This window comes from Staurois parvus, unplaced genomic scaffold (assembly GCF_062004578.1).
Source record: "Staurois parvus isolate SC_StPar_1 unplaced genomic scaffold, SC_StPar_1.0 ptg001161l, whole genome shotgun sequence".
NCBI classification, from domain to species: domain Eukaryota; kingdom Metazoa; phylum Chordata; class Amphibia; order Anura; family Ranidae; genus Staurois; species Staurois parvus.
Window position 1 is genome coordinate 1,211,946 of NW_028318957.1, and position 144,179 is coordinate 1,356,124.

General features: G+C 44.5%; 2 protein-coding genes across 5 annotated transcripts; both read right to left on the reverse strand.

Annotated features, from left to right (window-relative positions):
• Positions 1 to 12,388: 12,388 nt before the first annotated feature.
• LOC149439096 (NACHT, LRR and PYD domains-containing protein 3-like) lies at positions 12,389 to 32,796 on the reverse strand. Its single transcript, XM_089659501.1, has 7 exons — positions 32,523 to 32,796; positions 30,829 to 30,894; positions 21,537 to 23,238; positions 18,658 to 18,744; positions 17,093 to 17,263; positions 14,851 to 15,015; positions 12,389 to 12,476 (listed from the first exon to the last, which is right to left on the reverse strand). Exons 1-7 carry the CDS (start codon positions 32,689 to 32,691, stop codon positions 12,389 to 12,391), a joined length of 2,448 nt encoding a protein of 815 aa, XP_089515627.1. The 5' UTR covers positions 32,692 to 32,796.
• An 18,099-nt stretch (positions 32,797 to 50,895) lies between these two features.
• Positions 50,896 to 106,041, reverse strand: LOC149439097 (NACHT, LRR and PYD domains-containing protein 12-like). Of its 4 annotated transcripts, none has more exons than XM_089659479.1 (12): positions 105,837 to 106,041; positions 100,494 to 100,708; positions 85,004 to 85,061; positions 75,601 to 75,761; positions 72,592 to 72,772; positions 70,037 to 70,102; positions 64,936 to 66,685; positions 62,699 to 62,785; positions 58,964 to 59,134; positions 56,421 to 56,585; positions 53,216 to 53,351; positions 50,896 to 51,081 (listed from the first exon to the last, which is right to left on the reverse strand). In XM_089659479.1, exons 3-12 carry the CDS (start codon positions 85,032 to 85,034, stop codon positions 51,046 to 51,048), a joined length of 2,784 nt encoding a protein of 927 aa, XP_089515605.1. In that variant the 5' UTR covers positions 85,035 to 85,061; positions 100,494 to 100,708; positions 105,837 to 106,041; the 3' UTR covers positions 50,896 to 51,045. The 4 variants fall into 4 exon arrangements, with proteins under 4 accessions (XP_089515605.1, XP_089515606.1, XP_089515607.1 ...); XM_089659480.1 differs by having other exon boundaries at positions 85,004 to 85,064; XM_089659481.1 differs by lacking the exon at positions 53,216 to 53,351 and having other exon boundaries at positions 105,837 to 106,039.
• Between the last annotated feature and the right edge of the window lie 38,138 nt (positions 106,042 to 144,179).

A 144,179-nucleotide genomic window follows, 5' to 3' on the forward strand; every position in this document is an offset into this window, starting at 1 on the left:
CTGTGCAACTTTGGGCCAGACTCCCACTGTCCCACTCTCAGGGGAGTCCAGAATTTAGCGGCAAGGGAAGCCCTCTCTCCATCGGCCTCCATCCCCAGGTACATGATAGTGCCTCTTCCCCCGATTTCTCGGTCAGGATCCATAGCACCACTATCAACCCATCCCCGCATGCCAGAGTTCTAGGGGAAACTCTGAATTCTGAACTATCCTTTCAGGCCCACATCCAATCCCTGTCCAAATTATGCCGCCTCAACCTCCGCAACATCTCCAGAATACGCCCCTTTCTAACCAATGATACCACAAAGCTCCTAATTCACTCCCTGGTTATCTCTTGCCTCGACTATTGCAACTCCCTCCTCTTTGGCTTACCTTTACATAGGCTATCCCCCCTCCAGTTCATCGTGAATACTGCTGTCAGCCTCATCCACCTTACCAACCGTTCAGTGTCTGCTACCCCTCTCTGCCAATCCCTCCACTGGCCTCCATTCATTGTCCTCCACCCCTCTCTGCCAATCCCTCCACTGGTTTCCATTCATTGTCCTCCACCCCTCTCTGCCAATCCCTCCACTTGCCTCCATTCATTGTCCTCCACCTCTCTCTGCCAATCCCTCCACTGGCCTCCATTCATTGTCCTCCACCCTTCTCTGCCAATCCCTCCACTGACCTCCATTCAGTGTCCTCCACCCCTCTCTGCCAATCCCTCCACTGACCTCCATTCAGTGTCCTCCACCCCTCTCTGCCAATCCCTCCACTGGCTTCCATTCAGTGTCCTCCACCCCTCTCTGCCAATCCCTCCACTGGCCTCCATTCAGTGTCCTCCATCCCTCTCTGCCAATCCCTCCACTGGCCTCCATTCAGTGTCCTCCACCCCTCTCTGCTAATCCCTCCACTGGCCTCCATTCATTGTCCTCCACCCCTCTCTGCTAATCCCTCCACTTTCTTCCATTCAGTGTCCTCCACCCCTCTCTGCCAATCCCTCCACTGCCTCCATTCAGTGTTCTCCACCCCTCTCTGCCAATCCCTCCACTGGCCTCCATTCAGTGTCCTCCACCCCTCTCTGCCAATCCCTCCACTGGCTTCCATTCAGTGTCCTCCACCCCTCTCTGCCAATCCCTCCACTGGCCTCCACTCAGTGTCCTCCACCCCTCTCTGCCAATCCCTCCACTGGCCTCCACTCAGTGTCCTCCACCCCTCTCTGCCAATCCCTCCACTGGCTTCCACTCGCCCAATAAAATTCAAAATACTAACAACAACTTACAAAGTCATCCACAACTCTGCCCCCGGCTACATCACCAGGCTGGTCTCAAAGTATCAACCAAACCGCTGTCTTCGATCCTCTCAAGACCTTCTGCTCTCTAGTTCCCGCGTCACCTCCTCCCATGCTTGCCTCAAGGACTTCTCCTGAGCTTCTCCCATCCTAAGGAACTCCCTACCCCAATCTGTCCGACTATCTCCTAATCTATCCACCTTTAGACGATCCCTGAAAACCTTTCTCTTTAAAGACGCCTATCCTGCTTCTACCTAGTAAACTACCATTTATTTCCTCCATCAGCTCCCCCCCCCCACAGCTATTACCTTTTGTATCACTCAACCCTTCCTCCTAGATTGTAAGCTCTAACAAGCCGGGCCCTCTGTTTCCTCTTGTACCGAATTGTATTGTAGCTGTAATGTCTAACTTCATTTTGTACAGCGCTGTGAAAACTGTTGGCGCCATATAAATCCTGTATAATAATAATCATGCTGCTTTAGTTGCATGTGGTTTCACAAAACACTACAATTATCAGGGAGAGCCCCAATGACACTATAGTGTGGAATCACATATGTTACGTGTGCAGAAACATATTTTATAGTTATAACAGTATAATGTATACTATGAATAATGGCACGGTATTACTGACCACACATAAAAAATACGGGATGCTGCTCCAGGCTCCTGACAGTCCCGGTCCGGGACTGTTGAGGAGTGCAGGCAGGGGAAGGACCTTCTTTCAGCTCAATATATGCAAACAAAGGAAAGAGCCATTGCAGGTGCCACACATCCAACAGAACCCAAGGCTAGCGATGGTAAGAACAGCCTCAGCCCAGACTCCGTCCAGGCAACGCACTCCCAACGCATGTTGCCCCATCATGGAGGAGGCTGTTTTTATCACCACTACCCTGTTGAAATCGCAGCACCTGAAATGACTCTTTTGCTTGTTTTCAGTATTATTGCTCTCACTCCGATGGTCACAACAATGTCTCATGTGCCAGAATTTACATACATGTGAGAGCCCTAAGCTGCATGTTTTCATTGGGGTGTGTGGTGGTGGTAACAAGGCTATGTTTATTTATTTATTTTATTTGTTGTATTACCATTTCTAGTTTGAATACTTTATTTTATTTGCTGTATTACCATTTCTAGTTTGAATACTTTATTTTATTTATTGAAGTGTGTTGCTATTGTAAGGGTGCTAACATGCCCCCTATCTGATAACATTGGGTAGGTGACTCGCCCCCTCCTTTATGGAGACTTCAGGGGTCTATTAGATCCCCAATGTTTGCCCAGCACTCTACTGCAGCTAATCAAACGCAGATCAGGCCTGATTAGCTGGCTTCTTGGCTGCAGTAGGCGGGGAATGACAGCTGTGAACCAGAACGTGACATAATACAGACTTCAATTACTGAGTACCTGGAAATTAAGAAATGTATGTCTTTTTGTATTAAATTGAAAATAAAAAAACAAGCTAATCTGCACCTCACCTCTGAAGTCTTTATTGGATAGACCACAATTTCTGAGGGAGAGATCAAGCACATTGCATCTAGAGGTAAAAAAACCCAAAAAACGAGTTTCTTGTTTGAGAGAGAGAAGATGGAAAAAGGTTATAGAGACATATTTGCACCACACAGATCAAGCCTGTATGGGCCGAATGCAATTTCTGATTGAATAAGGGTGCACATTGCACCTGGAACTAAAAAAGTAGACTTTTTTTGTCTCCAATTCAAAATATCAACATTGAACAGAAATGCAGTGGAATTGCTAGCAATGCCACAACACAGCCGTTGAGCTCTGTGTGTTTTCAGCCTAAGATAGGGAGATTGAAATCTAGTCCAAATACAGTCTGTCAGGGCTCCCGGGTATGACCAGAGGTGTGTGACTGACGCAGGGAAACGCAGACTTCAGATATGTTATAAACAATATAATTTATTAACACTAACAATACAAACATAAATGCAGTGCAATACTAAAACATAACACAGTGCAAACAAACCAAACCAACCACCCACAGATAACAGTACATACAATGCAAGCGTCGTCAGGCAGGCCGGGTCAATATCAATCGGGCAGGTAGGTACAGGGGGAGCAAGCGGAGAATGGTCGGGGTCACAAGCCAGGTTCAGCAGGTAGCGGGCAGCGTGGTACAGAGGGTCAGGCAGAGGAGAATAGTCAGACAAGCCAGGGATCAGGAGCAGGAGAATGGTCAGACAAAGCCAGGGATCAGAGCAGGGTCAGCAACGAATCAGACAGGAACAGGGAGCAGGAACAGGATACAGGGCCCAGGAGGAACACACACCAAGGCCGAGTCTGCAGGTCTGGCCATCCCTTAAATACACCAGTATAATCAGTTCCAGGTGTTTGACTGGCTGCAAGGTTGAGTCTCTGATTGCTGGGAGCACCCGCTGGCCAGCCCTGGTACTGCAGCTCATAAGGCAGGTGAGTCCCACCATTGCTGGCCAGTCCATTCTTGACACAGTCCAAAACCTCAGCCCTGATGAAGGGGGATTTCTTGGCTCCAGAAACATGTTAGTTATCATTTCCCTACTAGTTGTGACTTCATTGTTAAGAATAAAGGTTATACGAACTCATTATTTGGCACTTCGTTTTTTTTCTATCCACATAAGCTCCTCAGATTGGGTTTGTCCCATTATTGTAGGACAATTCCCCCACTTTTTGTTTGTCTGAGTGATCTAGATCTAAAGAAAAGTCATGTTTCAGACCAAAGCATTTCATTTTACTATTTTTTTTTGTACATTATGTATAAACTTACGGATCAGCTGCACAAAATTTAAATATTTTCCATAGGAGGCAATTGAAGAAGGAGAAAGCAGGCAGACTCCATCTTTATTTAACAAAATAAAAACGGTATTCCTCCTGTGGTGAAAGGAGAACAAAAGGTGCACAAATTGGCTGCCAAAATGTAACAGTATTTCTTTTGTCAGACACTGGAACAGAGAGGCACACTGACCACCATGGAACAGATCCACAAGCTGGCTTCAGCTACAATCTCCTCCCTTAAAGGAGAAATCCAGGCAAAAAATGTTTTGAACCATGTGGGGCTGTGCCAACACTAACTGCTCATTTCTGTCTTTGGGTGATAATAATGATTGAATCCGCCGATCCTTGGAGCGCAAGACGGGTCCCTGACTCTTCTGCCAGCAGTCGTGTGAATGGATTGTTCCTGACATCATTACGCACATAGACTGGCTCTGGGCATGTGGACAGGAGGAACAGTTCACCACTGGACTTGGGGGAGTGCGGTTTTCCAGAGGATCGATGGACAAGGTAAGTATAGCTCTTCCCTAAACCCTTGGACAAATCTAGAAGTTTTTTCATGCAGTGCGGGCACAGCCCCATATCAATTGCCTCTTGGGGGACCTGCAAGAATTTTTCTTTCCCCTACTGGAGCAAATTGGATCATTCTTTACTGGGTTTTCTTTGCCTTCCTCTGGATCAACTGTGTGTAAAGGATTGCGTATATGGAGGTTTTCTATTTTTTATTCTCTGTTGGTCTTTTTTTAACCATATTAAGTATGTAAGATTTCACACAGTGTGTTTTATTATCCCAGTGTGTGCAGAGGATCTTAGGCTGTCCAATAAGAGAGCCCCGCACTACTTCTGTACTTGGCTGCACTATAGCAGATTGAGGATCCAAACCAGGGGTCTGCAGACCACTGCCTGTGGGCCAAGTATGTCACACCCCAGCTCTCACTCAGGTCTCTGTGTGTGTGTGTGTATATATACATATAAATACACACACTATATTGCCAAAATTATTTGACCAGCCCTCCAAATCATTGGATTCAGATGTTTCAATCCCCTCCATGGACACAGGTGTATACAATCATCACCTAGGCGTGCAGACTGCTTCTACAAACATTGTTGAAAGAATGGGTCGCTCTCAGGAGCTCAGTGACTCCAAGCGTGGTCCCGTGATAGGTGGCCACCTGAGCAATAAGTCCATCCGTGACATTTCCTGGCTACTAAATATTCCACGCTCAACTTTTAGTGGGATTATCAAGGTGGCAGTATCAGCTCAGCAGCAGAGTCCTGCACATGCTCAAAACAGACACCATCTGTATTGTAATGCGAGGCAAAGCACGGGGCCTGCTTAGTGAATACTATTGCCTGCTGTAATGTCGTTCCAAGAACCATTTGTAGAGTACTACAACCGCTATCCCGATGAATGGCAACGTCGTGACATCATGCGCACACTCCTCCCCAACGCGTTTTGTCACTAGTCATGTGATTTTGTCAAGGGCATACTCTTGTATACAGGGGGCAGTGTATACAGGGGTCAGTACAGGGGGCACTGTATACAGGGGTCAGTACAGGGGGCAGTGTATACAGGGGGCAGTGTATATGGGGGGCAGTGTATACAATGGTCAGTGTATACGGGGGCAGTACAGGGGGCAGTGTATACAATGGTCAGTGTATACAGGGGGCAGTGTATACAGGGGTCAGTACAGGGGGCAGTCAATACAGGGGGCAGTGTATACAGGGGGCAGTGTATATGGGGGCAGTGTATACGGGGGGCAGTGTATACAGGGGTCAGTGTATACAGGGGGCGGTGTATACAGGGGTCAGTGTATACAGGGGGCAGTGTTTACAGGAGGTAGTACAGGGGTCAGTGTATACCGGGAGCAGTGTGACCTCACATTATACAATGTTACGGTCTAACTGCACTTTTGGTCCCATATGGACTCCAAAGTAAGCTCCCTCCTGTATCGGCCGTATTCCTCATTAAAAAAGAACTCCACATAGTGCTTTATCAGAGAGGAGTGTGCGGATGACGTTATGACATTGCCATTCATTGGGATAGAGGTTGTAGTACTCTACAAACTGCTCTTGGAACGACATTACAGCAGGCAATAGCATTCATTAAGTGGCCCCGTGCTTTGCCTGGCATTACATTACGGATGGGGTCAGGTTTGATCATGTGCAGGACTCTGCTGCTGAGATGATACTGCCATCTAGTGTTTAATCAGTACATCACTGGATCTTCATCATACCTGGTGCAATATACACCTCCGGAACGTGAATGTATTTCTTATGTTTAATTGATGAATAAAAGTATAAAAGGATAAAGCACTATGTGGAGTTCTTTTTAATGAGGAATATGCTTAATACAAAGACGCTCATCAGGAGAGAGATTACTTTGGAGTCTTCATTCAGCAAGCTGATCTGAGTTCATATGGGACCAAAAGTGCAGTTAGATGTAACATTGTATAATGTGCGGTCACAGAGCGTGAGGTGAGCAGATATATGGTGGAGGATGTCTTTGCACAGGAATTGATGACAGATGCACATATTTTGTGTTATCCAAATGAGGGTCCACTGAATGAACACTTTATTGATTGAACTTTTTTTTTTTTTAATGACTTGATTTGTTTTATCCTTACTTAAAAATATAATATTGTTTTTTGTTTTTTTTTGGTGTGGTTTTTGTTATTTATATATATATATGTGTGTGTGTGTGTGTGTACATATACATTATATATATATATTTATTTACTTTATGTCACTATTAATCTTATTTCTACTATTTTATCTTCTAATATATATATATGTTGTATTTTTTCACTTAGTTTTTTGGTTATATACAGTAAGGATTGTCCCATTGTTTCATGTAGCGCAGCATTTTTTCACTTCACGTTATGATTGAATAATTTGCCCCACTGAGACGTGTTGTGTGCACTAGCAGCTACAGTATTTAATTGTAATTTTTTGTTTTAATTTCACCCTAGGTAGCGCTTGAGTTATTCAATTTATTTTAGTGTATACATGGGGCAGTGTATATACGGGGCAGTGTATACAGGGGGCAATGTATACAGGGGGCAGTGTATATATGGGGCAGTGTATATATGGGGCAATGTATACAGGGGGCAGTGTATATATGGGGCAATGTATACAGGGGGAAATGTATACAGGGGGCAGTGTTTAGAGAGGGTGGGGCAGTGTATACAGGGGTCAGTGTATATATGGGGCAATGTATACAGGGGTCAGTGTTTAGAGAGGGTGGGGCAGTGTATAAAGGGGGGCAGTGTTTAGAGAGGGTGGGGAAGTGTATACAGGGGGGCAGTGTTTAGAGAGGGTGGGGCAGTGTATACAAGGATCAGTACAGGGGACAGTGTATACATGGGTCAGTGTGTATACAGGGGGAAGTGTTTATAGAGGGTGGGGCAGTGTATACAGGGGGCAGTGTATACAGGGAGCAGTGAATATATGGGGCAGTGTATACAGGGGTCAGTACAGGGGGCAGTGTATACAGGGGTCAGTGTGTATACAGGGGGCAGTGTGTATACAGGGGCAGTGTATACAGAGGGCAGTACAAGGGGCAGTGTATACAGGGGTCAATGTGTGTACAGGGGGCAGTGTATACAGAGGGCAGTGTTTAGAGAGGGTGGGGCAGTGTATACATGGGTCAGTGTATATATGTGTATATACTCAATTAAACATATGAAATACATTCGCGTTCCGGAGGTGTATTTTGCACCAGGTATGATGAAGATCCAGTGATGTACTGATTAAACAGAAGGTGGCAGTATCATCTCAGCAGCAGAGTCCTGCACATGCTCAAAACAGACCCCATCTGTATTGTACCCCATCTGAACTCAGCGGCTAGACTCATCCACCTCACCACCCGCTCCACCTCTGCCACCCCCCTCTGCCTCTCCCTCCACTGGCTCCCGATTGCCCAACGCATCAAATTTAAACTCCTAACCCTGACCTACAAAGCCGTTCACAACACTGCCCCTGACTACCTCACCAACCTGATCCCCAAGTACCGCCCTACCCGTACCCTTCGCTCCTCACAGGACCTCCTTCTATCCTGCTCCCTGGTCTCCTCCTCCCATGCACGACTGCAGGACTTCTCCAGGTCCTCCCCCATCCTCTGGAACTCACTGCCCCAATCCATCAGACTGTCGCCTTCCCTCTTCACATTCAGGTGCTCCCTCAAAACCCATCTCTCCAGGGAAGCCTACCCCACCCTCACCTAACGGCCATTCTCCCTCATTCCTCCCACCCCTCATTCCCCTCAGCCACTTCCTACTGTACCATTACCCCCTCCCTCCTAGATTGTAAGCTCGAAAGAGTAGGGCCCTCTTACCCCTCATACGTTGTTTGTTATTGTTTTACTGTGCCATGTATTGTCCCCTCTATTGTACAGCGCTGAGCAAACCCTTTGGTGCTATATAAACTCGTAGTAATAATAATAATAATAATGCAAAGCAAAGCACGGGCCCTCTTAATGAATGTTATTGCCTGCTGTAATTTTGATCCAAGAGCCATTTGTAGAGTACTACAACCTCTATCCCGATGAATGGCAACGTCGTGATGTCATCCGCACACTCCTCTCCAACGCGCTTCGTCACTAGTCACGTGACTTTATGACGGGGATACCCTTGTATACAGGGGGCTGTGTATACAGGGGCCAGTGTATTCGGGGGGCAGTGTATACAGGGGGCAGTGTATACAGGGGGCAGTACAGGGGGCAGTGTATACAGGGGGCAGTGTATGCGGGGGGCAGTACAGTGGGCAGTGTTTACAGGGGGCAGTACAAAGGTCAGTGTATACAGGGTTTAGTGTATACAGGGGGCTGTACAGGGGGCAGTGTATACAGGGGGCAGTACAGAGGGCAGTACAGGGCTCAGTGTATACAGGAGCAGTACAGGGGTCAGTACAGGGCCAGTCATTGGTGCCAGTGGGAGGAATAGTGCCCCGTCATTGGTGCCAGTGGGAGGAAAATTGCCCCATCATTGGTATCAGTGGGAGGAATAGTGCCCCATCATTGGTATTAGTGGGAGGAATAGTGCTCCATCATTGGTATCAGTGGGAGGAATAGTGCCTCATCATTGGTGTCAGTGGGAGGAATAGTGCCCCATCATTGGTGTCAGTGGGAGAAATAGTGCCCCATCATTGGTATCAGTGGGAGGAATAGTGCCCCATCATTGGTATCAGTGGGAGGAATAGTGCCCTATCATTGGTGTCAGTGGGAGGAAAAGTACCCCACCATTGGTGTCAGTGGGAGGAATAGTGCCCCATCATTGGTGTCAGTGGGAGGAATAGTGCCCCATCATTGGTGTCAGTGGGAGGAATAGTGCCCTATCATTGGTGTCAGTGGGAGGAATAGTGCCCTATCATTGGTGTGAGTGGGGAGGAATAGTGCCCCATCATTGGTGTCAGTGGGAGGAATAGTGCCCCATCATTGGTATCAGTGGGAGGAATAGTGCCCCATCATTGGTGTCAGTGGGAGGAAAAGTACCCCACCATTGGTGTCAGTGGGAGGAATAGTGCCCCATCATTGGTGTCAGTGGGAGGAATAGTGCCCCATCATTGGTATCAGTGGGAGGAATAGTGCCCTATCATTGGTGTCAGTGGGAGGAATAGTGCCCCATCATTAGTGTCAGTGGGAGGAATAGTACCCCATCATTGGTGTCAGTGGGAGGAATAGTGCCCCATCATTGGTGTCAGTGGGAGGAATAGTGCCCCATCATTGGTATCAGTGGGAGGAATAGTGCCACATCATTGGTGTCAGTGGGAGGAATAGTGCCCCATCATTGGTGTCAGTGGGAGGAATAGTGCCCCATCATTGGTATCAGTGGGAGGAATAGTGTCCCATCATTGGTATTAGTGGGAGGAATAGTGCCCCATCATTGGTGTCAGTGGAGGGAATAGTGCCCCATCATTGGTATCAGTAGGAGGAATAGTGCCCCATCATTGGTGTCAGTGGAGGGAATAGTGCCCCATCATTGGTATCAGTAGGAGGAATAGTGCCCCATCATTGGTGTCAGTAGGAGGAATAGTGCCCCATCATTGGTATCAGTAGGAGGAATAGTGCCCCATCATTGGTGTCAGTAGGAGGAATAGTACCCCATCAATGGTAGCACACTTCTAATCAGATAGCGGAGGGGAGGATGGGTGGATAGGATGGAAGTCCATCATGACGGTGAAGATCTTTAATCGTTACAGCTGAAAATGACATACTCAACTAAAAAAGTCAGAGAAGAGACTCCACCCCCTTCCCTCCTCCCTCCTCCTTCCTCCTTTTCCGCCTGCTTTGCAAAGTAATTTCTATACTGAGTTTCAGTTACCCAGAGAGTCTGAAAGTGAACAGCTTCTGCTGTAATCTCTCTAGTAATTAAATGTTGATTTGTAAAACAAATATTTTATTGAAATAGTAACAATATAAATAAAACATATAAACAGCAAAAAAAAAAACAACAATCTCTCAAAAACCACTGTTTAACAATGCCCACTATTTACAAAATGCATAAAGCCCAGATGACCTTTTTTTATCCAACTTTGAAGCTTTGCCACCTGCTGGTTCTAACTCAGTACTGCAGCTCATGTCTCTGTTGAGCACACCTGACCTCATTAGTGAACTTTAAAGTGAATTCAGAACCTGAAGCCTGAAACCAAATCAAAAGGTTTGTCTGTTTGCTCATGCCCTGGGTACAGGTCTGTCTGCCCATCTATGACTTCTGTTTGACTGTTCATGCCATGGATTATTCCTGCATATTGGTTGGACTGTGTTGGCATGCAGCTCGTCTGTGTGAATCCCAGCCATCAGCCTGGATAGAGGTCTGCCTGTCCATCTCTGACTTCTGTCTGTCTGTTCATGCCTGGGAATATTCATACATATTGATGGATTATTTGCATGCAGCTTGTCTGGGCGTGTCCCGATCGTATCCGCCTGTTACTTCTGTAATTGTTTATCCTTGATCCATTTACCTTTATGGAACCCGGACTCTGTTTGTCTGCCCCTGACCTTGCCATCAGCTTGCAGAGTCTGCTATTGTCCATAGTTTGACCCTAAGTCTCAGCCCCAGTGGTCAGGACGAAACGCGTTGGGATGGATTTGACGGAGACACGCAGACTGAGGCCGCCTTTCACTCTTGCTCACAAAGCTGAGCCAGATTCCATTCTATCCATTAGAACTAGACATGTGGAGCAGCATATGAACAAACCGGAACCCTATTTCTCGGTGGGTCCAGGGAAACGATCACCCATCGTCTTGAACGGTGCCACAGTTTGTGTTTATCAGGTCCTCCTGACCATCTGTCTGGGGGCTTGCACCACTCTGGCTTTTGTCCTACCTGTGGTTGGCAGCAGAGAGCTTCTTCCAAACTGTGCGATATCAACAATGGTTATTTACTGGTACCAGTTGTGACAGGACGAGACATTGACACTTCGAGAAGATAGGAAAACGTGACACAGGATTGTTATTTAGAGTAAATACGACATCCAAGACTAGTGTTTCTGGGCAGGGAAAGCTGTGAAATGGGCTTTTTCTTATTTCTGCAGCTCTGGATCGGAACATTCAAGCCTGTGTCTGGGTTTTGGTAGACACCTGTAGTCTGGAGTACACAGCCGTAAGGTGTCGTTTTATACTTGGGTCTGAGAATAGCTAAGGGCTCCCAGTTGGGGAGATGGAAGGTCTCCTTGAAGGGTCAGAGGATCCAGCCAAAAGCCAAGAGACAGAGGTCTCAATTCCAGGAGTCATTTCGGCTCCTATCGGGGTGTCCAGAGAACCACCATCCACAGTCCAGAGGTGGGCAGGGGTGTCAAACTGGTGGCCCTCCAGTTGTTGCGAAACTACAAGTCCCATCATGCCTCTAACTTTGGGAGTCATGCTTGCAACTGTCAATCTTGCAATGCCTCATGGGACTTGTATTTTGGCAACAGCTGGAGGGCTGCCAGTTTGAGACCCGTGCAGTAGGGTGCTGTATCTAAAGGCTAGAGAGCCAGGTATCCAGGGGAGGTACTGCAATTGAACCTGAGTGAGCTTATGAGCCAGGTAGCTCAGCATTTTCCTGTGTGGATTTCTGTTGAAGTTGGAGAAGATCCCCTGCATGGGAAATCATTCATTTGTGAACTTTTGCCTTCTTTTAAATAAAAGTGGGCTACCAAGCCCTAAAAAATAGTTCCTGTCTGCTGTGGACTCACTAAAATAACACATCGACCATGAGAGTTAACCACTCCATGTCACACAGTCCAGTAAACGATAACAGGTACGGGCACCATGATAGGCCAACTCATCTTGAAAATATATTTCAGATTACCAACACAAGACTCATCATAATATGTTTTTCTTCAAAACTGACGTCCTTAGAGGTCCATGTAGTCCTTTTACGGCACATTGACACTCAAATTTGCTTTGTTCTTTAGGCCTTGAAAGCGACTCCTTACTTCTTGGGAAAATCCATTTACACGAAGTCTGAAAAATAAAGACGGAAAAAAACATTCACCGAAATGGAAATTGTCCAGCACTTGTGAGAAACGAAAGGCCCCGGCTAAATCTGGCCAAAGGAAATAAATGACAGCCTCCTGATCTGATTTTTTTAGGCATGTTGGGTGACAATGTCTTGTCTATGGCTTTAGCTGAGGCCAGATGTTGTCCAGTCCCAAAATTACAGTATATTGTATGTGTCCTAACAGAAGCATGGAAGCCACCACTGTATATGACCCTCTAAAAACATTAGCTGGCATTGGCTTCAGTTATTTTAGAGTCAATACCCAGAACAAGTATACATATAGAGTTCTGACTTTGCTCTGACTGTCTATTCTGAATACTTGTTTTGGATCAGTGACCGTGTAGCCAGGTCCAATCTCTTTCCTCCGCTGAAGGTAGAGCTCAAACCGCAGCGGCAATGAAGAAGGAGAGGACGTTAGAAGGAACCTACTAGTCTATGGTTTCCTGGGTTACTGGAAAGTGATGTGGTTGGTTGTTGCTGTCCTATGTGACTCTGATGGCCATCTTGGGTCAGGGAAGGTAGAGCTCAAACTGCAGCGGCAATGCAGAAGGAGAAGAAGTCAGGAGGAACCTACTAGTCTATGGTTTCCTGGGTTACTGGAAAGCGATCTGGTTGGATGTTGCTGTCCCATGTGACTATGACGGCCATCTTGGGTCAGGGAAGGTAGAGCTCAAACTGCAGCGGCAATGCAGAAGGAGAAGAAGTCAGGAGGAACCTACTAGTCTATGGTTTCCTGGGTTACTGGAAAGCGATCTGGTTGGATGTTGCTGTCCCATGTGACTCTGACGGCCATCTTGGGTCAGGCAGAGTCTATTTAAGACACTGGCTCCTGGGCATTTTGCGAGTGTTTAGTGTAGGGACAGGTTACCCATCTGTCGGGGAAAGTGAATAGTGGTAGGGAAAGGTTCCATACGAGTAGGGTTAGGACGGGGACACGCTATCCTTGCAGGAATCCTCCCCAGTTGGGTACGGACTCTCCAGGCCACATTCCACCCTCTGAGGCAGATGCTGTCAGCACATTGGAACCTGCTCAACTGCTACACAGAACTGTGAGTGTTCCCGGTCAGGTGCCTTCCCGCTGGGCTGTTTGAGTCTTTGAGCCGTTACTTCAATACAAGTTTTGTTATTTGTAACTGGACTGCCACCGCACCACACTGCACCCACCAACAACAACTGAGCATACCACAGCCAGAGGCAGCCAAAAATTAGTATGTTTAGAAGGTTATGGGTCATTGACTTCAAGTATTTAAGCCAGCGCCAGCCAGGGAACTAGCATTTTTCTATATGTACAGGTCACCTTTAATGTTGGCACAAGCATCTAGCCATGTCTGTGGGTTCTGTTGGATCTGGAATAGTTGAGGGGTATGTTAGCTATAAAGAAAGGTCAGTGGGGTTCTGTCTCTTCTTTCTTGGACCAGGAACTTGCAGAACATGTTTTCATAATGTGTCCCTCACCAAATGCAGTTCCCCTTTTTACCGAATGAGAGCTTCATCTTTTGGATGCTCTACCAACATGTTTCCTGAGACTGCGTGAAGCTCATTCTCTTCTCTTAAGGAATCTCATCCATGTTTGCTACAAGGATGGGCAAATCTCTTGTTGCATACTACTCATATCATGTACCTGGTGATGGAGGCCAATGGAGAGAGGGCTTCCCTTGCTGCTAAGTTCCGGACTCCCCTGAGAGTGGGACAGCAGGTGTCTGGCCCAAAGTTGCACAGGTTGCCTGTAGGTGTGCTGGTTGGTGGTCCACTCAGAAGCACAGCTGGTGCACAGAGATAGGTCTGCAGACAGGAGGCGCCTGTGCGTGGTATGCAAGCTCTTCTGGGATTTAGGTGTTTATTGGGTAGTTGGTTCAAGCCAAGGTCAGGTACCAGGTGGGAATCAGAGCAGACGTAGTCAGATGGGATAGCCGAGGTCATACACAGAGGAGCGAGAGAGAGAGAGTATCCGTAAGCCAGGCCGAGGTCAGATCAGGGGTAAGGCAGAGTCGACAGGTCCAGGAGCAAGCCGAGTCGCTAACAGGAAATCACAGATCAAGTCACAGGAAACAGGAACAGAGCACGGGGAACTAGAGATCATCCAGCAACTAGAGGAAGTGATGAGCCTCCTTATAAAGGCCGTCTGGCACCAAACTGTGGCTGATGTGTCCTTCTGTGGCCATGCACAGTACTGGCAGAACTGCCAGATCTTCCAGAACTTCTGCCGTGGACAGGACCCTGACAACTCAATGTGTTTTGGTAGCCTTAGTCAACTGACTTGAAGTTTGCTCAAATGTCTCCATGAAATGGTCTCGCTGATACCCTATATATTCCACCCAATGACTCTTTTCTACATACCTGACCACTGTTAGGCTGGAAGAATTCTCTATAAGGGCGATGATGTGTTCTGAACCAGCATCAGTGATGTTGTTGAAGCCTACGTTTAGCAAGGTGAGACTTGGGTTGCTGCTCAGGAGCTCCAAGAACTGGGAATCTTCGTGTGTTAGATGGGTGTGATAGAGCCTGCAAAGAAGGATGTAAGGCTTCATTTTTCGATCCTATAAACCAGTCATTGACACAAAATCTGCAATCTGAAGGGCGGTGTATTTGTTTCTAAAGGATTAGAACATCTAGCCTTAGATACAAAAGAGGAATTGGCAGTTCTGCACACTCTACATTTCTTGAGGTGTTGCAAAATCAGTTTTAGGAATCTGTTTAGAGGAAAACAAGAAGTCGTGTTCACCAGCAAACACATCGTGTCATGTGACCCTTGCCAGCCAGTTGGGAGAAAGCTTTTAGACTCATGCCCATCCGGAGGAATGATGATATACATTTTTAATATAACATTCTGATCAGGGGTGGACTGACCATTTGGAAACTCGAGCACTGCCCGAGGGCCCGGGGTCAGTAGGGGGCCCCATGAGATGCTCCTGGTACCTTTTTCATAGGCTTTTTTGAGTTTGGGCAAGGACACAGGGGCCCCATGATCCCCTATTGCCCGGGGCCCCATGAGTTGTCAGTCCGCCCCTGATTTTGATCATCCCTATACTTGAAAGACAGTTGATGGTAAAACCAGCTGGGCCCCTAGGCTACACATTACACACCTCCCTACCATTGGCCTTAAAGTCCAGCCCATATTTCCATGTTTGTTGACCTTGGTGTTGGATACTGCTACCCGTTTGGGATATTCTTTTTAATTGTTTTCAATTGCTGTTTCCGGGAAACTCACCAAAAAAGGGAAAAATGCCCTAAAGGCAAACAGAGACTAAATATCAAGGGCACTGGAAGCTCCTTGGCATATGGCACCCCTGGAACGAAGCCTTAATGACAGGAATAGAGATGAAATATTTGAAATTCTGTTTCATTTCTGCTTTCCCCTCCCAGCATTGGGCAGCTCAGCTCACCCTGCTCCTCCATCCAGCAGTGACTCAGATGCTCAGCTCACCTAGCTCTTCTTCTCAGCAGTGACAAAGCAGCTCAGTTTTCCCTGTTCCCCCCTCTAAGTGGTGACTTTGCAGCCTTCTAGCTTTCTAACCTCTAACGTAAAACACAGCATGATCTCTGAGATGGGGGAGGTGTGTTAAGATGAGCTGCTGAAAGTTCTCCTGTAATCTTTGAGGATGAATCGCTCTACTGTACCTTTGGCTACAGAGGTTAGTGAGGGCCCACTTTGGTAACAGGTTCACTTTAAGCTATGGATCTCCAGATTGGAACATTTCTGTACTGTAGCTTTCTGAAAGCTCTTCTGTGAACTTTGAGGATGAATTACTTCACTGTACTTTCGGCTACAGAGGGTAGTGAGGGCCCACTTTGGTAACAGGTTCACTTTAAGCTATGGTTCTCCAGACTAAAACATTTCTGTACTGCAGCTTTCTGAAAGCTCTGCTGTGAACTTTGAGGATGAATTGCTTCACTGTACATTCAGCTACAGATGTTAGTGAAGGCCCACTTTGGTAACAGGTTCACTTTAAGCTATGGTTCTCCAGACTTAAACATTTATGTACTGCAGCTTTCTGAAATTTCTGCTGTGAACTTTGAGGATGAATTTGTTTACTGTACCTTTGGCTACAGAGGTTTTTGAGGGCATACTTTGGTAACAGGTTCACTTTAAGCTATGGATCTCCATACTAAAACATTTCTGAACTGCAGCTTTCTGAAAGCTCTGCTGTGAACTTTGAGGATGAATTGCTTCACTGTACCTTCAGCTACAGAGGCTAGGAAGGGCATACTTTGGTAACAGGTTCACTTTAAGCTAAAGATCTACAGACTAAAACATTTCTATACTGCAGCTTTCTGAAAGTTCTGCTGTGAACTTTGAGGATGAATTGCTTCACTGTACCTTCAGCTACAGAGGTTTGTGAGGGCATACTTTGGTAACAGCTTCACTTTAAGCTATGCATATCCAGATTTAAACATTTCTATACTGTAGCTTTCTGAAAGTTCTGCTGTGAACTTTGAAGATGAATTGCTTCACTGTATGCTCAGCTACAGAGGTTTGTGAGGGCATATTTTGGTAACAGCTTCACTTTAAGGTATGGATATCCAGATTTAAACATTTTTGTACTGTAAAACTCTAAAACAGGATGCTGTATATACTCACAGAAGTTTTTCTGTTCTGCATGTAGACCTTGACAGAGCCACCATCAAGTCCTGGAAATGAGGGCCGTTCAGATTGTTGTAGGACAAGTCGAGTGCCTTCAAGGAATGGTTATTTGTCATTTTACATGCCAAGTGTTTACAAGCAGTGTGTGTCAGTGAATTCGAACTCAAGCTGTAGAGAAGAGGTAGGGTATAGAAAAAACATGTCATCAACCAACATTTCTGATATCATGAGACAGTTACCATTGTCCTAATGTTGGCCAAGAATCACACTATCTAGACTCAGTAATGGAGTTTTAGTTTATAGCATGTCTTTTTCAGTGTGGGACTATAAAATTGTTGAGATTTCCCCTGTCAGGGCAGAAAGTGATGGGAAATCCCTTCATGGGGCAAAAGCAAAATCAGTTTTAGCAAAGTAAGAAAGGGTTAGGGTTTTTAACCTCGGAAACTACTAAGCAACTTATTCACTTCCTTGTTATCTCTCGCCTTGACTATTGTAACTCCCTCCTCATTGGCCGACCTCATCGCAGGCTATCCCCCCTTTCAGTCTATCATGAATACTGCTGCGAGACTCATCCACCTTACTAACCATTCTGTATCTGCCTCCCATCTCTACCAATCCCTCCACTGGCTTCCCATTGCCCAACGGATAAAATTCAAAACATTAACAATCACATATAAAGCCATTTATAACTCCGCCCCAAATTACATCACCAATCTTGTCTCCAAATATCACCCAAACCGTACTCTCCGCTCCTCGCACGACCACCTGCTCTCTAGCTCCCTTGTCTCCTCCTCCCATGCTCGTCTCCAGGACTTCTTCAGAGCTTCCTCTGGAACTCTCTACCCCAATTTATCAGACTATCTCCTACTCTGCTCACTTTTAGGCGATCTCTGAAAACCTATCTCTTCAGGGAAGCCTACCCTGCCCTCAGCTAATAATGGAATCTTCAATTCCTCCAACCAGTCCATCCCCCACAGTTACTACCTTTTTGTACCACTAGCACCTCCCTCCTAGATTGTAAGCTCCAAGGATCAGGCCCTCCTAACCCTCTTGTATTGAACTGTATTGTTGCTGTATTGTCTCCCGTTATATTGTAAAGCGCTGAGCAAACTGTTGGCGCCATAAATCCTGTATAATAATAATAATAATATATAAATCCTGTATAATAATAATAATATATAAATCCTGTATAATAATAATAATATATAAATCCTGTATTATAATAATAATAATAATATATAAATCCTGTATAATAATAATAATAATAATAATAATAATATATAAATCTGTATTTTAATAATAATATATAAATCCTGTATAATAATAATAACTTCTGACAATGTTAACATTGCTGTCTACGTTATCCTGTCCATGTGATAACTGCTCCCCAAATTCCTATACAGGCATCATAGAGATAGAAACTAAGGGAATCTACCCACACTGGGGTAGACAAAAATAAAAACCTGAAATTGTAATTTTTCCCCACTTTATGCAAAACTAAAAAAAAATTATTCTGGTTAGAATTAAACATCAAAGTATTCCAGGCTGTAGCAAAAGGTTACCTTAGATTCTGAATCTTGCAGTCAGGCTGATCTAATGCAGAAGCTATGGAAGGCATATCTTCATCCTTCATTTCATTGGACATTAGTCTGTAGAGTGAATTAGAAAAATATAACATGTGCTGGTGCTAATTTACTAATACGAGGTGGTATCAAAAAGTTTCTTAAACACACCAACAAATGGCAGAACACGATGGGGAGACCCCGATGAAACAGGGAGTATACTATGTGATAGGGTCCTCTAATTTATAGGGGGGGACTCTGATGTGATGGGTGGCTTTTGATGTGAAGTAGGGACTCTGATGTGATGGGGAACCTCTGAAGTTATGGGGGCCTCTAATGTGATGGGGGACTATGATGTGAAGGGGGGTTCTGATGTAATGGGGGGGGGCCTCTGATGATATAGGGGGCCTCTGACGTGAAGGGAACTCTGATATGGAGGGGAGACCTCTGAAGTTATGGGGGCTTCTAATGCGACGGGGGACTGTGATGTGAAGGGGGGTTCTGATGTAATGGGGGGGTCTCTGATGTGATAGGGGGCCTCTGATGTGAAGGGAACTCTAAAATGGAGGGGAGACCTCTGAAGTTATGGGGGCCTCTAATGTGACGGGGGACTGTGATGAGAAGGGGGGTTCTGATGTAATGGGGAGCAGGGGCGGACTGACCATTTGGAAACTCGGGCACTGCCCGAGGGCCTGGGGTCAGTAGGGGGCCCCATGAAATGCCCCTGGTACCTTTTTCATAGGCTTTTTTGAGTTTGGGCAAGGACACAGGGGCCCCATGATCCCCTATTGCCCGGGGGCCCCATGAGTTGTCAGTCCGCCCCTGATGGGGAACCTCTGATCTGATAAGGGGCCTCTGACATGAAGGGAACTCTGATATGGAGGGGAGACCTCTGAAGTTATGGGGGCCTCTAATGTGATGGGGGACTGTGATGTGAAGGGGGATTCTGATGTAATGGGGGGGGCCTCTGAAGTGATAGGGGGCCTCTGACATGAAGGGAACTCTGATATAGAGGGGAGACCTCTGAAGTTATGGGGGCCTCTAATGTGACGGGGGGCTGTGATGTGAAGGGGGGTTCTGATGTAATGGGGGGGCTCTGATGTGATAGGGGGCCTCTGATGATATGGGGGCCTCTGACATGAAGGGAACTCTGATATGGAGGGGAGACCTCTGAAGTTATGGGGGCCTCTAATGTGATGGGGGACCGTGATGTGAAGGGGGGTTCTGATGTAATGGGGGGGGCTCTGATCTGATAGGGGACCTCTGACATGAAGGGAACTCTGATATGGAGGGGAGACCTCTGATGTGACAGGGGACTGTGATGTGATTGAAGGACCTCTAAAGTGAAGGGGGGTTTCTGATATGATGTTATTCCATTAAGGCCACCATGTGCATCATCCCAGGCTCAGGTTCCCCATTGATAAGTAGAACAGGGGTGGACTGACCATTCGGGAACTCAGGCACTGCCCAAGGGCCCGGGGTCAGTAGGGGGCCCCATGAGATGCCTTTCATAGGCTTTTTTGGGTGTGGTTTGAGTGTAGGCGAGGCCACAGGGGCCCCATGATCCCCTATTGCCCGGGGGCCCCATGAGTTGTCAGTCCGCCCCTGAAGTAGAATTTACATTTTTTTATAGATGGGGTGCCTTAGGATTTGCACACTTTCAAAGTGCACTGCGAATGAATACAAAGGTTGGGAAAGGCTGTTCTAATGAATGTATAGGAAGCAATTCTTAAATCTTAGTGACAACCTCATACTTATCAAAAATAAATGTGGTCCGTAGGTTAGAGACCCCGTCCCCAGACCATTCATTTCAACAGCAATCTTCCCCGGAGATTATTGGTGCATTTTACATATTTTAGGCATTTCATTTACCTGTAAAATCCTAACTTGGCTTTTACCAAAAGCCCTGAGACTGCTGCTGGGAGACGCCATCTTGGATGTGATATCAGCAGCCCCAACAGACCTCAAGTGACACTATATAGTATTCCCCTTCACTCCTCCCCAGCAGCTGCATAAAAGGCTATGTAATGGGGGGGCCTCTGATGATATAGGGGGCCTCTGATGTGAAGGGAACTCTGATATGGAGGGGAGACCTCTGAAGTTATGGGGGCCTCTAATGTGACGGGGGACTGTGATGCGAAAGGGGGTTCTGATGTAATGAGGGGGACTCTGATGTGATAGGGGGCCTCTGATGTGAAGGGAACTCTGATACGGAGGGGAGGCCTCTGAATTTATGGGGGCCTCTAATGTGACAGGGGACTTTGTTATGAAGGGGGGTCCTGGTGAGGGGATGGGAGGAGGAGCTAGACCAGTGTCAAAAGATACTCCCAGAAGAAGAGAGGGCAATGACATGTAAGGAAGGAGCGGGCGGTACTAAAATATTGGCTCTTTCTGAAGTAGTCAAATTTTCAAGCAAGTTCAAAATTCCATTGCAAGCAGGGGCGGACTGACCATTCGTGCACTCGGGCACTACCCGAGGGCCCGAGATCAGTAGGGGGCCCCATGAAATGCCACTGGTACCTTTTATAGGCTTTTATGAGTGTGCTTTGAGTGTGGGAAAGGACACAGGGGCCCCATGATCCCCTATTGCCAGGGGCCCCGTGAGTTGTCAGTCCGCCCTGATTGCCAAGTGAAAAAAGGAAAATACTGCAAGTATGCATGTAAAATACTTGATCTTTCAATGCTTCTATCTGCAATTTGATAAGTTTTTGTTGAGGTCTCTTTTTGTGCTCCTTATCTTAGTCCTTTTGTAATATGTTCCCGCCTTGTTAAATTCCTACATCATTTCTTGTCAAAAATGGAGGGTTAATGGACTAAAGTAATAAAGCGCTTATTACATATTTCCCTTACAAAAAGGAAGTAGATTAAAATGTACCCACCGAAGTCTCTGGACAGCATGAAGACCCGGTGAAAGTCTCTCCCAGCATTCTGTTTCAAGATAACATTTCTCCAGATCAAGACATTCAGTCTCCTCACATGATATCAAAATGAAAGCCAACACTGTGCAGTCAAGGGGGGTCAGGTTGAACCTTGAAAAATCAAACGTCATGTTTTGACCAAGAATCTCTAACACTAAATGTTTGTTTCGAGATTCAAAGAGGTAGTTGAAAATATTTAAAGTCTCCCTCCTGTCACAAGTATTCTTTGCCAACTTATGGACTAGCGGAGACTGCTCATGGAGCCATGTGATGACATAATTGGAAGCTTCGTTGGAGAAATTCAAGAAGGTCTTGAGAAGAGCCCTGGTGGAGTTATCAGACAGGCCAAAGAGAAAGCGAAGAAAAATTTCTGCACGTCCATCTTGAAACAATTTGGCTTTATTAAGAGATATCTGTAATTTTTCAGGGTCATAGTCAATGTGATGGACTAAAGCAGCCATGAACTCCTGAACAGTGAGATGTAAAAATGAAAAATTAGCATAAGAGGACTGAGTGGATTCCACCATAAAACTTGTGAAGAGGTGTGAAGAAGTCTTCACGTTGAATGATCCCAAATGTCGTTGATCAAACACAATGATCTGGTTCATTACCCCATATTCTGCCAACCATCCGAGAGGCATCAGTGGGTTCCTGGCATAGTCTATCTCCTGGGTGTGATTGGTCAGAATGTTGCAGATAAATGCGACAAAGAGCTGTGTCACAGTTTTGGGCAACAATACTGCTGGGTTCTGCTCTGGTTGGACTTTGAAGCACATCGATAACACTGTACAGATGATCCAGCAATATGCCGGGATGTAACAGAAGGTATACAATGCTTCATTGTCCTTCACGTGATTAAAAGCCCTTTCAGACAGATCTCTGTTTCCAAAAAACTGGATGAAGTACATCTTTCTTTCTTTGGGAAAAAATCCCATGACCTCACAAACAAATTGAAAAATGTCGGCACCAATGGAGGCCAGTTTGGCTGGTCTACTGGTTATCAGCACAGAACAACCCTTGAGAAGAAATTGCCTCAACAGGTTAACCAAGATCACACCAAGGTCTTCTTTCTGCTTTGTGTTGGTGTACAGAGGACTTGATGCAAAATCCATTTGGTGGCGACTTTCATCTAAGCCATCAAAGATAAATAAAAGCTGTTCCGGATTTTCGAGGATGTTTTCAAGATGCGAACTTAGATATGGATACTGGTGAAGGATCATCTCCTCCACGCTGACTTTTTCCAGTCGGTTGAGCTCCCGGAATTTAAAGAAGAAAACAAAGGAAAATCTCTGATAGAGCTTTCCGTTCACCCAATCACACACAAACTTCTGCATTAGGGTGGTCTTCCCTACTCCTGGTACACCACTGATCATTATGACGTTCGGCACGCGCTTTATTTGATGGCACCAGCGGAAGAGCCTTTTGGGAGAAACTCGCTCCAATCTTCTTTGAGTCTTACACAAGTAGCTTTCATGTTTTTCCCCAATCTCTATCAGCTCGTGCTGAGTACGATGTCTAAATTTGTCTGTGGACACCACAACCAAATTCACATAACGCTCTGAAATGAGAAAACTTTGACTCTCCAGGGTGGTTCCTGGTGGCTTGCATTCCATTAAAGTCTGAGTTGTATCCAGAAGATATTGCTTGTGCTTTCCTTGGATTTCTTGCAACGAAACATAGAAAGGTATATCACTTTTCAATACATCATAACAGATGAAAAACATGTTCTGAACTTAAACCGTTTGCACCAATTTATCACAAAAGCATTCTGGTATTTAGCTCTAGACTTTCATTGATTCTTTGATTTCAAGAATTCAGTTACTTTGTAAAAATTGCAGGCATACCATGAGTTAAGTCCAATGAGGTGCCTGCCACCTCTAAACTTATCTCTATCATTTCCATTTGACAAGTTTTTTGTGCTCCAGAAAGATAACTTCTGTAGCTCTGAATCTGCTCACTGTGATCTCGGGTCCTTCAAGAGCAGAGTCGCTGGAACTGCTATGCCCACCCCTCCCCCCCTTCTTCCCATTCACAGAAGCCCTTGTATTTTGTGAATGAATTCACACAATACAAAGGCTTCTGTGAATGGACAGCAGTGGAGAGGGCTGAGCAAAGCTTCCATGTGGGCTTCTCTTCTCTTGCAGCTGGAGTGGTTCATATGGGAGTGCAATAAATCTGTCACATATAGGTAGTAGAGATCCTGGAGGTGACATGCACCTAATTGGACTAGCACTCATAGTGTGCCTGCACTTTTTGCAAAGTTGCTGAATTTCTAGAAGTCAGCTTTAAAGAAGCCTTTCAGTAAAAAATAAGGTTCACCTAATTACTCAGGGCTCTATCTATTGTGATATCTGGGGGCTTGTTAGCTCAGTGGTAGAAGTGTTTTTAGTGAGTCCATGCTTATTGACTCGCTTTTATTAAATAAAATCAAATTCTAACATAAAGTAGTTGTCCAAGGAGGGGGTTTTCACCCTGCTTCAGCAACGCCACTTCCTGGGCCTTATACCTTGGATTTTGGCTGGTGAGACCATCTCACAAAGTACCTCTGTGTTCCTGTGTCCCTCTTTCAGCTCTCCCAGCTCTCCTGGCTCTCTCAAGTCTCCTGGTTCTCTAGATAGCGGACCTCCTAATACCCTGGGCTTTCTCAGTCCACTGACACCTCTAGATTCCCTCAGGACCAGGGGCGGACTGACCATTTGGAAACTCGGGCACTGCCCGAGGGCCCGGGGTCAGTAGGGGGCCCCATGGGATGCCCCTGGTACCTTTTTCACAGGCTTTTTTGAGTTTGGGCTAGGACACAGGGGCCCCATGATCTCCTATTGCCCGGGGGCCCCATGAGTTGTCAGTCCACCCCTGCTCAGGACATTCCTAGTCGTCTCATCTCTCAGTCCTCCAGACTCGGGTAGCTGTCTCGACTCTCTCAGCCCTCTGGAAAAGGAACCTCCTGTCTCCAGCATGGAGTACTGTCTCTTGAGTGGAGCACACCTGTTTCCTAACGGGATCCCTAAACTATGCCCAAGCCTGTCATTCATTGTGCACACCTGTACCCACAGCCTGACGATCTCAAGGAAGACCCAAGCAATGGGTTGTAGACATCCCCCTTCCCAAAGCTCTTCAAAGACTCCAAATTCCAGAACCCAATTCAGGAATACCAAAAGCTGGAGAAAAAAACAAAAGATCAGTTTCTCCGCCCTAAATTGAGATTGTGGAGCCCTGCACTCTGTATACATGAGAACCCCATGTCACTTCTACTTCCAGTGGTAGGACTTGGCACTGTCACTATATATATAAAAAAGTTAGTTAATATAATAACCTTGCCCCTGGCATCCATATTGCAGGAAGTAAAAAAAATGGCCTGGTCAGGAAGGGGGGGAAATCCTCTGGAGGGCGAGTGGATAATCTTTAAATCTGCTTTTTATTATTGGGGGGAACTGATTTACTAGGTGGACAAGTCAGAAAGGGAGTCTAAGTGTAAAGTGTACTTAGCTTGCCAAATAAATCTTTTACTGAATGCCCGGAACAGTTTGGCTTTTTGTTCTCTGAAAAAAATTGTGCAATTGTTTTCTGAAAGTTCAGCAAAATGAGTGATCTCAAGTTCACTCAACCCTAGCTGCTTCACAGGAGCGAGGTCACAGGAGCGAGGTCACAGGAGCGAGGTCACAGGAGCGAGGTCACAGGAGCGAGGTCACAGGAGCTCTGTCCCAATCACCAAACTGACCTCAGTGATAGATATTTAATATTTAACCAGCCACTCCAGTACATAAGGTACCTTTTTTCTTTTTGTAAAGATGGCAGGAAAGTTGCAGATCCTTAGGGCTCCATGTACACTGCAGCTGATAAACTGACGTTCAGGAGCTTTTCTGCGTTTTTTTCAGCAGCCCCTGAACTCTCCCTAATGTTTTTCTACAGTGGGGCAAAAAGTATTTAGTCAGCCACCAATTGTACAAGTTCTCCCACTTACAAAGATGAGAGAGGCCTGTAATTGGCATCATAGGGAGACCTCAACTATGAGAGACAAAATGAGAAAACAAATCCAGACAATCTCATTGGCTGATCTGGAAAGAATTTATTTGCAAATTATGGTGGAAAATAAGTATTTGGTGAATATGAAAAGTTCATGTCAATACTTTGTTATATATCCTTTGTTGGCAATGACAGAGGTCAGACGTTTCCTGGAAGTCTTCACAAGGTTGGCACACACTGTTGTTGGTATGTTGGCCCATCCTCCATGCAGATCTCCTCTAGAGCAGTGATGTTTTGGGGCTGTCGCTGGGCAACACGGACTTTCAACTCCTTCCAAAGGTTTTCTATGGGGTTGAGATCTGGAGACTGGCTAGGCCACTCCAGGACCTTGAAATGCTTCTTACGAAGCCACTCCTTCATTGGCCGGGCGGTATGTTTGGGATCATTGTCATGTTGGAAGACCCAGCCACGTTTCATCTTCAATGCCCTTGCTGATGGAAGGAGATTTGCACTCAAAATCTCACGATACATGGCCCCATTCATTCTGTCCTGTACATGGATCAGTCGCCCTGGTCCCTTTACGGTGAAACAGCCCCAAAGCATGATGTTGCCACCCCCATGCTTCACAGTAGGTATGGTGTTCTTTGGATGCAACTCAGCATTCTCTCTCCTCCAAATACGACGAGTTGTGTTTCTACCAAACAGTTCTATTTTGGTTTCATCTGACCATATGACATTCTCCCAATCCTCTTCTGGATCATCCAAATGCTCTCTAGCAAACTTCAGACGGGCCCCGACATGTACTGGCTTAAGCAGGGGGACACGTCTGGCACTGCAGGATTCGAGTCCCTGGCGGCGTAGTGTGTTACTGATGGTAGCCTTTGTTACGTTGGTCCCAGCTCTCTGCAGGCCATTCACTAGGTCCCCCCGTGTGGTCCTGGGATTTTTGCTCACCGTTCTTGAGATCATTTTGACCCCACGGGGTGAGATCTTGCGTGGAGCCCCAGATCGAGGGAGATTATCAGTGGTCTTGTATGTCTTCCATTATCTAATTATTGCTCCCACAGTTGATTTGTTCACACCAAGCTGCTTGCCTATTGCAGATTCAGTCTTCACAGCCTGGTGCAGGTCTACAATTTTGTTTCTGGTGTCCTTCGACAGCTCTTTGGTCTTCACCATAGTGGAGTTTGGAGTGTGACTGTTTGAGGTTGTGGACAGGTGTCTTTTATACTGATAACAAGTTCAAACAGGTGCCATTGATACAGGTAATGGGTGCGGGACAGAGGAGCCTCTTAAAGAAGAAGGTACAGGTCTGTGAGAGCCAGAAATCTTGCTTGTTTGTAGGTGACCAAATACTTATTTTCCACCATAATTTGCAAATAAATTCTTTCCAGATCAGCCAATGTGATTGTCTGGATTTGTTTTCTCATTTTGTCTCTCATAGTTGAGGTCTCCCTATGATGCCAATTACAGGCCTCTCTCATCTTTGTAAGTGGGAGAACTTGCACAATTGGTGGCTGACTAAATACTTGTTTGCCCCCCTGTATGTGTCCATGTACACATCGTCCTCTACAGGCAGTTGAGTTGACAATTTTTTTTTTTTAACGCACCAAACTTGCTTCCAGGAGTAGATTTTTTTCAAATGCCAAATGCGTGTAAACGCGGCTAACCGCATTTGTAAGCGTTTTTTAACCACTTTAAGTCCGGACACTTTCACCCCCTTCCAGTCCGGACACTTTCACCCCCTTCCAGTCCGGACACTTTCCCCCCCTTCCAGTCCGGACACTTTCCCCCCCTTCCAGTCCGGACACTTTCCCCCCCTTCCAGTCCGGACACTTTCCCCCCCTTCCAGTCCGGACACTTTCCCCCCTTCCAGTCCGGACACTTCCCCCCCCTTCCAGTCCGGACACTTCCCCCCCCCTTCCAGTCCGGACACTTTCCCCCCCTTCCAGTCCGGACACTTTCACCCCCTTCCAGTCCGGACACTTTCCCCCCTTCCAGTCTGGACACTTTCCCCCCCTTCCAGTCTGGACACTTTCCCCCCCTTCCATTCTGGACACTTTCCCCCCCTTCCAGTCTGGACACTTTCCCCCCCTTCCAGTCTGGACACTTTCTCCCCCTTCCAGTCTGGACACTTTCACCCCCTTCCTGCCCAGGACAATTTTCAGCTTTCAGCGCTATCACACTTTGAATGACAATTGCGCGGTCATGCAACACTGTATCCGTATGAATTCTTTTAGCATTTTTTAGTTTTTGAGACCACTAAAACTTTGTTTTGGTGGTATTTATTCACCACTGGGATTTTTATTTTTTATTTTTTTGCTATATAAATGGAAAAAGTCTAAAAATGTTGAAAAAAAGTGTTTTTCTTATCAAATTTTTTACATTTTTATTTTTTTTATATTATTATTTATGTTTTTTTAACATACTGCTACCCTAGCAGTACAGTGTCACCATGGTCACCATACTACTTGTGGGGGGTGATGAATATTTTTTTTTTTTTACACTGATTGCTTTTACACCCATAAAGGCTGTAAAAGCAATCATTTCTGCTCCTCTCTGGCTGCATTCCTGCAGCCATTGAAAAATACTGTAAGAGCTGTGATTGGTCACAGCTTGTCACATGGTACAAGGCTGTTGTGAATAGCCCTGTACCATGTGATCTCTGTGATCATTCACAGATTTCACACGTAGTAAGCAATGATGTCAGAAGTGACATCTTGCCAGGGGTGGACTGACCATTTGGAAACTCGGGCACTGACTTAGGGCCCGGGGTCAGTAGGGGGCCCCATGAGATGCCCCTGGTACCTTTTTCATAGGCTTTTTTGAGTTTTGGCAAGGACACAGGGGCCCCATGATCCCCTATTGCCCGGGGGCCCCATGAGTTGTCAGTCCGACCCTGCATCTTGCATACTACTATTCATGTGATCACTGATTGACCAATCAGTGATCACATGATCAGGACCTCACACAGAGGTCCCTTACAACGATTGGTACACCGGATCGCGGTGCTGCCCACTCCCAAGGAGCGCGCACAAGCAGGGAAGCGGGGAGGATGTTTATTAACCATTTCAATACCGGGCAAATTTCCCCCCTTCCTGCCCAGGCCATTTTTCAGGTTTCAGCGCTCTCACACTTTGAATGACAATTGCGCGGTCATACAACACTGTACCCAAACTAAAATTTTATTATTTTCTTCACACAACTAGAGCTTTCTTTTGGTGGTATTTAATCACCGCCGGGGTTTTTATTTTTTGCTAAATTAACAAAAAAAGACCAAAAATTTTGAAAAAAAAACACATTTTTCTTTGTTTCTGTTATAAAAGTTTGCAAATAAATAATTGTTCTTCATAAATTTAGGCCGAGATGTATTCTGCTACATGTCTTTGGTGAAAATAACCCAAATTAGGATGTATTATTTAGTTTGTAGGAAAGTTATAGAGTTCACAAACTATGGGATATATCTGAATATTGATCAATCCTGAAGTACTGACAGCCAATCTAATTTCTAGAGGTCCAAGAATGTCAGAACAGGACAGATATCCCCCAAATGTCAGAATAATACAGATATCCCCCAAATGTCAGAACAGTACAGATATCCCCAAATGACCCCTTTTTGCAGAGTAGACAGTCCGACGTACTTCATAAGAGGCATGGCGAGTTTTTTGAAGTTGTATTTTTTTGTCATAATTTTTCGGAAAATGAAAAAATTAAAAAAATTATTTTCACTATTTTTTTTTTTACATACTGTCACCAGTGCAGTACAGCGTCATCATATAACTGGCATGGCGGTGATCAGGGACACTGACTGGTGACAGTATGAAAAAAAAAAATATATATATATATATTTTTTTTTATTATATTTAATTTTTTATTACATTTTTTTTAATTTTTTTTAAGATTTTTTTTTTTTCATATTTTACTATGACCAAAGTAGTACAATGTTACCATAGTAACATTGTACTACTTTGGGGAAGTGATCAGTATTTTTTTTTTTTTTTTTACACAATTTGCTTATAGCAAAGAATGACTTTGCTATAAGCAAGCATTTACCTGAATGAAATCGATTCATTCAGCTTTTTTTTTTTTTTTTTTTTTGTGCTTAGCTGTGATTTGGTCACAGCTAATCACATGACATGTGCATGTGATTAGCTGTGACCATTCACAGCTAGGCACTAGTATACAATGGATGGCATCATGAATGAAGCCATCCATTGTATACAACTGTCATGTGACCTGCTGTGATTGGTCACAGCAGGTCACATGGTACCAGCAACGGGAGCCGGTACTCGGATCTGTCATCGGCCGTGTCCGAGGTGCACGGCCGGTGACAGATTGCACTGCTGCGCCGCTCTGCATTAGCACAAACTGCGCATGTGCGGGAGCACGCCAAATGGCGTGTACCCGGAACGGAGAGGCACATCTGAAGCCGCCAAACGGCCATTGGCCGGGCGGCTAATGGTTAATGACCACCCTCCCCTACACTGCTCCCGTCCAGCCCATGTATATAAACGGCCAGACGGGAGCAGTGTAGGGGCGGGTGGTCATTTATAAAAGTCCTCCCCGATTCCCTGCTTGTGCGCGCTCCCTGTACCATGTGACAAGCTGTGACCAATCACAGCTCACACAGTATTTCTCAATGGCTGCAAGAATGCAGCCAGAGAGAAGGAGAAATGATTGATTTTACACCAATAAAGGCTGTAAAAGCAATCAGTGGGAAAAAAAATCAGAAGTGACATCTTGCCATTTTTATACATGGGCCAGACGGGAAGTGGTTAACTGTTCCATATCCAGAAGCTGTCCGGAGCATTTTTCATCATCAGAAATGCATGCAAAGTGTTTTCCATGTATTCAAATGGACCCGGTACACCAGCGCAGTCAGTTCCAGGTTTCACGTGAAGGTAAAAATGGTAGAACGCTCCGCATTATGCTCATGATGGGATCCATAGTGAATACAACCAGAAAAGACAGGACATCTCAACACATACTGCTCTCTCTGCTTCTGCTCTCTCTATTTTTCTCAAAATAGCTGAAATAGTTAATTTTTTACTGTTTTTCAGTGCATTCTGGGCATTTTGGAAGGTCTCTTGAGGTTATCTTTAAAAAACGCTTCTAAACGCAAACGCGCATAAACGTGGCTAAACAGACGTTTTTTAACCTACGTTTACCAGCAGTCAGTTTCCATCATTCAGAAGTGTCCCGTGTACATGGAGCCTAATGGATTGATGTACAAATATAAAGTCAGTCGAATTTTGATGTTATGAATATTTTGCTGTTATGAATTATTTACCTTTTATTTCAGGAGTCATTGAGTATCCAGATGTATCCACCAGTATTTGATGTTCCAGATGGTGAGCTACGGAAAACAAGATCATTAATAGAAGAAGTCATTGCCATAGGAGTTGATTATTTTGGTATTCACCGACAAACATTTGGGGGGTAGACATGAATGCCCACAAAGACTAGAATTCAGTATTGAATTGATAAGTAATTGATAAAATGATGTCCTGACTTTCGATTCGGATAACAAATGGATCTGAATTTCATTCCATTTGTTAATTCGGATGCACATGGCGCCAGTCCATATTGTCCAGTCAGATCATGCCATTGGTGGGTTAGACCCATTGGTGTATTTAGGTGTTGTACTGCCATAGGCACTCCCCCACTCTCCGCCAACAAACCCCCTCCCAGCCCCAGCTGCCACCAAGCACTAATTGGGTGCCTCACACCGCCACCTGGGCCCCACCGCTGCCACTCTCTACCAACAAACCCCTTCCCAGCCCCAGTCACCACCAAGCACTAATTGGGTGCCTCACACCACCACCTGGGCCACACCGCTGCCACTCTCTGCCAACAAACCCCCTCCCAGCCCCCACCACCACCAAGCATTAATTGGGTGCCTCGCACCACCACCTGGGCCACACCGCTGCCACTCTCTGCCAACAAACCCCCTCCCAGCCCCCGCCGCCACCAAGCACTAATTGGGTGCCTCCCACCACCACCTGGGCCCCACCGCTGCCACTCTCTGCCAACAAACCCCCTCCCAGCCTCAGCCACCACCAAGCACTAATTGGGTGCCTCACACCACCACCTGGGCCCCACCGCTGCCACTTTCCACCAACAAACCCCCTCCCAGCCCTCACCACCACCAAGCAATAATTGGGTGCCCCCCCCCACCACCTGGGACCCACCGCCGCCTCTCTCCACCAACAAACCCCCTCCCAGCCCCAGCCGCCACCAAGTACTAATTGGGTGCCTCACACCACCACCTGGGCCACACAGCTGCCACTCTCTGCCAACAAACCCCCTCCCAGCTCCTGCCGCCACCAAGCACTAATTGGGTGCCTCCCACCACCACCTGGGCCACACCGCTGCCACTCTCTGCCAACAAACCCCCTCCCAGCCTCAGCCACCACCAAGCACTAATTGGGTCTCTCACACCACCACCTGGGCCCAACTGCCGCCACTTTCCACCAACAAACCCCCTCCCAGCTCTCACCACCACCAAGCAATAATTGGGTGCCCCCCACCACCACCTGGGACCCACCGCCGCCTCTCTCCACCAACAAACCCCCTCTCAGCCCCAGCCTCCACCAAGCACTAATTGGGTGCCTCCCACCACCACCAGGGCCCCACTGCTGCCACTCTCCACCAACAAACCCCCTTCCTGCCGCCACCAAGTTCTTACCTCAACCTCTCCGGAAAGCAGCCGGCCATTCCCAGAGCCAAGCCCAGTGTCTTCCTTCCTTGTGCGGTAGGTTTACACCCTCCAGCAGCACGCAGCCTCCTGGGATTCCATGGGGGAGCCTCAACAGGTCCCCTTCCCTGCCACGTATGTCCCTTCTTCCAGGGTGGTGATGCTGGCCCCCCTGAAAATTGATGCCCTAGGCAAAAGCCTTGTTTGCCTTGAGGTAAATACACCGCTGCTCGTATATCCAAACATCATAGATCCACACAATAAAAATGTTTGCATTATTTTGTTACCTTCAACGTGTTGGATTTCACCAAGAACCGCGAGTAAATTGTGATGAGGGTGATTGGTCTGCAGGGAATAGAGACATTCCAAAAATCCTATCACAGCTTCTCTTCCTTTTTCAAGAACATCCTGCACCAATCTCTCAGAAAATACAGAGGTTCCGAGGTCTCTTTTCATCGACTCGTAGTGCTAGAAAGGCATTTGAGATCGAATAAAAGGTAGGAAATTAAAACGTTTCAAGACAAAATATGGATGACTGGACGGTGAAAACGGGCGCGGGCACTGAAGGTACAAATGATAAACATTGCCAATCTGGTCTACGAAGAGGACATCGTAGCGGGGGATGGGAATTCTCGTTCTGTCATTACGCAACAGGAAGAGCGAAGAACGAAGATACAGTCAAGTAACCACTCAGCTTCTGCCGTTCACATCACAAAAGGGAACTTTTTTGTTGTTTTTTCTAATTTAATTAAAATATTCTTATTTATTTATTTATTTTTGCAGCGTTGTCTCTGCTATGATTTTCATATTTTTTTAAATTAACAAATTCTGTATAAGCCTCCGGCTTCCCTTCTCTCCTTGCCACCAGCAGCTGCAATCACACAATAGGATCCTTCAGGATGGAGAGTAGGGGAAGGGTCACATTTACCAGCCGCTTTCATTCCTGAATGAACACAAGGAGTGATTTGTACCCATCATTCGCTGTGTTAACTCATAACTGAAGCATAGCAAACTTTTTTTTTGGGGGGGGGGGGGCTGTCATCTTGGCTGTATAGGGTCCCATGGTTTCTAACAGCAGCCTTGTTCGGGTTTCTTTTTTGTATTTTGGTGAGTCGGTTTTGTCATGACAATCCTGGACGCCGTGATTGATGATGGATTACAACAATGAAACCATTTTTTTATTAAATAAAAGACTTGTCAAAAACTGTTGTTTTGTTTTTTGTTCAACAGAGGAATTTTTCAAAAGTCTGACATCTTTATTTTGTTTAACCCCTTAAATACCCCTTACTCATTCACAGTGGGAGGGGGTAGTATCAGGGTGCCCCCTTACTTAAAGGGGTGTCCTGATGCTAATGAGCTCCCCTGCCCACAGACCCCCAGAACCATTGGGCCAGGGTTGTGGGGAAGAGGCCCTTGTCCCCATCGGTGACACCATCCTAATGCTGAGGGCACATGGTAAGCCTCGGGTGGAGGGGGGTTGGGGCACTCATTAATCCCCCCCCCCTTTCCTTCCCTGCCTGGCCTGTGCTCGGATCAGGGGTCTGGTAGGAATGAGGGGGGCCCCACACTTCCGCCCCCCATTTTTGGGGGGGTGGGATTCCCCTTAAAAGTCCTACAAGGCTTAAGAGCCCATTCAACTTGTCATGCAACTTTGTGGTCCAAAGTCTCATGACAAGTCACCCCCCACCCTATGTTTCCCAATGGGTACCATTCATATCTGTATGACTTCAAGTCGCAGCAGCTTCAAAGTAGTTCATGCACTACTTTGGTACGACTTGCAACCTGCAACTTGAGTACCATAGACTGCAATGAAAACCCTCAAAAGTCCTATGAAAGTTGCACCTGAATGTTATACATGCAACAGTTGTCCATTACCAATAACGAAAGCCAAAGTCGTATCCAAGTTGCACCCATCCAAAGTTAAGTCAAAGTTGCGTCAAAGTTGCATTAAAGTTGCACTCCAAAGTCTTGCAACTTTGGAGTCATACAAGTGTGAACGGCACCTACAGAGCCTGGTATGGCTTGTAGGGGGGACCCCACGCACTTTTTAAAAAATGTATTACTGTGGTGTACCTCCTAACCTTCCTACCAGACCTAAAGGGTCTCGTAAGGATTGGGGAAGAACCCCACTTTTTTTATTTTATAAAAATGTCAGTCCTGCCGCAGCAGGTTCTATACATTGTAGATGTGCAACTGTGCAGGGAGTTTAAGGGGACCCCCCCCCCCCCCCAGGCATGATATTTAAATGATTTTTTCTTTCTTTCTTTTTTCTTTACATTAAGCAATGAAAAATGACCGCCCTTTTAAAAAAATTTTGACTGATTTCTGTCCCCCAGGGCAGTCCCTGAATCCCCATACCCCTTTTATGGACTGGGCGGTCCCCGAGTCCCCATACCCCTTTTATGGACAGGGCGGTCCCCGAGTCCCATCAGGGGCGGACTGACAACTCATGGGCCCCCCGGGCAATAGGGGATCATGGGGCCCCTGTGTCCTTGCCCAAACTCAAAAAGCCTATGAAAAAGGTACTAGGGGAATCTCATGGGGCCCCCTACCGACCCCGGGCCCTTGGGCAGTGCCCGACTTTCCAAATTATCAGTCCGCCCCTGGTCCCCATACCCCTTTTATGGACATGGCAGCCCTTGAGTCCCCATACCTCTTTTATGGCCACTAATTTGCATAGAAGCCTTCAAAACGGGCACTTTTGAATTTACAAGTTCGAGTCCCATAGACTTGCATTGAGTACGAAGTTCACGGTCAAACATACATTAGGTTCAAATGTTTGACCGCAAACCGAACACGGAGGGGTGTTCAACCCATCACTTCAGTTCAACATAGGTCTACACACAAACTAATTAAATAATATAGGTTCTGCACTTGATAATTTATCCAATAGAAGGCAGTTCAAGGACCTCGTCACCTTACCTCCGCATTTAGATCAGTTCGGGATTTCAGCTCGGCCAAGAAGCTCTGAGTTTCCAAGACCTGGGCAATGTAGACCAGGTCATCTCTGAAATATTCATACATTATCCTCAGCTCATGCATTTCATATTTGGACAGCCTCTGACGGAACTTCTGCAGATCTTCTGAGTAATAATAATGAAAAGTTCAAGCCATTACATCATGTCCACTGCTGCTTCTAAATGTGAATTTAGGAACTTTTGGCGGGTTTTTTTGGCCAAAGCCCCTGAACTCAACTCAATAAAAGCATACGTGTCCATACGTATCCATCTACGTGTCTTACGTATCCATCTATGTGTCCTACATATCCATCTACGTGTCCTACATGTCCTATGTATCCATCTACGTGTCCTACATGTCCTACGTATCCATCTACGTGTCCTACATGTCCTATGTATCCATCTACGTGTCCTACATGTCCTACGTATCCATCTACGTGTCCTACATGTCCTATGTATCCATCTACGTGTCCTACATGTCCTACGTATCCATCTACGTGTCCTACATGTCCTATGTATCCATCTACGTGTCCTACATGTCCTACGTATCCATCTACGTGTCCTACATGTCCTACGTATCCATCTACGTGTCCTACATGTCCTACGTATCCATCTACGTGTCCTACATGTCCTACGTATCCATCTACGTGTCCTACATGTCCTACGTATCCATCTAAGTGTCCTACATGTCTTACGTATCCATCTACGTGTCCTACATGTCCTACGTATCCATCTAAGTGTCCTACATGTCCTACGTATCCATCTACGTGTCCTACATGTCCTACGTATCCATCTACGTGTCCTACATGTCCTACATATCCATCTACATGTCCTACATGTCCTACGTATCCATCTACGTGTCCTACATGTCATACGTATCCATCTACGTGTCCTACATGTCCTACGTATCCATCTCCGTGTCCTACATGTCCTACGTATCCATCTACGTGTCCTACGTATCCATCCAAGTGTCCTACATGTCCTACGTATCCATCTACGTGTCCTACATGTCCTACGTATCCATCTACGTGTCCTACATGTCCTACGTACCCATCTAAGTGTCCTACATGTCCTACGTATCCATCTACGTGTCCTACATGTCCTACGTACCCATCTACGTGTCCTACATGTCCTACGTATCCATCTACGTGTCCTACATGTCCTATGTACCCATCTACGTGTCCTACATGTCCTACGTATCCATCTACGTGTCCTACATGTCCTACATATCCATCTACGTGTCCTACATGTCCTACGTATCCATCTATGTGTCCATCTACATATATGCTTTTACCAGAGTTTAGGAGCAGTTAAACGTCCCTCTCCTGAACGTAGAAGAAATTGCAGTTAGGAGAGGAACATTTTGGCCGAAAAAAGCTAGACGTGGCAAAAACGTATGTAAACGCGCCTAAGTGCTAGCCGCGTTTAGCGCTTGGGCGTTTATTCGTTTCAATGGTGAGTACTCTGGCCAATGAAATGACTAAACGTCCAAGTGCTAAAGGCATCTAAATGTGGGTGAACACGTTTACAGGCGTTTTTGCCGCGTTTGGCGCTTTTGTTTGCAGCCAGTAATGTCTAAGGCACTTCCAGCGTATGTGTAGCCTTAAGGGTGTGTCTACTTTAAAGCAGAACTCCAGGCAAGTAGGTACTGCATGTACATAGATGAAAGACATTTATGGGGGCTGTTTTCCTGTCCACCCAGTCCTGAGATTTACACAGCAGGGAACCTGATCTTTCTCTGCTGCAGTTTCATTTTCACTTACAGGTCTCTTTCCCACCTGAAACCTGGACAATGAATTTAGAGGGAGTAGACTGATGAGCTCATTTTTCTGTCAGTCTGCTCTCTTCTCCTATTCACATGCTCCTTGCACTGCAGTACACCCAACTGGTTCCTTGGGCTGCTTCTCCCTCCCCCAGTCTTGCTATATAGCAGTGGTCTCCAAACTGCGGTCCATGGGCCAAATGTGGCCCTTTGATTGCCTCTTTCCGGCCCATGGGGTACTATTCCTCCCACTGACACAAGGAGACACCATTTCTTCCACTGGCACTAACTATGGGGCATTTTTTCTTCAACTGACGACAATGATGGGGCACAATTTTTCCCACTGATATAAACAATTCAGTACTATTCCTCCCACTGACACCAATGATGGAGCACTATTCCTCCCCACTGATACCAATGATGGGGCACTATTCCTCCCACTGACACCAATGATGGAGCACTATTCCTCCCCACTGATACCAATGATGGGGCACTATTCCTCCCACTGACACCAATGATGGGGCAATATTCCTCCCACTGACACCAATGATGGGACACTATTCCTCCCACTGACACCAATGATGGAGCACTATTCCTACCACTGACACCAATGATGGGACACTATTCCTCCCACTGACACCAATGATGGGGCACTATTCCTCCCACTGACACCAATGATGGGACACTATTCCTCCCACTGACACCAATGATGGGGCACTATTCCTCCCACTGACACCAATGATGGGGCACTATTCCTCCCACTGATACCAATGATGGGGCACTATTCCTCCCACTGACACCAATGATGGGGCACTATTCCTCCCACTGATACCAATGATGGGGCACTATTCCTCCCACTGATACCAATGATGGGGCACTATTCCTCCCACTGACACCAATGATGGGGCACTATTCCTCCCACTGACACCAATGATGGGGCACTAGTCCTCCCACTGACACCAATGATGGGGCACTAGTCCTCCCACTGACACCAATGATGGGGCACTATTTCTCCCACTGACACCAATGATGGGGCACTATTCTTCCCACTAATACCAATGATGGGGCACTATTCATTCCACTGATACCATTGATGGGGCACTATTCATTCCACTAATACCATTGATGGGGCACTATTCCTCCCACTGTTACCAATGAAGGGGCACTATTCCTCCCACTGATACCAATGATGGGGCACTATTCCTCCCACTGATACCAATGATGGGACACTATTCCTCCCACTGATACCAATGATGGGACACTATTCCTCCCACTGTCACCAATGATGGGGCACTATTCCTCCCACTGACACCAATGATGGGGCACTATTCCTCCCACTGATACCAATGATGTGACACTATTCCTCCCACTGTCACCAATGATGGGGCACTATTCCTCCCACTGTCACCAATGATGGGGCACTATTCCTCCCACTGACACCAATGATGGAGCACTATTCCTCCCACTGACACCAATGACGGGGCACTATTCCTCCCACTGATACCAATGATGGGGCACTATTCCTCCCACTGACACCAATGATGGAGCACTATTCCTCCCACTGACACCAATGACGGGGCACTATTCCTCCCACTGATACCAATGATGGGGCACTATTCCTCCCACTGATACCAATGATGGGGCACTATTCCTCCCACTGACACCAATGATGGGGCACTATTCCTCCTACTGATACCAATGATGGGGCACTATTCCTCCTAGTAATACCAATGATGGGGCACTATTCCTTCCACTGACACCAATGATGGGGCACTATTCCTCCCACTGATACCAATGATGGGGCACTATTCCTCCCACTAATACTATTGATGGGTCACTGTTCCTCCTAGTAATACCAATGACTGGACACTATTCCTCCTTCCACTGACTACAAGCATTATGTCATTTTCTTTTACTCCTACTGACGCTGGGACATTTTCTACTTCCAAAAGTCTGAAGGACAGTCAACCAGCCCTTTGTTTAGAAAATTTGGAGACCCCTGCTATAAAGCGACTAGAAGAGGTTGATACCAATTCCAATACTTACACTGCTTGCTTTTAAAAAATAGGAATTTATTACTGAATACAGAACTGCACTAATTTGTGTATTTTATATCTGCCTGGAGTTTAACTTTAAAACTTTGAAACATTTGCAAAATGATATCATGATATGGAACTGGAGGGGGGCTAACCTTCAGCTTGTTCTTCAGGTGTTTGGTCCATCTTCCGTAATCAATATTAGATTTATCACTGAAAGATAAAGCATGGCATTAAGAAAGAGAACACCACTACATTGTTTGAAGGAAAAAAAAACGTACTGCAAGAACAGTGTGCACCCAAACCACATCAAATCATATCACTCACATTCACCACAATCCCTATGGCCATAGAGAAAATAAAAGTTAGATATACACCAGTTAGGCCTTCTATCAGTTAGGCCTACTATCTACTATGCTTTTTTTTTGGTTGAACTAGATGGATTTTTGTCTTTTTTTCAGCCAAACTATGTACCATGTTAGTCATCTGACACTGTCTGTCACACTATATCTCTAATAAACTCATCATGCTGCTGGACAATTTTACACTACTGTATTGTCTGCTGCCTCCTAATTAGTACATTTTGGCGTATTATTCCTGATAAAAACTGCCCTGTTCTGGCTAACTGTGCATGGTTGTATCCTCTGCAGTATTTTAATTCTTGTAAGAAAGCCACATCATGTGCTTTTTGTCTCTAGTAAATTTAGGCCTAGCCTTGCTAACCTCAGTTTTCCTACTGAGGTCCTACTGCTTGAACAGAAGAATAAATGTCCCCAAATCACCCTCATGTCCAGCCTCTTAATGCCATCTTGGCAAAACTGTTGGCTTTGTAGCTGCACCTATTCTAGTTCCCAGCTCATAAAAATGGCCAACTGTTGGCTTTGCAGCTACTCCTATTCTGGTTCCCAGCTCATAGAAATGGCCAACTGTTGGCTTTGTAGCTGCTCCTATTTTAGTTCCCAGCTCATAGAAACCACCAAGTTTGTGGCCCATGCCAGACTACAGTGACAGGTACCCAGCCTCCATTATTTTGTGAAACCCCATCTCTGCTCTTCACCAACATGTGGAATGTAGTGTGTCTGTGTCGGTGGACCACACTGTCAGCTGCATTACTGATTTTTCACACCATACTGGGTCAATCTTCTGGCATCTGGGAAGGATACAGGATGGGGTACAACACATGAACTGGTGGTACCACCATGTGTCTGGTCCAATGGTGACAGCACACTCATCTGTACTTCCTCCTCCTCGTTGGCCCCATCCTCTGACTCCTTAAAGCCAGTAGGCCCCCCCCTCCCTCCAAGTACCCAGGGCATATGCAACATCCAAGGCCAATGCCAGGCTGTTTTGAAGCTTGTATGTCTGGGTAACAGAAGCCACACTAACCCAGGCTGAGAGGTGGCTGCCCCCTCATTCCTTGGCCAGTATCTAGTGTGACAATGGCACCAACCTGCCCTTCACCTGAGAAAAGCCACCAGTGTACCATGCGGGGCTTATGTCTGCAACCTGATGATTCAGTAGTTCACCATGAAGTACCCTGGCTTCAAAGAGCTCCTTCATCAGGTCACAGAAGGGTTTGTGGCTACTGTAAGTGGTCATACCCAGCTGGCATTCTCCTAGCAGAAATGCAGTGCCAACATCAGCTACCTGCCAACCTCCTCACCCGTGATACCCCCACATTCTGGAACTCAGAGTTAGTCAAGCTGCTGAGATAGCTCCCCTCCTCTTCCTTCTCCCTTTCCTTCTTCACTTATACTTCCTGCTCCCCCTCATTGTCCATCTACTGCTCCTCCTTGACCTCATTCACCTCTACTTCCTCCTCCCACTCATCCTCCATCTACTCCTAGTCCCTTACCTCCTTCACCTCTACTACCACCCCCTCTTATCTTCCACCTACTCTTTTTCCCCTTCCTCCTTCACTTCCACCTCCCTCTCTATGTCCATCTACTCCTCCTTCACCTCTTTCTCATTTTATATGCTCCCAAATCATACAGGGTATAGAAACTCCAAACAGCCCCTTTCATCTCGTTCCTGGCCTAGGAAGCTCCACAGTAACATATTGATAGACTCATTTCAATCCCTCCTCAGTCCTTGTTGGACTTTTCTGGTGAGTCTAGCAGCAGACTTGGCGGCAACCAACCCGAACCTCATCCTTACTCATTGACAAGGTTTTTTATTTTAAATAAATGCACTTAAAATGTACTTTTCCTTCAATATATTTTTAATGAACAATTTTCCAGGTATACATTGTAACCGCTGACATCTGTTTGAAAACAGATGCATGAGGTCAGCAGCTTACAATCTAAATCTAAAGCGGTTGCACATCGTATGCAAAAACCGTAACCAAAACATAGCTTATGGTGTATCAAAATGGTCGTTGACCAGGCAAACAAGGCATTTGCCAAGGGCGGAATTTTTCAGGGGGACAGCGCTGCCCCCCAGAAGAAGGAAAACACATCGCATGGGGACCAGGTGGGATCCGAGAGAGGCTGTGGGCTGCTTGATGGCATATGCAGAGCCCAACTCTCGTTCCCGGAAATGTGTGCAGCTGTGAAGGTGTCTGAGTTTTTTTCTCGCTGTTGTCGGCCCTGGGCTATATAGGTGTTACCTGCAGAAGGGTTAGTGTTGGGGTCACAGGGAGGGTTGGTGTCACAGGGAGGGTCAGTGTTGCGGTCACAGGGAGGGTTAGTGTTGGGGTTACAGGGAAGGTTAGTGTTGGGGTTACAGGGAGGGTTAGTGTTGGGGTTACAGGGAGGGTTAGTGTTGGGATCACAGGGAGGGTTAGTGTTGGGCTCACAGGGAGGGTTAGTGTTGGGGTTACTGGGAGGGTTAGTGTTGGGGTTACAGGGAGGGTTAGTGTTGGGGTCACAGGGAGGGTCAGTGTTGGAGTTACAGGGAAGGATAGTGTTGGGTTACAGGGAGGGTCAGTGTTGGGGTTACAAGGAAGGTTAGTGTTGGGTTACAGGGAGGGTCAGTGTTGGGGTTACAGGGAAGGATAGTGTTGGGTTACAGGGAGGGTCAGTGTTGGGGTTACAGGGAAGGATAGTGTTGGGTTACAGGGAGGGTCAGTGTTGGGGTTACAGGGAAGGTTAGTGTTTGGTTACAGGGAGGGTTAGTGTTGGGGTTACAGGGAAGGTTAGTGTTGGGTTACAGGGAGGGTTAGTGTTGGGGTTACAGGGAAGGTTAGTGTTGGGTTACAGGGAAGGTTAGTGTTGGGGTTACAGGAAAGGTTAGTGTTGGGGTTACAGGGAGGGTCAGTGTTGGGGTTAAAGGGAAGGTTAGTGTTGGGGTTACAGGGAGGGTCTGTGTTGGGGTTACAGGGAGGGTCAGTGTTGGGGTTACAGGGAGGGTTAGTGTTGGGGTCACAGGGAGGGTCAGTGTTGGGGTTACAGGGAAGGTTAGTGTTGGGTTACAGGGAGGGTTAGTGTTGGGTTACAGGGAGGGTTAGTGTTGGGGTCACAGGGAGGGTCAGTGTTGGGGTTACAGGGAGGGTTAGTGTTGGGGTCACAGGGAGGGTTAGTGTTGGGGTCACAGGGAGGGTCAGTGTTGGGGTTACAGGGAGGGTTAGTGTTGGGGTCACAGGGAGGGTCAGTGTTGGGGTTACAGGGAGGGTCAGTGTTGGTACCTCACCAAACTTGTCAATGAATGTATCCGGTGAGATCTTGCCTCTCTCCGTTCATTTTCAGCTCTCCACCAGGTTCATTGCACCTCCAGCATCTACCTGGTCCGTGTCCTCCTCCTCCGCTTGAGTAGTTGTATGTTCTGACCTGAGATAGCATTACATAGTAACATGTTAGTACAAGAATTACCATTCGTTCCGCACAACCATTCAATCAGAATCGTACTTTCACATTCCGGCTGTCATATTTCAGAATTTGAATCAGATTGGAGCCTTTGAGGCGACGTCAATGGTTGCTAGACGAGTGGATATACGAGACCCGTAAAGGACAAAGCACATGCTTGCATCATCACACGTACATTGGAGAACAGAGGAGTGAAAGGGAAAATCCACTGAAAACTGGTTTCTTCAGGTTGGGACAGTAAAATGGAAGCTGTTCAGCTTCACTGAGAACGAATTCATTTGTTTTCAGGTCTCTGTCGACCTAGATTGCAATCTGTACATTTTCCCACTGAAATGTTGAAAAGAAAGATACTATTATACCCAATACAGGGAGGGATTGTTTTTTCTTAAACGCTGTTCTTACACAAACTAAATATGTCCTGTGCTGGGCTATACAGGTGTTGGGGTTACAAGGAGGGTTAGTGTTGGGGTTACAGGGAAGGTTAGTGTTGGGGTTACAGGGAGGGTTAGTGTTGGGGTTACAGGAAGGGTTAGTGTTGGGTTACAGGGAGGATTAGTGTTGGGTTACATGGAGGGTTAGTGTTGGGTTACAGGGAGGGTCAGTGTTGGGGTTACAGGGAGGGTTAGTGTTGGGTTACAGGGAGGGTTAGTGTTGGGTTACAGGGAGGGTCAGTGTTGGGGTTACAGGGAGGGTTAGTGTTGGGGTTACAGGGAGGGTTAGTGTTGGGGTTACAGGGAGGATTAGTGTTGTTGTTACATGGAGGGTTAGTGTTGGGGTTACAGGGAGTGTTAGTGTTGGGGTTACAGGGAGGGTCAGTGTTGGGGTTACAGGGAAGGTTAGTGTTGGGGTTACAGGGTAGGTTAGTGTTGGGTTACAGGAAGGGTTAGTGTTGGGTTACAGGGAGGGATAGTGTTGGGGTTACAGGAAGGGTTAGTGTTGGGGTTACAGGGAGGGTCAGTGTTGGGGTTACAGGGAGGGTTAGTGTTGGGGTTACAGGGAAGGTTAGTGTTGGGGTTACAGGGAGGGTAAGTGTTGGGGTTACAGGGAAGGGTTAGTGTTGGGGTTACAAGGAGGGATAGTGTTGGGGTTAAAGGAAGGGTTAGTGTTGGGGTTACAGGGAGGGTCAGTGTTGGGGTTACAGGGAGGGTTAGTGTTGGGGTTACAGGGGGGTTAGTGTTGGGGTTACAAGGAGGGTCAGTGTTGGGGTTACAGGGAGGGTCAGAGTTGGGGTTACAGTCAAGGTTAGTGTTGGGGTTACAGGGAGGGTTAGTGTTGGGGTTACAGGGAGTGTTAGTGTTAGGATTACAGGGAGGGTCAGTGTTGGGGTTACAGGGAGGGTCAGTGTTAGGATTACAGTGAGGGTCAGTGTTGGGGTTACAGGGAGGGTCAGTGTTGGGGTTACAGGGAGTGTTAGTGTTGGGGTTACAGGGAGGGTTAGTGTTGGGGTCACAGGGAGGGTCAGTGTTGGAGATACTGGGAAGAATTCGTTCTCAGTGTAGCTGTTCAGCTTCACTGAGAACGAATTCATTTGTTTTCAGGTCTCTGTCGACCTAGATTGCAATCTGTACATTTTCCCACTGAAATGTTGAAAACAAAGATACTATTATACCCGATACAGGGAGGGATTGTTTTTTCTTAAAAGCTGTTCTTACACAAACTAAATATGTCCTGTGCTGGGCTATACAGGTGTTGGGGTTACAGGGAGGGTTAGTGTTGGGGTTACAGGGAAGGTTAGTGTTGGGGTTACAGGGGGGGTTAGTGTTGGGGTTACAGGGAAGGTTAGTGTTGGGGTTACAGGGGGGGTTAGTGTTGGGGTTACAGGGAAGGTTAGTGTTGGGGTTACAGGGGGGGTTAGTGTTGGGGTTACAGGGAGGGTTAGTGTTGGGGTTACAGGGAGGGTTAGTGTTGGGGTTACAGGGAAGGTTAGTGTTGGGTTACAGGGAGGGTTAGTATTGGGGTTACAGGGAGGGGTTAGTGTTGGGGTTACAGGGAGGGTTAGTGTTGGGGTTACAGGGAGGGTAATGTTGGGGTTACAGGGGGGGTTAGTGTTGGGGTGCAGGGAAAGTTAGTGTTGGAGTTACAGGGAGGGTTAGTGTTGGGGTTACAGGGAAGGTTAGTGTTGGGTTACAGGGAGGGTTAGTATTGGGGTTACAGGGAGGGGTTAGTGTTGGGGTTACAGGGAGGGTTAGTGTTGGGGTTACAGGGAGGGTAATGTTGGGGTTACAGGGGGGGTTAGTGTTGGGGTGCAGGGAAAGTTAGTGTTGGAGTTACAGGGAGGGTTAGTGTTGGGGTTACAGGGAAGGTTAGTGTTGGGGTTACAGGAAGGGTCAGTGTTGGGGTTACAGGGAAGGGTTAGTGTTGGGGATACAGGGAGGGTTAGTGTTAGGGTTACAGGGAGGGTTAGTGTTGGGGTTACAGGGAGGGTCAGTGTTGGAGTTACAGGGAAGGTTAGTGTTGGGGTTACAGGGAGGGTTAGTGTTGGGGTTACAGGGAGGGTCAGTGTTGGGGTTACAGGGAGGATTAGTGTTGGGGTTACAGGAAAGGTTGGTGTTGGGGTTACAGGGAGAGTTAGTGTTGGGGTTACAGGGGGGATTAGTGTTGGGGTTACAGGAAAGGTTGGTGTTGGAGTTACAGGGAAGGTTAGTGTTGGGTTACAGGGAGGGTTAGTGTTGGGGTTACATGGAGGGTTAGTGTTGGGGTTACAGGGAGGGTTAGTGTTGGGGTTACAGGGAGGGTAAGTGTTGGGGTTACAGGGAGGGTCAGTGTTGGGGTTACGGGGAGGATTAGTGTTGGGGTTACAGGGAGGGTTAGTGTTGGGGTTACAGGGAAGGTTAGTGTTGGGGTTACAGGGAGGGTTAATGTTGGGGTTACAGGGAATGTTAGTGTTGGGGTTACAGGGGGGGTTAGTGTTGGGGTTACAGGGAAGGGTTTGTGTTGGGGTTACGGGGGGTTAGTGTTAGGGTTACAGGGAGGGTTAGTGTTGGGTTTACAGGGAGGGTCAGTGTTGGAGTTACAGGGAAGGTTAGTGTTGGGGTTACAGGGAGGGTTAGTGTTGGGGTTACAGGGAGGGTCAGTGTTGGGTTACAGGGAAGATTAGTGTTGGGGTTACATGGAGGGTTAGTGTTGGGGTTACAGGGAGGGTTAGTGTTGGGGTTACAGGGAGGATTAGTGTTGGGGTTACAGGAAAGGTTGGTGTTGGGGTTATAGGGAGGGTTAGTGTTGGGGTTACAGGGGGGATTAGTGTTGGGGTTACAGGAAAGGTTGGTGTTGGGGTTACAGGGAAGGTTAGTGTTGGGTTACAGGGAGGGTTAGTGTTGGGGTTACAGGGAGGGTTAGTGTTGGGGTTACAGGGAGGGTCAGTGTTGGGGTTACAGGGAGGGTTAGTGTTGGGGTTACAGGGAGGGTTAGTATTGGGGTTACAGGGAGGGTCAGTGTTGGGGTTACAGGGAGGATTAATGTTGGGGTTACAGGGAAGGTTAGTGTTGGGGTTACAGGGAAGGTTAGTGTTGGGGTTACAGGGGGGGTTAGTGTTGGGGTTACAGGGAAGGTTAGTGTTGGGGTTACAGGGAGGGTTAATGTTGGGGTTACAGGGAAGGTTAGTGTTGGGGTTACAGGGGGGGGTTAGTGTTGGGGTTACAGGGAAGGTTAGTGTTGGGGTTACAGGGAGGGTTAATGTTGGGGTTACAGGGAAAGTTAGTGTTGGGGTTACAGGGACAATTAGTGTTGGGGTTACAGGGGGGGTTAGTGTTGGGGTTACAGGGAGGGTTAGTGATGGGGTTACAGGGGGGGTTAGTGTTGGGGTTACAGGGAAGGTTAGTGTTGGGTTATAGGGAGGGTCAGTGTTGGGGTTACAGGGAGGGTCAGTGTTGGGGTTATAGGGAGGGTTAGTGTTGGGGTTACAGGGAGGGTTAGTGTTGGGGTTACAGGGAGGGTTAGTGTTGGGGTTATAGGGAGAGTTAGTGTTGGGGTTACGGGGGGGGTTAGTGTTTGGGTTACAGGGAGGGTTAGTGTTGGAGTTACAGTGTGGATTAGTGTTGGGGTTAAATGGAGGGTTGGTGAAAGAAGCACGGGGGGAGGGTCAGTGTTATAGTTGCAGGAAGAGCGATGGGAAGTGTTAGGATTACAAAGACGATTAGTATTACACGGAGGGTTAATGTGAAAGAGGGCATTGCATGAGCCCCAACACCCCCACATTCCCCTGCGTTCCCCCACATTTTACTGCATACCCCTGCAGTCCCCCGCATTCCCCCGCATTCCCCCACATTCCCCCACTTTCTCCCACGTTCCCCCACATTCCCCCGGGTTCCCCCAAATTCCCTCACGTTTTCCCGCATTCTTCGCTTTCCCCCTTTTTGCTTTTAAAAAGTCTCCGCCCCTTTCCAAAAACGCAGCAGCTCCAAAAAAGCCGAGAGGTGAACGTGTCCCATAGGAAGCCGTGCTAAATGGACTGCTGTGCGTTTCTGCAAAAAAGCACTAAAAAACGGATTGGTGTGAACAGAGCCTAATGCAGGCCATAGACGGTTCGTTTGTCGTCCGATTTTCGCGGTTCCTCCTCATTTCATTTATCGGTCATGCTGGAAAATTTGTGAAAAACGGCCGATTTTCGAACTCATCGGTGGCAACATCGGATTACAGAACGAACGATGTTTCGATTTTTTTAACAAATAATCTGCCGATAAACGAACCGTCTATGGCCTGCATAAGTCTAGGTTCACACCTATGCGTTTTACAGAAACGCACAGCAGTCCTTTTAACATGGTTTCCTATGGAACACGTTTTCATCCGCTGCGTTTTTTGGGAAGGGTCAGGGACTTTTTTGAACGCAAAAAAAGTTGCGTTTTTGGTTGTATAGACTTCAATGGGGACGCTACAGAAAAGCATGTCGTGCGTTTTTGACGCGTTGTGCATTTTAAATCTGCCTAGCAACAAGAAAAAAAATGTGAAACGCATCAAAAATGCAAATTCAAAAACGCAAAACGCACCGCAGAAACGGATCAAATGCAAACTGCGTAGGTGTGAACAGATACTAAGTGAGCCCGCTCAGCCGGGGATACCAGGTGCTCCTTCCACCTCTTCCGGGTCTCCTGACTACCTGTACAAGGTCATCGCTCCCTACAGTCCCCGGCCATTCTGATTGGATGTAGGTGTCCCTATGATGTGAATGACAGGGCGTCTTACCGGTTCATTCATCCGAAGGCAGAGCAGGACCCAGCCGGCCAGTTTAGAAAAATCTGATCCCCGGACGGGGGAAGGGAAGTCCTACGTCACCACCATGTTTCACTTTCATTGCCATTGCACAACCCATCATTTCCTTCAGCAATGTGAAGCACGTGGCAGATGATCCAGCCAGCAGTCAGACGTCAGCTGCCCATGGATGCACTTAAAGCGGAACTAAACTCACTCTAACAACCTTGTTTTATTTTACCCCCCCCCCCTTCCATGAAAGCTACATATATTTTTCTATACTTTTTTCTATTTTTAACCGTTGTGTTTATTTTTGCGCACTTCCAGGTTTCTGTCCTAGGCTAAACCCCTCTGCCTCCTGGAGTAGCCACCTCGTGTCATTAAGCCGCACCTGTGCGAATGCGCATGCGCAAAACGCAGCCGGGCGGTGTGGTGTAAAGAACGATGCGTATTTGCTCCACTGATCACAGCCAGGGCCTTATAGTTGCCCCCTGGGAAGGCTACGTCACCAGAGATGAGATCTTGCTGCTAGATCTTGAGCACCAAAAAAAAGCTTTTTTTTTTTCAAAAGATGAGTTTATTGTCCTTCTGTGCGTGACGTGACGCGCGTGACGTCATGTGCCACTTCTCATGCATACACCGTGCATTGCACTCATTTGTTTGGAAACTCCTCCCCCTTCTGGGATCTTGGAAAATTCGGGGTGAAAAGCTTTTATTTTTTTTAAAAGATGAGTGTATTGTCCTTCTGTGCGTGACGTGAAGCACGTGACGTCATGCGCCACTTCTCATGCATACACCGTACATTATGCTCATCTGTTTGGAGACTCCTCCCCCTTCCTGGATATTGTGAGATCTGGGGTGAAATTAATTTTTTTTTTTCAAAAGATGAGTGTATTGTCCTTCTGTGCGTGATGTGAAGCGCGTGACGTCATGCGCCACGTCTCGTGCATACACTGTACATTGCACTCATCTGTTTGGAAACTCCTCCCCCTTCTGGGATCTTGTGAGATCCGGGGTGAAAGGCTTATTTTTTTCAAAAGATGAGTGCATTGTCATACTGTGCGTGACGTGACACGCGTGACGTCATGCGCCACTTCTTGTGCATACACCGTACATTGCACTCATCTGTTTGAAAAACAAGATAACACGAATAACCATCTAATATATACAGTAAAAATAACGTCTTCTGCACCAACATTCAACTTTAATCATGAGATTTCCACTGCAGTTTTTTCTCTGCCACTAGATGTTTTCAGTCTGATGGCCAGCATCATGAAGACCCACCTCCTCTGTGCCAAAGTCATCCCGGACGAGCCCCCAACCTGTGACTGGACAGTGAAAGGAGAAGCAGCACAGTGAAGGGCTCATCTCTCTGTAACTCTGTTTTCTCCTCCTATCAGAATTCTTTTCAGCTTATGAAATTATTTGCTCCTTGTGCTGCTCCTTTCTCTCTCACTCTAGCCCTGCTGTACAGAGACTGATATCAGGTCACATTCAGGTACATACACTGCTTGTATGTAAAAATTACATTTATTGATATTTTAAAGATGACAGCTGATTTTATTTGTGTTTTTTATACATCTCTAGAATTCAGTTTTAAATTTTCCCTTTCCGCTGAGTCCTACTAAAAGCCAGCATCTTGAAAACCCACCTTCTCTGTGCCAAGGTCATCCCGGATGAGCCCCCAACCTGTGACTGGACAGTGAAAGGAGAAGCAGCACAGTGAAGGGCTCATCTCTCTGTAACTCTGCTTTCTCCTCCTATCAGAATTCTTTTCAGCTCATGAAATTATTTGCTCCTTGTCAGGGGCGGACTGACAACTCATGGGGCCCCCGGGCAAAAGGGGATCATGGGGCCCCTGTGTCCTTGCCCAAACTCAAAAAATCCTATGAAAAAGGTACCAGGGGCATTTCATGGGGCCCCCTACTGACCCCGGGCCCTCGGGCAGTGCCCGAGTTTCCAAATGGTCAGTCCGCCCCTGCTCCTTGTTCTGCTCCTTTCTCTCTCACTCTAGCCCTGCTGTACAGGGACTGATATCAGGTCACATTCATGTGCTTACACTGCTTTTATGTAAAAATTACATTTATTGATATTTTAAAGATGACAGAGCTGATTTTATTTGTGTTTTTATACCTGTCCAGAATTTGGCTTTAAATTTTCCATTTCCGCTGAGTCCTACTAAAAGACGGCATTATGAAAACCCACCTCCTCTGTGCCAAGCTCATCCCGGACGAGCCCCCAACCTGTGACTGGACAGTGAAAGGAGAAGCAGCACAGTGAATGGGGTCATCTCTCTGTCACTCTGCTTTCTCCTCCTATCTAACTCCAGGTTTTCTGTTCCCCTTCCCATTTCTACCCTCCTTTCTCCACCACTTCCACCACATTGGAACACAAATCCCCCCTCTCCCCCATCCATTCTCCATTTTGGAGTCATCGGTACAGTCATGTGAAATAGCAGGTCTTGTTCCTCCAGCGATAGGCAGGACCTGAACGCTTCAGAAGATTCGGGACTGCTAATGTGTGCCGTTGTGTGGCCTCTTTCTCCTGTATGTTTGATGACCCACCCCTAGGGGGCAGATCTTTGACATTTTGGGCTTCGGGAAAGAGAGTTCATGTTTTTCAGTGTCATTCTACACCTCTCAGCGGAGAACAGAAAGTCTTCAGGGGACTGGTCTAGAGATGATGGTGGTGGTGAGGAAATATCAGAGACAAAAAGTTAAAATGTATCAAATTATTTACATTTTCTTTTTTGCTTTCTTCTAAATCTTCTTTTTTGGCTATACCATTCACACCTCCAGAAGCAACTCCCTTTGTACTGCTTAATTAATGTTGGTTATGTCATATTGTTTCAGGAGTGGCAAAAACTTTTTATCAAAAGCCGACTTTATTATCCCCCCCCCCCAAAAAAAAAAGTAAAGGACTGTACAATATCCTTGTTTTTTAATAAATATTACAATATAAACGCTTATATATTTATCACATTTTCAGGAAGAGCTGAATTCTCAGCATGACTTTGCCATACATCGATTATGAGACCTTGGCGGGTCTTTGTAAGGTCTTGCAGCTCCTTAACAACTTCTTCGGAAAATCCATTGGCACCAACCCTAGAAGATGGAGACAAAAAATGTTTTAATTCAATATAAAACGCATCGAAAGACCAGGTAGGTACATCCATTCACTCCACCTGAGTAGCCAAATGTACACTATATTGCCAAAAGTATTGGTCAGCCGGCCTTTACACGCACATGAACTCAAATGGCCTCCCAGTCTTAGTCCGTAGGGTTCAATATTGAGTGATCCCACCCTTTCCATGCATATGACCTTTAATGGCCTCCCAGTCTTAGTCCGTAGGGTTCAATATTGAGTTGGCCCCGCCCTTTCCATGCATATGACCTTTAATGGCCTCCTAGTCTTAGTCCGTAGGGTTCAATATTGAGTTGGCCCCGCCCTTTCCATGCATATGACCTTTAATGACCTCCCAGTCTTAGTCCGTAGGGTTCAATATTGAGTTGGCCCCGCCCTTTCCATGCATATGACCTTTAATGGCCTCCCAGTCTTAGTCCGTAGGGTTCAATATTGAGTTGGCCCCGCCCTTTCCACACATATGACCTTTAATGGCCCCCCAGTCTTAGTCCGTAGGGTTCAATATTGAGTTGGCCCCGCCCTTTGCAGCTATAACAGCTTCAACTCTTCTGGGAAGGCCGTCCACAAGGTTTAGAAGGGTGTCTATGGGAAGGTTGGACCATTCTTCCAGAAGCACATTTGTCAGGTCAGGCACTGATGTCGGGGAAGGAGGCCTGGCTCGCAGTCTCCGCTCAGTCAAGTTCCTCCACCCCAAACTGGCTCCTCCATGTCTTTATGGACCTTGTTTTGTGCACTGGTGTGCAGTCATGTTGGAACAGGAAGGGGCCATCCCCAAACTCCTCCCACAAAGTTGAGAGCATGAAATTGTCCAAAATATTGCCTTAAGACTTCCCTCCACTGAAACTAGGGGGCCAAGCCCAACCCCTGAAAAACATCCCCACACCATAATCCCCCCTCCACCAAACTTTACACTTGGCACAATGCAGTCAGGCAAGTACCGTTCTCCTGGTAACAGCCAAACCCAGACACGTCAAAGTTGGGAGCATGAAATTGTCCAAAATGTCGCCTTAAGAGTTCCCTTCACTGGAACTAGGGGGCCAGGCCCAACCCCTGAATAACAACCCCACACCATAATCCTCCCCCACCAAACTTTACACTTGGCACAATGCAGTCAGGCAAGTATTGTTCTCCTGGCCACCGCCAAACACAGATATGTCCATCGGATTGCCAGACAGAGAAGCGTGATTAGTCACTCCAGAGAACACGTCTCCTCTGCTCTAGAGTCCAGTGGCGGCGTGCTTTACACCACGGCATCCGATGCTTTGCATTGCACTTGGTGATGGAAGGCTTGGATGCAGCTGCTCGGCCATGGAAACCCATTCCATGAAGCTCTCTACGCACTGTTGTTGGGGTCATCTGAAGGCCACACCAAGTTTGGAGGTCTTTAGCTATTGACTCTGCAGACAGTTGGTGACTTCTGCGCACTGTGCGCTTCAGCATGCGCCGACCCCGCCCTGTCATGTGACGTGGCCTACCACTTGGTGGCTGAGTTGCTGTTGTTCCCAGTTGCTCCCACTTTGTTATAATCCCACTAACAGTTGAGCGTGGAATATTTAGTAGCCAGGAAATGTCACGGATGGACTTATTGCCCAGGTGGCCACCTATCACGGGACCACGCTTGGAGTCACCGAGCTCCTTAGAGCGACCCATTCTTTCACCAATGTTTGTAGAAGCAGTCTGCTTGCCTAGGGGCTTGATTGTATACACCTGTGTCCATGGAGGGGATTGGAACACCTGAATCACATGATTGGGAGGGGATTGGAACACCTGAATCACATGATTGGGAGGGGATTAGAACACCTGAATCACATGATTTGGAGGGCTGGCCCAAGACTTTTGGCAATATAGTGTATATGAGGCTGGTGGCCCTGATTGGAGATACTTCCTCACTGAGACATTGATTAGAGTAGAAGGCGCGGTCAATGACATATGCTAAGCATTAGAAAGTAACCACCTCCAAAATAAAATAAATGTCCTATAACACCATCAACACCCTTCCCTAAAGGTGTGCAAAATCATATAAAGTGACAGTGAATTGAATTTACAAATTTATCCTAATATACAATAACTGTGAGATATAATATCTCTATATACCTTTATCCCAAAAATGAAAATTATTATTTTTTTATATATCCAGTCCACGACAAAATACAGTCCACTCAAATTTATGTACAATCCACCAACTAAAAGTCCAAAAATTTCTTCCAACGATGTCCCAAAATATATCCACCTCAAAAAAAGGAAAATCACATAGTGCATTACCCTTTATACATCACAATTTCCATATAATTTATATAGTGAATATCCGTGAAAAAATAGTGAAAAACGTGAAACAAACGTGAATCAGTGAAAAAAAATGAATGTATATAACGCTCAGCAGTGCCACATCAACGCCACAGCAAAGTTTAGTGCACACTTCTATTCGTAGTAAGGGTACCCTTACCAACTATCCCAAAATAATATGCTTCAAAATGCTTCAGGAACTTTCCAGGCTAGTCCTCTCATAGATTTTACTTCAGACCTCTCTTGTTACCACGGTACTCTCTGATCTCCTCAGACACTCTGTTTGTATTCATCTCCAAGAGAACACACAGGACATAGTATAATACCGCCAGATAGATATATCAAATATACTTTAATGTAAACTGCTCACATGATAAAAGATTTAAAACCGCTTAATAGGGAATAGAAGGAGTCTCACAACCATCCAGGGAAACGTCCAAGTATAACTCCACGATTTTCCCTTCTCCAAGATGGCCTCCAGTAAACTTCCGGTTCCGGTAAAACGTCTTGACGTCACTACCCTCGACGCGTTTCGTCATCGACTTAATCATTAATTATGTTAAGTTTAGCACCGTTTAGCAAGGTTCAAACACTTTTTGAAAGATAAATAGTGCATTTTATATACAACTATATAGTTCAGTCCAAAATGAGGGCCAAATGAGGAATAGAGAGGGACTTTGCTCCAAATCAGGGACCATCAATTGGTTGCATGGGTGGCAGAGGATTATTTGAGTACCAAATGAATCACACAGATATACATAAAACAAATATTCTTTTTTCATAAAGTTCTAAAAACATGTCCATCATCTGATGTGATCCGTATGGTAACAAATTTTAAAAAATGGTGTGCCTGACACTTATCATGGGTTGTATTTGCCCCTAACCTCGAGGGTAGTGAAGCTGTTAACAACCCAGAATCAACTGAGCCCAAAACTGACGCATTTCAAGAATTGCTCAACCTCAGGGGCTATTTCTTGAAGTCATATAATCACCAGTGGTCTTTTTGTAAAAGAGGCCGAAACCACATGGTAGGTCATGGCGCCACCCAATGCAGTAGGCAAGCAAAAAGTAGAGCCCGACAGCCACAGAAGTTCCATAGGAGCACTTGAGAGAATATCAGTAGACGTGTCTGTGGCTTCCTGTTCTGGTGGTTGCGGCAACAGGATGGACCTACTGATACCCTGTTAAGTGCTCCGATGGAATCCAATTTATGGTTTCCTTTTTTGCATATCATTGTCCTAGTTTGCAAATGGTAGAGCAGCTCTTTACTTGAACTACACGGCTCAAAAAATGAAAGGAACACCTTGGAAACCTATCAGATCTCAATGGGGAGGAATCTCTGCTGGATCTCCATACTGATATGGATGGGGTGATGTGTTAGGAACGTAAGGATGCCCCATCATTTGATGGAAATGAAAATGATCGACCTACAGAGGACTGAATTCAACGACACCTCAAAAATCAAAGTGAAAGAATGATGCAACAGACGAGTCCATTTTGCTGAAACTTCAATGCAGCAACTCAGAATGGTCCTCAGTAGTTTGTATGGCCCCCACATGCTTGTATGCATGCCTGACAACATCGGGGGAGGCTCCTAATGAGACCATGGATGGTGTCCTGGGGGATTTCCTCCCAGATCTGGACCAGGGCATCACTGAGCTCCTGTACAGTCTGAGGGGCAACCTGGCAGCGTTGGACTGACAGAAACATGACATCCCAGAGGGGTCCTATTGGATTTAGGTCAGGTGAGCGTGGGGGCCATTCAATGGTATCAACTCCTTCATCCTCCAGGAACTGCCTGCATACTCTCCCTACATGAGGCCGGGCATTGTTGTGCACCATGAGGAACCCAGGACCTACTGCACCAGGAGGAACCCAGGACCCACTGCACCAGGAGGAACCCAGAACCCACTGCACCAGGAGGAACCCAGGACCCACTGCACCAGCGTAGGGTCTGACAATGGGTCCAAGGATTTCATCCCCATTCCTAATGGCAGTCAGGGTGCCTTTTTCTAGCCTGCAGAGGTCTGTGCGTCCCTCCATGGATATGCCTCCCCAGACCATCACTGACCCACCACCAAAAAGGTCATGCTGAACCATGTTACAGGCAGCAGAACGTTCTCCACGGCTTCTCCAGACACTTTCACGTCTGTCACATGTGCTCAGGGTGAACCTGCTCTCATCTGTGAAAAGCACAGGGTGCCAGTGGTGGACCTGCCAATTCTGGGGTTCAATGGCCAATGCCAATCCAGCTCTATGGTGCCGGGCAGTGAACACAGGGCCCACTAGAGGACGTCAGGCCCTCAGGCCACCCTCATGAAGTCTGTTTCTGATTGTTTGGTCAGAGACATTCACACCAGTGGCCTGCTGGAGGTCATTTTGTAGGGCTCTGGCAGGGCGCATCCTGTTCCTCCTTGCACAAAGGAGCAGATACCGGTCCTGCTGATGGGTTAAGGACCTTCTACGACCCTGTCCAGCTCTCCTAGAGGAACTGCCTGTCTCCTGGAATCTCCTCCATGCTCTTGAGACTGTGCTGGCAGACACAGCAAACCTTCTGGCAATGGTACGTATTGATGTGCCATCCTGGAGGAGTCGGACTGCCTGTGCAACCTCTGTAGGGTCCAGGTATGGCCTCATACTACCAGTAGTGACACTGACCCTAGTCAAATGCAAAACTAGTGAAGAACAGTCAGAAAAGATGAGTAGGGAAAGAAATGTCAGTGGCCTCCACCTGTAAAACCATTCCTGTTTTGAGGGTCGTCTCATTGTTGCCCATCTAGTGCACCTGTTAATTTCATTAACACCAAAGCAGCTGAAACTGATTACCACCCCCCTCTGCTACTTACCTGACCAGATCCATATCCCAGGAGTTTCATGGACTTGATGCTAGACTCTGATTACAAAGTCTTCCTTTCATTTTTTTTTAGGGTGTCTTTTGATGTTGCACTGGAAGGGGAAAAATCCTTCATGTTACTGCAGTAATCTATCGGCTGTTTATTTTGCCCACATTACTCACATGATGTTTTTCAGGCTGGAGGATTTCTCTATCAGGTCCTTTATGTGTCTTGAACCCGCGTCGGTGATGCTATTATGACTCAGATTCAGGTATTCGAGGTTTTTGTTGTTACTCAGTGAGACCAAACATTGGGAATCGTCACGGGTCAGTTTGAGGGCACAGAGCCTGAAAGAAAGTGTAAACCAGCAGTACAGGTTACGGCTCTTTATTACATGAACAAATGAAACCACGCCGCTTTTATTCCACACTCATACGCCTGGTTCACGCTAGTGCGGGCCCACGTGCATGTGACACGTGCATGCACCTCCCATATGGAAGAAAAATATATTTGAAATATATTTAAAAAAAATATTCTTCCCAAATATATTGCCATATATTTGAAATGTTACAAATTGTGGCCATAGTCAATATATTTAAAAATATATTTCAATATATATATATATATATATATATATATATATATATATATATATATATAAATACAAATCTACATTTGTAGATGTAGATAAAAAAAAAATAATATATATATATAAAAATATGTATATAAAGAAATATAAACATATATACACGCACACACATATAAATAAATAAAAATACAAATCTACATTTTTGGAATGTATTTACAAATATATGTAAAAATATGTGTTAAAATTACTTTTTTATATATTTAAAAAAAATTGAAGAATATATTTTAAAAAATGTATATTTTTAAAAATAGACAAATGTCACCTTTTTTTTTTTCGCTTGGTGTCAGTAAAACTTCTCAGAAGCGACTCTTGCAGATAGCAGAGGCAGAAGACAGAAATGACACTTACTAAAACTGGAGAGTGCAAAATCTGGTGCAGCTTTGCATGGTAGCCAATCAGCTTCTAACTTCAGCTTGTTCAGTTAACCCCTCGCCCTCCTAAGGATTCCCCCCCTTCCTGACCAGACCATTTTTTGCGATACGGCACTGCTGTATTTTAACTGACAATAGCGCGGTCATGCAGCGCTGCACCCAAATTAAATTTACATCCTTTTTTCCCCATGAATTGAGAATTCTTTCGGTGGTATTTGATCCCCTGTGCGTTTTTAATTTTTTGCGCTATAAACAAAAAAAGACCAACAATTAAAATTTACAAAAAACAATATTTTGGACTTTTTGCTATTAAACATGTCCAGTAAAAAAATTTTAAAAATCGAATTTCTTCATAAATTTAGGCCAAAATGTATTCTGCTTCGTATCTGTGCTTAAAAAAAAATCCCAATACGTGTAAATTAATTGGTTTACGTGAAAGTTATAGCGTTTACAAATGGCGATATATATATATATATATATACTGGGATTTTTTTTTTATACTAGTAATGGCAGAGATCAGCGACTTATGGCGGGACTGCAGCCAGCATTCTGACACTGGGTGGGAACTGACTTGGTGTCACTGACATCTCCAGTGACACCAATACAGTGATCAGTGCTAATAAAAAGCCCTGACACTGTACTAATGACACTGGGCAGGAAGGGGTTAACATCTGGGGCAATCAAAGGGTTAACTGTGTGCTGTGTGTGTTTTACAGTATAGTCATGCTGCTATGCAGAGCCATACAAAGCAGCATGCTGGAGGTGACAGGGGAGAGATCTGTATTGTTTGCATACAGACCTCTCCCCCGTCAGTGTTCCTCAGCGATCACTGGGTGCCAGTGGGGAATCTCCGTCCGGGACCCAGTGATCAACAGCTGTAGCCGCCAGTGGTGGCACGGGTAGGGCACATGAGCGCCCCCTACCCAGATATGTAAAATCACATACATATACGTGATTTTGTGCAGTCCTGCGCCCTGCAGCAGTAGTTCTGCTATAGGGCGGTCGGGAAGCGGTTAAGCTTTCACGATAAAAAAAAATAAATGGAAGCTGATTGGTTTCTATGCAGATCTGCACCAGATTTTGCACTCTCCGGTGTTCATAAATCTTCCCCTTAGTGCTCTGGACTGAGGCAAGTACACACTATAGAGGGATGTGTTTTGTTCATATTTTATGTCTGAGGTTTACAACCACTTTACAAAAAAAACTGGTGGTGGTGACATAGCCCAGGTCACACAGATGTCCCCTGGGAAGGCAATGTCACCGTGGCCTTCGAGGAGATCTCGTACCTAAACTGCGGGATCTCACAAGATCTGAGGTATCGTGACACTGGGCATGCCCGAGGCGAAGCACATGGCGCCTCATCTTGCATGGGCACCATATAAATTTACACTCACACACTATGTCACATTTACCAGCCCTTTCTTTCCTGAATGAACGCAATGGGTGATCGGTGCCGATCCATCACTGTGTTCATTCATAACTGAAGCATAGTAAACTGGGTTTTTTTTTCAGGGGGGGCCCTGTCAGGTTGGCCGTATAGGTTTCTAACAGCAGCCCTGATGCCACATGCGGGAGATCAGGCACATAACGTCATGCGGTCCATCTCATCCACATAGACATAGGCACCCATACTTGTCCATGTACACAAATTCACATGTTATTGGTGGTTTTATGTCGGGGGGGCGGGTCCTCTTCGTATACTCACTCAAGATGCTTTACACTACATGTTGGGCTGGACAGAGCATCGATGAGGTCGCTGAAGTGGGGACCCGTCAGATTGTTAAAGGTCAGGTCCAGAAACGTCAGGGAAACGTTTCTATAGATTGCAGATGCCAAGGAAGAGCAGCACTTGCTGGTCAGATCATTATTAGTCATACTGTAGAGGACACAAAAACAACAAATCACTGAAGAAATGAACAATTATTTACATGATAAGCGTTCAATAAAAATTAAACAAAACCACCACTACTAAAAACATTTACCGTACTTCAACCCACAACGGTACAATCAGTCTGTATACACAGTAAAGCATGCTTGTTATACTCACTGTGCAACATAAGGAGTTAATCCTCTGCATGGTGTAAAAAAGCTGTTTGATCCTGCCTTCTCTGATCCTCCCCTTCTTCTATTGTCCTCCTCTTATCTTCTGATAAGACATATCGTGTGGGGTCACACAGCACATGCTCAGTTTGGTGTGTATTGCTAGAGAGTTTGTTTTTTTTCATGGGAGAGTGCATGTGATCAGCACAGGGTCAATCAGCACTGTCCAGACAGAGGGTCAGGGGTTCTGCATTCTCCTAGAGCAGAAAGAAGACTCCTCCTACAAGCTTTAACCAGTGCTCTGCTGGACACTGATAGAAGCATCTTATGACTGGTAAACTCCAGTAATATCAATGCTTTAAAATGATCCCCACTTGGCACAGGCTGGATGCTCATCATACATAAGCAGTGGCCGTGTGAAGCAAGCAATAATATTTAATAAATGCAAGAATTAAAACACGAAAAGGTAAAAAGCTCATTTCATCCGCATTTACGAAGGCTTTATAACATCTGGACACTATTCCTCCAACTGACACCAACAATTGGACGCTATTCCCCCCTTTGATACCAATGATAGGGAACTATTCCACCCACTGACACCAATGATGGGGCACTATTCCACCCACTGACACCAATGATGGGGCACTATTCCTCCCACTGACACCAACAATGGGACACTATTCCTCCCACTGACACAAACAAATGGACGATATTCCCCCCATTGACACCAACGATAGGGAACTAATCCACCCACTGACACCAACAATGGGACACTATTCCTCCCATTGACATCCACAATGGGACACTATTCCTCCCACTGACACCAACAATGGGACACTAATCCACCCATTGACACCAATGACAGGGAACTATTCCACCCACTGACACCAACAATGGGACACTATTTCTCCCACTGACACCAACAATGGGACACTATTTCTCCCACTGACACAAACAATTGGACTCTATTCCCCCCATTGACACCAATGATGGGGCACTATTCCTCCCACTGACACCAATGATGGGGCACTATTCCTCCCACTGATACCAATGATGGGGCACTATTCCTCCCACTGACACCAACAATGGGACACTATTCCTCCCACTGACATCAACAATTGGACACTATTCCTCCCACTGACACAAACAATTGGACACTATTCCTCCCACTGATACCAATGATGGGGCACTATTCCACCCACTGATACCAATGATGGGGCACTATTCCTCCCACTGACACCAATGATGGGGCAATATTCCTCCCACTGATACCAATGATGGGGCACTATTCCTCCCACTGATACCAATGATGGGGCACTATTCCTCTCACTGACACCAATGATGGGGCACTATTCCTCCCACTGATACCAATGATGGGACACTATTCCTCCCACTGACACCAATGATGGGGCACTATTCCTCCCACTGATACCAATGATGGGACACTATTCCTCCCACTGACACCAATGATGGGGCACTATTCCTGCCACTGATACCAATGATGGGACACTATTCCTCCCACTGATACCAATGATGGGACACTATTCCTCCCACTGATACCAATGATGGGACACTATTCCTCCCACTGACACCAATGATGGGCACTATTCCTCTCACTGACACCAATGATGGGGCACTATTCCTCCCACTGATACCAACGATGGGACACTATTCCTCCCACTGACACCAATGATGGGGCACTATTCCTCCCACTGATACCAATGATGGGGCACTATTCCTCCCACTGATACCAACGATGGGACACTATTCCTCCCACTGACACCAATGATGGGGCACTATTCCTCCCACTGATACCAATGATGGGACACTATTCCTCCCACTGATACCAATGATGGGGCACTATTCCTCCCACTGATACCAATGATGGGGCACTATTCCTCCCACTGACACCAATGATGGAGCACTATTCCTCCCATTGACACCAATGTTGGGGCACTATTCCTCCCACTGACACCAATGATGGGACACTATTCCTCCACTGATACCAATGATGGAGCACTATTCCTCCCACTGACACCAATGATGGGGGACTATTCCTCCACTGACACCAATGATGGGGCACTATTCCTCCCACTGACACCAATGATGGGACACTATTCCTCCCACTGACACCAATGATGGGACACTATTTCTCTATTACCAAAAATAGGGTACTGCTCACTCCCATTGCCTACAGCACATTTTCTGCTTCTACTGGTCACAGTCCAGCCCAGGGACGGACTGACCATTTCAAAACTGCCTGAGGGCCCGGGGTCAGTAGGGGGCCCCATGAGATGCCCCTGGTACCCTTCATAGGCTTTTTTGGGTGTGGTTTGAGTGTGAGCAAGGTCACAGGGGCCCCATGATCCCCTATTGCCCGGGGGCCCCATGAGTTGTCAGTCTGCCCCTGGTCCAGCCCCCTAAAGCCTGAAGGACAGTAAACTGGTCCTTTGTTTAGAATGTTTGGAGACCCCTGCATTACACTATTACAATGTCAGAGTGTCCGTATGATCTGATCTACTGGTAAAATCAGGTTGGACTGTCCATTTACTCTACTGATAGGTCAGGTTAAACATCTAAAGGTCCTAACTATTGAACCATTGCCACCTGATGTATTGTTTTTTATTGTCCATTGCACAGTTTGGGCCCATGTTTGCCCATGTTGCCCCCGCCTTCCTTGGACACTTTTTTTTGAGGTTCGGCACAAACTTGGCCAAGGAAGAGAGGTCTTGATTGTCATAGAAGCCAGTTTAGTGCAGAGATTGTCTAGAACTAACCACTCTTTGCTGGGCACCAGAGGGTTTACTCCATACCATGAGGTTCATGGGAGCCAGTGGTGTTCCATTGAGTTCTCTCTGCATAGAGATCTGCGGAGTTGAGGCTAGGCACATGACTATTAGCTCACACAACATGGTTATCCTCCATCTCGTAAGGCCGTACCACTGCACTGTAAATGGGGCTCTTAAGCAGACTATTCACAGAGTGAACTTCAGTCGGTTCCCGATGAGCTAGTTGAAATTCAAGCCATGAGTGACTCTATCAGCACCACATCCTTTGGTCTGCAAATTGAAGGATCAGGGTGGTAAATGGATGGCAGAGCAATGACTGCAGCCAATCAGTTGCAGCCACTGTTTGGGCATTCTGACAGCCATGGGTGACGGGCGTCAAATTACAATAGCCGGCAGGGGAGATTCCTCCACCCATGCTGTTTAGATTTCAAACTTGATCAACCAGTGAGGAGACCTTAGTCTGCTTTTATAGGGCCAACATCTCAATATTTTTTTTTTGACTCAACCAGATCTCAGGACAGATGGGTCAGTGCTAAGATCTAGAAAGAAGTGAGATATCACAGGAATCAAATTTTTCACACATATTTTAGGTTCTCCAAGGTTTACGTTACCTGAGATTCTGGATTTTGCAGTCAGGATGGGCTAACGCTTTAGCTATAAACTGAATGTCGTCATCCTTCAATTCGTTCAAATTCAGTCTATAAAGGTAGATTAATGAAAAAGAAAAATATTTTAGTGTTAGGACTCCAGTCCGAAATATTTTAAGTGTACATTCATACCTTCAAAGCTTAACCATCACTGGTCTACCACTGGGTAGATCTGGGTCTTTTTATTCAACCTTTTAAACTATGCCAACCCAAGCCAGTATTTTTTTTGTTTTAGAAAGAGTAAGAAAGAGTGAAAATGGAAGGAAGGCATGGACAACAATAAAAACATTATCATTAGTTCTAAACCTTGGTCTTTGGATTTGTCCCCATTTTAGATATGTAGCACTGCCCCCTTAGGAGTCGTAAGTTTTGGGTCCCCCCAAAGCTCTGCACAGCCAGGCATCACGCAGGAGTCGTTAAACAGTCCTTGAGCTTGGTTTTGTGATTTTATTAAGGGTTGAATGGTATATGGGATGCCCAAGGGAGCTTTAGAACTTTGCAACTATGTGCACAAATGTAGACAAAAATAGTCTCTCCTCTAAGAGCATTCAAAGCTCTTTGGTGTACCTCCTCATTCCCCGGATGAATCCCCTCCTCATCCAGCTGTACTGAGGATATTTCCTGGTTAAGCAGTCCCAGATGAGAAGATAGTTGGGTTTTTCACCTGACTGCCCTTATCTGGCCCAGGGGGTGTAAGAGTATTCACACTGTCCTTTCCCTGTCAACTTGGTGGGTTGGTGGCTGCCTTCCGGCCTTCAGGCCTTTTGCTGGGATGGCTCCTTCCCTGCTGCTCGAGATGTCCTCCCTAGGAGATCGTGGTACAGTGGAGGTCCTCTTTTTCAGAATCCTACCTGTAGGTGAGCCTCCTCCCAGGCTCAACACTCCAGCTCCTCACTCCATCTTCCACCTGACACTCACAGAACTCCTCCCCATGCTCTGTCATACTTAAGGGTTATCTTGGTCACCATGCCCAGCCTCCTGCCAGGGGATTGGCCAGGGACCCTCAAGTATGCAGATCTGAGCCTCCTCCCCGCCTCCGCCCCTCTTCCAAAAAGTTCCTCGAGTTTCTGGAAAGGTGGGAGGGTTCCAGAAGCTCTGACCTGCAGAACCTCCTTAGCCCGTCCTGAAGTGAACTACTGTCCCACACACAGGCTGCCTCATCCCCAGGCTGCTACTCAGCCTCCATCTAAAAAAATGAAAATTCTCTAGTTAAGCTAGGGGGCATTACAGATATTTCCCATCTCTTTCTGTCCTGACAAGAAATGCGAGGAAAACTCCCTATTGAGATGACCCTGACAGGGGATCTATGCCTTCCCCACACCATCCAAATGCAATTAAAAACAAATTGGCTGGAGTTGGGTTTTAGCAAATATAATATACTTAAAATAGAAGTACAGCCAAAACGTTTTTTCTAATTACTTTTGGAAATACTGGAAGAATGAGTTATGTTTTATGGTGTACACATTGGGGAGATTACCCCTTACTCACTGTTGTGTCACCAAGATAGGAAATAAGGAAAATACCTTTTACGGAGATGTGGACAACAACAAGCCAGAAATCGTGGAGGACACAAAAACAAAAAAGTGACTAAGGTCCAACTTCTCTCCCCCAATCTAAAAAACCAAAAAATGTTGGACTGGTTCTTGTTTAAATGCTCAATCAAAATCTTTTTTTTTTTTTAACAGCAAAGCTGCCCTTCCACAATATCAATGAATGCAGCTCTCTATTTTGACCTTCCACAGCTCCCTTCCTTGGCCTTCCAATAACTTTGATTGGGGCCCAAGCTGAGATTTCCAATGGAAAGAGCTCAACACCAGAGCCAACATGAGAAGACGTCAATGGACAACGCAAACAAATGGCTTCTGCCAAAATCAAATATCCAACTTACGATTTAGTATTTGTTTAAAGCAGAACTAAACTGAAAATGTAAAAAAAATGCTGGTAGGCCGGCACATTATTGCAGAAGAGACATGCATCTTCCTTCCCGGCATACATCAGTGCCAGAACGAATAAACTATTGTGTGGGAGTTATGTCATTCTGAGAGTTACGTCAAGATGGCCATAGATCCCAAACCCAGGGAAGATGCCAGGTGCCGACAAACGTAGCAAGGGAGTTGAGTTTAGATCCACTTTAATAACACGTAATAAAATGGCTAATTATTTAATTGAAATACAAACATAAAAAAAAATGATTTACCTACCGAAGCGTCTGCACTGCGTGAAGACCCGGGGACAGTCTCTCCCAGCATTCCGTTTCAAGGAAACATTTCTCTAGATCGAGGCTTTCAGGTTCTTTGCATGATTTCAAAATGAAAGCCAACACTGTGCAGTCAAGGGGTGTCAGGCTGAATCTTGAAAAATCAATTTTCAGGTTTTGCCCTAATATTTGTGACACTAGTTCTTTATTTCGAGATTCAAAGAGGTAGTTGAAAATATTTAAAGTCTCCCTCCTTTCCCAAGCATCCTTTGATGTCTTCTTAACTAGTGGGGAGAGGTGATGGAGCAAAGTGATGACGTTTTTGGAAACTTCATCGGAGAAAACGAATATGTTAGAAGAGCCTTGATGGAGAGGTGATTGTTTTAGAAGAGCTTTGGTAGAGCCATCGGTCAGACCAAAAAGGAAACGAAGAAATATTTCAGCATGGCCATCTCGAGAAGACTTTGATTTGGCTTTTTCCAGTACTTTCAGTAATTTTTCAGGTTTCTGGTCCACATGATGGACCAAAGCAGCCAAGAACTCCTGAACAGTAAGATGTAAGAAGGAATAGTTGACATAAGGAAGCTGCTTGGATTCCACCATAAAACTTGTTAAGAGATGCAATGATGTGTCCACAGCAAATGATTCCAGATCATGTTTCTCAAATACAATCATGTGGTTCATTACCCCAAACTCTGCCAACCATCCAATATCCTTCAACAGTTTTTTGGCTTTCACCCTCTCTATCTCCTGGGAATGATTGGTCAGAATGTTGCTGATGAAAATCACAAAAAGTTGAGTCACTGTTTTTGGCAAACATAATTCTGACTGATTGCACTTTGTTTGTTGAGATTTGAAGCACATCGATAAGACTGTGCAGATGATCCAGCAATACGATGGGATGTAGCAGAAAGTATACAGAGCTTCATTGTCCCTCACGTGATTATAAGCCCGTAAGGCCAAATCATTGTCGTTAATAAAAAATTGCCCAAAGTACGTCTTCCTTTCTTCATGAAAAAATCCCATGACCTCACAAAATAGCTGAAAAATGTAAGGATCAATGGAGGCCAGTTTGGCTGGTCTACTGGTTAACAGCAAAGAGCAACCCTTTAGAAGAGATTGCCTCAACAAGTTAACCAAAATCTCACCAAGGCCTTGCTTCTGCTTTGTGTTGGCGTTCGGAGGTCTGGATGCAAAGTCTATTTGGTGGCGACTTTCATCTAAGCCATCAAATATAAATAAAAGCTGTTCCGGGACCTTTAAGATATTTTCAAGCTGAGAATTTAGATATGGATACTGTTGAAGGATCATCTCCTCCAAGCTGACTTCTTCCAGCCGGTTGAGCTCCCGGAATTTAAAGAAGAAAACAAAAGAAAATCGCTGATAGAGCTTTCTGTTCACCCAATCACAGACAAACTTCTGCATTAGGGTGGTCTTCCCTACTCCTGGTACACCACTGATCATGATCACATTCGGCACTTGTTTTATTTGACGGCACCAGCGGAAGAGCCTTTTAAGAGAAACTCGCTCCAATCTTCTTTGAGTCTTACACAAGTAGCTTTCGTGTTTTTCCCCAATCTCTATCAGCTCGTGCTGAGTACGATGTCTAAGTTGCTCTGTGGACACCAAAACCAGATTAACAAAACGTTCTGAAATGGGAAAATCTTGACTCTTCAGGGTGGTTCCCGGTGGCTTACACTCCACTAAATTCTGAGTTGTATCCAGCAGATATTGTTTGTGCTTATCTTGGATTTCTGGCCAAAAAAAATACAAAGATGTAAATTAATTTTCCTTCTAAAATGCCAACCGCGATTTTGTCTAAATCCTTAGCAATTGATCATAGAGATGACAAGTGTGACTCTAGAGCAGGGGTTAAAATTTTGAGTCCAGACCTACTAGCCGGTCACAAAACTTACTCTCCACCAGTTGCCCTACCCAACCTTGCCCAAGTCCGCCCCCAAACCCACCCCCTGCCCAACCCAAACCCCACCCCAGCCCGCCCTCAACCACGCCCCCTTAAAGCTTATGAAATTAAATTTTTCTTTAGAATAAAGAGTCCAAAATATAAAACTGTACACAGTAATGTATATCCAAGCTCCCCTGTACTTCATTATAGTGAGATGTTGTATACAGTACTTACTCCTAGTCCCTCCGAGTCCACCACGGCGGTGGAGAGGGTGTCTCCTCTCAGAGGAGGAAAGTGGACCTCTCCTGCACTTGTCCCCTCAGCGGTGGTGCCGCGTAAACCAGAAGTTGTTAACCAGAACTCGGCTTCACAATGAGGCTTGGAGCGCAGGTGCAGTCGCTCCATGCTTCATCTGTGCTTGCTGCTCGCCACAGAGGGATTTCTCCACGCGTTTGGCGAGCGGGCGAATGGCTTTTTCAAGCCCTGCTCTAGAGTGTCTCCTGTTTTTCATTCCTGTAGCAGGCATGGCCAGCAAGAGTTAAAGAGATTTAACCCCTTCCTGTTCAGCACCAACATGCCTTAAACAGGATCTGTATGTCCATGGGGCAGGAAGGATCGGGCCATCATGTGATCACTGTCACAGTGGTCACATGATCGGGAGCTGATCTTTAGTATAGGCAGAAAGTTGTCTTTGACAATTCCTTCACTGTGCCGGGAGCATGCAGTGAGTGAGTTCTGCTGCCCATGGACACCCATGGACACATATGTGCGATGGCAAAGAGGGAGAGCTTTAACCCATTTCATGGGTGGCTAGAAGTTAAGGGTGGCAAAAAAAAGCCACAGCTTGGGTAGGGTGCAGCTTTTACATTTAGATATGTATTTTGTATAAAAAAATGACATTTCTTGCAGAATTCACCCGTGACAATTAGAGATGAGCGAATTATTCAAAAATTCGGTTCGGCTGATTCGCCGAATTCGCCGAATAAATTTGCTTCGAGCCGAATATATTTGCTGCGAATTTAACTTATAAAAAGGGTGTTTCTAGGCTTCAGAGAGCCTTTATATTAGTGCAGAACACTGTACCGTTAATTTAAATGCCCTTGGAGTCTGCTGGGGAAGAGAAATAATACTGTCAGTCAGTATGACATGCAGATGAGTGCCGTCGATCTTAGAATCACCGCACACTTCACTCATTTGGGCAGTCACGGGGCCAAAACCAGAGTGTGGAGCCACAGTGTGGCGGTGGAGGCAGCAGCAATGGGAGGCCATACAGCACCCTATGACAAAATGGAACCCACCAGCAGTGTGAGGAGACCTGAAAGTGGCACATGGCAGAGTGTGGCGATGGAGACAGCAGCAATGGGAGGCCGTACAGGGACCCATGACACACTCTGGACCTGGCAGCAGCATGAGGAGGCGGTACAGGGGCTCATGACAGATTACGGGCCTGGCAGCAGCATGAGGAGTCGGTACGGGGGCCCATGGCAGATTACGGGCCTGGCAGCAGCATGAGGAGGCGGTACAGGGGCCCATGGCAGAGTGGCGGAGCGTAAGCAGCTAAAATTGAAGGCCATACAGAGGCCTATGTTAAAAAGTCCCCCCAGCAGCAGCGTGGGGAGACGACTATCAAGAGTCCAATGGCAGAGTGGCGGAGCAGAAGCAGCTTCAATTGAAGGCCATACACAGGCCTAGGTTTAAAAGTCCCTCACAGTTAATTCCAATAACGAACTCTACTCCTCCGTGCAATCTACTTACGAGACCCTGGGCAGGTCTGGGTCCAATTTGTGGTAGAGACTGGTTTTGTTCAGCCATGCTTGAGCGAGTAATAACAGGTCTGTGCTGCCCTTTGGTGTCTGGCTTAATGCGCACAACACTGAACGTCCCAGCGTTTGTCAACGATTTGCCGTTAAGTGATGCAAACCCGCTGAACCACGTTCATGAGGAGCCGGTACAGGGGGCCATGAATCAGTATGGACCAGGCAGCAGCGTGAGCAGACGACAGAGGCACATGGCGCAGGGTGGCGGTGTAGGCAGCATTATTCTGAAGCCATACACAGGCCTAGGTTAAAAAGCGGAAGCCGTCAGCAGCGTGAGCAGACGACAGATTCTGTGTCCCTGAGTAACAATTCTGTGGCCCTAAAGTCTCTGTGGCCCTAACTCTGTCCCTTAATACACACAGGTCTGTCTCTCTTGAATGACCGGAGGCTAATGGAGAATTCTAAGATGGCCGCGATTTATAGCTCCACCATTACACAGTGCTGGCTGGCTGCTGATTGGCTAATGCGATCACATGTCATGAATGCATTATGGGTCAGCGCGCCTTGTCTGCGCGCCTTCCCAGAGATCCCCGCCCCATCTTCTCTGTCCATTTTCTCCGTCGCCACACATGTCGCCGCCATTTTTGGGAAAATTCGATTCGTGCATCCGAAGTTTGCTAATCTTCGGATTTGTCGCAAATAGAATTTTTCCAAATCTTCGGAACGAATTCCACTTCGTCATGTTCGATTCGCTCATCTCTAGTGACAATAAAGTCACAAAACAGTCTGTGTTTTCTAAAGAGAGAGAGAGAGAGAGAGTCTGAAGGCAAGTAGCTCCTGGTGCTCTCTCTCTCTTTGAGGCAGGAAAGGCATGGGAGGGGTAGGAGCCACTCTTCTAATGTAAATGTGTCTGTAAATTGAAGCTTTACCTACCATGCTCTGTAAGCATGCTTCCTTTTTGTTTGTTTTTTTCAACAGAGCAGCTTACAATATGCTGGTAAATGTGAAAGGGAGACTAGATCTCCCCCTGCTGGCTGGAAATATTAAAAATGTACATCTTATATTTCAGATACCCATATGAAAGAAAAATATATCTGAAATATATTTTAAAAATATTCTTCCCAAATATATTGCCATATATTTGAAATGCTACAATTTTGGTCATATTCAATATATATATATATAAATGTGTGTGTGTATCATGTCGTTTTCAAGAGCCTACCACAACAGGCTGATTTCAGGATGTTTCAACAGGCAGAATTTCAACATTCAAAGGTAGTGATGGAGTTTGCCATTATCCTGTCCCTTCCCACATCCATCCACTTTTCTATTGCCCTCTCCATCCATCCATCTGTCCATTCATCCATCCACCCATCCTTTCATTCATCCATCTATTCACTCATTCATTTATCATTCGTCCATCCATCCATTGTATTGCTTACCTTTCATTTCTGGATCAAGAGAGTGTCCGTATTCATCCATTATTATTTGTTCTTTCAGTGTCGTTACTAAATTGGACAAGATCATAGGCAAAAAAAAAATGTTTGCACATTAATCACAGGACTGTCCAAAGATATACAGACATGAGGGAGTAGATTGGGGGCTTATTGTTGACTGTCCTTCAGTAATGATCCCATTGATACCCACTGGCTCCCTTGTTATCTCTGGTCTTGACTCTTGCAACCTCCATCTCATAGGCCAACATCTACGTAGACTATCCTTTCTTTGGGCTATCATGAATGCTGCTGCCAAACTCATCTACCGTACCCACCACTCAGTGTCCGACACCCCTCTCTGCCAGTTTCTCCATTGGCTTCCCATCGCCCCAACGAATATAATTCAAAATGCTAACAAAAACAACCACACAACCATGCCCCCAGCTACATCACCAATCTTGTCTCAATATATCACCCAATCCATCCTCACTGCTTCTCCCAAGATCTCCTGTTCTCCAGATCTCTTGTCTCCTCCTCCCATGCTAATCTCCAGAACTTCTTCAGAGCTGCTCCCATCCTCTGGAACTCTTCAGTCTCTCCAGCAATCTCCCACTCTGTCCACCTTTAGGAGATCCATGAAAACGCATCTCTTCAGGGAAGCCTATCCCACCTCCACCTAACAACTGAACTTTTAATTGTTCCATCAGCTCATCCCCCACAGTTATTACCTTTTGTATCACCTGCCCTCACTGTTAGATTGCAAGCTCTTATGAGCGGAGCCCCCCTAACCCTATTATATTGTATTGTATTTGTACTGTCTCCCTTCATATTGTAAAGCTCTACTTAAACTGATGGAGCTATATAAATTATGTATAATACACTGCTCAAAAAAATGGAAGGAAGACTTTGTAATCCGAGTCTAGCATCAAGTCAATGAAACTCCTGGGATATTGATCTGGTCAGGTAAGTTCCAGAGGGGGGTGTTCATCAGTTTCAGCTGCTTTGGTGTTCATAAAATTAACAACAGGTGCACTGGATGGGCAACAGTGAGACCACCCCCAAAACAGGAATGGTTTTACAGGTGGAGGCCACTGACATTTTTTTCCCAACTCATCTTTTCTGACTGTTTTTCAATAGTTTTGCATTTGGCTCGGGTCAGTGTCACTACTGGTAGCATGAGGCCATACCTGGACCGTACAGAGGTTGCACAGGCAGTCCAACTCCTCCAGGATGACACATGAATACCTGACATTGCCAAAAGGTTTGTTGTGTCTCCCAGCACAGTCTCAAGAGCATGGGAGGAGATTCCAGGAGACAGGAGCATGGAGGAGATTCCAGGAGACAAGAGCATGGAGGAGATTCCAGGAGACAAGAGCATGGAGGAGATTCCAGGAGACAAGAGCATGGAGGAGATTCCAGGAGGCGAGAGCATGGAGGAGATTCCAGGAGGCGAGAGCATGGAGGAGATTCCAGGAGGCGAGAGCATGGAGAAGATTCCAGGAGACAGGCAGTTCCTCTAGGAGGGCTGGACAGGGCCGTAGAAGGTCCTTAACCCATCAGCAGGAACGGTATCTGCTCCTTTGTGCAAGGAGGGACAGGATGAGCCCTGCCAGAGCCCTACAAAATGACCTCCATCAGGCCACTGGTGTGAATGTCTCTGACCACCAAACAATCAAAACAGACTTCATGAGGGTGGCCTGATGGCCCGACATCTTCTAGGGCAGGGGTAGGCAACCTGTGGCTCTCTAGCTGTTGTGGAACTACATTTCCCATGAGGCATTGCAAAGATTACAAAACTGACAGTTACAGCTATGACTTGCAGAGGCATGATGGAACTTGTAGTCCTGCGGCTCTCAGGTTGTCTGCCCCTGCTCTAGTGGGTGCCATACAAACTACTGAGTACCATTTTGAGTTGCTGCAATGACATTTCAGCAAAATGGACTTGCCAGCTGCATCATTTTTTTCACTTTGATTTTCGGGATGTTTTTGAATTCAGTCCTCGATCATTTTCATTTCCATCCAATGATGGGGCATCCTTATGTTCCTAACACATTACCCCGTCCATATTACTATAGATATCCAGCATGATATTTTTCCCCATTGAGATCTGATGTGTTTTTAAAGTGTTCCTTTCATTTTTTGAGCAGTGTACTAATAATCACTTACTGAATCATTAAAGCTGAATAAAAGGCACAAATTATTGCAACAAGTCCCATTGGAAATATGTCGCTCTACTTCCTGTTCTGTAGATGCAACAGGAAATCTATCCAACGAGAGGCTCCTAAACAGTTGTCACCAGATCAAGTGTCCCTATTGGATTATTTTCCCTCTATTCCTGTTCTGGAAAGAAATGAACATTTTTGGAATGTCCCTCTTTTTCAGTCCTGGTGGCAATGGTCACCAGGACAAACATCGAGCATACTATTTCTAGAAGGCAGCTATGAAAACTGAAGTGTTCTAATTCCTCAACACTCCGTCCAAAACTAAACAATAAAAACGTTTCTGCTTGAGATACATTTTATGATACATATAATACAAACTAGTTCATAATAATACGTTACTTTCAACGTTCTGGATTTCCCAAAGAACTGCAAGTAAATTGTGATGAGGGTGACTGGTCTGTAGACTGTAGAGACTTTCCAAGAATCCTATCACAGCATTTTTTCCGGCTTCCAAGACATCCTGTACCAACGTCTCTGAAAACACGGAGGCTCCGAGGCTTTCTTTCATTGATTCGTAATTCTGTTTCAACACAAGGACGTCAGAGATGAAGGGAGGAGAAGTCAAGGTCTCAGAACAGAAAACATGGCTGGCTTAGTCTACAACCTTGGATAGTTGGTTCCACGTACCAGTAGAACTTTCTGTGAATTAACGGACTGTAAAATACAAGCAAGTACATTGAACTCCAACCAAAACTCCTATCTAAGGTGGTGGGGAGGCAATACAGGTGGTTTGATTAGGCGGTAAAACAGCCTGGTCTCCTCCCTACCCCCAGCCTGTGATTGGACAGTGAAGGAGCAGAAGAAGTTTCATGAGGTCATCTCAGACATATCTCCTCCTATCATGTTCTTAGTCAGCAAATGTTCACTGCAGCCTACACCTGATTGGTTCCCAGGGTCCTTGGTGGAGTGATACCAAGTGCACTTCACTTGAGACCAGGGGCGGACTGACAACTCATGGGGCCCCCGGGCAATAGGGGATCATGGGGTCCCTGTGTCCTTGCCCAAACTCAAAAAAGCCTATGAAAAAGGTACAAGGGGCATCTCATGGGGCCCCCTACTGACCCCGGGCCCTCTGGCAGTGCCCAAGTTTCCAAATGGTCAGTCCGCCCCTGCCTGAGACCTTCCTAGTGGCCTGGAGACTGAAAACGATGCCAGCAGAAGCTGAAAAAGGAAAAGAAGGTCGGGGCATTAAACAACGCATACACTGCACTTTTGCAGTGGGCATATTAGACCTATAATAGCTATTAGGGTGCCTTCACACTAATCAAGTGCAGAGCAGGAACATGCGGCTTTCCTGCAGGTTAGATACACTGACCCATGCACTTCTATTATATCCTGCAGGTTTGATGCTCCTTCTGAAAAGTGCACTAAAATCCTAAATACGGGAGATTTGGTGCGCCACACTTGCAAGATATAATAGAAGTCTATGGCAAAGCACAGCTAACCTACCGGAAAGCCTCAGATGCACTGCGCTGCACCCACGGTGCAGGGAAACCATAGTGCATCAGTGTGAAAGCAGCCTAATAGGGGGATCATGACAGTAAGGGCTCCTTTACAGCTTGGGGGGTGGTGGTAAAACCCCATAGTTGAGATGTGTTTCTACCACACACCCCAACCACTGATGTAGCATCAGGAGTCACAATGGCAACCTCGCCCCATGCTCCAGGGGGCCCATGCGGCCTCCCTGTCACATTCTGTTTTACACTTTGACAGGAAGGGTGGTGGGGCAGCATATACAGGAACCAATCCTCTCCATTTTCCTCCTGCAACCACTGAAAAGCCAGCTTCTCTTCTCCCCCTTACCGGCATTCAGTGGCTGCAGGAGGAAAATGTTCATTATGCAATTCCAAATGTTTAAAAGAAAAATCAAAATTCTGAACCATTTAAGTCCATTGTAGCACATGACTGGTTACCAAAAAATCTTTTAAGTGGCCCTCCCCTGGCATGGTTACCAAAAAATCTTTTAAGTGGCCCTCCCCTGGCATGGTTACCAAAAAATCTTTTAAGTGGCCCTCCCCTGGCATGGTTACCAAATCTCTTAAGTGGCCCTCCCCTGGCATGGCTACCAAATCTCTTAAGTGGCCTTCCCATGGCATGGCTACCAAATCCCTTAAGTGGCCCTCCCCTGGCATTGCTACCAAATCGCTTAAGTGTCCTTCCCCTGGCATGGCTACCAAATCTCTTAAGTGGCCCTCCCCTGGCATGGTTATCAAATCTCTTAAGTGGCCCTCCCCTGGCATGGCTACCAAATCTCTTAAGTGGCCCTCCCCTGGCATTGCTTCCAAATCTCTTAAGTGGCCCTCCCCTGGCATGGCTACCAAATCTCTTAAGTGACCCTCCCCTGGCATGGTTACCAAATCTCTTAAGTGGCCCTCCCCTGGCATGGTTACCAAATCTCTTAAGTGGCCCTCCCCTGGCATTGCTATCAAATCGCTTAAGTGTCCTTCCCCTGGCATGGCTACCAAATCTCTTAAGTGGCCCTCCCCTGGCATGGCTACCAAATCTCTTAAGTGGCCCTCCTCTGGCATGGCTACCAAATCTCTTAATTGGCCCTCGCCTGGCATGGCTACCAAATCTCTTAAGTGACCCTCCCCTGGCATGGTTACCAAATCTCTTAAGTGGCCCTCCCCTGGCACGGTTACCAAATCTTTGAAGTGGCCCTCCCCTGGCATGGTTACCAAATCTCTTAAGTGGCCCTCCCCTGGCATGGCTACCAAATCTCTTAAGTGGCCCTGCCCTGGCATGGTTACCAAATCTCTTAAGTGGCCCTCCCCTGGCATGGTTATCAAATCTCTTAAGTGACCCTCCCCTGGCATGGCTACCAAATCTCTTAAGTGGCCCTCCCCTGGCATGGTTACCAAATCTCTTAAGTGGCCCTCCCCTAGCATGGTTACCAAATCTCTTAGGTGGCCCTCCCCTGGCATGGTTACCAAATCTCTTAAGTGGCCCTCCCCTGGCATGGTTACCAAATCTCTTAGGTGGCCCTCGCTCTTCAAAAAGGTTGAACACCCCTGGCCTATCTGATAGATCCGATATGAAGCTCCTTTGGTTTGACTATAGGGTAGACCTGATAGGTAGATCCTTCAGTTGGCCCATCAGCAAATGGCAGGTTGACAATGCTTCTGCTAATTGAGTGCCAATGTCTTGGCTTTGTTAGCCTGCGACAGAACGTGCTTTTCTGCCCAAATCAGCAGGTAAGAAACTTTATATGCAATAGATTCACAATACAGCATTTGCTTAATAAAACTATACACGAGACATGGTGCCAAACATACCGAAGAATATATTGTGGGTTTACATAGACTTCACTGGATAGGAATGGCTGCACCTTTGAGAACATTTTCATACCTCCACATTTGGAACATTTCGGGATTTCAACTCTGCCAGGAAACTGTGAGTGTTCAAGATCTGGGCGACGTAGATCAGATCATCTCTGAAGTATTCATATATCATCCGTAGTTCATGCATTTCATAGTCAGTAAGTTTTTGACTGAACTCCCGGAGGTTCTCTGTGATGGAACGTATGAAGTTACAGTGAGAAATAGCTTAGATATGAAACAAAGGTAACACCAGTGAGTACATGTAGGTCAGGGGCCGAGGGTGGCATTTTTCCGGGAGGGGCGGCACCACCACCCTTGGAAGTAGGGGCACACGTAGCATGGGGACCAGGTGGGATCCAAGAGAGGGTGCGGGTTGCTTGACAATGTAAGCAGAGCTTGCTCCCGGAGATGTTTGGAGCTGTGAAGGTGAATGTCTTTCTCTATCTCGCCTTGGTGGCGGGTGTACGGGGGGCGGTGGTAGAGGAAGGCTCTCTTGGCCAGGGAGGGAGATGTTAGTAGTAGGCTCTCTTAGGGTTACGAACAAGATGTCTGTAGTATTCATACATCATCCACAGTTCATGCATTTCATATTCAGTTTTTGACTGAACTCCCGGAGGTTATCTGTGATGGAACGTATGAAGTTACAGTGAGAAATGGCTTAGATATGAAACAAAGGTAACACCAGTCCTTGGTGAGGACATGTAGGGCAGAGGGAAAGTATTTACCGAGAGGCAAACAAGGTGTTTGCCTAGGGTGGCATTTTTCCGGGAGGGGCGGCACCACCACCCCTGGAAGTAGGGGCACACGTAGCATGGGGACCAGCTGGGATCCAAGAGAGGGTGCGGGTTGCTTGACAATGTAAGCAGAGCCCAAATCTTGCTCCCGGAGATGATTGGAGCTGTGAAGGTGAATGTCTTTCTCTATCTGGCCTTGGTGGCGGGTGTACGGGGGGCGGTGGTAGAGGAAGGCTCTCTTGGCCAGGGAGGGGGATGTTAGTAGTAGGCTCTTGTCAGGGCAGGAACGATGGAATGGGCAGGCAGGCCTATGGTACGGTCACGCTGCGACTGACGACAGCCACTACCCACAGACCAGAGTCCCTCCGGGCGCGGAGTCTAAGCCCCAGGCTACCCTTCACCAGGGCCCCTGATGGTGGGGATGGACTTGACGCAGCCTGAGACCAGGTCGCGGCCCCCGAGTGACCCCAGCTGCGATAACGACTGCCGCCAATGGCGTACAGCTGGTGGGAGCTAGATGGGATCACGAGTAGAGTAGTCAGACAAGCCGGGTCAATAACAATGGAGCAGACAGTACTAGACGGTAGGCAAAGAAGACTCAGGTCACGGGCCGGGTTCAACAACGGGAGGTCAGATAAAGGGTTAACGCAGAGAGTAGTCTTGTCCAAGCCGAGTCGGTTACCAGGAGAGCAATGGGAACAACACAAGAGCTTGCAACAGGGCAACATACAGGACACAAGTGCAGAGCACACTTGCAGACAGCAGGTTTAAATGTGCTCAACCACACCCTTCTGAGGAGGAGCCGCAGAAGCCTGAAGGCATAAAGGTTCCCACCATGCTTTGCAGAAAACCAAGATGGAGGCCAGCTCATGGAGATGCACAAGCTCTGAAGAAAGGTAGGACCTTGACAGTACCTCCTCCTCAAGGGCCCCTCCCCCTCCGTGGCTCCACAAAAGTTTTCTGAGGAAATCGGGCGTGAAAAGCGCGGAGGAGGGCAGGAGCATGAACATCCGCGGAAGGAACCCAGGAACGTTCCTCGGGACCATAACCACGCCAATGGACCAAAAACTGTACCCGACCGCGGACCAACCGAGAATCCAAGATGCGGCTCACCTCATACTCCTCATGACCGTCGACCCTGATAGGACGAGGACGAGGCAGAGAGGCAGTAAAGCGATTACAGATCAGAGGTTTCAACAGGGATACGTGGAAGACATTGGAGATGTGCATCCCAGGAGGAAGAGCAAGGGCATAGGCAACCGGGTTCACCCTGCGAAGAATGCGGAAAGGACCAACAAAACGGGGGGCCAGCTTTGGTGTGGGCACCCGAAGCTTAAGGTTGCGAGTGGACAACCACACCCGATCTCCGACCTGGTATGAGGGAGCGGGCAACCGTCTACGATCAGCCTGGAGCTTCTGGCGCTGTGCTGAGTCCTTCAAGGACCTCTGAATCTGCCCCCATGAGGAGCGCAGAGCAGCCAGGTGGTTATCCACAGCCGGAATGTCCTGTGGAGAGAACAACTCAGGCAATACAGCGGGTTGGAACCCATAGTTGGCCATGAAGGGGGACATCCCAGAGGAGGAGTTGACAGCCGAGTTCCTCGCAAACTCTGCCCATGGCAGGAGATCGGCCCAGTTGTCCTGATGATCCGATATATAGCAACGAAGGAATTGTTCCAGGGCCTGGTTGGAACGCTCTGCAGCCCCATTGGACTGAGGGTGGTAGGCCGAAGAGAAGGAAAGCTCGATACCCAACTGGGAGCAGAAGGCGCACCAGAACCTGGACACAAACTGGCTCCCACGGTCCGAGACAATCACCTTGGGCAACCCGTGCAAGCGAAAGATCTCCTTGGCGAAAACCGTAGCCAGTTCCTGTGCAGTCGGCAATTTCTTGAATGGAACGCAATGGCACATCTTAGAAAAACGATCGATCACCATAAGAATGACCGTATGACCTTGAGACGCAGGAAGATCCACAATAAAATCCATTCCCAGGTGTGACCAGGGACGCTCCCCATTGGGAATGGGTTGCAGAAGGCCCAATGGAAGGTGCCGAGGAGATTTATTCTGGGCACAGACCGAACAAGCTGCTACATATGAGGCGATGTCAGAACGGAGAGATGGCCACCAGAATAACCGAGAAACGACCCAGGACAATTGGTTCCTACCAGGATGACCGGCAGTCTTGGCATTATGGTAGGTACGTAGCAAGCGGGTACGCAATCCCTCAGGTACAAAACATCTTCCAGCAGGTCTCTCAGGGGGAGCGTTAGTTTGAGCCGCCAAAATCTGCTCCCCAAGGGGAGAAGTCAGGTTGGTACGAATGGCAGCCAGGATCTGGTTTGGAGGAATGACCGAGGTCGGCTCAGTGTCCTCCCTGGACAGCTCAGAGTATTGCCGCGACAAGGCATCAGCCCTGACATTCTTGGAACCAGGCAAGTAAGAGACCACATAGTTAAAACGTGACAAAAACAGAGCCCACCTGGCCTGACGGGGTGTCAACCTCTTAGCCTCCGAGAGATATGTGAGGTTCTTGTGGTCAGTGAGAACTAGGACCGGGACCACAGAACCCTCAAGCAGGTGCCTCCATTCCTTGAGAGCCAGAATAATGGCCAACAACTCCCTGTCTCCAATCTGGTAGTTGCACTCTGCAGAGGAAAGCTTCTTGGAGTAGAACCCACAAGGAAGTAGGGGTCCCTCGGGTGACCGACGCTGGGACAAGAGGGCGCCTACTCCTGTCTCAGATGCATCAACCTCGAGAACAAAAGGCAACCCAGGATTGGGATGAGACAGAATTGGGGCCGAAGTGAAGGCGGCTTTCAGAGCCTTGAAAGCTGAGATGGCCTCGGGTGACCACTCGTGAGGGTTACTGCCCTTCTTGGTCAGATCTGAGAGAGGCTTTGCCAATGTGGAAAAGTTCCTGATAAACTTCCGATAATAGTTGGCAAATCCCAAAAAGCGCTGAATGGACCGAAGACCACTGGGACGAGGCCACTGCAGAACCGCTGAAACCTTCTCAGGGTCCATAGAAAAACCCATCGGGGAAATGATGTAGCCTAAAAAGGCAACCTGGGATTGGTGAAATTCACACTTCTCGAGCTTACAGAAAAGCTCGTTTTCACGTAACCGTTGCAGCACCCGCTTAACATCCTGGATATGAGTCTCCATAGACGCAGAGTAAACCAGGATGTCGTCCAAGTAAACCACCACGCACTGCTGCAACAAGTCACGTAAGACATCGTTAATAAACTCCTGAAAGACCGCGGGTGCGTTACACAACCCAAAGGGCATAACCAGGTATTCATAGTGGCCGGTTCTGGTGTTGAACGCGGTCTTCCACTCATCGCCCTCCTTGATCCGTACAAGGTTGTAGGCAGCCCTAAGGTCGAGCTTAGTAAAGACCGTTGCTCCCTTGAGGCGGTCAAACAACTCGGTGATCAACGGAATAGGATAAGCATTTTTAATCGTGATCCGATTGAGACCCCTAAAATCAATGCAGGGTCTCAGCTCACCTCCCTTCTTTTTCACAAAAAAAAACCCAGCTCCTGCTGGAGACATAGACTTGCGAATGTGCCCCCGGGAAAGCGCATCCGCAACGTATTCCTCCATGGCCTGATTCTCTGCCACCGAAAGAGGATACACCCTGCCACGCGGAGGAGTAGCACCAGTTTGTAAGGTTATGGCACAATCGTATGGACGATGAGGAGGCAGGGCACCGGCGCGCACCTTGTCAAACACGTCCAGGTACTCCCCATATTCAGTGGGCAGCACAGAGTCCGAGGAGGTGCACAGCACCTTAACCGGACCACGGATGCAACCAGCCCCACACCGTGGTGACCATGAGAGAATCTCGGCCGATCGCCAATCAAAGGTCGGATTGTGCCTCTGAAGCCAGGGATAGCCCAAAACCACGGAGTAGTGCGGGGAAGAAATTACCTGGAAACAGGCCAATTCCTTGTGAACAGCCCCAATAGCTACCTCCACCGGCAGGGTCTCGTGGGTAACCTGCGATGGCTGCAAGGGCCTGCCATCTATCGCCTCGAGAACCAATGGAGTCTCTCGAGCCTGCAGAGGAATGGAGTACTGGGCCACAAACGAACTGTCCATAAACAAACTGCCAGCCCCAGAGTCTACCAGCGCCTGGGCCGTCACCGAGCCTCCTGCCCAAGAGAGGACAACGGTGATAAGCGGTCTATCTTTACGGGAAACCGGGGACGAGGAAACTCCACCCAAGATCTGCCCCCGACAGGATCTCAGGTGCGGGCGTTTCCCGGACGGACCGGACAGGACTGCCGAAAATGCCCCCCGAGTCCACAGTACAGGCAGCGACCCTCCCGACGCCGAGAGGCCCGCTCCCCCTCGGAAAGGCGAGCAAACCCCAGCTGCATGGGCTCACTACCAGACAAACCATCCCCAGGAGGCGTGGGAGGAGAGGGAGGCACGGGTGGGACAGAAAACGTAGGCGCCAAACGGTTAGGAGGCCTCCGCAGCCGCTCCTTAAATGAAGGCCTCTCTCTGAGCCTGGTGTCAATCAAGATTAGGAAGGAGATGAGTGCCTCTAACTCCACAGGCAGTTCTTTGGCTGCGATCTCGTCCTTCAACGCATCAGAGAGACCATGAGAGAAAGCAGCCACTAGAGCCTCATTGTTCCAACCCACCTCTGCCGCCAAAGTACGAAATTCGATGGCGTACTCGGCAACGGTTTGTGAACCCTGATGCATGGACATGAGCAATTTGGCAGCAGAAGCGGAGCGAGCGGGTACGTCGAATACCGTACGGAAGGAGGCAACGAAACGGGTAAACACGTGAATCACCGGGTCATTCCTCTCCCATAAGGGATTAGCCCAGGCCAAGGCCCTATCAGAGAGCAGCGAGATTAGGAAGCCCACTTTTGCCCTCTCAGTAGGGAAAGCGTGAGGTATTAATTCAAAGTAAATCCCCACTTGGTTAAGAAAACCACGACACTGACTCGGTTCCCCCCCAAAGCGCTGAGGAAGAGGGGCTGAACCAGTCATACCTCTGGGTACCGCGGGTTCCGCAACAGATGCAGAGGTAGGTGCAACAACCGGAGCAACAGTGGGAGAGTCCACCGGAGTAACAACTGACCTAATAGCCCCAGTGGTAAGGTGCGCTGTGCGTGCAAGCAGAGCCTGCAACGCCTGAGCGAACTGATCCAACAAGCGATCCTGTTGGTCGAGTCTGGCGAGTAACATAGGGATCGAAGGCGTACCTGCACCGTCAGGATTCATGGCACTTGTGTAATGTCAGGGCAGGAACGATGGAATGGGCAGGCAGGCCTATGGTACGGTCACGCTGCGACTGACGACAGCCACTACCCACAGACCAGAGTCCCTCCGGGCGCGGAGTCTAAGCCCCAGGCTACCCTTCACCAGGGCCCCTGATGGTGGGGATGGACTTGACGCAGCCTGAGACCAGGTCGCGGCCCCCGAGTGACCCCAGCTGCGATAACGACTGCCGCCAATGGCGTACAGCTGGTGGGAGCTAGATGGGATCACGAGTAGAGTAGTCAGACAAGCCGGGTCAATAACAATGGAGCAGACAGTACTAGACGGTAGGCAAAGAAGACTCAGGTCACGGGCCGGGTTCAACAACGGGAGGTCAGATAAAGGGTTAACGCAGAGAGTAGTCTTGTCCAAGCCGAGTCGGTTACCAGGAGAGCAATGGGAACAACACAAGAGCTTGCAACAGGGCAACATACAGGACACAAGTGCAGAGCACACTTGCAGACAGCAGGTTTAAATGTGCTCAACCACACCCTTCTGAGGAGGAGCCGCAGAAGCCTGAAGGCATAAAGGTTCCCACCATGCTTTGCAGAAAACCAAGATGGAGGCCAGCTCATGGAGATGCACAAGCTCTGAAGAAAGGTAGGACCTTGACAGCTCTCTTCGGGTTACGAACAAGATGTCTGTAGTATTCATACATCATCCGCAGTTCATGCATTTCATATTCAGTTTTTGCCTGAACTCCCGGAGGTTATCTGTGATGGAACGTATGAAGTTACAGTGAGAAATACCTTAGATATGAAACAAAGGTAACACCAGTTCTTGGTGAGGACATGTAGGGCAGAGGGAAGATATTTACCGAGAGGCAAACAAGGTGTTTGCCTAGGGTGACATTTTTCCGGGTGGGGCAGCACCACCACCCCCGGAAGTAGGGGCACACGTAGCATGGGGACCAGGTGGGATCCAAGAGAGGGTGCGGGCTGCTTGACGGTGTAAGCAGAGCCTGAATCTCGCTCCCGGAGATGTTTGGAGCTGTGAAGATGAGTGTCTTTCTCTATCTCGCCTTGGTGGTGGGTGTAGGGGGGACGGTGGTAGAGGAAGGCTCTCTTGGCCAGGGAGGGGGGTGTTAGTAGAAGGCTCTCTTTGGGTTACAAACAAAATGTCTGTAGGTTTGTTCTTAAGTTGAATACAGTAGTGTACATTTGTCCAGTAGTGGGACATTTTTAATGAAAGAGAATAGGCCAAAATGTACTAAAGATAAAGAGTACAGACAAGAATTTTACTACAGGCAGTCCCCAGGAAAAAATATAATGGGGGACAATACAGCAACAATACAGTTCAATACAAGAGCATTAGGAGGGCCCTGATCCTGGGAGCTTACAATCTAAGAGGGAGGGGCTAGTGGTACAAAAGGTAATAACTCTGGTGGATGGTCTGGTAGGAGAAATAGAAGATTCCGTTATTAGCTGAAGGCGGGATAGGCTTCCCTGAAGAGAGAGGTTTTCAGAGATCAACTAAAAGTGGGCAGAGTAGGCGATAGTCTGTTAGATTGGTGTAGAGAGTTCCAGAGGATAGGGAAGGCTCTGGAGAAGTCCTGGAGATGAGCATGGGAGGAGGAGACAAGGGAGCTAGAGAGCAGGAGGTCATGGGAGGAGCAGAGAGTACGGTTTGGGTGATATTTAGAGACAAGATTGGTGATGTAATTTGGGACGGAGTTCTAAATGGCTTTATATGTTATTGTTAATATTTTGAATTTTATTTGTTAGGCAATGGGAAGCCAGTGGAGGGATTGGCAGAGAGGAATGGATGATACTGGATGGAGGCCAGTGGAGGGATTGGCAGAGAAGGATGGAGGACACTGAGTGGAGGTCAGTGGAGGGATTGGCAGAGGGGAATAGAGGACACTGGGTGGAGGCCAGTGGAGGGATTGGCAGAGAGGGATGGAGGACACTGGGTGGAGGCCAGTGGAGGGATTGGCAGAGAGGGGTGGAGGACACTGAATGAAGGCCAGTGGAGGGATTGGCAGAGAGGGGTGGATGACACTGGGTGGAGGCCAGTGGAGGGATTGGCCGAGAGGGATGGAGGACACTGAATGGAGGCCAGTGGAGGGATTGGCAGAGAGGGGTGGAGGACACTGAATGGAGGCAAGTGGAGGGATTGGCCGAGAGGGGTGGAGGACACTGAGTGTAGACCAATGAAGGGATTGGCAGAGAGGGACGGAGGACACTGAGTGTAGGCCAGTGGAGGGATTGGCAGAGAGGGATGGAGGACACTGGAGGGATTGGCAGAGAGGGGTGGAGGACACTGAATGGAGGCTAGTGGAGGGATTGGCAGAGAGGGGTGGCATATACAGAACGGTTAGTAAGGTGGATGAGTCTGACAGCAGCATTCATGATAGACTTAAGAGGGGATAGCCTGCGATGAGGTCGGCCAATGAGGAGGGAGTTACAATAGTCAAGGCGAGAGATAACCAGGGAGTGAATAAGTTGCTTAGTGGTTTCTGAGGTTAGGAACGGTCGTATCTTGGAGATGTTGGAGGTTGGAGATGTTGCGGAGGTGAAGTCTACAATATCTGGACATCGATTGGATTTGGGGCTGAAAGGACAGATGGGAGTCTACGATTACACCTAGTACCCTGGCATGAGGGGAGGGACTGATGGTTGTGTTGTTGATCTTGATGGAGAAGTCAAGGGAGGGGGCATGGGCTGGGGGGAATAGTATGAGCTCCGCTGTGGAAAGATTGAGTTTGAGGAAGTGGAGTGCCATCCATGCCAATATGTCACTTAGTAGGTTAGTAATACGAGAGGAGACTGAAGTGGTGAGGTGAGGAGGAGACTGAAGGGGTGAGGTGAGGAGGAGACTGAAGGGGGTGAGGTGAGGAGGAGACTGAAGGGGGTGAGGTGAGGAGGAGACTGAAGGGGGTGAGGTGAGGAGGAGACTGAAGTGGTGAGGTGAGGAGGAAACTGAAGTGGTGAGGTGAGGAGGAGACTGAAGGGGTGAGATGAGGAGCAGAAAGATAGATTTGTGCGTCATCACCATATGGATGCTGCATTTCGAGCGCCCCAGAGGAACCTCATACCCAAACCAAAACCCCTAGTTGAAGTTGAACTCTACAACTACATGGTTCATGAAGACATATCTGTGGTTTGCAACCGACTACTAGAGAAAAGAGGAAGGATGCGGAGACGATAAATATAGCTCAGGGAGGTGATGGCGAGGTAATGAGAATGGCAGCTCTTTATTAAACTAGATGGCATCAAGATGATGGTTTAGATTTCTTTTTGAAACAGATCTTCTGGTCTTCTAAATAATAGCGAAGATCCAAAAATTTGGTGCCACCAGCCTTGTGTCCTGCCCCGCTTGCCCAAAACAATAAAAAAGTAGTGTTATGAATGACTTTGCACTTATTTACTGAATACAGAGGAATATGGTATTGGATGGTGGCTAAACTGACCTTCATCCTTGGACCTTGATGGCTGGTCCATCCTTGATGTCACCGGTTACGGGAACCTCTACTAGAGAAAAGCATAAAAAAGTTCAATATTGTACGAGTATTATATGAAACCAACATTACCGATGAAGAATATTGACGGGGAGTTTCCATGGACATGTGTCTACGGTTACCAAAATCCAATGCCGTGCCCTTTGCCTTGCCAGATAAGTTACCGTTAATGATGGATGGGAGCCATAGGCCTGTTGTGGAAGGTAGAACTAGAACAACGGGTCGCAAGATGCAGCTGATGTGAGAAAGTGGGAGGGAGACGTACTTTCACTTTCGTCTTCACCACGGAAGGAAGGAAGGGCTGGGCTGTTCTCACAGAGCAATTTTCTGTTCATTTTATGTTTTAAAATCATTTTTTACATTTTCTTTTAGTTTTTTTTCAAGCATTGAAGATTCATGAAGGCAGCAAAATCAATAAATGTGTATCAGCGCTCAATGAGAATCAATATAATAGCTGATGGCACAAAAACACCAATAAAAACCTTAAACATAAAAAAAATCCTAAACATTTGCAACGCTGCACATTTGTGTTTGAGGCAGCAAAATATAATCTAAGGATTTTAGTTCTTGCCTACATTATCCATAACGTAAATAAAAATTTGGTCTATATATACACTTTAATTGTGCTTTACTCTTAGTAATTTATATTGATTAGACATTGCAAGATCCTTTTCTGACAAATTATGTTTTTTGCAGCCTTTTTAACCTGGAGGAACCCTTATTATTATTTATGATGGTGATTATTAATATTATTATTATATTTATGATGGTGATTATTATTATTATTATATTTATGATGGTGATTATTATTATTATTCGTGATGATGATGAGGATTATTATAATTACTAATATTTTTATTATTATAGATTACATATATATCATATTATATTTTATTAATATTACATTTTGTATTACTATTATTTATGATGGCGATTATTATTATTATTATTCATGATAATGATGAGGATTATTATAATTACTATTATTTTTATTATTATTATATATTACAGGAATAAATATAGCACTGCCAAATTACACAACACTTTATGTAATGTACATTCACTTAATTTGAACTAATATTCAGGTCTCAAAAACCCTTACTAAAATTATTTTATCTATAGCAGTTGGTGCATTAGCATGATCATTAGGTTTTAAATATAACACTTATTAAAATAATAAAAAAACTTCCGGTTCCGGCGCCGGATGCTGTAACACGCGGGACCCGTGGCTCCCGGGATCCCGGCTATACAACACCCGCTAACTGCCTCGGGGTCCCCGCTCTTCAGCCCTCGGGTGTCCCTTACCTTCTGGCAGTGGCCCCGGCATGGAGCGGTACCTTCTGCCGGCGCAGTCCGGCCACGAGTCGGCGGCTCTCCCCCTCCTGCAGCCAAGATGGCCGACGATGCCTGTCACAGTATGGACACAGGCAAGGAGCGAGATCACACTCAGGGAGCAGACAAAATGGAATCTCCCTCCAACCTCCTCACTGCCTCTCCACTCCCTTTTGGCACTGACTGCCTTAATGAGCAGTATAACAAGATAGCACAGGCAGTGTCTTCTATTTTGCTCCCTAATATTACTCAGGCTGTAGATAGAGCAGTCACAATGGGCATTGAACAGCTGAGAAAGGATCTAAGCGATCATTCTAAACCAGTGGTGGGCAACCTTTTTTTTTCAACTGAGCCAAATCTCGCCAAAACCACGATTGAAATTTATTTTGAGAGCCACATTTTTAAAACTGAAAATACATCCCCCATATAGTAATTCATCCCCCATAGTAATTCATCCCCCATAGTAATTCATCCCCCATATTGTAATTCATCCCCCATATAGTAATTCATCCCCCATAGTAATTCATCCCCCATATAGTAATTCATCCCCCATAGTAATTCATCCCCCATATAGTAATTCATCCCCCATATAGTAATTCATCCCCCATAGTAATTCATCCCCCATATAGTAATTCATCCCCCATAGTAATTCATCCCCCATATAGTAATTCAACCCCCAATAGTAATTCATCCCCCATATAGTAATTCATCCCCCATATAGTAATTCATCCCCCATAGTAATTCATCCCCCATAGTAATTCATCCCCCATATAGTAATTCATCCCCCATAGTAATTCATCCCCCATAGTAATTCATCCCCCATACAGTAATTCATCCCCCATATAGTAATTCATCCCCCATAGTAATTCATCCCCCATATAGTAATTCATCCCCCCTATAGTAATTCATCCCCCATATAGTAATTCATCCCCCATATAGTAATACATCCCCCATATAGTAATTCATCCCCCATAGTAATTCATCCCCCATAGTAATTCATCCCCCATATAGTAATTCATCCCCCATATAGTAATTCATCCCCCATAGTAATTCATCCCCCATAGTAATTCATCCCCCATATAGTAATTCATCCCCCATATAGTAATTCATCCCCCCTATAGTAATTCATCCCCCATATAGTAATTCATCCCCCACATAGTAATTCATCCCCCCTATAGTAATTCATTCCCCATATTGTGTCAATTCACTTACCTTTGCTCCGCGCGTTCCTCTCGCCGTGTTCCCGCGCCGTTCCGGTCTTCAGGGCGGACTGTGAGAGGAGAGGAGTTCGTCATGCTGCCCCGCCTACATCCTGACAGCCAATGTTTGCCACGCTCCGCGGGCCGGATTAAAAGGTCCGCCGGGCCGTAGTTTGCCCATTGCTGGGCTAGCTGCAGAGTCCTGACTTTTGGGGCGGCCGCCCGAGAGGAGGGAGGGGAGCGGGCGCCCGGCACACAGAAGAGCCGCATTAAAGTGTGCAAAGAGCCGCATGTGGCTCGCGAGCCGCGGCTTGCCGACCACTGTTCTAAACGATTATCTGAGGCTGAACAGCGTTTATCTGATTTAGAAGATGAAGTCCATTCAATGCAAGCGGGTACATCACAATCCAATAGTATACAGCAAAGTATTTCGGATAAAATCGAAGATTTGGAAAATCGATCACGTAGGAATAACCTACGCATTGTGGGTCTTCCAGAATCTTTCAATACTGGATCTCTCCCCGATTTATGCTCAACACGGATCCCGGCGGCGTTAGGCCTATCCTCCTCCTGCCAGGTCGAGAGAGCTCACCGCCTGGGGCCTCCGTCTACCGAGCGCCGAACGCCACGCTCAGTGATTGTCCGCTATCTCAATTATGCTGACCGCGTAGCGATCCTCACCTCTTTCCGTAACTCACGCTCTCTGCAGATTGAGGGTCACAAATTACTGCTATTTGCGGACTACTCGCAGGAAGTGTCGCGTAAACGGAAAGCATTCCAGCAAGTATGTGCCACTCTTTATCAGAGAGGAATAAAGTTCACATTGGCGTATCCGGCCACGTTACGGTTCACTGCACCATCTGGGGCCTCTAAATCTTTTGTCCATCCTGAAGAAGCCCACCAATATCTCCGAGATCACCTAGCCGAAGGGGATCCGGCAACACAGCAGGCGGGTAGAAATTTTGGGCCCAGAGATCAACGCAGTCCCCGCAAAGACCCACCTAAACGTCAACGCATCATTCCATCTTCCTCTAAAGCTCGTCCGCCTTGAAGGTCTAGGAGGCCATTGGTCTCTACATTAAAGCTTCAAGCTTTTCTCTTGATCCGATTAACTCTGGTGAAAGAGCTTTCTATTGGTATTTTTTATTTTTTGAATGGTATTTTTTTGCATACTGAAATGCTCACACATTCTAAAGTCTGAGCCTGTTCGGTTGTTCAGAGCTAGAAAAACGGCCCCCTCGGGTTATACTCGAGTCAACGTCTGCAGATGGCTCCCCCCCCCTTCCAACAGAAGGGAAACTACGGTAAGTACAGGGGTGGGCAGGGGGCTGCTGTCTCTTACCTGGCTCCGGTCCCACGACGATCCGGTCCAGGAAGCGCGGCTGCTCCTTCATTCGGTTCGTCCACTGGATGTTCGCGCGGCTGCTCGGCTCCTCATTCTCACCGGCGAGGAGGCGGAGCTGAGCGGCCCCGCGAAAATCGAGTGAAGGAGATGCAGGTAAGTGTGCCGTGCTTAGGTGCTGCTGCAACCACATATGCTGGCTGCAGCAGCACCATACTGGAACAGGGGTCTGCAAGTGTCAGTGGGAGGAATAGTGCCCCATCATTGGTGTCACTGATACCAATGATGGGGCATTATTCCTCCCACTGACACCAACGATGGGGCACTTTTCCTCCCCCCCACTGACACCAACGATTGGGCACTATTCCTCCCCCCCCCCACTGACACCAACGATGGGGCACTTTTCCTCCCCCCCACTGATACCAAAGATGGGGCACTATTCCTCCACCCCCCCCCCCACTGACACCAATGATGGGATACTATTCCTCCCACTGACACCAATGTTGGGACACTATTCCTCCCACTGACACCAATGATGGGACACTATTCCTCCCACTGACACCAAAGATGGGGCACTATTGCACTGACACCAATAATGGGGTGCTATTCCCCCCACTGATACTAATGATGGGGCACTATTCCTGCCACTGATACCAATGATGGGGCACTATTCCTCCCACTGACACCAATGATGGGGCACTATTCCTCCCACTGACACCAATGATGGGGCACTATTCCTCCCACTGACACCAATGATGGGGCACTATTCCTCCCACTGATACCAATGATGGGGCACTATTCCTCCCACTGACACCAATGATGGGGCACTATTCCTCCCACTGACACCAATGATGAGGCACGATTCTTCCCACTGCTGTTCCCACCCTCGGCTTATACTCGAGTCAATAGTTTTTCCCAGTTTTTTGTGGTAAAATTAGGTACCTCGGCTTATATTCGGGTCGGCTTATACTCGAGTATATACGGTATGTATTATCTGTTTGGCACAAGGCCTTTGCATTGTCACCTACTTCAATGTCATGTTTTATTTACATATATGCCTGAATTTTACTTCTTCCTTCCCGCATTGGCCTTGCTCCATACATCAGCAGTGCTGCGGGGGAGGGGTGCTGGAGCCGCTGTCGGGAGTTCGTTTGAGGGACGCCCTCACGTATCCTTAGTAATTATAACTTGGTCCCAGGGGCAGGCTCCTTTCACTGCTACTCCCGGTCACGCTGATGTTGGTCTATACAGCATGCGGAATGACGTGAAGTCCTTTATACTGTTTTGGTATACTATATGTTTTGTATTTTTGTTGGGCTTTACTAGGGCCCCTGCTCTTGTCTTCGCTTTCTCTCCTCTTTTTTCTCTCCAATCCCACTTCTTCTTCTTTGGAGATCTCCGTCGTCTTCTGAGACCAGATTTACACCACCCACATCCGCCTAATGAAGCAGCGCTAATTGTTACTACATCTCTAATTGGTAAGTCCCGTATCTTCTTATCACATACCTTATCCCAGCTAGAATGACACGTATTTTTTCCTGGGATGTTAAAGGCCTCAGATCCCCTCACAAACGCATGGCAGCATCTGCGGCGCTTATGCGCGGATATAGCTCTACTCCAAGAGACTCATCTCACACAGCCTGACTTTGTCCGTATGCGAAAACTCTGGGTGGGTCACGTCTTCGGCTCCTCTTCCCTTAATAATAAAGCAGGGGTACTTATTCTTATTCACAAGAGACTTAATCCTGAATTGGTCTCTGTGGATGCAGATGCCGAAGGCCGTTTCATAGCAGCACATGTCAAAATAGGACCCCAAGAGTTGGTCCTTGCCAACATATATGCACCCAACTCCCCGACGAGGCAGGTTTTTCAGGGCCTGTCTTCACGGCTGGCACCCTATATCCACAAGCCGCTTGTCATGGGAGGTGATTTCTGTTATGCAGGAGCAGGAGGATAAATCGCAGAGTGTTGACCGAGACTCTCGCTCTACTCAGCCTCCCCGTCCAACGCCCACATTACTTGGTAGTTTCGTTGAAGCTATGCAATTTACTGATATATGGCGCTTGACACACCCAGACGGTAGAGATTACACTTTCTATTCTCCCGTTCACCACTCTTTATCACGAATCGATTATATTTTTTGCAACCCCACAACGTTGCAACATGTTGTATCATCTACCATACATGACATGGCCATATCGGATCACTCTCCAATTTCTATCATTATAAATTTCTTAGATCCTACACCACACCCTAGGATATGGCACTTCCCCTCGTTTTTGGCAAATAATCAGGAGCTTTCCCGGCAGCTACAAGACACCTGGGCAGATTTCCAATCTACTAATGCGGCTCATGTCTCTAATCCAAATTTATTTTGGGATACGGGGAAGGCGGTATTACGTGGTAAAATTATTGCTTTTACGTCCGCATATAAAAAAGAATTCTGCACCATTTCACGGAGGCTAGTAATCTTCTTAGACTGACTCAGCGCAGGATGACGGACTCAAATACGCAGGACAATAGGACAGCTTGGGCGGACGCTAAAAACCAGTTCAACACTTGGGCGGCAGCACAGGAAACACTTCATCACTCATACCTTGACTTACAGTATCACAGGTTTGGTAACAAACCAGGCAAACTTCTGGCGCGCATGTGTAGGAAGCCTTTTATCCCCACGCAATTCACCTCTTCAAAGGATTCTCAGGGGATACTTAAACAATCTTCGGAAGAGATTATATCTATTCTGGAAAGTTTTTACGCAAATTTATATGGGTCGGACCCTATAGACCAGGCACGGGCGCACTCCTTTCTTGACAGCGTACATCTACCACAAATAGATCCAATAGCACTGCAATCTCTAAATGCCCCGATATCACAAGCGGATATTTGTCTAGCTATTAGTTCCTTAGCCAATGGTAAAGCTCCAGGCCCGGACGGGTACACCTCTGAATTTTATAAATTTATGGATAAAACCCTCTCTCCTACTCTACAGCTGGTATATCAGTCTATTCAGGAGAGTGGGGTGTATCTTCCATCAGCTTCCCAAGCCCACATTAAATTAATAGCCAAAAAAGGCAAGGACCCCTCGGACCCTGGTTCTTATCGTCCCATTTCTCTCCTTAATCTAGATGCAAAGATTCTTTCTAAAATTGTAGCTAACCGTTTGGCCATCATTTTGCCCACCCTTATTCATCCTTCTCAAGCGGGCTTTATAAAGGGGCGCTCGGCCACCTCAAATATCCGCAAAGTGCTCACAGTTCTACATCAGGCTAAAAATAACCCATTACAGGATCTAGCGATTGTTTCCCTCGACGCTGAAAAAGCTTTTGACAATGTAAGTTTTCAATGGCTTTATTCGGTCCTCACTAAATTTGGCTTTTCCGGACCATTCACGCGTTTAATTCAGGCTATGTATTCCGCCCCGACAGCTCAGGTAGTGGCGGCGGGGAAAATATCCAATCCCATTCCATTACATAAGGGAACAAGACAGGGCTGTCCATTGTCCCCCCTGCTTTTCAACTTAGCTTTAGAACCCTTAGCCCGCTTCTTGTTGTTTCAATCACAACTTCATGGCATTCAAATTGCCCAACAGGATCTTTGTCTAGCTTTATTTGCGGACAACATACTAATATTCACCTCCAACCCGACTCTAGACTTACCGTACATTCAGTCCGTTTTTGCAGATTTTCGGTGCTGCCCGGGTCTCCGTATTAATTTTGCGAAAAGTGAGGTTCTGCCCTTATATCACGCTCGACTCCCTGAGTGGGCTGGCAACTCACTCTTTAAAATTAATACGAACCATATCACTTATCTAGGTATTAAAATTGGGAAATTAGCCTCGTCCCTTTATTCTCTTAACTATTCACCAGTAATCCAAAAAATTTTAGGGGAATTGGAAATGTGGAAAGAACTGCCATTATCACTTATGGGTAGAGCCCACCTCTTCAAGATGACGAGTTTTCCGAAGCTTCTGTATCCTCTTCAAACTATCCCTCTCCTGCTCAAACATACGGATATAGTCAGGCTGAATAAAGCGATTTCTAGTTTCTTATGGAGGGGGCACCGTCCGCGAATAGCTATATATAAGTTGTTTCTTCCTAGATGTGAGGGTGGTCTGGGCCTTCCCAACATTAGGCTCTACAATCTATCTTGTATTTTACGGGTATGTGTAGATTGGATCTCCCGTTCGTCCGTGTTTTCTAATTACCGACTCGAATCTGCCATGGTGAGCCCATATGATCTGTCGGCCCTCCTACATTCTAATTATGCCTCACTTCCTCCACATCTTAAACACAATCCACTCATACGGGACACCCTCTTCACATGGAGGGAGGTCAGACGTAGACTAGGAGTTTCTCCCTGGCTGTCTCGCTATCTCCCTATCCATCACAATCCTTCCTTTTCTGTCTCTCAACATCATGCAGCTTATGAAAAGTGGTATAACCAGGGCCTTAGACTTGTAAGTCAGTTGTATGACTCAGCATCAGGATCCCCCCTTCCGTTCCAACAAATTCTTAGCTCGTTTGACTTACCTTCCCATCATTTTTTGTATATTTTGCAAGTTAGGAATTATATGAAATCCATAGTGCAAAACAAGTCCACTCGCTTTTGCTCTACTATGATAGAAGTCCTTGTAAGGAATCAAAAATACAACATATCCAATATATATGGTCAACTGTCTATGCACTATGCAAAACCGCTGGAATCTTATTCTTCCGTCAAAACGTGGATACGAGACTTTGACAATGCCTTCACCGCGGAGCAAATGCTCACAGGTTTTAATACTACCTGTGCGTTCAATACGAACGAATTTTGGAGGGAGCAGCAATTCAAAATTATGCACCATGCCTATATGCCTTGCCTGTACTCCCGAGCAGACTCATTGATCTCTACATGTCCGCTCTGTGGTTCATATAAACCGTCACTTCACCACAGATTTTGGAATTGTCCACTGGTCTGTGTCTTCTGGAACCAACTTTTGAACTTTGTGCTTTTCATCACTACTCTCCAGTTACCTAGGGACCCGCTGCTTCTTCTCTTTGGCAATTTGGAAATATCAGTGTCTGCTGCCCCACACCGCCATCTTGCTTTGTTCAGAGCAACCAAACCATGGCTATCCATTTGCTTGATGGCGGCGAGAAGGTCTATATTGAAAAATGGGTCTCCAACTGTCCGCCTACCATCTCGGACGTCAAATTGGAACTCAACTTTCTACTTTGATTGGATCGGCTTGGTCTGCATATAGCTCCTTCTACAACAGGAGTGGAAAAGTTCAACCGCAAGTGGGGTCAATATGTTTCAAAAGTACTCCCTAGTTCGGAGCCCCAGCACCCCTCTCATGGTTTTCTAAACTAGATTTAAGCTAGTTTCCAGGGTATTCCTGATGCATGGTGTTACTATTGCTCAAGGGGTCAACTGATTGCTACATTATTAATGCTGTGTTCCTCTCAGAAATCTTCTTTGCTCTCGCTTTGCTCTCCTTCCACTTCGCCACTCTGGCTTATAACTCCTTGCTGACCTATATGAAGTGGTCCCCTACTAGCACATCTTTATACATACTGATGCGCTGCTTCTCACTATACTTTACTATCTCATTATACTTTACTATATTATTACTTTATCAGTCTATTAATTTTTTTATCCTAATCTCTATATCCTGGCATGTTTTCATGGTCCTCTGGCCTCAGACGTTTGGTACATAACTTCTTGTACTCCAGTTCTCCCTCTTTCCTTCCCTTTTGGGATATTCTTTATATGCTGGCTTTTCCAACTCCTACTGTTATATCTCTATCCTATATTTTCACTTTCCCTTCACTTCTTACTCTCATGCACGATGACCTCCCTATTGGTCGATATGACTAGAGATGAGCGAATTATTCAAAAATTCGGTTCGGCTGATTTGCCGAATTCGCTGAATAAATTCGCTTCGAGCCGAATATATTCGCTGCGAATTTAACTTATTAAAAGGGTGTTTCTAGGCTTCAGAGAGCCTTTATATTAGTGCAGAACACTGTACCTTTAATTTAAATGCCCTTGGAGTCTGCTGGGGAAGAGAAATAATACTGTCAGTCAGTATGACATGCAGATGAGTGCCGTCGATCTTAGAATCACCGCACACTTCACTCATTTGGGCAGTCACGGGGCCAAAACCAGAGTGTGGAGCCACAGTGTGGCGGTGGAGGCAGCAGCAATGGGAGGCCATACAGCACCCTATGACAAAATGGAACCCACCAGCAGTGTGAGGAGACCTGAAAGTGGCACATGGCAGAGTGTGGCGATGGAGACAGCAGCAATGGGAGGCCGTACAGGGACCCATGACACACTCTGGACCTGGCAGCAGCATGAGGAGGCGGTACAGGGGCCCATGACAGATTACAGGCCTGGCAGCAGCATGAGGAGTCGGTACGGGGGCCCATGGCAGATTACGGGCCTGGCAGCAGCATGAGGAGGCGGTACAGGGGCCCATGGCAGATTACGGGCCTGGCAGCAGCATGAGGAGGCGGTACAGGGGCCCATGGCAGAGTGGCGGAGCGTAAGGCTGGCCATACATTATACAATTATCTGCAGATTTTTGGTTTAGATTTACCAAAAACCATATAATAGGAGGACAAACCTAAACAACACTTTCAGTTGTATCCAATTAGGCAGGCCCTTGCACTACATAGTTGAAGGTAAATCTAAAGGAAATTGGGCAGAAAATCTGCAGATAATTGTATAATGTATGGCCAGCCTAAGCAGCTAAAATTGAAGGCCATACAGAGGCCTATGTTAAAAAGTCCCCCCAGCAGCAGCGTGGGGAGACGACTATCAAGAGTCCAATGGCAGAGTGGCGGAGCAGAAGCAGCTTCAATTGAAGGCCATACACAGGCCTAGGTTTAAAAGTCCCTCACAGTTAATTCCAATAACGAACTCTACTCCTCCGTGCAATCTACTTACGAGACCCTGGGCAGGTCTGGGTCCAATTTGTGGTAGAGACTGGTTTTGTTCAGCCATGCTTGAGCGAGTAATAACAGGTCTGTGCTGCCCTTTGGTGTCTGGCTTAATGCGCACAACACTGAACGTCCCAGCGTTTGTCAACGATTTGCCGTTAAGTGATGCAAACCCGCTGAACCACGTTCATGAGGAGCCGGTACAGGGGGCCATGAATCAGTATGGACCTGGCAGCAGCGTGAGCAGACGACAGAGGCACATGGCGCAGGGTGGCGGTGGATGCAGCAGTATTCGGAAGCCAAACACAGGCCTCAGTTAAAAAGCGGAAGCCGTCAGCAGCGTGAGCAGACGACAGAGACACATGGCGCAGGGTGGCGGTGGAGGCAGCAGCAATGGGAGGCCGTACAGGGACCCATGACACACTCTGGACCTGGCAGCAGCATGAGGAGGCGGTACAGGGGCCCATGGCAGAGTGGCGAAGCGTAAGCAGCTTAAATTGAAGGCCATACAGAGGCCTATGTTAAAAAGTCCCCCCAGCAGCAGTGTGGGGAGACGACTATCAAGAGTCCAATGGCTGAGTGGCGATCCGGGAAGTCAGCGTTGTGATTGCAGATGCAATGCAGAAATTCTACGAGGTAATGCCGTGGGTGCGAAGAAGATCATATACCGTCGTACTTCCATCCATAAGACGGAACAACCTGCGAACCGGGAGCTTTATTGCCCTGACCCACTGAGCAGGGTCACACACAGGTCTGTCTCTCTTGAATGACCGGAGGCTAATGGAGAATTCTAAGATGGCCGCGATTTATAGCTCCACCATTACACAGTGCTGGCTGGCTGCTGATTGGCTAATGCGATCACATGTCATGAATGCATTATGGGTCAGCGCGCCTTGTCTGCGCGCCTTCCCAGAGATCCCCGCCCCATCTTCTCTGTCCATTTTCTCCGTCGCCACACATGTCGCCGCCATTTTTGGGAAAATTCGATTCGTGCATCTGAAGTTTGCTAATCTTCAGATTCGTCGCGAATAGAATTTTTCCAAATCTTCGGAACGAATTCCACTTCGTCATGTTCGATTCGCTCATCTCTAGATATGACAAATGGTTAACATTGCTCACGTCGCTTATTCTTTTTGCTTTACGTATGATTATATATATATATGTGATTTTTCGAAATCCTGCATATTTTAACTTCAAGCCCTTGTACCCTGATATATTACATGTTCTATATTTTCCCATAGATACTCTTCTTTTCAAACTTCTCTACTCCCTCTCGGATTCTTTCGGGGCTTCTGTAATATGTTTATGAGTAAAATTGTTATCCTGGAATTTATTCCTCTGATATGGCATGTTGCCACGCTATGAATACTGACAAACCTCATCGTTGGTTATTTTGTGTGTACAATAAAACCCAATAAAGTTTCTTTTAAAAAAAAAATAATAATAATAAAAAAGCACACTGTTTAGTGAATATGGCACCCAGAGGGTATTTATCTTTCACACCACCAGCTCAGTGCAACAAAATAATTTTCAGTAATAAACATTAAAATGCTGTGTAATAATAATGGCCAAAAAACAAACACAGATTTTCAAAATTGCAGCGACCCTTTGGACTGATGGTCAGTGTCCTGCCCCTAAAGCCAGTCAGAAACCCTTGGAGGAACCCTTATTATTATGTATTATTATTATTATTATTATTATGTATTATTATAATTATGTATTATTATTATTATTATTATGTATTATGGTGGTTATTATTATTATTCGTGATGATGATTTTTTTTTTATTATTATTATTATTACTATTATTATAATTATTTTGTACAGGTATAAATATAGCACTTTATGTACTGTGCATTTACTTAATTAATGGCCAAAAAACAAACACAGATTTTTAAAATTGCAGTGACCCTTTGGACAGATGGTCAATGTCCTGCCCCTGAAGCCTAGTACACACGGTCAGAAACCCTTGGAGGAAATCTTATTATTATTATTTTGCATGATGGTGATTATTATTATTATTCATTATGAAGATGATTATTATTATTATTTTTATTATTATTATTTATTACAGGAATAAATAATGCACTGCCAATTTACACAGTGCTTTATGTACTGTACATTCACTTAATTTGTAATAATATTCAGGTCTCAAAAACCCTTACTAAAATGATTTTATCTATAGCAGTTGGTGCATTAGCATGATCATTAGGTTTTAGATATAATACTTATTAAAATAATAAAAAAGCACACTGTTTAGTGAATATGGCACCCAGAGGGTATTTATCTTTCACACCACCAGCTCAGTGCAACAAAATAATTTTCAGTAATAAACATTAAAACACTTTGTAATAATAACGGCCAAAAAACAAACACAGATTTTTAAAATTGCAGTCACCCTTTGGACTGGTCAGTGTTGTGACCCTAAAGCCAGTCAGAAACCCTTGGAGGAACCCTTATTATTATTATGTATTATTATTTATATTATTCTTATTATGTATGATGGTGATTATTATTATTACTTGTATTATTATTATTATTATTTAGCAATAAACATTCAGTAATAAACATTAAAATACTGTGTAATAATAATGGCCAAAAAACAAACACAGACTATTATTATTTTTTTTTATTATTGTTATTATTATTATTATTATTATTATTATTTAGTACAGGTACTGTGCATTCACTTTGTTAATGGCCAAAAAACAAACACAGATTTTTAAAATTGCAGTCACCCTTTGGACTGATGGTCAGTGTTGTGACCCTAAAGCCAGTCAGAAACCCTTGGAGGAACCCTTATTATTATTATGTATTATTATTTATATTATTCTTATTATGTATGATGGTGATTATTATTATTACTTGTATTATTATTATTATTATTTAGCAATAAACATTCAGTAATAAACATTAAAATACTGTGTAATAATAATGGCCAAAAAACAAACACAGACTATTATTATTTTTTTTTATTATTGTTATTATTATTATTATTATTATTATTTAGTACAGGTACTGTGCATTCACTTAGTTAATGGCCAAAAAACAAACACAGATTTTTAAAATTGCAGTCACCCTTTGGACTGATGGTCAGTGTTGTGCCCCTAAAGCCAGTCAGAAACCCTTGGAGGAACCCTTATTATTATTATTGTTATTAATATTATTTCTTATGATTGTGATTATTATTCGTGATTATGATTATAATTTTTTATTATAATTTTTATTATTTTTATGTAGTACAGGCATAAATATAGCACTTTATGTACTGTACATTCACTTAATTAATGGTCAAAAACAATGATGATGATTTATGATGGTGATTATTATTATTATTATTATTATTATTATTATTATTAGTAGTAGTAGTAGTAGTATTATTCATGATGATGATGAAGATTATTACTATTATTTGTATTATTATTATTTAGTAATAAACATTCAGTAATAAACATTAAAATACTGAGTAATAATAATGGCCAAAAAACAAACACAGATTTTTAAAATTGCAGCGACCCTTTGGACTGATGGTCAGTGTCCTGACCCTAAAGCCTAGTACACACGGTCAGAAACCCTTGGAGGAACCCTTATTATTATTATTATTATTATTATTATTATTATTATGTGTGATTGTGATTATTATTCGTGATTATGATTATTATTTTATTATTATTATTATTATTACTATTATTATTATTTAGTACAGGCATAAATATAGCACTTTATGTACTGTGCATTCACTTAATTAATGGCCAAAAAACAATGATGATGATTTATGATGGTGATTATTATTATTAGTAGTAGTAGTATTCATGATGATGATTATTACTATTATTATTTGTATTATTATTATTATTATGTATTATGGTGATTATTATTATTATTATTATTATTAATGATTGTGATTATTATTCGTGATTATGATTATTATTTTATTATTATTATTATTATTATTATTTAGTACAGGCATAAATATAGCACTTTAAGTACTGTGCATTCACTTAATTAATGGCCAAAAAACAATGATGATGATTTATGATGGTGATTATTATTATTACTATTATTATTTGTATTATTATTATTTAGTAATAAACATTAAAATACTGCGTAATAATAATGGCCAAAAAACAAACACAAATTTTTAAAATTGCAGTCACCCTTTGGACTGATGGTCAGTGTCCTGCCCCTAAAGCCTAGTACACACGGTCAGAAAATCGCGTAAATAATTCTGCTGTTGAATCGATCGTACAATAATCTGATTTCGAGAGCCGATCACCACAATTCATCCGGAAATATCCCAAGCGACAAACATGAACATTTTTCTTGTACGATTTTCATTTAATCAGTGCAGTTTTCATCTGAAAACACAATCCCTGTCGTTTCTTCCGAAGTCGTATTCTGTTGTAGGAGAAGCTGAGAAACCTCTTCATTTTCGATAGGGAGTCTAACATGACAAGAAACCCACCCAAAAAATGGACGATCGTTCGTCTGATATTCTCACACCAGGCGTTACATTGAGGACTGTGTCAGGTAGGAGATCAATCTGCAACTGCTCAGGGGACCCCCAAGGACCTATGAAGGGGCCTTAGTGCTCCAGGAATCCCTGGTTGTAGGTTAGAGAAGAACAAGGTTACACTCACCCCTTCAGAACAATGACATTGCAGAAGTCAGCAGACCAACTCCATGTGGCTGGTGTGGGGCCTCACTGGGGGGGTTGTCTGACATCTCCATCCCAGGAACACTGACGTCAGATGCACAGGAACACGCTGTGGGCTCATGCTGCTCCCAGTCCCAGATTTCCTTTGCATCCCCCTAGCTTTCTCTTCTTGGCCAGATCAATACATTGTTACTGAGCCTGAAAAAAGCCAGAGTGTGAAGGAGTGAGAAGACATTTTATAAGTGCAGTCCTGAAAAAGTCACCAAGACCTTTGCATTATGTTCATAGAATAATTTTGCATAGGAGCATTAGCAATTATGTAATAATATAAAATTAATTATATATCTATATGTATTTATTTATTTATTTTTTATTTATTTCTTCTTATTATTATGTATTTATTTTTTAAATACCATATATATATATAATTTTTTTATTATTATGTATTTATTTTTTAAATACCGTATATATATATAATTTTTTTATTATGTATTTATTTTTTAAATACCGTATATATATATATATATATATATATATAATTTATTTTATTATTATGTATTTATTTTTTAAATACCGTATATATATATATATATATATATAATGTTTTTATTATGTATTTATTTTTTAAATACCGTATATATATATATATATATATATATATATAATTTTTTTTATTATTATGTATTTATTATTAAAATACCGTATATATAATTTTTTTATTATGTATTTATTTTTTAAATACCGTATATATATAATTTTTTTTATTATTATGTATTTATTTTTTAAATACCGTATATATATAATTTTTTTATTATGTATTTATTTTTTAAATACCATATATATATATATAATTTTTTTTATTATTATGTATTTATTTTTTAAATACCGTATATATATATATATATATATATAATTTTTTTATTATGTATTTATTTTTTAAATACCGTATATATATATATATATAAATTTTTTTATTATTATGTATTTATTTTTTAAATACCGTATATATATATATATATTTATATATATATATATATATAATTTTTTTTATTATTATGTATTCATTTTTTAAATACCGTATATATATATAATTTTTTTATTATGTATTTATTTTTTAAATACCATATATATATATATAATTTTTTTTATTATGTATTTATTTTTTAAATACCGTATATATATATATATAATTTTTTTTATTATGTATTTATTTTTTAAATACCGTATATATATATATAATTGTTTTTATTATTATGTATTTATTTTTTAAATACCATATATATATATATATATATATATATATAATTGTTTTTATTATTATGTATTTATTTTTTAAATACCGTATATATATATAATTTTTTTTATTATTATTATTATTATGTCTTTATTTTTTAAATATTATATATATATATATATATATATATATATATATATATATATAATTTATTTATTAATATTATCCTGTATTTATTTTTTAAATACTGTGTATATATATATATATATATATATATATATATATATATATATATATATATATATATTGGGCAGCACAGTGGCTAAATGGTTAGCACTTCCACCTGGCAGTACTAGGGTCGCTGGTTCGACTTCCTGCCTGGAGTTTGCATGTTCTCCCTGTGACTGGGTGGCTTTCCTCCGGGTACTCCAGTTTCCTCCCACACTCCAAAGACATGCTGGGGGGTTAATTGGCTCCTGTCTAAATTGTCCCTAGTATGTGTATGTATGAATGTGAGTTAGGGACCTTAGATTGTACGCCCCTTGAGGGTTAGGGACTGATGTGAATGTACAATATATATGTAAAGTGCTGCGTACATTGATGGCGGTATATAAGTACCTGAAATAAATAATAAAATAAATAGAAAATGTATTTATTTATTATTATTATGTATTTATTTTTTAAATACTGTATTATATGTTGTAAAGGTAATAATATAAAATTAGAATATGTCATTTTTTTGTTAACAAAAAAAAATACCTGGTAGGGTTTAAAATTTGGGAAAGAGGCAAGTCCTCGAAACATTTCTTGGCATGCAGTACATTCCCCTGGTCCGTTGGGAGCAGCAAGGCGTGCATTTTCTAGGCATCCTACATGTGGTTCTAGTCTTTGTGGGGTCCATCTTCCAGCGCAGGAGTACATGTATGTGACAATCTTTGTCAGGCATTAGCACTATGTAATAATATAAAATTAATTTTATATATATATATATATATATATATACAGTCATGGCCGAAATTGTTGGCACCCTTGATATTTTTCCTGAAAATCATGTATTTCTCACGAAACGTATTGCATTAACACATGTTTTGCTATACACATGTTTATTCCCTTTGTGTGTATTGGGACAAAACAAAAAAAGGGAGGAAAGAAAGCAAATTCGACATAATGTCACACAAACCTCCAAAAATGGGCTGGACAAAAGTATTGGCACCCTTTCACAACTGCGGATAAATAAGAATGTTACAAGCATGTGATGCTCCTGTAAACTCACCTGGGGCAAGTAACAGGTGTGGGCAATATAGAAATCACACCTGAAAGCAGATAAAAAGGAGAGACGTTCACTTAACCTTTGCATTGTGTGTCTGTCTGTGCCACACTAAGCATGGACAACAGAAAGAGGAGACGAGAACTGTCTGAGGACCTGAGAACCAAAATTGTGGCAAAATATCAACAATCTCAAGGTTACAAGTCCATCTCCAGAGAACTAGATTTGCCTTTGTCCACAGTGCGCAACATTATCAAGAAGTTTGCAACCCATGGCACTGTAGCTAATCTCCCTGGTCGTGGACGGATGAGGAAAATTGATGAAAGATTGCAACGCAGAATAGTCCGGATGGTGGATAAGCAGCCCCAAACATGTTCCAAAGACATTCAAGCTGTCCTGCAGGCTCAGGGAGCATCAGTGTCAGCGCGAACTATCCGTCGACATTTAAATGAAATGAAACGCTATGGCAGGAGACCCAGGAGGACCCCACTGCTGACACAGAGACATAAAAAAGCAAGACTACAGTTTGCCAAAATGTACTTGAGTAAGCCAAAAGCCTTCTGGGAAAACGTCTTGTGGACAGATGAGACCAAGATAGAGCTTTTCGGTAAAGCACATCATTCTACTGTTTACCGAAAACGGAATGAGGCCTACAAAGAACAAAACACAGTACCTACGGTAAAATATGGTGGAGGTTCAATGATGTTTTGGGGTTGTTTTGCTGCCTCTGGCACTGGGTGCCTTGACTGTGTGCAAGGCATCATGAAATCTGAGGATTACCAAAGGATTTTGGGTCGCACTGTAGGGCCCAGTGTCAGAAAGCTGGGTTTGCGTCCAAGATCCTGGGTCTTCCAGCAGGACAATGACCCCAAACATACGTCAAAAAGCACTCAGAAATGGATGGCAAAGAAGCGCTGGAGAGTTCTGAAGTGGCCAGCAATGAGCCCAGATCTAAATCCCATTGAACACCTGTGGAGAGATCTTAAAATTGCTGTTGGGAAAAGGTGTCCTTCCAATAAGAGAGACCTGGAGCTGTTTGCAAAGGAAGAGTGGTCCAAAATTCCGGGTGAGAGGTGTCAGAAGCTTATTGATGGTTATAGGAAGCGACTGATTTCAGTTATGTTTTCCAAAGGGTGTGCAACCAAATATTAAGTTAAGGGTGCCAATACTTTTGTCCAGCCCATTTTTGGGGTTTTGTGTGACATTATGTCATATTTGCTTTTCTGCCTCTGTTTTATATTTGTTCCAATACATACAAAGGGAATAAACATGTGTATAGCAAAACATGTGTTAATGCAATACCTTTTTTGTGTGAAATACTTGATTTTCAGGAAAAATATCAAGGGTGCCAACAATTTCGGCCATGACTGTATATATATATATATAATTTATTTATTATTATTATGTATTTATTTTTTAAATACTGTATATATATATAATTTATTTATTGTTATTATGTATTTATTTTTTAAATACTGTATATATATATATATAATTTACTTATTTATTGGTATTATTATGTATTTATTTTTTAAATACTGTATATATATATATAATTAATTTATTGTTATTATTATGTATTTATTTTTTAAAATACTGTATATATATATAATGTATTTATTTATTTTTTTTTTTATTATTATTATTATTATTATTATTATGTATTTATTTTTAAATACTGTATTATATGTTTTAAAGGTAATAATATAAAATTAGAATATGTCATTTTTTTGTAAAAAAAAAAAATGCCTGGTAGGGTTTAGAATTTGGAGGAACCCTTATTATTATTATTATTATTATTATTATTATTATGTGTGATTGTGATTATTATTCGTGATTATGATTATTATTTTATTATTATTATTATTATTACTATTATTATTATTTAGTACAGGCATAAATATAGCACTTTATGTACTGTGCATTCACTTAATTAATGGCCAAAAAACAATGATGATGATTTATGATGGTGATTATTATTATTAGTAGTAGTAGTATTCATGATGATGATTATTACTATTATTATTTGTATTATTATTATTATTATGTATTATGGTGATTATTATTATTATTATTATTATTAATGATTGTGATTATTATTCGTGATTATGATTATTATTTTATTATTATTATTATTATTATTTAGTACAGGCATAAATATAGCACTTTAAGTACTGTGCATTCACTTAATTAATGGCCAAAAAACAATGATGATGATTTATGATGGTGATTATTATTATTACTATTATTATTTGTATTATTATTATTTAGTAATAAACATTAAAATACTGCGTAATAATAATGGCCAAAAAACAAACACAAATTTTTAAAATTGCAGTCACCCTTTGGACTGATGGTCAGTGTCCTGCCCCTAAAGCCTAGTACACACGGTCAGAAAATCGCGTAAATAATTCTGCTGTTGAATCGATCGTACAATAATCTGATTTCGAGAGCCGATCACCACAATTCATCCGGAAATATCCCAAGCGACAAACATGAACATTTTTCTTGTACGATTTTCATTTAATCAGTGCAGTTTTCATCTGAAAACACAATCCCTGTCGTTTCTTCCGAAGTCGTATTCTGTTGTAGGAGAAGCTGAGAAACCTCTTCATTTTCGATAGGGAGTCTAACATGACAAGAAACCCACCCAAAAAATGGACGATCGTTCGTCTGATATTCTCACACCAGGCGTTACATTGAGGACTGTGTCAGGTAGGAGATCAATCTGCAACTGCTCAGGGGACCCCCAAGGACCTATGAAGGGGCCTTAGTGCTCCAGGAATCCCTGGTTGTAGGTTAGAGAAGAACAAGGTTACACTCACCCCTTCAGAACAATGACATTGCAGAAGTCAGCAGACCAACTCCATGTGGCTGGTGTGGGGCCTCACTGGGGGGGTTGTCTGACATCTCCATCCCAGGAACACTGACGTCAGATGCACAGGAACACGCTGTGGGCTCATGCTGCTCCCAGTCCCAGATTTCCTTTGCATCCCCCTAGCTTTCTCTTCTTGGCCAGATCAATACATTGTTACTGAGCCTGAAAAAAGCCAGAGTGTGAAGGAGTGAGAAGACATTTTATAAGTGCAGTCCTGAAAAAGTCACCAAGACCTTTGCATTATGTTCATAGAATAATTTTGCATAGGAGCATTAGCAATTATGTAATAATATAAAATTAATTATATATCTATATGTATTTATTTATTTATTTTTTATTTATTTCTTCTTATTATTATGTATTTATTTTTTAAATACCATATATATATATAATTTTTTTATTATTATGTATTTATTTTTTAAATACCGTATATATATATAATTTTTTTATTATGTATTTATTTTTTAAATACCGTATATATATATATATATATATATATATATAATTTATTTTATTATTATGTATTTATTTTTTAAATACCGTATATATATATATATATATATAATGTTTTTATTATGTATTTATTTTTTAAATACCGTATATATATATATATATATATATATATAATTTTTTTTATTATTATGTATTTATTATTAAAATACCGTATATATAATTTTTTTATTATGTATTTATTTTTTAAATACCGTATATATATAATTTTTTTTATTATTATGTATTTATTTTTTAAATACCGTATATATATAATTTTTTTATTATGTATTTATTTTTTAAATACCATATATATATATATAATTTTTTTTATTATTATGTATTTATTTTTTAAATACCGTATATATATATATATATATAATTTTTTTATTATGTATTTATTTTTTAAATACCGTATATATATATATATATAAATTTTTTTATTATTATGTATTTATTTTTTAAATACCGTATATATATATATATATATTTATATATATATATATATAATTTTTTTTATTATTATGTATTCATTTTTTAAATACCGTATATATATATAATTTTTTTATTATGTATTTATTTTTTAAATACCATATATATATATATAATTTTTTTTATTATGTATTTATTTTTTAAATACCGTATATATATATATATAATTTTTTTTATTATGTATTTATTTTTTAAATACCGTATATATATATATAATTGTTTTTATTATTATGTATTTATTTTTTAAATACCATATATATATATATATATATATATATATAATTGTTTTTATTATTATGTATTTATTTTTTAAATACCGTATATATATATAATTTTTTTTATTATTATTATTATTATGTCTTTATTTTTTAAATATTATATATATATATATATATATATATATATATATATATATATATTAATATTATCCTGTATTTATTTTTTAAATACTGTGTATATATATATATATATATATATATATATATATATATATATATATATATATATATTGGGCAGCACAGTGGCTAAATGGTTAGCACTTCCACCTGGCAGTACTAGGGTCGCTGGTTCGACTTCCTGCCTGGAGTTTGCATGTTCTCCCTGTGACTGGGTGGCTTTCCTCCGGGTACTCCAGTTTCCTCCCACACTCCAAAGACATGCTGGGGGGTTAATTGGCTCCTGTCTAAATTGTCCCTAGTATGTGTATGTATGAATGTGAGTTAGGGACCTTAGATTGTACGCCCCTTGAGGGTTAGGGACTGATGTGAATGTACAATATATATGTAAAGTGCTGCGTACATTGATGGCGGTATATAAGTACCTGAAATAAATAATAAAATAAATAGAAAATGTATTTATTTATTATTATTATGTATTTATTTTTTAAATACTGTATTATATGTTGTAAAGGTAATAATATAAAATTAGAATATGTCATTTTTTTGTTAACAAAAAAAAATACCTGGTAGGGTTTAAAATTTGGGAAAGAGGCAAGTCCTCGAAACATTTCTTGGCATGCAGTACATTCCCCTGGTCCGTTGGGAGCAGCAAGGCGTGCATTTTCTAGGCATCCTACATGTGGTTCTAGTCTTTGTGGGGTCCATCTTCCAGCGCAGGAGTACATGTATGTGACAATCTTTGTCAGGCATTAGCACTATGTAATAATATAAAATTAATTTTATATATATATATATATATATATATATACTGTATATATATATATATAATTTATTTATTATTATTATGTATTTATTTTTTAAATACTGTATATATATATAATTTATTTATTGTTATTATGTATTTATTTTTTAAATACTGTATATATATATATATAATTTACTTATTTATTGGTATTATTATGTATTTATTTTTTAAATACTGTATATATATATATAATTAATTTATTGTTATTATTATGTATTTATTTTTTAAAATACTGTATATATATATAATGTATTTATTTATTTTTTTTTTTATTATTATTATTATTATTATTATGTATTTATTTTTAAATACTGTATTATATGTTGTAAAGGTAATAATATAAAATTAGAATATGTCATTTTTTTGTTAAAAAAAAAAATGCCTGGTAGGGTTTAGAATTTGAGGAAGAGGCAAGTCCTCGAACCGTTTCTTGGCATGCAGTACAGCAAGGCGTGCATTTTCTAGGCATCCTACATGTGGTTCTAGTCTTTGTGGGGTCCATCTTCCAGCGCAGGAGTACATGTATGTGACAATCTTTGTCAGGCATTAGCACTATGTAATAATATACAATTTATTTTATATCTTTATATACTGTAGCCACTGCGTGATGCTATCGGGTCAACATGGAGCAACATCTCTGAGGAATGTTTCCAACACCTTGCTGACTCTATGCCACGAAGAATGAAGGTAAAAGGGGGTCCAACCCGGGACTAGCAAGGTGGACCTAATACAGTGGCCGGGGAGTGTACATTAGGCTCCGTTCACACTACTGCACCCTGACAGTTGTGCGACTTACGGTGTGACTTTACCTGGCAACTTCTTGGCGATTTGCTGGCGACTTGAGTACAACTTTGAGGACAATTGATACGACTTTCATGCCATGCAACTTTGTCTGTGGCCAATCAGAACGTGATGTCCTGTAATGTCGGATCCAAATCACATCAATATAGATGAAGATCCGACTTGCAGGCGACTTCTATTAAAGTCTATGGGCACGAGTCGGATAGAAGTCACACATCAATATAGACGAGGATCCGACTTGGAGGCGACTTCTATTAAAGTCTATGGGCACAAGTCGGATAGAAGTCACATATCAATATAGACGAGGATCCGACTTGGAGGTTACTGCCATTAAAGTCTATGGGCACAAGTCGGATAGAAGTCACACATCAATATAGACGAGGATCCGACTTGGAGGCGACTTCCATTAAAGTCTATGGGCACGAGTCAGATAGAAGTCACACATCAATATAGATGAGGATCCGACTTGGAGGCGACTTCCATTAAAGTCTATGCGCACGAGTCGGATAGAAGTCACACATCAATATAGATGAGGATCCGACTTAGAGGCGACTTCTATTAAAGTCTATGCGCACGAGTCGGATAGAAGTCACACATCAATATAGATGAGGATCCGACTTGGAGGCGACTTCTATTAAAGTCTACGGGCACGAGTCGGATAGAAGTCACACATCAATATAGATGAGGATCCGACTTGGAGGCGACTTCTATTAAAGTCTACGGGCACGAGTCGGATAGAAGTCACACATCAATATAGATGAGGATCCGACTTGGAGGCGACTTCTATTAAAGTCTACGGGCACAAGTCGGATGGAAGTCACACATCAATATAGATGAGGATCTGACTTGGAGGCGACTTGCATTAAAGTCTATGGGCACGAGTCGGATAGAAGCTAATTAAGACGGCTCTCATTGACTAACATGGGATTTCACATGTCATGCGACTTGGGGGTCTCACAAGTCATATCCCAGGTCACGGCGGTGTGAACCAAGCCTTAGGGTCACACTATTATTGCGACTGATATTGCCATTCAGAGAGAACCCTGAGGGGGGCCCCACCAACATTTTGCTATGGGGCCCCATGAACTGTAGTTCCTGCAGATAACAGAAGGTGTATGACAAAGCAGAAAAAAATACAACTGCAAAAAAAAGATTGCTTAGAAACTCTTTAGCAAAGGCCCTTATCGAAAGCTGACATGAAGTCCATGGGAAGTGTGCGGTAAAGCTTCCTCCTGCACACTGCACACCCCCTCCTGTACTATGCAGAGCCATTCACGCACCAGAGAGCGCGTATCCTGTCACGCCGCCGTCCACACGGTGCTGGGAAATCACAGAAAATTTTCTGGCTTTAGCATCTTATCACTCTGCAGTGAGGGGCTTCTGTCCCCCCTCCCCCCCCCCGGCACCCTACCAGTAGCTATATAGCGAGGACCTTAAAGGGGAACTCTGGTTTTATGTCATTGGAGGGAGGAGCTGAGCTGATGCGTCACTGCTGGGAGGGGGAGCCGGGGTGCTGAACTGCTGCGTCACTGCTGGGAGGGGGAGCCGGGGGTGCTGAACTGCTGCGTCATTGCTGGGAGGGGGAGCCGGGGGTGCTGAACTGCTGCGTCACTGCTGGGAGGGGGAGCCGGGGGTGCTGAACTGCTGCGTCACTGCTGGAAGGGGGAGCTGGGGGTGCTGAACTGCTGCGTCACTGCTGGGAGGGGGAGTCGGGGGTGCTGAACTGCTGCGTCACTGCTGGAAGGGGGAGCTGGGGGTGCTGAACTGCTGCGTCATTGCTGGGAGGGGGAGCTGGGGGTGCTGAACTGCTGCGTCACTGCTGGGAGGGGGAGCCGGGGGTGCTGAACTGCTGCGTCACTGCTGGAAGGGGGAGCTGGGGGTGCTGAACTGCTGCGTAATTGCTGGGAGGGGGAGCCGGGGGTGCTGAACTGCTGTGTCACTGCTGGGAGGAGCTGAGCTGCTGCATCACTGCTGGGAGGGGGAGCCGGGGGTGCTGAACTGCTGTGTCACTGCTGGGAGGGGGAGTCGGGGGTGCTGAACTGCTGCGTCACTGCTGAGAGGGGGAGCCGGGGGTGCTGAACTGCTGCGTCAATGATGGGAGGAGCTGAGCTGTTGCATCACTGTTGGGAGGGGGAGCTGGGAGAACTGAGCTTCTGAGCGACTGCTGGGGGGGAGCTGAGCTGATTGGTGATTGCTGGGAAGGGGAGCAGGGTGAGCTGAGTTCTTGAGTTACTGCTCAGAGCGGAGGGGCAGGGTGAGCTGAGCTACTGTGTCACTGCTGGGACTGGTGGGGGCTGTGCTGCTGGGCGGGGTTAGCAGTGGAAGTAGAGCTATTGTGTCATTGCTGGGAGGGGGAGCAGGGGGAGCTGAGCTGCTACATCACTGCTGGGGGGGAGGGGGGGGCAGGGGAACTGAGCTGCTGTATCACTGCTGGGAGGGGGAGCAGGCAGAACTGAGCTTCTGAGCGACTCCTGGGGGGAGCTGAGCTGAGCTGAGCTGATTGGTCATTGCTGGGAAGGGGAGCAGGGTGAGCTGAGTTCTTGAGTCATTTCAGTAAGGTAAAAAGAAGGGGGCACTGAGCTGCCGTGTCACTACTGGATAATGGGGGGCAGGAAGGTGTGTCATTGCCAGAAGGGTGGGGACTGGGCTGCCAAGTCCTTCCTGGGGGGGGGGGGGAAGGGGAACAGGATGACCTGTAAACTGCTAAGTGCCTGCTGAGAGGGAGACCAGAGGCAACTGAGCTGCTGAGTCCCTGATGGTGGGGGGGCAGGATGAGCAGTAAGCATCTAGGTCACTGCTGGGAGGGGGAGCAGAGGCAACTGAACTGCTGAGTCACTGCTGGGAGGGGGAGCAGAGGCAACTGAGCTGCTGAGTCACTGCTGGGAGGGGGAGCAGAGGCAACTGAGCTGCTGAGTCACTGCTGGGAGGTTGAGCAGAGGCAACTGAGCTGCTGAGTCACTGCTGGGAGGGGGAGCAGAGGCAACTGAGCTGCTGAGTCACTGCTGGGAGGGGGAGCAGAGGCAACTGAGCTGCTGAGTCACTGCTGGGAGGGGGAGCAGAGGCAACTGAGCTGCTGAGTCACTGCTGGGAGGGGGAGCAGAGGCAACTGAGCTGCTGAGTCACTGCTGGGAGGGGGAGCAGAGGCAACTGAGCTGCTGAGTCACTGCTGGGAGGGGGAGCAGAGGCAACTGAGCTGCTGAGTCACTGCTAGGAGGGGGAGCAGAGGCAACTGAGCTGCTGAGTCAATGCTGGGAGAGGGAGTGGGATAAACGTAGCTGCTGGGTAACTGCCTCTGATAGGGAGAGCAGCTGAGCTGTTGAGAGAACAACTTATATCACTTCAGTGCCTTTGCTATGAACTTTGAAGATGAATTGATCCACAATGCCTGCAGCTACAGAGGTTGGGGAGGACTTGTTTTAAAGCCCATTTACTGCTGGTTACTATGTATATACTCGAATGTTCCTTTAAAACATACCCGTGTCTGATGTGAAATTTTAATGTTACTTCTGGACATTTTCTGAACTCTTAGAGGAGTCCCGATGTCTATATGGCAGGCATGAGCTGCATGTGATTGGACAACATTTATGACCATTTCTGTTTGTTTACGTTTAAACGTGTTTTATTGTGAACTTGTGATATTTTGAAGAAAATAAAAGTGAACTTGAAACTACAGACAGTAGCAGTATCAGTGCATGTGATCCACAGCTGGAAATACAGTCCATATAGAGTATGTATAGACTGTTCAGACCCCCCCAGTCAGCTCTCTCCGATACTAACTCATCTTCCCACAGATATCGGTGGGGAAGAGAAAGGTTTGTTCAATGGATTATGTGATGATTTAGACTCAGGAAATATAGCCTTGGATTATGCTATTGCTTGTCTTGGATTTTTTTTTTTTTTACAATAGATGACATCAGGGGCGGAATGACAACTCTTGGGGCCCCCGGGCAATAGGGGATCATGGGGCCCCTGTGTCCTTGACCAAACTCAAAAAAGCCTATGAAAAAGGTACCAGGGACATCTCTTGGGGCCCCCTACTGACCGAGTTTCCAAATGGTCAGTCCGTCCCTGGATGACATACAAACACATTTTTTCCACCGCATGGCAACCGTAGACAAACCCAATCTGCCAGCAATCCATCTAGGCCAAACCTGCAATCTTTTCCACCCGAAACAGGTTGGTTCCCATAGTACATACATGGTCACCCCACCTGCTCACTCTCTGACCTCTGGTCAAGAAGTGAGAAAACAACGAAAGGAAACAAATACTCTAGAAGAATTTTTCTTGAAAATGTTCAATATGAGAACATTTGTTCAATTTTCTAATCGTTAGTAGGGTCAACTCAACAGTCATCTTTTACCCCGGTAACGGGAACATTCGAAGGACTCGGACTAACAAATTTCTATCAGTAAATGTTGTTTTCGCTCAGGAAAGTCCGTTCACTCAAAAATCAGAGGATAAAAGCAAAAGGTTTTTTGAATCTTTCAAGTCCATAAAATGTACCGATGAGAATTTCCACAAATGTTCATAAGAACGTGCATCCAAAAATCATCAGTCACAGTGCTGGGGGGGGGGGGGGTGATTGAGTGCACTCCCAACAGAAACCAGCAAAGCATGTATATGCGGCAGTACGAAATAAGGCCCACCTCTATATTGCCACATAAATGTGTACAGCAGGTGGGAAGTGGTTAATGTGCCATGGATACGTAAGGGTCTCCATAATCATGGTTTTATGTGTCTCCATAATCATGGTTGTGTTTCTCCACAATCATGGTATGTGAGGGTTTCCATAATCATGGTATGTAAGGGTTTCCATAGTCATGGTATGCAAGGGTCCTCATAATCATGGTATGTAAGGGTCTCTATAATCATGGTTGTATGTGTCTCCTAAATCATGGTATGTAAGAGGCTCCATAATCATGGTATGTAAAGGTCTCCATAATCATGGTATGTAAGGTTTCTATAATCATGGTTGTATGTGTCTCCTAAATCATGGTATGTAAGGGTCTCCATAATCATGGTATGTAAGGGTCTCCATAATTATGATTTGTAAGTTTCTCCATAATCATAGTGAGTAAGGGTCCCCAAAATCATGATTTGTAAGAGTTTCCATAATCATTGTTGTATGTCTCTCCATAATTATGGTATGTAAGAGTTTCCATAATCTTGGTTTGCAAGGGTCTCCATAATCATGGTTTGCAAGGGTCTCCATAATCATGGTATGTAAGGGTCCCCAAAATCATGATTTGTAAGAGTTTCCATAATCATTGTTGTATGTCTCTCCATAATTATGGTATGTAAGAGTTTCCATAATCATGGTTTGCAAGGGTCTCCATAATCATGGTTTGCAAGGGTCTCCATAATCATGGTTTGTAAGTGTCCCCAAAATTATGATTTGCAAGTGTCTCCATAATCGTGCTGGGTAGGGGTCTCTATAATCACAATTTGTAAGTGTCTCCATAATCATGATTTGTAAGGATCATTCATCATTGGTATGCAAGGGTCTCCATAATCTTGGTAAGGATCTACATAATCATGGTATTTATGGGTCTCCATATTCATGGTATGTAAGGGTCTTCCTACTCATGGATTGTAAGTGTCTCTATAATCATGGCTGTATGTGTCTCCTAAATCATAGTATGTAAGCCTCCATAATCATGGTATGTAAGCATCTCCATAATCATGGCATGTAAGGATCTCCATAATCTTAGTATGTAAGGATCTCCATATTCATGGTATGTAAGGATCTTCATATTCATGGCATGTAAGGATCTCCATAATCATGGCATGTAAGGATCTCCATAATCTTAGTATATAAGGGTCTCCATATTCATGGTATGTAAGGATCTCCATATTCATGGTATGTAAGGATCTTCATATTCATGGTATGTAAGGATCTTCATATTCATGGTATGTAAGGGTCTCCATAATTAACATATGTTGGTATGTAGTGGTCTCCGTAACTGTTGTCAGTATTACATTTTGCTCTGCTAAATGGTGTCCTTTTATCTTACGTCAAGGTTGAGAGGTATGTTCTACAGATACACGTGATGCTGACCTACTGTATTGACCTTTGGTCTTTCCTGACTGAGCCAGGATAGGACACCAGTACCACTGCCAACCAATGACTTCACCTTCATCCCGCTCTCATCATATATCCTTGTCCCTCTCTGGCACTGCCATGTGGGAACAGGTCCAATGACCAGGTATCAAAATCCAACACGGAAGACACGGGGTCACCTGAGTACCAGCAGGCAACTGAAGCCCAGAAAGGACAGTAGCCTAGAAATGCAAAAAGCCACAAATCCATCAACCTACCTAATCCTTAGCCCAACCCTCCCAGTGTAACATCAGCAGTTGTCCTGCTTTCCAAACAAACAACTTCCTTTTTCACAACAGTATAGATTCCTTCTCAGTTCACCACAAACTCTCCGATGATCTGGAAGAAGATGCTTCATCTGTTTTTGGGCTTCCTTTTCCTTTATCTCCAAAAATGTGAGTTGCTTTTTCTTACATTTTGGGTTTATTTTAGAAAATGTGGCATTGTACCTGAAGAAAAGGATGGACACCTTAACCCAACAATCCGCCTAGAAAATACACAACTACGTGTGCCTGCTGAGTACACAACGATTAGGTAGTTTGGGAAAAATACCAACAAAAAAATACAAAAATGGGCCATTTTAAATATAGCTGATGAATGTAGACGAAATTGCTTCTTAGGTAATTTATGACCTATTAACCTTCATTTATTCCTATGTAGACACTTTTTTGCATTGCACCATTGCGGGCAACAGGTACGAAGTACCGATTCCATGAAAATTTTGGTATTTATATTTTTGTGTCCTTTATTTTTTACATTTTTTTTGTACAAAAAACAAATCCAAAAACTTGTTTTTTGTTTTTTTTATGTGATGCAAAGAGTAGTGCATCCAATTCTAAATCAGCTACAGAGTCAGTTAAAAATAAATAAATAAAAAAAAACACACAAATTCAAAATTTCTTCAAGATCTGAACTCCATTCTAGACTCAAACCCCACATAAGGGTCAACCAGGGGCGATCTGACAACTCATGGGGCCCCCGGGCAATAGGGGATCATGGGGCCCCTGTGTCCTTGCCCAAACTCAAAAAAGCCTATGAAAAAGGTACCAGGGGCATCTCATGTTCCCCCTACTGACCCCGGGCCCTCGGGCAGTGCCCGAGTTTCCAAATGGTCAGTCCGCCCTTGGGGTCAACTCCAAGAAATTGTCTTAAAAATGTGTATGGCACCCGACAGAAGGCTCAGAGGAGTGATGGGGGCAGCACAGTGGCTTTGTGATCAATAATTCTGCTCTGTAACACTAGGGTCATTGGTTCAAATACTAACCATGGTGCTACCTGCATGGAGTTTTTGTGGTCTCTCTATGATTTCACGGGTTTCCTCCCATGCTCTAAAGACATGCCGGAAGGTTTACCCACATGGAAGAAAAATATATTTTAAAAATATTCTTCCCAAATATATAGAAATACTACAATTTTGGCTGTATTCAATGAATTTATATATATATATACACACCGTATGTTGAAATGCGTTTTATTACAAAATATATGAAACATATTTTTAAAAATGCATTTTCAAATATACTGTATGTTTTTAAAAATACATTTAATCTACATTTTTTGGAATGCATTTACAAATATATGTAAAAATATATGTTAAAATGAGTTTTTTTATATGTTAAAAAAAATCTGAAGAATATATTTTCAAAAATTGGATTTTTAAAAATATTTTTGATATATTTTGTAATATATAAAAAACTCATCTACTCATTTTAACATGCAGTATATACATATATTTATTTATATATATATATATTTATAATATATTTTTAAATATATTGAATACGGCCAAAATTGTAGTATTTCAAATATATGTCAATATATTCAGGAAGAATATTTTTAAAATGTATTTAAAATATGATTTTTCTTTCATGTGGGTATTGGCTCCTGATTAATTTATTTGGAGGGGGCGGAGATTGCGCTCATATTCTGCAGTTGAGTTTTAGTAGAGAAGTATGGCCAAGCCTTCTTTGTTGACTGATAAATGTACTCCTGTGGCCCAGAATCAGCTGATATTGGGCTATTGCTAACAGGGCGCACCACCATTGGGAAGGATCCCAACAATATCGGTCATGTGGCCTGTCATCTCTCAGTCTTAGAGGTCAGTATGTACAGTATGTTTGTTTTTTTTTCTAAGCAACCCCATCAGTCTCCTTGACAATCGGATCACATCTGTGCAGTTGGTGCCGCTGCGGAACCCGCACAAATACCTGCAGCCGCACCACCCATACAGAGGAATGTGGAACCCACGGGCAGGTGCCTTTAATTCTAATGGCACGACGGTTCTCATGCAAGCTGCAATTTCCAAAGTAGTGCAGTGACTTCTTCTACGCATCAGAGTCAGCTGATATTGGGCTATTGCTAACTGGGCGCACCACCATTGGGAAGGATCCCAACAATGTCGGTCATGTGATCTGTCATTTTTCTTCCAAAGTAGTGCAGGGACTTCTTCTGCGCATCAGAGTCAGCTGATAGTGGGCTATTGCTAACAGGGCGCACCACCATTGGATCCCAACAATGTCGGTCATGTGAACTGTCATCTTTCTTCCAAAGTAGTGCAGGGACTTCTTCTGCGCATCAGAGTCAGCTGATAGTGGGCTATTGCTAACAGGGCGCACCACCATTGGATCCCAACAATGTCAGCCATGTGATCTGTCATCTTTCTTCCAAAGTAGTGCAGGGACTTCTTCTGGTCCTCCTGCAGAGGTCTGGCAGGTCCTCCTGCAGAGTCAGCCCTATAGATCTAAAGACAAACAATACTCATGTAACCTGCTGATTGGAGATAGTGACGGGCCAAACACCCCTCTGTTCGGTTTGCGGTTGAACATCCGAACCTACAGAATGTTCGACTGCGAAGTTCGAAGGTGAGCCAAGCTGAGCGATATCTTACCACATACGGTATTTTAGTAGTGAGACATTTATTTATGTCTCAGCTGTCAGCTGAATGTAAAAAGAATTGCTGGCATTGCCCGACAATTAAAAATATTTTTTTTTTAAATGCTGTGGGGTTCCCCCTCCCATCCATACCAAGCCCTTGGGGTCTGGTATGATTTGAGGGGAACCCCCATGCCAAAATTTAAAAAATGCTCCTCAAAATCCATAACAGACCCTTATCTGAGAATGCAACCTGGCAGGTCAGGAAAGGGGGGGGGCAAGCAAGCACCCCCCCCCGAACCATATCAGCTCACATGCCCTCAACATGGGGGGGGTGCTTGGAGCAGGGAGGCTCCCCCAAAGCACCTTGCTGCCCCCATGTTGATGGGGACAAAGGCATCTTCCCCACAACTGTGGCCTCTGGTTCTTGGGGTCTGTGGGCAGTTGGCTTAATCTTGAAGCCCCCTTTAACAAAGGGGCCCCCAGTTTCCATCCCCCCCCATGTGAATGAGTATGGGGCACATGGTACTGCTAATCATTCACAAAAAAAAGGTGTACTGTAAAAAAAACAGGAAACAGTTTTTGACAAGTCCTTTATCAAAAACAAAAATTACAAAAATGTCCCCCGAGGTAGATTCGACGCCAAGCACCGTGCCCACCACCGCCGCTACCCAAAAAAAGGAAAAAAGAAAACCAGTCCGCTCATGACACTGGCTCCCGCCATATGACAGCTGCTCCCCCGATGACAGTTTTTATATATTGTGATGTCACCAGGGGCGGACTGACCATTTGGGAACTCGGGCACTGCCTGAGGGCTCGGGGTCAGTAGGGGGCCCCATGAGCTGCCCCTGGTACCGTTCATAGGCTTTTTTGGGTGTGGATTGAGTGTGGGCGAGGACACAGGGGCCCCATGATCCTCTAGTGCCTGGGGGCCCCATGAGTTGTCAGTCCGCCCCTGGACGTCACCACGTGCTGTGATTGGTCAAAGCATTGCACCTGACCTGTGGTCAGGTGCATTGCTTTGACCAATCACAATGCACTGTCAGGGTGCAGTGCATTGCGGGACGTGGTGGGCGAATAGCCCGTCGAACGCCCGTGCCGTTCCTGTGTTCACCGATTGTTCGAGTCGAACCTGACTTGAACATGAAGCCCATCGCTAATTGGAGAGCTCAATCTCTTACTTACCACAAGGTATGTCAGACTTCTGTAGAGACACCACTGCTTCCACATGGAGTGAGAGGGTATTTCTCTGCAGCATGCTGGCAGGGGACCGGCTTTTCTACAAAAGCTGTGGCTGCTTTTAAAAGAAACAAACAAGCTGGACGCGCCTTAAATTTATTTAGCTGATTTAAACTGAAAGTTCATTGGGGCTTTAATGTTATTAAACAAAATGTTACATTTATTTCCTAAGTCAAGAGAGAGGACGGCGTTGGGCCCCCAGAAAGCCGGGCTCCTTGGAGGAGGTCAGTGACTTGTTCACAAACAGGGAAAGTTGCTGAGTTTGCTGGTAATTCAGACGTCTAGGAGACGCTCAGGCGCTATGTATGTGGAAAGCTGCCAATACAACAAAACACATTTCCCCAACCAAAAGACAACAACGTTTCTCATCCATGTGAGAGGGAATCGGTTCTCCCACAATACCACACAGCAGATCACTTGGTACATCCTAGATTGTAAGCTCCAAGGATCAGGCCCTCCTATCCCTCTTGTATTGAACTGTATTGTTGCTTTATTGTCTCCCGTTATATTGTAAAGCGCTGAGCAAACTGTTGGCGCCATAAATCCTGTATAATAATAATAATAATAATAATAAATCCTGTATAATAATAATAATAATAATAAATAGAATAGATGTCTATGGGAACTAGCTCCGGCCAACTCTGTAGATTGCTTCAAAAAAAGGGATGGATATATTTCTAAATACACAAAATAGAATTGGATATTAATACTTAAAAAGAAAAATACTGTAACACTGTAGATCAGCCTTTCCCAACCTTTCCAACACAGAGGAACCCTTAAAATACACTATATTGCCCAAAGTATTGGCCCCGCCCTCCAAATCATGTGATTCAGGTGTTCCAATCCCCTCCATGGATACAGGTGTATACAATCCATCCCCTAGGCATGCAGACTGCTTCTACAAACATTGGTGAAAGAATGGGTCGCTCACAGGAGCTCAGTGACTCCAAGTGTGGGCCCGTGATAGGTGGCCACCTGGGCAATAAGTCCATCCGTGACATTTCCTGGCCACTAAATATTCCACGATCAACTGTTAGTGGGATTATAACAAAGTGGAAGCAACTGGGAACAACAGCCACTCAGCCACCAAGTGGTAGGCCACGTCACATGACAGGGCGGGGTCAGCGCATGCTGAAGCGCACAGTGCGCAGAAGTCGCCAACTGTCTGCAGAGTCAAAAGCTAAAGACCTCCAAACTTGGTGTGGCCTTCAGATGAGCCCACCAACAGTGCGTAGAGAGCTTCATGGAATGGGTTTCCATGGCCGAGCAGCTGCATCCAAGCCTTCCATCACCAAGTGCAATGCAAAGTGTGGTGTAAAGCATGCCGCCACTAGACTCTAGAGCAGAGGAGACATGTTCTCTGGAGTGACCAATCACGCTTCTCTATCTGGCAATTACTATCCTGAACCTAATGTGCCAAAAGACGCGAACCCTAAACCTAATTTTAACCCTACCTGTAACAATAATGGTAACCCTAAACCCTTTTATTACCAAAGCCATGCCATACCAATTCGTCAACATGCATTGGAGTCAATAGGAAGGTTGAACCAAGATGAATTTTTGGTGGCTTCTTAGGATGAAATGGGCTTTAAATGTCCCCAGATGGTTGGTGAAGCTTCTTAAACTATCGTGAACCTGTTGGTGTGCCAAAAGACACCAACCCTAAACCTAATTTTAACCCTACCTGTAACAATGATGGTAACCCTAAACCCTTTATTACCCAAGCCACATCATACAGTGCCCATGCAAAGTTAGATAAAAGTGCCCACTCATCCCTAGTTATAATGTAATGTTAATATCACTCTAAGTGTGAACCATGTTGAGGGTTGTTGTCTGTAATGCTCAGGTAGTCATCTAGAGATCTTGCCATAGTAGATGTACAGTTATCTATGACTTTTTCTGTTTTAACCCTTATCAGGTATATTATGTGACAGTCTATGTGGAGAAAGAAGGACTGTGAATGGTACCGAGGGCAAAGATGTCATCCTGAAAGTAGAACACAATGGAGTTATGGGTGAGATCACTTGGCTATCAGCTGGACGCCATTTTGCCACCACTGGAAAGGGCGGCTTTATTGAGATACGGGATAGACGTTACCGAGGCAAAGTGTACACCATGGCAGATGGGTCACTGAACATATCAGGGCTGACCAGAGAAGACCAAGGGATGTATACAGCAAGTACACTGAGAAATGCAACAACCAAGACCCAACTTTGTGCTCAGTACTACGACCTTCGAGTGTACAGTAAGTTACATACTAACTAAAGTTACAACTAATGTCTTCGGGCTTTGTATAGTGTCCATGTTATAGTTGTCCCATCCTACCTGAGGTCCAATACAGCGCCTTCAGTGTTGCCATTGGTCTGCTGGTTCCTTAGCCAGTTATTGGAGTTTGATGGATGGTCTTCTTTAGGCAGTCATGGTTGTAAAACCATTGTTGAAAAATTTGGAAAAGTCGAGGGGCCTAAAGATTTATGTAAAGCGCTGTCTATAGTGCTTCAAATGCCATATCTTTATATTCCAACCTAGCTTTTGAAGTTACCTGGCTACTATCTTTATATTCCATTCTCACACATCAGCTGAAATTAAAAGCGATAATGCTGGCCATGTACTATGTGAGTTTCAGATAGTTCCTGATCAAAACTTGGTCTTTGAATAAAAAAAATGAAGGAGCCGGATGGAAAATGTTCAGATGGATAGTGGCTGCATCGGATGCAGCTACTGTTCAGGTATTCTGAATACAAGAGGCAAGTTAGGCAGTATAGCCCAGTAGCATGGCTGGATCTAGGGGGGTGCTGGGGTGGGCTATGCCCCCCCCCCTCAGATTTTAGTTGTTTCCCTGCAAAGGCAACCCTAACCTACCACTATACTGCCCTAACCTGCCACTATGACATCCTAATCAGATACTTTACAGCCTTAGTTTGAAACTATACTGCCCTAGCCTTACAAATGAAGGAGTCAGATCAGTGACTCCTCTTCCTCCCTGCAGATGACTTTGTATGAGGTGTCAGTCACAGAGAGAAAATCTGAAAGGAAACAAGTTTCTTCTCTGATCTCTCTTTCGAAACCCCATAGTGGTCTGGGGATCATGAACCATGGGCATACGCTGTCATGAGACATTGAAGGTAAATGTTCTCTTTCAACTTTGTGGTAAAAGTTTGGTGAAGAACCTTTTATGCTCCACTATGACTTTGCCCCTGTGTACAAAGCCATCTACGTACAGACATGATTTGACCAGTTGGGTGTGGAGGATCTCAAGTGTCCTGCACAGAGCCCTGACCTCAAACCTACTAAACACCTTTGGGATAAATTGGAACTCTGATTGTGAGCCAGGTTTTCTCATCCAACATCAGTACGTGACCTTATAAATGGTGGCCAGCTCCATAAAGCAATTGTTTGACCAGTCGGGTGTGGAGGATCTCAAGTGTCCTGCACAGAACCCTGACCTCAACCCTACCAAACACCTTTGGGATAAATTGGAACTCTGATTGTGAGCCAGGTTTTCTCATCCAACATCAGTACGTGATCTTATAAATGGTGGCCAGCTCCATAAAGACATTGTTTGACCAGTTTGGTGTGGAGGATCTCAAGTGTCCTGCACAGAGCCCTGACCTCAACCCTACTAAACACCTTTGGGATAAATTGGAACTCTGATTGTGAGCCAGGTTTTCTCATCCAACATCAGTACGTGACCTTATAAATGGTGGCCAGCTCCATAAAGACATGGTTTGACCAGTTTGGTGTGGTGGAACTCAATTGGCCTACACACACCTGACCTTAACCCTAGTGAACACCTTTGGCATGAATTAGAACTCTGATTGTGAGCCAGGTCTTCTTATTCATCATCAGCACCTGCCCTTGTAAATGTTCTTTTGGCTCAATGGATGCTAATTCCCCCAGACACCCTACAAAGTCTTGAGCAACGGTGTCCCAGAAAAAAAGGGGGGTTGGCAGCTCCAATTTAATGTCCATGGTTTGGAATGGGATGTCCAATAAGTTCATGTAGGCGTGATGGTCCGATGTCCACAGGCTTTTGGCCCTATAGTGTATAACTCCAAATATTCTCAAGTGAATAAAAATCGCTTGATGAGACTGCACTAAATCAAATTTCCCTACAAGAGGAAAAAGTTAAACAGAAAACATAAATATAAAAGTGCTTCAGAAACTGGCAGTGTATTTTTGACAAAAGTTGACAGGATAAAAAAAAAGCCAATTGATTGCAGTCATGATTTTTCTGTTGGGGTCCATAGACTCAATAGATCTTGCTTGGTGGAAAGGAAACGCCGCTCTTCCAGATGCCTGGTGAAGACCTCAAGGTCTTGATGAAGGAGCTTATTTTGCATGCTCTTGAACACATCACTGCCCCCTTTAATGTCACTTCCAGTGTGTGCACTCCAATCTGGCGGCGTGCATTTTACCAGGCATCCCAGAAGAGCGCCGGCCATCTTGGACCTGTGCTCTCTGCTCCCCCCTGCAGCTGCTGGCCGGCACAGCATGAGAGAGACCCACAGTGACAGGACCCCACACAGGCTTCACCATTGATGAGCTCACTGATCTTGCACATCTTGTAAGTGTTTTTAACTGTTTTCGTAATAAAACACAGTGGAATACTGCACTTAGAAGCACCCTCCTGTCTTCTCCCCTTAAGCCCGCAGTCGGCTGACGTCACAGGATTGGTCCAGGCTGGAGAACCCTAGCCCTAATGGTAACCCTTGCCCTAATGGTAACCCTTGCCCTACTGGTAACCCTTGCCCTACCATTAGGGCAAGGATTACCAGTAGGGCTAAGGTTACCATTAGGGCCAGGGTTACCAGTAGAGCTAGGGTTACCAGTAGGGCAAGGGTTACCAGTAGGGCAAGGGTTACCAGTAGGGCCAGGGTTACCAGTAGGGCCAGGGTTACCAGTAGGGCCAGGGTTACCAGTAGGGCCAGGATTACCAGTAGAGCTAGGGTTACCAGTAGGGCCAGGGTTACCAGTAGGGCCAGGGTTACCAGTAGGGCCAGGGTTACCAGTAGGGCAAGGGTTACCAGTAGGGCCAGGATTACCAGTAGGGCCAGGGTTACCAGTAGGGCCAGGATTACCAGTAGAGCTAGGGTTACCAGTAGGGCCAGGGTTACCAGTAGAGCTAGGGTTACCAGTAGGGCAAGGGTTACCAGTAGGGCAAGGGTTACCATTAGGGCAAGGGTTACCATTAGTGAATCATGACCGTGTGGTTGGGATCAGGGGCGGACTGACAACTCATGGGGCCCCCGGGCAATAGGATATCATGGGCCCCCTGTGTCCTTGCCCAAACTCAAAAAAGCCTTTGAAAAAGGTACCAGGGGCAACTCATGGGGCCCCCTACTGACCCCGGGCCCTCAGGCAGTGCCCGAGTTTCCAAATGGTCAGTTTGCCCCTGGTTGGGATCCACCTAGAAGCCTGAAGTGATCTTCATTGAGCCTGAGCCAGCCCCTCCCACTCCCTTCACAGTGAGCGCTGGCGGGGCAGAGCAGAGGGCTGGTAACTGACAGGGAGAACTGAGCGATCAGTGGTTCTTGATCGCTCAGTTCTCATTACAGAGCCGGCAGGGGACAGATGCAGCATCGAATCGATGCTTCATTTACCAGGGTGAAATAATTTTTGGGTTTTTTTAAGCCCATACTTCACTTTTAATGGAAACAGAACATAAACGTTAGGTTTTATTTTCTGCATTTTTCAACTAAGATTCATAGAAATATCATCCATTTGATAGGCTCCTTAATGTCCACTAATGTACAGGCGTACCTCGGTTTACGAACGCCTCGGTTAACGTAATTTTCGATTTACAAATGAAAATCCATTAAAAATAATGTCTCGGTCTACGATTTTTTTCACAATACAAAAACGGATTAATTGGTTTTCAATGCATTTATAAAAAAAATTGTAATCATCTCCCTGTACAGTATTTATGCCTTTAAAGTGCACTTTAGAAAGAGTTTTGAATGAACAAGACTTTTTTTTTACCTTTTTCTGACCTCCGGAACGGATTAATTGGTTTTCAATGCATTTGCGAATTTTTTTTTTAATCATGTCCCTTTATGGCTTTAAAGTGCACTTTATAAAGAGTTTGAACAGATAAAACTTTTTTTGACTTTTGCCTGACCTCCGGTGCGGATTAATTGGTTTTCAATGCATTTACGAACTCATTTTTAATCATGTCCCTGTACAGTATTTATGCCTTTAAAGTGCACTTTATAAAGAGTTTTGAATGGATAAAATACTTAACTTTTTTCTGACCTCCGGAATGGATGAATTGGCTTTCAATGCATGCCTATGGGAAACCGCGTTTCAGTTTACAAATTTTTCGCAATACGAAAACCCCCGCAAAACGCATTAAATTTGTAAACCGAGGTATGCCTGTATTTCGAATATGAAAGACAAAAAAAAAAAAAGAAATCTCAAAAGAATCCACGAGATGGCGGTGATGTGCTGAAGCTCCATTGTTCCTAAAGATCACATTCCACTCATACTATGAAACAATGTAGCTGGGGCCATCTCGTGGCTCATTGGAAGAATTGCTTGTTTTCATACTTGATATCGTACTGAGCAATTTTGTGTATTATTTATTTCCTAAATACTTTACGGTTCATGTCCGCAGACATTCTTATACAAATCCGCCCTTTTTTTCATTCAAACTCACGCCTCCGCTTTTGAATAGAAAATGTATTGTTTGAGAAGGAAAAAGCATCAAGGCTGGAGGGAGGAAAAGACGTGATGCTCACTATGATGGATAGCAAAAATCTTTGCCTAAAATTTTGGTGAAGATCTTGCTAATTTGGTGAAATGCGTTGGAGTTAATAGGGCTCAGGTGGTTTTTGTATGCTTTTAACAGCGCAATAAGCTTTGATCTACTTCTGAGGGTTGGGTGGGTGGGGGGGGGGGTTCTTTCAACTATTTTGGATCTGTTCTTGTACCAAAAAGTTGTAACTGTAACCCTAACCCTCATGATTACCATTGTGGTGATGCTGAGCTGATAAGGGCCTGGGTTACCATTGGGGCTCAGGTTACCATTAGACCTAGGGTTACCATTGGAGCTAGGGTTACCATTGGGGCTCAGGTTACCATTAGAGCTAGGGTTACCATTGGGGCTAGGGTTACCATTGGGGCTCAGGTTACCATTAGAGCTAGGGTTACCATTGGGGCTAGGGTTACCATTGGGGCTAGGGTTACCATTGGGGTTCAGGTTACCATTAGAGCTAGGGTTACCATTGGAGCTCAGGTTACCATTAGAGCTAGGGTTACCATTGGGGTTCAGGTTACCATTAGAGCTAGGGTTACCATTGGAGCTCAGGTTACCATTAGAGCTAGGGTTACCATTGGGGCTCAGGTTACCATTAGAGCTAGGGTTACCATTGGGGTTAGGGTTACCATTGGGGCTAGGGTTTTCATGAGGGCTCAGGTTACAATTAGGGTGATGGTTACCATGAGGGCAAGGGTTAATATTAGGGTGAGGGTTACCATTGGAGCTTGGGTTACCATTAGAGCTTGGGTTAAGCTTAGGGCAAGGGTTACCATTAGGGTGAGGGTTGCCATGAGGGCAAGGGTTACCATTAGGGTGAGGGTTGCCATGAGGGCAAGGGTTACCATTAGGGTGAGGGTTGCCATGAGGGCAAGGGTTACCATTAGGGTGAGGGTTGCCATGAGGGCAAGGGTTACCATTAGGGTGAGGGTTGCCATGAGGGCAAGGGTTACCATTAGTGTTAGGGCTAGGTTGCAGGTTAATGTTAGAGTGACCAATAGGGTTAGTTTTAGGATTTGAGCTAGGGTTACTGTTAGGCCAAGGGTAACCATTAGGGCAAGGGTTACAAATAGGGTGAGAGTTATCATTAGGTAAAGGGTTACCATTAGAGCTAGGGTTACCATTAGGGCTAGGGTTATGCTTAGGGCAACGGTTAACATTAGGGTGAGAGTTATCATTAGGTAAAGGGTCACCATTAGAGCTTGGGTTACCGTTAGGGAAAGGGTTACGCTTAGGGCAATGGTTAACATTAGGGTGAGAGTTACCATGAGGGCAGGGGTTACCATTAGAGCTTGGGTTATGCTTAGGGTTAGGGTTACTATTAGGCCAAAGGTTACTATTAGGGCAAGGGTTTTCATGAGGGCTCAGGTTACAATTCGGGTGAGGGTTACCATAAGAGCTAGGATTACTGTTAAGGAGAGGGTTAACATTAGGGCGAGGATTACCATTAGGGCTAGGGTTACCAGTACGGCAAGGGTTACCATTAGGGTCTGGGTTACCATTAGAGCTAGGGTTACCAGTAGGGTTACCAGTAGGGTTACCAGTAGGGTTACCAGTAGGGCTAGGCTTACCAGTAGGCTTACCAGTAGGGTTACCAGTAGGGTTACCAGTAGGGCTAGGCTTACCAGTAGGGTTACCATTAGGGCCAGGGTTACCAGTAGGGGAAGGGTTACCAGTAGGGGAAGGGTTACCATTAGTGTTAGCATTAGGGCTCGGTTTCAGGGTAATGTTACAGTAACCAATAGGGTTAGTTTTAGGATTGGTGTAGGGTTAGATGTAGACTAACACCAACCCTAATGCCAAACCTTACCCTTTATTTAAAAAACAAAAAGAAGTCATGTGATTCCCATGTTAGCACTGTCATGGCAATCACATGGCTCTCAGCTGGACAAATGGCGTGCATCCATCATTTTTTTTTATTTAGCTAATCTCCTCCTGTGGTGCTGGATGGAGAATGTGGAGAATTTTCTTCAAGGCAAAATCAATCATTTTGATACAAAATCAAGTTCAATGGGAAAAAGCGGTGGAGCTGGAAACACCCTCAGGAAGTCCTACTTTAACTTTTTTGTCCCTTTTTAACTACATTTATGTTTGACTTATTATTACCGAGGTCAGGGGAGGCAGATTGAGGGGCTTACAAAGGGTATTCAACCTTTAAACCGAAGGAGATTCTAGCAGCAGGAGTGAGACTCCCCCATCAAGGTCCTGATCAGGGCTGACGGATAAACCAAGCTGGGAAGTCAAGTTGGGGAGATCTCAAAGCCATCGAGACATAAGAAACCCTTCAGAGCCCACCCATAAGGATTTTGGGGTAGACCGCTCCTTTCATTACAGCAAGGGTCTCCAAACTACGGCCCTCCAGGTGTTGAGGAACTGCAAGTCCCATGAGGCCTTGCAAGACTCTGACAGCCACAGGCAAGACTCCCAGAGGCAGAGGCATGATGGGACTTGTAGTCCTTCAGCAGCTGGAGGGCCGTAGTTTGGAGACCCCTGCATGATTAGAGTGTTAATACAATGCAGACAATGATTGCATTATGCTGGGAATTGTTTCTTTTCAACAGGTTACAAAGGTTCAGACACAGAAAGGATTGGGTCACCGCAATTATCTTCAACAGGTAAGACAACCTAAACCAAACAGAGAGACTCCCAGAAACATGTCAAATCGATAAAATAGCACATCATGGCCACTAGGTGACGCTGAGGACAATAGAAAATGAGTATTGATTTCCTATGATCATCAGCTCCACCTAGTGGTCATAATGGGGTACTTTCCAGCATCACTCTGACAGGGGTGTCAAAATGAATGTTATTGATTTCCTATGATCATCAGCTCCACCTAGTGGTCATAATGGTGTATTTTCCTGCATCACTCTATAACAGGACTGTCAAAATGAAGGTTATGAATTTCCTATGATCACCAGCTCCATCTAGCGGTCATAATGGGGTATTTTCCTGAATGACTTTCTGACAGGGGTGTCAAAATGAATGTTGATTTCCCATGATCACCAGCTCCATCTAGTGGTCATAATGGGGTATTTTCCTGCATCACTCTATCACAGGGGTGTCAAAATGAATGTTATTGATTTCCTATGATCACCAGCTCCACCTAGTGGTCAATGGGGTATTTTCCTGCATCACTCTATGACAGGGGTGTCAAACTGGCAGCCCTCCAGCTGTTGCGAAACTACAAGTCTCATGATGCCCCTGCCTTTGGGAGCCATGCTTGTAACTGTCAATCTTGCAATGCCTCATGGGATTTGTAGTTTGGCAACAGCTGGTGGGCCGCCAGTTTGACACCCCTGTCATAGAGTGATGCAGGAAAATACCCCATTATGACCCCTAGATGGAGCTGCTGATCATAGGATATCATTAACATTCATTTTGACACCCCTGTCAGAGTGATTCAGGAAAATACCCCATTATGACCACCAGGTGGAGCTGGTGATCATAGGAAATCATTAACATTCATTTTGACACCCCTGTCATAGAGTGATTGCGGAAAATACCCCATTATGTCCACTAGGTGGAGCTGGTGATCATAGGAAATCATTAACATTCATTTTGACACCCTTGTCAGAAAGTGATTCAGGAAAATACCCCATTATGACCACTAGGTGGAGCTGATCATGGGAAATCAATAACATTCATTTTGACACCCCTGTCATAGAGTGATTCAGGAAAATACCCCATTATGACCCCTAGATGGAGCTGCTGATCATAGGAAATCATTAACATTCATTTTGACACCCTTGTCAGAAAGTGATTCAGGAAAATACCCCATTATGACCACTAGGTGGAGCTGATCATGGGAAATCAATAACATTCATTTTGACACCCCTGTCATAGAGTGATTCAGGAAAATACCCCATTATGACCCCTAGATGGAGCTGCTGATCATAGGAAATCATTAACATTCATTTTGACACCCTTGTCATAGAGTGATTCAGGAAAATACCCCATTATGACCCCTAGATGGAGCTGGTGATCATAGGAAATCAATAACATTCATTTTGACACCCCTGTCAGAGTGATTTAGTAAATTACCCCATTATGACCACTAGATGGAGCTGGCGATCATAGGAAATTAATAACATTCATTTTGACACCCCTGTCAGAGTGATTCAGGAAAATACCCCATTATGACCACTAGGTGGAGCTGGTGATCATAGGAAATCATTAACATTCATTTTGACACCCTTGTCATAGAGTGATTGCGGAAAATACCCCATTATGTCCACTAGATGGAGCTGGTGATCATAGGAAATCATTAACATTCATTTTGACACCCTTGTCAGAAAGTGATTCAGGAAAATACCCCATTATGACCACTAGGTGGAGCTGGTGATCATAGGAAATCAATAACATTCATTTTGACACCCCTGTCAGAAAGTGATTCTGGAAAATACCCCATTATGACCACTAGGTGGAGCTGGTGATCATGGGAAATCAATAACATTCATTTTGACACCCATGTCATAGAGTGATGCAGGAAAATACCCCATTATGACCCCTAGATGGAGCTGGTGATCATAGGAAATCAATAACATTCATTTTGACACCCCTGTCATAGAGTGATGCAGGAAAATACCCCATTATGACCCCTAGATGGAGCTGGTGATCATAGGAAATCAATAACATTCATTTTGACACCCCTGTCAGAAAGTCATTCAGGAAAATACCCCATTATGACCACTAGACGGAGCTGATGATCATAGAAAATCAATAACATTCATTTTGACACCCCTGTCATAGAGTGATTCAGGAAAATACCCCATTATGACCCCTAGATGGAGCTGGTGATCATAGGAAATTAATAACATTCATTTTGACAATCTTCAGAAAGTCATTCAGGAAAATACCTTATTATGACCTCTAGATGGAGCTGGTGATCATAGGAAATCAATAACATTCATTTTGACACCCCTGTCACAAAGTCATTCAGGAAAATACCCCATTATGTCCACTAGATGGAGCTGGTGATCATGGGAAATCAATAACATTCATTTTGACACCCCTGCCAGAAAGTAATTCAGGAAAATACCTCATTATGACCACTAGGTGGAGCTGGTGATCTTAGGAAATCAATAACATTCCCATGATCACCAGCTCCACCTAGTGGTCATAATGGGGTATTTTCCAGAATCACTTTCTGACAGGGGTGTCAAAATGAATGTTATTGATTTCCTATGATCACCAGCTCCACCTAGTGGTCATAATGGGGTATTTTCCTGAATCACTTTCTGACAAGGGTGTCAAAATGAATGTTAATGATTTCCTATGATCACCAGCTCCACCTAGTGGACATAATGGGGTATTTTCCGCAATCACTCTATGACAGGGGTGTCAAAATGAATGTTATTGATTTCCCATGATCACCAGCTCCACCTAGTGGTCATAATGGGGTATTTTCCTGAATCACTCTGACAGGGGTGTCAAAATGAATGTTATTGATTTCCTATGATCACCAGCTCCATCTAGGGGTCATAATGGGGTATTTTCCTGAATCACTTTCTGACAAGGGTGTCAAAATGAATGTTATTGATTTCCTATGATCACCAGCTCCATCTAGGGGTCATAATGGGGTATTTTCCTGCATCACTCTATGACAGGGGTGTCAAACTGGCGGCCCACCAGCTGTTGCCAAACTACAAATCCCATGAGGCATTGCAAGATTGACAGTTACAAGCATGGCTCCCAAAGGCAGGGGCATCATGAGACTTGTAGTTTCGCAACAGCTGGAGGGCCGCCAGTTTGACACCCCTGTCATAGAGTGATGCAGGAAAATACCCCATTATGACCACTGGATGGAGCTGGTGATCATGGGAAATCAATACCATTCATTTTGACACCCCTGTGATAGAGTGATGCAGGAAAATACCCCATTATGACCACTAGATGGAGCTGGTGATCATGGGAAATCAATACCATTCATTTTGACACCCCTGTCATAGAGTGATTCAGGAAAATACCCCATTATGACCCCTAGATGGAGCTGGTGATCATAGGAAATAGAAAATCAATAACATTCATTTTGACACCCCATTTTGAACGAACATATACGCAGTTTCACAAGGCGAACAGCCCTGCAAATTCTTAATAAATCCACCTTTGGAAATCATCGTAATCGTCTTTGCAGCTGTGTTTAGACATCTCATCGACTTCCATCAGAGTTGACCTCGTTTTTTTTTTGCTTTGTGTGGTTTTGTAGAGCAATACAAGATTGTTGAGTGATTTTGGCACTTTTTAGGCAATAATAAAACCATAAAACGACCGAACATACCGCGTAACGCAGCGACCGTACACATATTTTATTTCATCTCACCATTTGATTTTCTCAGTGGGAATCACTTCCTATAAAGTCGCACTTCAACAAACCATCATAAAAAAAAGAAAGAAAAGAAAGCAGACGCTCCGCACGCGATGCGGTTTCCTGAAATAAAGTTACAATCGCCAACAGGAAACATATTTACAAAGCAATCACACGCTGCTTTCCGACGATAAAAAAAACAAAAAAAACAGGACTTTGTAAAATAAAGATTCATAAATGCAAGACAAATATAAACACTGAGGGGGGGGAAAGGGGGGGGGTAGCTACAGTGAGTGATAGCATGAAAACATGTATGCCGCCGTAGTTTTCCCTCCAGGACTTCTCACGCTGCGTTCGTTCTCTCCTTCGGGCGCTCGCTACCCTCCCAAGCCCGATAATACATCCGTCCAAACGTCTCCAAAATGATATAAACAGCACAACGTCTCGTCCCTGCCATGCGTGATCAGTGGATTTTTGGCATCCCGTGGTGTAAGGGTTAATCCAGCATTAGGGGTTTGGGTTAAGTGTTAGGGTTCGGGTTCGGTTTTAAAGTCAGGATTAAGTGTTAGGGTTCGGTTTTAAAGTCAGTGTTAGGGCGAGGGTTCAGTTTTAAAGTCAGGGTTAAGTGTTAATGTGAGGGTTCGGTTTCAAAGTCTGGATTAAGTGTTAGGGTTCGGGTTCGGTTTTAAAGTCAGGGTTAAGTGTTAGATTAAGGGTTCGGTTTTAAAGTCAGGATTAAGTGTTAGGGTGAGGGTTCGGTTTCAAAGTCAGGATTAAGTGTTAGGGTGAGGGTTTAAAGTCAGGGTTAAGTGTTAGGGTGAGGGTTCGGTTTCAATGTCAGGATTAAGTGTTAGGGTGAGGGTTCAGTTTTAAAGTCAGGGTTAAGTGTTAGGGTGAGGGTTCGGTTTTAAAGTCAGGATTAAGTGTTAGGGCGAGGGTTCAGTTTTAAAGTCAGGATTAAGTGTTAGATTGAGGGTCCGGTTCTAAAGTCAGGATTAGGTGTTGGGGTGAGGTTTCGGTTTCAAAGTCAGGGTTAAGTGTTAGGGTGAGGGTTCGGTTTTAAAATCAGTGTTAGGGTGAGGGTTCGGTTTTAAAGTCAGGGTTAAGTGTTGGGGTGAGGGTTAGGTTTCAAAGTCAGGATTAAGTGTTAGGGTTTAAAGTCAGGTTTAAGTGTTAGGATGAGGGTTCAGTTTTAAAATCAGTGTTAGGGTGAGGGTTCAGTTTTAAAATCAGTGTTAGGGTGAGGGTTCAGTTTTAAAATCAGTGTTAGGGTGAAGGTTCGGTTTTAAAGTCAGGGTTAAGTGTTGGGGTGAGGGCTCAGTTTTATAGTCTGGGTTAAGTGTTAGATTGAGGGTTCGGTTTTAAAGTCAGGTTTAAGTGTTAGGGTGAGGATGAAGCGTTGGGTCGGGATAACGGTTTTGGGGTCAGGGTGAGGGTTAAGTGTTGGGTCGGGTACTGGTTTGGTGTCAGGGTGAGGGTGAAGCGTTGGGTCGGGATAACGGTTTGGTGTCAGGGTGAGGGTGAAGCGTTGGGTCGGGATAACGGTTTGGTGTCAGGGTGAGGGTGAAGCGTTGGGTCGGGATAACGGTTTGGTGTCAGGGTGAGGGTGAAGCGTTGGGTCGGGATAACGGTTTGGTGTCAGGGTGAGGGTGAAGCGTTGGGTCGGGATAACGGTTTGGTGTCAGGGTGAGGGTGAAGCGTTGGGTCGGGATAACGGTTTGGTGTCAGAGTGAGGGTGAAGCGTTGGGTCGGGTACTGGTTTGGTGTTAGGGTGAGGGTGAACCGTTGGGTACTGGTTTGGTGTCAGGGTGAGGGTGAAGCGTTGGGTCGGGTACTGGTTTGGTGTTAGGGTGAGGGTGAACCGTTGGGTACTGGTTTGGTGTCAGGGTGAGGGTGAAGCGTTGGGTCGGGTACTGGTTTGGTGTCAGGGTGAGGGTGAAGCGTTGGGTCGGGTACTGGTTTGGTGTCAGGGTGAAGCGTTGGGTCAGGTACTGGTTTGGTGTCAGGGTGAGGGTGAAGCGTTGGGTCGGGTACTGGTTTGGTGTCAGGGTGAGGGTGAAGCGTTGGGTTGGGTACGGGTTTGGTGTCAGGGTGAGGGTGAAGCGTTGGGTCGGGATAACGGTTTGGTGTCAGAGTGAGGGTGAAGCGTTGGGTCGGGTACTGGTTTGGTGTCAGGGTGAGGGTGAAGCGTTGGGTCGGGTACTGGTTTGGTGTCAGGGTGAGGGTGAAGCGTTGGGTCAGGTACTGGTTTGGTGTCAGGGTGAGGGTGAAGCGTTGGGTCGGGTACTGGTTTGGTGTCAGGGTGAAGCGTTGGGTCGGGTACTGGTTTGGTGTCAGGGTGAGGGACAAGCGTTGGGTTGGGACACCACCACCCAGGATTTCAGTTCTCTAGCGATTGATAACATTTCGAGAGACAATCCCGGCACACACTTGACTTCCCACCACTCGCCCCCATTGGTGGACTCCACGGTCAGCCTTTCCTCATCCCGAAATGGCTGAACATAGAAATCCAACCGAACATTTACATTTTAAGGTCGTAGAAAAGAATGTCTTCACCTCTGCGGTCTTCTCTGTCCTTGCAGGAGGAACAACGGAAGGAGATCACACCGTCTGGAACTTCGTACGACTTGCGGTGGCCTCCTGCGTTTTCATGCCCCTCTGCTGGTTCATAGCCAAATACGTGAAATGCGGGAAACGGTCACGTGACGGTGCAGCCGCGCAACCTCAGGAGGTGCAACATCCGGACTGGACTGGAACGGGCGGGGCTCATCCCGCCATTTATGTTTTGGCCCAATGAGACGGAACCCCAAATGCTGAAACTTCTGCAACATCTAAAAGCAGAAAAAAAATCAAAAAGATTTATCGAGATAAAGCGCTGAGCAGGGAGGAACGCGGGGAAAACCCGCCCACGCCCAGAAAAGAGGATCTTGGTTTCAAAAGAGAATTGTTTCGGGGTGTTTCCAGTGAAGTCATTATTTTTGTGCAAAGTTCACAATTTTCCATAATTTGCTGTTTTATTGTAGAATCTGTGTGTTCCGGAGAGATCAGCTGACCAACGACTGCCGAGATAAAACCTCCTCCACACAGAGACCCGACTGCTAGATGGAACCTGATAGGAGCCGTGCAGCGCAGTCACCATGCTACACAGCAGGGATGTTCTCAGGGAATAGGTGCAGGGACTCCCCCTTCCGAGTCCCCCCTTGTTCCCTACCCACCAGATATCGACCCCCCAGCAACAATAGATCCCCTGGCTACAATAGATCCCCCAGTAAAAATGAGCCCTCCAGCAACAATAGATCTCCATTAGCAACACTAGACCCCCAGCAACAATGACCCATCCAGTAACAATAGATATGAACCAGCAACACTAGACCCCCAATAACAATAGATCCCCTAACAATAGACACCCAACAATAGATCCCCTGGCAACAAAAGACCCCCCCCAGAAACAGTAGACACCCTCCAGCAAAAAAAGATCCCCATCAGCAACACAAGACCCTCAGCAACAATAGATCACCTGGCAACAAAAGACCACCTCCAGCAACAATAGTTTCCCCCAGCAACAATGACCCCTCCAGCAACAATAAATCTCCATTAGCAACACTAGACCCCCAGCAAAAATGACCCATCCAGTAACAATAGATCTGAACCAGCAACACTAGACCCCCAATAACAATAGATCCCCTGACAACAATAGACACCCAACAATAGATCCCCTGGCAACAAAAGACCCCCCCCCAGAAACAGTAGACACCCTCCAGCAAAAAAAGATCCCCGTCAGCAACACAAGACCCTCAGCAACAATAGATCACCTGGCAACAAAAGACCACCTCCAGCAACAATAGTTTCCCCCAGCAACAATGACCCCTTCCAGCAACAATAAATATACATAGCAACAATAGATCCCTGGCAACAATAGGTCCCTTTACTAACAATAGACCCCCTTCAGCAACAATAGATCGCCCCTAGCAACAATAGACCCCCCAAGCAAAAATAGACACCTTCCAGCAACAACAATCTCCATCTGCAACACTAGAGCCCCAGCAACAACAGATCCCCTGTCAACGATATATCCCCCTAGCAACCAGAGACCCCTCCAGCAACAATAGATCACCCTTAGTATCAATAGACCCCCAGAAACAATAGATTCCCCTGGCAACAATAGATCCCCCTAGTAACAATAGGCCCCCTGCAACAATTGATCTCCTGGCAACTATAGATCCCCCTAGCAACAATATAACCCCCCTCCAGCAGCAATAGATCCCCTAGCAACAATAGACACCCAACAATAGATACCCTGGCAACAATAGACCCCCCCCAGAAACACTAGACACCCTCCAGCAACATTAGATCTCCACCAACAGCACAAGACCCTCAGTAACATAGATCACCTGGCAACAAAAGACCCCCTCCAGCAACAATAGTTTCCTCTAGCAACAATAGATCCCACAGAAACAATAGACCCCCTCTAGGAACAATAGATCAGCATTAGCAACAATAGATCCCCTAGCAACAATAGACCTCTGCAACAATTGATCTCCTGGCAACTATAGATTCCCTTAGCAATAATAGACCCCCTCCAGCAGCAATAGATGCCCCTAGCAACAATAGACACCCAAAAATAGATCCCCTGGCAACAACAGACCCCCCAGAAACAGTAGACACCCTCCAGCAACAATAGATCTCCACCAACAACACAAGACCCTCAGTAACAATAGATCACCTGGCAACAAAAGACCCCCTCCAGCAACAATAGTTACCCCTAGCAACAATAGATCCCACTGAAACAATAGACACCTTCCAGCCACAATAGAGCACCCTTAGTATCAATAGACCCCCAGAAACAATAGATTCCCCTAGCAACAATAGACCCCTTCAACAACTGATCCCCCTAGGAACAATAGGCCCCCAGAAACAATTGATCTCCTGGCAACCTATAGATCCCCCTAGCAACAATAGACCCCCCCAGCAGCAATAGATCCCCCTAGCAACAAAGCCCCCCAACAATAGATCCCACAGAAACAATAGACCCCCTAGCAACAATAAACCCCTTCAACAACCGATCCCCCTAGCAACAATAGGCCCCCAGAAACAATTGATCTCCTGGCAACCTATAGATCCCCCTAGCAACAATAGACCCCCTCCAGCAGCAATAGATCCCCCTAGCAACAAAGACCCCCAACAATAGATCCCACAGAAACAATAGACCCCCTAGCAACAATAAACCCCCAGCACCACTAGATCCCCCAGTAACAAGAGATCCCGGGAACTCAGCACAGGGATGGTGGGAACCCCTCATTATGGGCACGGCTGGTGTACAGACCCGGGAACTAAGCACAGGGATGGTGGGAACCCCTCATAATGGGCACAGCGGGCGTACAGACCCGGGAACTCGGCACAGGGATGGTGGGAACCCCTCATAATGGGCACAGCGGGCGTACAGACCCGGGAACTCAGCACAGGGATGGTGGGAACCCCTCATAATGGACACAGCGGGTGTACAGCACTGATATCTCCCCATTAGAGTTCTGAGAGACAGGACAGTCGGGATGATTGTCTCCCCACCATATGCTGAAATAATTACTTTTGAATAATCATTTTAAAAAAGCACTCAATTGCAGCAGCCAATCAGAAATCATCTTTCTTTGAAACCCGTCTGCCTGTCATTTCTCTTCCTGCCGTGTTATTAAACAAGGTGACATCCGGGGTGCAGAATTATGTAGACTTCTAGGAAGGACGGCTGCAGATGACTGGAAACCGGAAGGTGCCGCTCTCCTCGCCCAACCGCAAACAAGTGCACTTTCCTCATTTTGGTAATATGATGTGACTCACCATGACTGAGGTTTTTGTGCAGACAGAGCGCACGGGGGAAGCGCACGGAGGAAGCGCACGGAGGGGCAAGCTGCTATTTTTATGCTGCTTGTAATACGGCAGAATCAGCTCAGCCAGACGAAGAGGAAACCGGCTATCGAAAAAGAGCAGCGCCTGCCTGCTTGTTGGCAGCCTGTGTATAAATGACTCTAAGATAGGCAGCGCTGCCTCTGCTGGAGGAGAGGAATGTGATTCCCTGTGTAGTCGGTTCCATTTGGTCTACCCGATTTCAGGTTTGTTTCACAGCAAAATAGCCTCTGTCTACTGTTCTTGAAGGCTGCTCACCCCCTGCTGGTTGCTCATGGTAAATATGAAAAAAAAATTTGCAAATTAAAAAGCATAACGGGTACAAAACCAATTTTATGAAATGCAATTTTCAGTCCTGAACATAATCAATAAATATAGAAAAAAATGCAAAAAAAATAAATATATATATATATATATATATATATATAAAATGCAAAAATCCCCTATGAAATTATAAATAAAAATGATATAATAATAAAAAGAATAAACAACTAATTCCTTTTGAAATGGGGGACAGATGTGGATGTACAGTGGGGATGGAAAGTTTGGGCACCCCAGCTAAAAATTTGTATTAATGTGCATAAAGAAGCCAAGGAAAGATGGAAAAATCTCCAAAAGGCATCAAATTACAGATTAGACATTCTTATAATATGTCAACAAAAGTTAGATTTTATTTCCATCATTTACACTTTCAAAATAACAGAAAACAAAAAAAATGGCGTCTGCAAAAGTTTGGGCACCCTGCAGAGTTAATATCTTGTACTGCCCCCTTTGGCAAGTATCACAGCTTGTAAACGCTTTTTGTAGCCAGCCAAGAGTCTTTCAATTCTTGTTTGAGGTATCTTTGCCCATTCTTCCTTACAAAAGTCTTCCAGTTCTTTGAGATTTCTGGGCTGTCTGTCACGCACGGCTCTTTTAAGGTCTATCCATAGATTTTCAATGATGTTGAGGTCAGGAGATTGTGAAGGCCATGGCAAAACCTTCAGTTTACGCCTCTTGATGTAATCCACCGTGGATTTCGAGGTGTGTTTAGGATCATTATCCATTTGTAGAAGCCATCCTCTCTTTAACTTCAACTTTTTCACAGATGGCATCAAGTTACCATCCAAAATTTGCTGAAATTTTATTGAATCCATTTTTCCTTCTACTCGTGAGATGTTCCCTGTGCCACTGGCTGCAACACAACCCCAAAGCATGATTGATCCAACCCCATGCTTAACAGTTGGACAGAGGTTCTTTTCATTCAATTCTGTGCCCCTTCTTCTCCAAACGTACCTTTGCTCATTCCGGCCAAAAAGTTCAATTTTAACCTCATCGGTCCACAGAACTTGTTTCCAAAATGCATCAGGCTTGTCTATATGTTCATTTGCAAAGTTCAAACGATGATTTTTGTGGTGAGGACGTAGAAGAGGTTTTCTTCTGATGACTCTTCCATGAAGACCATATTTGTACAAGTATCTCTTTATAGTGGAATAGTGTACCACAACTCCAGTGTCTGCCAGATCTTTCTGGAGGGATCGTGCAGTCAAACGTGGGTTTTGAATTGTTTTTCTCACAATCCTGCAAGCTGTTCTGTCTGATATTTTTCTTGGTCTTCCAGATGTTGCTTTAACTTCCACTGTTCCTGATGACTGCCATTTCTTAATTACATTCCGAACAGAGGATATTGACATCTGAAAACGCTTTGCTATCTCCTTTGGCCTTCTCCAGCTTTGTGAGCGTCAACTATTTTCAGTTTCAGTTTTCTAGACAACTGCTTAGAAGAACCCATGGTGCTGATTGTTGGGGCAAGGTCAGATGAGTCTGGGCATTTAAAACCTTTGAGATTGACATCACCTGGTCTTCCCAGACGATGATTGAGAACAATCCATGACACTGGCAGGTCTCAGCTTGGCAAAGGGGGCAGTGCATGCTATAAATTCTGCAGGGTGCCCAAACTTTTGCAGACGCCATTTTTTTTGTTTTCTGTTATTTTGAAAGTGTAAATGATGGAAATAAAATCTAACTTTTGTTGACATATTATAAGAATGTCTAATCTGTAATTTGATGCCTTTTGGAGATTTTTCCATCTTTCCTTGGCTTCTTTATGCACATTAATACAAATTTTTAGCTGGGGTGCCCAAACGTTCGATACCCACTGTATATATAAAAATGCAAAAATCCCCTATGAAATTATAAATAAAAACGATATAATAAAAATAAATAAATATTAAATTATATAATAATAATAAAAAAAAGAATAAACAACTAATTCCTTTTGAAATGGGGGACAGATGTGGATATATATATATAAAAATGCAAAAATCCCCTATGAAATTATAAATAAAAATTATATAATAATAAAAAAATAAAAATATTAAATTATATCATAATAATAAAAAAGAATAAACAACTAATTCCTTTTGAAATGGGTGACAGATGTGGATATATATATATTAAAATGCAAAAATCCCTTATGAATTATAAATAAAAATTATATAATAATAAAAAAAAAAAATATTAAATTATATAATAATAATAAAAAAAAAGACTAAGCAACTAATTCCTTTTGAAATGGGTGACAGATGTGGATATATATATAAAAATGCAAAAATACCCTATGAAATCATAAATAAAAATGATATAATAATAAAAAAAAAATATTAAATTATATAATAATAATTAAAAAAAAGAATAAACAACTAATTCCTTTTGAAATGGGGGAAAGATGTGGATATATATATAAAAATGCAAAAATCCCCTATGAAATGCGTGACAAGGGAGCTTCCAGGAGGTTCCATATTTTAAAGTACAATGGCTGTGGATAGGAAGCTTTCAAACCAAAAGGCCCGCTATATGAAAGGGAACAAAAAGCGCCAAAGAGGTGGAAAGTTCCAAGTAAGGAAGTCCATTTATCAATAAAATGTTCTTTAACGAGGCAACGTGTTTCAGGGTTATTAGGGCTTCATCAGGAGTGGTGGGTTTACTTCAGCAGCTGATTTGGAGGCCTGTCTATTTTTTTTTTTAACTTAAGTATAATAAATATATAAAAAATATTATATAATAATAAAAAAAAGAATAAACAAATAATTCCTTTTGAAATGGGTGACGGATGTGGATGTATATCTAAAAAATGCAAAAATCCCCTATGAAATGCGTGACCAGGGGGCTTCCATTTTCCATGTACAATGACTGTGGATAAGAAGCTTTCAAACCAAAAGGGCCGTCATATGAAAGGGAAACAAAGAGTGCCAGAGCGGTGGAAAGTTCCAAGTACGGAAGTCCATTTATCAACTAAATGTTCTTTAGTGAGGCAACGTGTTTCGGGGGTTATTAGGGCTTCATCAGGAGTGGTGGGTTTGCTACACCAGCTGATTTGGAGGCCTGTCTTTTTTTTTTATTGAAATATAATAAATGGTTAAAGAATATTATATAATAATAATAAAAACAAAGAATAAACAAATAATTTCTTTTGAAACGGGTGATGGATGTGGATGTATATCTAAAAAATGCAACAATCCCCTCTGAAATGCGTGACAAGGGGGCTTCCAGGAGGTTCCATGTTTTAAAGTACAGTGACTGTGGATAGAAAGATGTCAAACCAAAAGGGCTGCTATATGAAAGGGAACAAAAAGCACCAAAGAGGTGGAAAGTTCCAAGTAAGGAAGTCCATTTATCAATAAAATGTTCTTTAATGAGGCAATGTGTTTCGGGGGTTATTAGGGCTTCATCAGGAGTGGTGGGTTTACTCCAGCAGCTGATTTGGAGGCCTGTCTAATTTTTTTTTAACTTAAGTTTAATAAATGGATAAGGAATATTATATAATAAGAATAATTAAAAAAAAAAGAATAAACAAATCCTTTTGAAACGGGTGACGGATGTAGATGTAGATGCCTGTCTTTTTTTTTTAAATATAATAAATGGATAACGAATATTATATAATAAAAAAAGAACAAATAAATCCTTTTGAAACGAGTGACTAAAAAATGCATTTACCAATAAAATGTTCTTTAACAAGGCAACATGTTTTGGGGGTTATTAGGGGGTTTCTGGGGTTATTAGGGCTTTATCAGGAGTGTTGGGTTCACTCCAGCAGCTGATTTGGTGGTCTGTCTTTTTTTCTAAACCTAAATATAATAAATGGATAAAGAATATATAATAAAAAAAAATGAATAAACAAACAATTCCTTTTGAAACGGATGACTAAAAAATGCATTTATCAATAAAGTGTTCTTTAACAAGGCAACATGTTTTGGGGGTTTGGGGGTTATTAGGGCTTCATCAGGAGTGTTGTGTTCACTCCAGCAGCTGAGTTTGAGGCCTGTCTTTTTTTTAAACCTAAATATAACAAATGGATAAAGAATATTACATAATTAAAAAAAAATAATAAACAAATAATTCCTTTTGAAACGGGTGACTAAAAAATGCATTTTTCTATAAAATGTTCTTTAACAAGGCAACACGTTTCAGGGGTTATTCGTTTTTTTTGTGGGTTATTAGGGCTTCATCAGGAGTGCTGAGATTGGTCCAGCAGTTGATTTGGTGGCCTGTCTTTTTTTTTTTTAAACCTGAATATAATAAATGGATAAAGAATATTAAAATAAAATAAAAAAAATTCCTTATGAAACGGGTGACGGATGTATATCTAAAAAATGCAAAAATCCCCTATGAAATACATGACAAGGGGGCTTCCATGTTCCATGTTTTAAAGTACAGTGACTGTGGATAAGAAGCTTTCAAACCAAAAGGGCCGCTATATGAAAGGGAACAAAGAGCGCCAGAGCGGTGAAAAGTTCCAAGTAAGGAAGTCCATTTATCAATAAAATGTTCTATGTTAATATATGATATATATATATATATACACATATATGTCTAATCTTAATGAGGCAACGTGTTTCGAGGGTTATTAGGGCTTCATCAGGAGTGCTGGGTTTGGTGGCCTGTCTTATTTTTTTAAACCTAAATGTAATAAATGGATACAGAATATTATAAAATTAAAAAAAAGGAAAACAAAAATGTTAATAATTCCATTTGAAACGGGTGATGGATGTGGGTTCCAGGCTTGGAAACCCCAGACCAAGGTAGGCTTCTACTCTCATCCTAAAACATGGTAGACCTTTTTATTGAAAAAGCAAAAAGGGGCCCTGATTGGGAGTTCACGCACCCATTAGCCAGTTCATTCTGCAAATTTGTTATTTATTCATTTTATTTTTTTTAAAAAACATTTCCCTCTTTGTGCCTCTTTCAACAGCTGAAATTTAAACGGGGTCTATATATATATATATATACACACTGACTACATCACATTGTAACAAAGTGTCATTTCTTCAGTGTTGTCACACAAAAAGAGAGAATCAAATATTGATACAAATGTGAGGGGGGGGGGGGGACTCACTTCTGGGAGATACTGTATATATATATATTTATGTATACAGTCCGGGGGAGGGGGGGACACTTCTGGGAGATACTGTATATATATATATATATATATATATATATATATATACACATACATACAGTCCGGGGGAGGGAGGGACACACTTCTGGGAGATACTGTGTATATATATATATATATATATATATATATATATATATATATATACAGTCCAGGGGAGGGGGGGACACTTCTGGGAGATACTGTATATATATATATATATATATACAGTCCGGGGGAGGGGGGACACTTCTGGGAGATACTGTATATATATATATATATATATATATACATACAGTCCGGGGGAGGGGGGGACACTTCTGGGAGATACTGTATATATATATATATATATATATATATATATATATATATATATATACACAGTCCGGGGGAGGGGGGGACACTTCTGGGAGATACTGTATATATATATATATATATATATATATATATATATATATATATACAGTCCGGGGGAGGGGGGGGACACTTCTGGGAGATACTGTATATATATATATATATATATATATATATATATATATATACATACATACAGTCCGGGGGAGGGGGGACACTTCTGGGAGATACTGTATATATATATATATATATATATATATATACAGTCCAGGGGAGGGGGGGACACTTCTGGGAGATACTGTATATATATATATATATATATATATATATATATATACACAGTCCGGGGGAGGGGGGGACACTTCT

Excerpts from the sequence above, each read along its gene's own strand:
- LOC149439096 (XM_089659501.1), bottom strand. The coding sequence starts at position 32,691 with ATGAAAAGAGACCTCGGAACCTCTGTATTTTCTGAGAGATTGGTGCAG. Across the intron at positions 30,895-32,522 it reads TGAAATCCAACACGTTGAAG|CTCACCATCTGGAACATCAA; the intron begins GTAACAAAATAA and ends TGTTTTCCGTAG. Across the intron at positions 12,477-14,850 it reads TCCAGCCTAACAGTGGTCAG|ACTTCGTGTAAATGGATTTT; the intron begins GTATGTAGAAAA and ends TTTATTTTTCAG.
- LOC149439097 (XM_089659479.1), bottom strand. The coding sequence starts at position 85,034 with ATGGACCAGCCATCAAGGTCCAAGGATGAAG. Across the intron at positions 70,103-72,591 it reads GGAAATCCAGAACGTTGAAA|TAACGACACTGAAAGAACAA; the intron begins GTAACGTATTAT and ends TGTCCAATTTAG. Across the intron at positions 53,352-56,420 it reads TCCAGCCTGAAAAACATCAT|GTGGATATATTTTGGGACAT; the intron begins GTGAGTAATGTG and ends CCTTTTTTTGAG.